Source organism: Colius striatus, chromosome 3, assembly GCF_028858725.1.
Source record: "Colius striatus isolate bColStr4 chromosome 3, bColStr4.1.hap1, whole genome shotgun sequence".
Lineage (NCBI taxonomy): Eukaryota > Metazoa > Chordata > Aves > Coliiformes > Coliidae > Colius > Colius striatus.
The window spans coordinates 71,229,103-71,373,281 of NC_084761.1; the positions used below are offsets into that span (position 1 = coordinate 71,229,103).

At 40.2% G+C, this 144,179-nt stretch overlaps 5 protein-coding genes and 1 long non-coding RNA gene across 22 annotated transcripts in view; 2 read left to right on the top strand and 4 right to left on the bottom strand.

Moving 5' to 3' along the window:
- Positions 1-5,595: 5,595 nt before the first annotated feature.
- DCUN1D4 (defective in cullin neddylation 1 domain containing 4) lies at positions 5,596-47,433 on the bottom strand. 8 transcript variants are annotated; one of them, XM_061993161.1, is made up of 12 exons: positions 47,359-47,433; positions 37,713-37,783; positions 36,801-36,840; positions 30,891-30,920; positions 29,490-29,604; positions 19,729-19,820; positions 17,377-17,447; positions 15,692-15,783; positions 14,792-14,900; positions 10,806-10,910; positions 10,245-10,347; positions 5,596-10,134 (listed from the first exon to the last, which is right to left on the bottom strand). In XM_061993161.1, the coding sequence occupies exons 1-12, from the start codon at positions 47,381-47,383 to the stop codon at positions 10,079-10,081; spliced, it is 909 nt and encodes a 302-aa protein (XP_061849145.1). In that variant the 5' UTR covers positions 47,384-47,433; the 3' UTR covers positions 5,596-10,078. The 8 variants fall into 8 exon arrangements, with proteins under 8 accessions (XP_061849145.1, XP_061849153.1, XP_061849152.1 ...); XM_061993169.1 differs by lacking the exon at positions 47,359-47,433 and adding an exon at positions 47,174-47,260; XM_061993168.1 differs by lacking the exon at positions 47,359-47,433 and adding an exon at positions 47,145-47,234.
- Positions 47,434-50,450: 3,017 nt separating this feature from the next.
- Positions 50,451-81,419, bottom strand: CWH43 (cell wall biogenesis 43 C-terminal homolog). The gene is made up of 16 exons (XM_061992540.1): positions 81,350-81,419; positions 80,311-80,502; positions 76,457-76,577; positions 76,160-76,314; positions 74,629-74,830; positions 73,538-73,626; positions 72,773-73,027; positions 69,012-69,137; positions 66,675-66,754; positions 65,133-65,238; positions 62,083-62,218; positions 60,750-60,899; positions 58,432-58,576; positions 57,705-57,766; positions 56,496-56,651; positions 50,451-54,915 (listed from the first exon to the last, which is right to left on the bottom strand). The coding sequence occupies exons 1-16, from the start codon at positions 81,390-81,392 to the stop codon at positions 54,828-54,830; spliced, it is 2,106 nt and encodes a 701-aa protein (XP_061848524.1). The 5' UTR covers positions 81,393-81,419; the 3' UTR covers positions 50,451-54,827.
- A 4,457-nt stretch (positions 81,420-85,876) lies between these two features.
- Positions 85,877-104,990, top strand: OCIAD2 (OCIA domain containing 2). Of its 8 annotated transcripts, none has more exons than XM_061994313.1 (9): positions 85,877-86,209; positions 88,635-88,750; positions 89,957-90,094; positions 92,593-92,686; positions 93,489-93,542; positions 97,825-97,872; positions 98,863-98,968; positions 100,216-100,291; positions 103,395-104,990. In XM_061994313.1, exons 3-8 carry the CDS (start codon positions 90,035-90,037, stop codon positions 100,283-100,285), a joined length of 432 nt encoding a protein of 143 aa, XP_061850297.1. In that variant the 5' UTR covers positions 85,877-86,209; positions 88,635-88,750; positions 89,957-90,034; the 3' UTR covers positions 100,286-100,291; positions 103,395-104,990. The 8 variants fall into 8 exon arrangements, with proteins under 8 accessions (XP_061850297.1, XP_061850301.1, XP_061850298.1 ...); XM_061994317.1 differs by having other exon boundaries at positions 89,960-90,094; XM_061994314.1 differs by lacking the exon at positions 88,635-88,750 and having other exon boundaries at positions 89,899-90,094.
- LOC133625242 (uncharacterized) lies at positions 98,495-106,430 on the bottom strand. Its single transcript, XR_009818549.1, has 3 exons — positions 106,363-106,430; positions 102,100-102,205; positions 98,495-98,749 (listed from the first exon to the last, which is right to left on the bottom strand). It is a non-coding gene; the product is annotated as an uncharacterized LOC133625242 (long non-coding RNA).
- A 10,739-nt stretch (positions 106,431-117,169) lies between these two features.
- OCIAD1 (OCIA domain containing 1) lies at positions 117,170-132,648 on the bottom strand. Its single transcript, XM_061991909.1, has 8 exons — positions 132,530-132,648; positions 131,672-131,756; positions 128,008-128,061; positions 127,524-127,571; positions 124,094-124,223; positions 121,760-121,968; positions 120,281-120,430; positions 117,170-117,585 (listed from the first exon to the last, which is right to left on the bottom strand). Exons 1-8 carry the CDS (start codon positions 132,578-132,580, stop codon positions 117,548-117,550), a joined length of 765 nt encoding a protein of 254 aa, XP_061847893.1. The 5' UTR covers positions 132,581-132,648; the 3' UTR covers positions 117,170-117,547.
- A 366-nt stretch (positions 132,649-133,014) lies between these two features.
- FRYL (FRY like transcription coactivator) overlaps positions 133,015-144,179 on the top strand; it is a 174,571-nt gene continuing 163,406 nt past the window's right edge. For 2 of the 3 annotated variants that reach the window (XM_061991903.1, XM_061991905.1), the window contains exon 1: positions 138,140-138,312. The gene's annotated coding sequence lies outside the window, so the exon portion shown is untranslated. Of the gene's footprint in view, positions 133,034-138,139; positions 138,313-144,179 lie in introns of those variants that run through there. The other variant, XM_061991904.1, reaches the window with a different exon arrangement.

The window sequence follows — 144,179 nt, forward strand, 5'->3', positions numbered from 1 at the left end:
TTCCCATGGGACTCACCCTGTACAATAACACACATTACTATCTTCTGCTTTTTTAATCAAATTTGTGAATTAAGTGTCTCTGAATTCCCACAGCTTTGCAACGACAGATAAAAGCCCAATCAGTGTTCAAGTACATAAAAAATTTACTTTTCAACTTAGTAAGACAGAATAAGGTGACCTTTCTTTCTCAAAGAAACAGAACAGAATTCAAACCTCAGAGCAAAGTACGTTACGGAGATGTAGCTACTGACAGGCCATCACCTGTAGTTTGCAGATGCAATGATGTGGGCAAGATAATAAAAAAAACCCCAAAACTACTAACCTGTAATTCCCTGTGAAGAAAGGTCCTATAACTCAAGAATTTTCAAAACTGCTGTATTAGAATAGCTTGGTATACAGTATCAATAGCTTGGTATACAGTAACTTTTTCCAAGCCAAAAGATAACAAGGTCCAAAGGCCTTTAACATACACAGTATCATTGATGTAGTTCTTGCAGGGGAACAAATCCCAGGCTCCCAGGAAATGCGAGAGGTTGGTCAGCAACTCCGGGAAAACTGTTATAAAGGCACAAGGAATTCACTAAAAACTCTGAAGAGAGTTCCAGTTCCATTTCAGTTTCAGTTCCATCAGAGGAGGATCAAGTCCAACGGCACAGTACATCTTTGAAACTCTCTTTAAACACAGGAAAGAACAAAGAGGTGCTGACAGATACTAAGAAGTTTGGTTAGCATCACATACTTGGAACTAAAAAGAATTGCAAAAAACTTAGAAGCAAGTAAGAGCAACTGAAGGAGACGAGGACAGATATTACTTGATCTTTGGAAAAATATTTTAACATCTTGAGTTCCTTTTAAACAATTGTTTTACACATCTAGCACCACAATTATCAGTTACATAGTTAGTGAGCCAAGTCACCTATGCTTAGATCTCCTATTGGTTTGGGGTTTTTTCCAGCATTCCCAGAAACACTGAACAATGACTCTACGATAAAGTATGATTCCCAGTACAACTCATTCCCCGCTTATATAAACGCCTGTAAATGTTATTCCCCGTTCTACTGCAATTTTTCTCTCCTAATCCCCGTGTAGTCTCAATACTCATGTCATGTCTTGGTTTCTATCAAATTTAAGGCTGCTGTTCTCAGGGAACAGTGTGTGACATAAAAACCAACTGTATTTTTAGAGGCTGTCTAGAAGTACAGAAGTGGCTAATTTGAGCACAATTCCTCATAGGAGCAACCACATAGCCATGAGGAGCAGAAAACAGAACAGCATTTCCTCACCACCAGCGCTTTTCTTAGCACCCATAGCCAGCTTTCAGTAAAGCTCATTGTACGTGGAAGCTACCCGTGGCCAAAGCAATACATAAAAGAGTGCAGACATGCTCTTCATGGCATGCATGAGCCTTCAGACACTGTGTTAACAGACCTCACCAAGATCTGTCACCTTTTGGCTGTACCAGTTAACAGGTTAGATTGCTTAAATACATAAGCAAGCCAACTTCATGCACCATGAGAAAAAAAATACCTGAGTGGCTCCACTGATGTCTCCTACACAGCTATGTTTTGTCATTTGCTTCTGCTATAGTTCAGCAGGCTTTCAAAACAGGTACTGGAAAGCTATTTTCTCATCTTTTTAATGCCCATGGGAATGGTGCAGTGGCAACACAAACAGCACACTACTTGTGAGAAGCTGAGTTTTCCAAGCCTCCCTTTATGCCACAAAGTTACAGAGAAAGGTTATCTGCTGCTCTCATCACAGAAAATAAATGTGCACCTTCATCCTGAGATTTTTAACCTATGACAAAATATTTCATTCCACTGCCAGAACACTGTTTATGTTGTCTCAAACTTACCTTCACATTTGTCTAATCTTGCATCTTTCCTTTGCTACTGATCACTCTGGATGCTGTTATTGCCACTTGTTCATTCAAACCCAAACACCCAGCTACTTCTCCTTCACATTCATTCTTTGTGCCGTTAGTGACTGCTCTCAAAGATAATACAAAACCTTTTGCATTTTCTTTGGCCTTCAAGCAGTGCTCTTCAGCCACTCTTCTTCTCCAAGCCCTTCTGCATACAACAGCTGTGTAGCCCCTCACTTATGCGACTTTACACACTCACTTTCCTTTACATTTCACCTGACATCAATCCACTTGTTCACATCTGAAAACTGGTTTGGTCACTGAGGACGTTGTAGAATACCTACGCTAGTACAACAACAGTCACAGTTATAGGGGTACAGATACACATTACGCCACCTTTTTTTCATTTACTTTCCCCTCTGCATAGATGTTACAGCTGCAGAGATGTGGAACTGCAACTGCTCTAGGGATGTTGAAACTCCTTTAGTTTCATCAGTAACTCTAGGTAACAAAACCTGTGTTCAGCTAAAACTGATGTTACTGTCACAGTTGATAGTGGGTAAATAGACTAAGTAACAGAATAGGAATGGTTAAAAAAAAAAGTGGCTGAGCCTATGCTGTACGAATTGGCACAGGCAGCACAAGGAGGCAGCCAGGAGGATGCTGGTAAGTCTGTGGGCACACACTTTTCACAGGGCAATGGTGTGCTGAGCTCTGTGACTGAGGGCAGAGTATTCCTCATACAGTGAGTCAGTACAGGAAAAAATACTTAAGTCCTAAGAGCAGATAAAAAGCTTTGGATACAGTAATCAGAATGAAACAAAGCTATCACATTTATGACCTTTGATAATTATCAAACTGTTTGCTATAGGTACAAAGCCTTTCAGTCTGTGGTGGTTTAGCCCTAGCTGGGTGTCTAATGCCCACAAAGTCATTCTATCACTCCCCATCCTAACCTGGACAGGAGAGAGAAGTAACAAGATATTTGTGAGTTGACATAAGGACAGGGAGATCGCTCAGCAATTGGGATCATAGGTAAAACAGACAACTTGGGGAGAAAAGGGTCTGAATTATTAATGAAGCACCAGAACAGGGAGTTGAAAAAAAAAAATGAATCTCAAAACACCTGCCCTGACCCCTCCCTCTTCCCAAGACTCTCCTTCCTTCCCGCCCAGTGGCACAGGCGATGGGGGTTGCAGTCAGTTCATTATAGATGGACTTTGCCGCTGCTGCTTCTCAGGGGGAGGCCTCATCACACTTCCCACTGCTACACTGTGGGATCCCTCCCCACAGGAAACGGTCTCTCATGAACTTCAACATGGGTCCTTCCCATGAGCTACAGTTCCTCACGAACTGCTGCAGCATGGGGCCAGCTCCTCACACCCTGCCCCAACATGGGTCATCCACTGGGAGAACAGTCCTTCAGGTACCAACTGCTCCAGCATGAGTCCCTCACAAGATCACAAGTCCTGACAGCAAACCTGCTCTGGCGTGGGCTCCTCTCCTCACTGACTCCCAGGTCCTGCCAGGAACTTGCTCCAGGGTGAGCTTCCCACGGAGTCACAGCCTCCTTCAGACATCCACCCACTCTGGTGTGGGGTCCTCCACGGGCTGTGAGTGGGTCTGCTCCCCAGTGGCCTCCATGGACTGCAGGGGCACAGCTGCCTCACGATGGTTCTCACCACACGTCACAGGAGAATGGTTCTTTCAGGGCCTAAGCACTCTCCTCCCCCTCCTTCTCCACTGATCTCGCTGTCTGGGGAGATGTTTTCACATTCTCACTCCCTGCTGCTGCTGCAGTTCCGCAACTGCACAACTCTTCCCCTTCTCAAATACATTATTCACAGAGGCGTTACCTCAGTCACCAATTGGCCAGGCCTGGGTCAGCAGCAAGTCCATCTTAGAATTCACTGACATCAGCTCTATCAGCTACAGGGGAAGCTTCTGGCAGCTTCTGAGTATGCCCATAATTGGGCTGCAAAACAACCCATGAACATAAAGACATTGACATTTAACCTACATATAATTAACATCAAAACTATTTCATAGTAAAGTTTTCATGGTACAAAAGACTGTGACTCACCCACTCTGATAAATGGAAGCAGAAGGCTACATTCTGAGAACTAGTGAAGGTAACCCCAGCAGGAATGTAAGAACTGCTTCTCTAGAATAGGCTCCACGTTATGATATTCTAATTGCGATATAAATATACTCAAATTTAAAGAATATTTTAAGTCTTGTAGCTCTAGTGCTTTTTTTTTTTCATTAAAATTTTGTACAAGATCTCTTATACATATCCCAGAAGGCCAGCCAAACTCTGAGCTGCATGCAAAGCAGAGTGGCCAGCGGGTTGAGGGAGGCGATTTCTCCCTCTCTGCTCCGGTTTCCTGAGTCTTCACCTACAGTGCTGCATCCAAATCTGAGGCCACCAACATAAGGACAGGGACTTGTTAGGAGTCACGAGGAGGGCCACAAGGATGATCAGAGGGCTGGAGCACCACTCCTGTGAAGATGGGCTGAGAGAGTTGGAGTTGTTCATCCTGGAGAAGGCTCCAGGAAGACCTTATAGCACCCTTCCAGTACCTGAAGGGGTCTACAGGAAAGATGGGAGAGGGCCTTTTTACAAGAGCATGTAGTGAGAAGACCAAGAGTAATGGCTTTAAACTGAAAGAGGGTAGATTTACATTGGATATTAGGAAGAAGCTCTTCACTATGAGGCACTGGAAGAGTTTGCCCAGAGGCTACGGATCATCATCTTTGTGGCCCTTTGCTGAACTCTCTCCAGTATTTCAAGGTGTCTCTGGTCCTGAGGAGCCGTAACCGGACACAGGACTCCAGATGTGGCCTCAGCTGTGCTGAGGCAGAGGGGGAGGCTCATCTCCCTTGACTCCCTGGTAATACTCTAACATAGTCCAGAACATCATTTTCTTTCTTTGTGGCAAGGGCACGCTGCTAGCCCATGTTCACCTTGGTGTCACCAGGACCTCCAGGTCCTTTTCTGCCAAGCTGCTTTCCAGCTGGGTGGCTCCCAGCATATATTGGTGCATAGGGTTGTTCCTCCCAGGTGCAGGGCTTTGCACTTCTCCTGGCTGAAGTTCATAAGCTTCCTGTCAGCCCGTTTCTCCAGTCTGTTGAGGTCACTCTTGATGGCAGCAGGACTCTCTGGTGTATCAGCCAGTGGTGTCATCAGCAAACTTGCTGAGGATGCGGTCTGTGCCATCCTCCAGGTCATTAATGAAGATGTTGGACCAGACTGGATCCAGCACTGAACACTGAGGTACAGTGCTAGTAAGTGGCCTCTTTGCACTGCTGACTATCACCTTCTGGTCCGTTGTTCAGCCAGCTTTCAGTCCATCCCACTCTCTGCTCATCCAGCCCATACACCAACAGGTTTTGCGTAAGGCCCTCAGTGGCCAAAACCCTGTGCTGAGGTAAGCAGGTAATGACCATACTTCTTGCAAAATTTTGTCTGATATTTCTGCCTAAATTGACTCATTCTGTTGAAAAATTTCATATTACAATATTGTTTTACAACCACACACTCCATTTGAAACATTTTTTTCCAGCAAAGTTTTATATACCGATTTGTCTTACTATTGGAAATAAGGATGACGAGATCCCACATACAGGTTCTCTGCTGCTAAATAACAAAGGTTGCCAGCTGATGTGATGTATGTTCAGATATGACAATTTCTGAAGTATGAACCACAGAAAAATCTGAAGTCAGTTGCTGAAACCAACACAAATATTGTTTATTTGTGGGATGGCACTTTACATCAACACCAGCAAAAGACCTATAAATCAACCAGGTGAACTCATGTTAGGTGGTGTAACAGTATTTCTGTCAAGTCATAAGTCACAGGAGCTTAGCACATCTTATTTATGTAATATCCAAATAACTAAGACATAAAACTTTCACAGTTATAGGTTAACTGCTGTTCCTGCAACAGCAGTGTCAGTGGGTACTGTTTTGTGATAACACATGTGGACACACACACACAGAGGGGACAAATTAAAAAAAATGAAAACAAAAATATCAATCTGAGTTTTGGTCTCAATTACAGACAACAAACTATTTAGTTGGTGGATAGATTCTGTACACTTTTACAGCAATATGAAAGGACAAAATATAAGGCCTAGAAAGAGGTATTTTAGCAGTTATAATTAAGACCAGGGCACAAGCCAACCTTTAAAGCTGTCTATATGTATTTCAAGAGTATTAAACATTGTTAGACTCGTGACCAAGGGTCAACAGAAATCTGGGAAAACTTTAACACAACTGAAGTCCATTTCTTGCCCTCCAAAAAGTAACTTGGAAGCATTAACCAAGTAGCAATGAGCTGTAACTACTTTTGATTGTGTAAGCCTATTTGTGATGAAGTAAAACACAAGTATTTGTGATAATATGGGAGAAGTCTCCAGTCCCCTATAAATGTTAGAGAAGGCTACACAAAGGTAACCCAAATATTTATTGTAGCTTAAAGACAACCTTAAACAGGTTTAAATAAAAACTCAGGTACATAAAGGATTCTAATAAATTCCATCCTCTTCACCTTACTTTCCTTGAAAATAGTGAGAAAACAACAGTACACAGAATTCTATTAATATTTTAAATACTTAATTTACTGTGCTGAAGAATTTATTTGTGAAATGTTTCAGTTACTATTATTCATAGAATCAGGGAATAATTTATGCTGAAAGTCTGAGACCTTTATGATCACCCAAGTCTGAAGAGGTTCAACTGTCATCCATCAGTTCAGAGTATACACTGCTGTTTCCCTTTCACTAACCAGCTTTACACTTTATTACTTCCATATACCAAGCATGAATTGCAAATAGGTCATCAAGTTTCAATAGTACACCAGAAAGATCAGCATAGGACCCATGACAATTCTGCCACGATGACCTCTCAGTGTCTCGTCCAAGTCCACATATTCCATATATTACTTTTCCAAAGGAAAAAAAGAGCCACTACATCAACTAAATGATGGCATAACATACAAAAAAAGCAGACACCAAACTTAACTAAGCTACTCAGTTTAGGTTGTATTTAGTACAAGTTTCCACAATTATTTAAAAATGTGAGGGAATTTCTCCAAAACACAGGAGCTGGCAATGTTAGGATCCGATCCTCTGCTTAACAGCATACATAGCGAAAACAGAAGGACTAAGAGCACAGGGAAGCTTATCAAGCCATACGGGTCCATTCGTTCTCTGTAATGGTCAGTAAATCTGTCTACCAGCTACAACTGAACCTGTGGTTTATTTTACAGAGACACGTGTTTATAAGCCAGCTGAAACTTACAGATCCATCCTACTTGCAAGTGGAAGGAAAAATTTTCAACACATCCATCATTTCAACCCATCCTTCCTTTCCATCACTCCCCATTAGTTTTACCCAAAGAGAAAATGAAGCTTGTTTACTTACACAGTGTGACTACTTTCTGAAGTTTCTTCTCCTCAGCTGTCTTTGTTTTTAATTAAATTGTGTATTCTGCTAAACGGTAGCACAACTTGGAATAACAGCACCTGGTCGAGCTGATCAGATTTCTGTTGACCCTGTTACATGAAAGTTATAAGTGTAACAGTAATAGATTAAAAGTGTCTTTGGCTCTTGCTTCCATTATTGGAAGCCAAATTACTTGTGACATACAAAACCTTTTATGCAAAGCTTGTATTTGTTGCAAGACTCATGCCAATTCGTGCTAAATGGTTTTTCAGTGTCAGGAACTAGCTTAACCTTTCAGAACAATTGTAGTATTTCACTTAAAATTTTGGCAACCACAATTTGGCCTAAAGTTAAAAATTGTATTGCTTCTAAGGTCATTCTTTTAAGAACTAAACCAGCAGCTCCACAGGTATTTCCTAATGGTTACACTATGGTAATATACACATTTACATCAGAAGTCGTAATAAAACGTGTGTGTTTCAGTAAGAGGCTTATTGTAAACATTAAATACCACACTCCACTGAATTAATTCCTTGTGCAAACTGGTATCAAACATGGAATTAAGGTTAAGTGTATTAGTACATGAGAAAGTAACGACTAGGTGTGTTTTACCACTGCTAACTTTCACGAGCACTATTTAGTGTCGTGGTAATCCAAACATAACTTTCATGGGGAAAGCAGTATTTTCTTCTTAGCATCATAAAACTCTAGGGTATGTATATTTATGTATATACAAATATACACAAACACACACAAACAATTTTTATCTTTGGTAGCTGAGTTTGGCAAACAAAACCCAACAAATAAGGAACAGATCTCGACACAATCCACCACCTGTAGCACCACAATTACAACCTCCTGGTCTGGGGCAGCAAACTCATGTGCTTTTGCTAAACCAGGCTTAATCCTGAAAGTAGTCAAGTTAATGACAGTTGCTTCTGATTTCAGTGATGGCTGAACAAGACCTTCAAATACAGATGAAAATTGCACATTTGACCTAACATGCTACCCCCCACCTCCCCTGTGGGCTGCATTCTACAGAAATATCCAAACAGCCAATATTTTGTGAAGTATTTCTACAGAAAAAAACAATGCCTTTCTTCATTCCAATACATCCACTGGCCCTTTTTCACTAAGTGCTCCATGAATCAGTATGGAACATTTTAATAAATCCTTAGGGATCAAAGTTTAATAGCACCAGATACTTCAGGAACCTATCCATAAAAATCATCACCAACATTACTTAAGGAAGGGTAAGGCAAAGACAACATGACAGAACTACAGGACTTAAGCATCATTCTATTCGCTCATTTTTGCTGAAATAATCACTAGAACTGTCCTATACAGATAAAGAATCAGAGAATCTCAGGGGTTGGAAGGGACCTCAAAAGATCATCTAGTCTAACCCCTCTGCCAGAGCAGGACCACCTAGAGTAGGTCACAAGGGAACTCATCCAGGTGGGTTTTGAATGTCTCCAGAGAAGGAGACTCAAAAACCCACCTGGGCAGCCTGTTCCAGTGCTCCATCACCCTCACAGTGAAGAAATTCTTCCTTATATTTCTTTGGAACGTCTTATGTTCCAGCTTGTACCCATCGCCCATTGGACATCACTGAGAAATAAGTGAGATAGGCAGTGGTCCCTATTGAAAAGTACTGTCATCTAATGCTGGTGTTCAACATGCCCATTGCCTGCAATGGACACTCTGCTAGGAAATTCCAATCCCCAGCATGAAAGAAAAAGTAATGTTTCAACTATTCAGTATCACATTTAATGACCTGGAAACACAGAGTCAGAGACCCTGGGAAAGACTAATGTTACAAACACAAAAATCCCCAAATCTGTATTATCTATGCGCTGGGAGTGAGCAGACTTTATTCCCCAAATCACTAATCTTAGCTAGAACTTTCAGTTTCACTAGGTCACGACACAGGCCAAACACTCTCATACACCAAAAATGGAAAGGAGGATGCCAAAGGCGATTTACAACGTCTAAAACCCATTTTTAAAAGGTACTTTAATTTCTTCATTTGTACCTGTAATGACTACTGCAGTTTTAACATAAAAAGTCAGTACTTTTTTTCTTCAAATGGTAGTCATCTGTGGCATGTACAACTATTACAGTGTTTTAATATTTATATGCATATATATAATTCTTTTAAGACACCGATGTCTCGTTCCTATTAACCAACAGGTCAGATGTGGTGAATTCTGGTGAAGAAAGTCACAGCATGTCTTCTCCCCTCAGAAATTGGCATCTCAAATAGTAACAGCAAAATTGACAATAGTTCTTCACATAACTATGTCCAAGCAGTCTGTTCATTTCATTTTCTGAAATGCTACATTTGAGACCAAAAGAAAAACGAAGTAACTAAAGTTTGAACAAACATGTGAGTGATGACTAGAAATATGCCACAAAATTATTTTTACAATACATTTCTGCAGAAATAATCCCTAAGTGAAGCTGAGGTTTTTTTATACACATATACAAAATTTAGACAGCAATATACACATAATCACAGTGAAGACGCTGGCAAGTTCACCAATCCGTAGTGTAAATACAAAATGCAAAGCAGCCTTCAAAGAGAACAATGCTACACAGCAAGCATAGCTAGCTTGTTAAATAGCAAACATCAAAAGTTCCCTGCAAAAGGGAAGCAGTGCAAGAAAAGCAGCATGCACTTTGATACAAATAGCAGTTTATGGCTAATGGTTGACATAACTGTGGTAACAGTGACTCTTGAGTGGCTGTGCATAGTTAAACTCCTATGTCATCTGTTTTCCTTTATACCATTCCACAAACTCATCCAACAACACTGGCCCTGTAGAGAGATCAAATAACTGTATTTTACAAAAGTTTGCAAAAGGACACTGAATGATTAAGCTCAGAGAAATACGTTATTTTAGAACACCAACAGATGGTAGTACTTACAGGCTCCATCTTCATCATAGTTACTGAGGTCAAGGTTAATTGTTCTGCTGAATTCAAGAACGTTACACCATTGGTCCTTATTGATAACTTTGTATTTTGATTGCTGCTTAAGGCAAGAAACAGAAGTTACTAAAATATCTTTTCTACTCCCTCAAATTCAGACTTCTTACAGAAAGCTTTGTGATGAACTACTGTTTTAATCTATAAGCCATCTAAAACTGAATGGCATCAAAGAAACCACTAAGCAGTCAGACTAGAGTTCAATAATTTATGTTTCTGATTAGGACATCTTTAAGTGGAAAAATATACAGCAACAAAATGAAACCCCAAAAGCAAATCAAAGACATTCTATACTTTGCCTTGCATTCAATGAACTTTAACAGCATAAGGATTTGGGAAAAAGAAAGAGATAATAATCATTTACAAGTGCTGCTTTAGGGGTTGGTATATTCTAAAACAGAGCAAAAAAAAAAAAAAAAATCATAGTTGTTCGTTCTACCTCTAGTTAAAGTATTGGAGAAGACAGATTAAAAAAAGGTAGTTTTATTTCAAACTTCATACCTCTAGAAACTGGTGAAATACTGGAAAAAGAGACCATGTTTTTCCTAAAAGAAGGCCCAACATACACTTGGCAGTATTGATATCTAGGCTGCGCTGGTCCTTTTCCTGCATAAAAAGGAAAAAAGGTCAAGAAGGAAAAAAGTGTACAATTTCAGGATTTTCCACTTCTCCCACTGTCTGTACTACAGCTAACTCATCCATCAAATAAATTAACAAATATGCAATAAATAACAGCAGTAGTATTTTTTTAATGAAATGTGACTTCCTGGTAAAATGTCCTTCCTCACAGCTGAAGGCTTGATATACAGGGATGCTATTTTCTATAGACCTTCCCAAAAAACTGTCACTGCTATTGCAGATGAGGCATACATTCCTGTCTGTGACTTCAGACCCTTCTAGAAAGCAACAGCCATTGGGCCCATACCCATGTTTGCACGTATGCCTGTGCACAACCAGAGGGCTCTTAGAATAGCATAGCTGCATCTATTTCCTGCAGCCTTACAGCAACTACATGAACTGTCAGTACATAGTTAAGGAGCTATCAAGTAACACTGCAAGAGTGAGCAAAGCAGGCTCTTCCTTCTGTTATGCTACTAGCTATATGACGCTCAGATTCAATTATCAAATGAGCAGATGGAACATGCTAGCACAGAGACCCTCAGACTCTCAGAACTGTCCTGGATTTAGTTCAGTGTAGTAGCCATATATTAAGGCTTAGGGGGTGATTTTCGTTTCTGCTAAGAAAAAGCAGCAGCATTTGTACCCAGCAGATTCACCACATCTAATCAGTGGGAAAGTTAATGTATTTAATAACACAAGCTCTGCACATCTCAAAAGTAATGTGTATACATTTAAGATTCCATTTTGTTAAGTATTTCATCTAACTACATTTGTTGCCTTGAAATGAAACAAATTCAGTAAGAGATGCCTTCATTATAGCATTGTTACAAATTCAGAAGTTAATGAAATAACAAAAAGTCAAGTTCCATGTTAGCTGCCGTAGACCTTCACCTCTCTATGTGCACTCATGATTGCACAGTCTAAAGGAAAAAACAGGGATATAGGGATATCTAGGATACTGGGAGAGCCTAACAGAACAGTGCAAGACAGCCATCCCGAGACCAAGGGAAATGAGCCCTATGTCTTACCTGTGCAAGTGCAGTTGTACATATTACAGAATACAAATCTTTATTAAAAAAAAACCAAATACAAAATAAAACTGAATTGTCTTTTGTCATATAGGAAGGATGTGGCAGCACAAGAGACTATTTCTCAGACAACAGCTGAATGCCTTAGCCACAAGGTTACCCTCTCTACCTGAAATCCTATTCATACCAAACACACCTCAATTCTGAAATCGTGTGACTAAATTTCATGCGGATTTGGTTTGGAAGGAAAGTCGGGAGGTCAGCAACTCTGAAAACATCAGAAGCTCTTTTACATTCTGGTCATTAAACCCAAGGGGTATTTCACTCAATCTGATTTAGAGGAAAAAGTAAATTCCAGGATGAACAAAGCTTATCAATCAGCAATATAGCTGAAAAACAAAACTCCAAAGGCATTTGTGTATTAATATAATCCAATTCTTTCACTTCTTTCCAACATCAAATAGTTCTAAAAACTAATCCTCTTTCCAAAGTCCATTTACACCCCTGTCACCAACATCTTTAAACACAATTCATATCGCTGTGAGAACACATGCTTATATTCTGATTCCTTCCCCCACGCTCAAGTGTTAATGAAATCAGGCTCTGTTGCCTTTACTTCAGCCTTGCTGTTTTTACACATTTTTACATTTTTAAGTTTCTATATTCTCTCTCTGACTACTGTTCAGAACAAATTGTTCAGATAAGCCCTTTATACCCACCTCCAACTGCCTAATGGCACATCTGCCACAACAGATGCTTCAATTTCATTATTAACATGCATTTCTGATACTTACATTCTCTTTCTTGGATACAGTGGAAAGAGTATATTGATAAGCTCTGATAAATTCCAGTATTTGTTTTACATTGTTTTACAGTCTTTCCAAGATTATTTTTTTCCCCAAATATTTCAGATAAAAGACCTATTTAAGCTGTGAAGTACATGCATCTGTATGTTGTCAAACTTGGCAATGACCATGGCAAAGGATGCACTCGTACTTATTAGCAACATACAGTGTTTTAAATTATTTCCTCAAGTCCACGCTGACTGCAATCATGCATGCTGCATAAAACTTCAATGGTACTTATTTTTGTTGATCAACTAATTCTAAATCACAACAGATGCTTTCAAAAGCTCTCCTTTAAGACTGCAGGTTTAGACAAGTTGTTCTTGCCTTGGAGAAGTTGCTCAAAATGGTTACCCTTGGGATGGAAATTACACAATCTTCTGAATCAAACCCCAAAGCTGCTCTCATCAGCTTTTTTTTTTTTTCTCTTATCAATCACATCATTCTGACAAAGATTACATACAGATTCATCTGCTGCATCTAGATAACTATATCAGTCTCTGTCAGCATTCACTGAATAGATTCTCACTGAATGCCATTCTCCTACAGTAGTTCCACAGTATTAAAACTCCAACAGTTCTATTAATCTGATATTGTTTTGACAATTCCCCTATTGCTATGCCTTTGACTTGCAGTTCTAAAATCCGAGGAGTTTTTTGTCCCAAATTATGTCACAGCATCTGTGTCTCCATGTTCATAAATTATTTTTCAATTGTTTGTTGTATCACAGTTTGGTACCTCTAGTAAAAATTCCACCCACAATCCTGCATTTACTTTTGACAGGCCATTAGCTGGTACAGATTTACTACTTGTAAAACATTTTTTTAATCTTCTCCAAGTGTTTAATCAGTGTCTTGAACTTCTTTGGCAATGTTAGTTATTTCTAGCCCCTGCATTTTAGACTGAGCAAAATCAGCAAAATAAAACATAGTGCAGCAAAGGTGGAATCAAGATGTTGACATGGCTTTTTCCCCTTCATACTAACACCACGCATTCTGTCATATTCAGCTGTAGGTTTCCCCGGTTACAAGTGAACTACACTCAATCTCTGCTTGCTGACATGCAGAAAGCACTAATGTGCCACAAATCTCAGCTACTTAGGATCAACTTAACTATCAGAATTGCTATCAGTGCAACTTATTTTTCTTATGTTACTTATTCTGCCACAAATTTTCTTGGTGCTTTTGGTTTTCCTGCACTAAAATCTGAGCTCCAGTTCAGCCTGTGATCATTTTTATGTTAAGTCTTCTGTACATTCTATCATGGTAGCAATACAAATTCCATATCAAAAAATAAATTTTGAAGAGTAAAGTTCTTTTACTGCTCCCTTCTCTCCAGAAGTTCTCTGTCCCTCTTGAGCTGAGGAGCCCAGAACTGGACACAGTACTCCACATGAGGTCTCACCAGGGCAGAGTACACAGGGAGCAGAACCTCCCTCAACCTGCTGCCTACACTCGATGTATCCCAGGATGCCATTGGCCTTCTTGGCCACAAGGACACATTGCTGGCTACCCAGAACATCATTAATGACCTTCCAGTCTTCTGAATCAGTATTTACAATGTATCATGTACAGCTTTTATCACATTAGTTATTTTCACCACATGTAGAAATGCTTTAAGTGCTTTCCTGTTTTAAATATGCTTATGCTCACAAAATTCAAATAATTAAAAAAACCCCAGGGTAATTTTAAAGCCAGTGGAATAAGTGACAAAGCTCCAATATGCAACAGAATTATGCCTAAATGATTCCCTTGGCTTGAAACAGAGGTTCCACAATATGCTAAAACATTAAATCATTGAACATCAAGCATCTTACACACTTTTCTTTTACAGTTCTAGCATTTTGCAAATACTTTTTTAGAATACAAACAGTTCCACTTGTTAGAAGGAATCTTGAGTGGTATCTTAGGAGAAAGAGGAGTATACATTCTTCCAAAGACTAGTTATGAAAGTAAAACTGTAATATCAGATGCTGGTCTTCCACAGTACTTACCCGTGCAAAGTCAAATGCGTATCTATAAATAAGTTTAAAATTGGTAGGCTCATTTAATAAAGATCTCAAGTAATCCAGAGAATTCCTCAGTTTTTCTGTAGTATCACATCTAAAAGGAAAACACAAGGTGAATTTAGAGTCTATGTTTTTATACAGGTGTCTGATGTTTTAGAAAAGAATCTCTAATATGTATCCTCATCAACCTGTCAAAATACCTCACTCTGCACACAGGCACGTGTACGAGTTTGTCTAAGAAAACACCTTGATTAAACCCACAGTTTGAAATTAATTCAGATAAAACAGCAAAGTCTTACACTGCTACTCTGATAAAAATTTGTTTTTCTTTACATAAAATACACCCTCCAACAGATTAGACTAAGAGCATGTCTACATACAGCAACCAACCATCAATCCACAGCAGGGAAACAATATTTCTGTACGTTGCTGAAACTATAGAACTTCTAGAACTGGATCAGTAAAGCTGTGTAGGAACAGAAGTCAAAACACAATTACTTCTCCAACTCTCTTTGAAACGTGATTATTCAGCTATCTTTATTTTAATTATGCCACAAAGATAACTCTCAACTGGAGAAAGTAACTCTGCAAAAGAGCATGACAATGCAGACACACAGAAAGGGTTTGCACTATTTAGCATTTTAAACTACACATACTTGAACAACATGTGAATATCTAATAGATAGATCCAATCCAGTGACAGACATCTTGTTTAACCTCAACACGTTTCTGTTTTCTTGAGACTGCAGACGTTTTAATCCAACTGTTTTCAAATGTGCAGCTGTCAGGTTTCAAGTTGTCCCTAAGTGGCCTTATCACCATAACAGGGCCAAAAGTTTACAGTTTATACTCCATGGCGGAGCACTCTATTTACAAAGCACTTACTGTAGTGATGTCATTCCTTTCAACCATTCTTGTAATGTAAAGTAGCCCATGTTCTGTGCATCCAACTTCCATGCTAGTACAAGCATAACTACCTGTTTTAAAGAAAAAAAAGAACGAAAAGAATTCACAAAAAATCCACTTATATTTCAAATAACTACCATTTAGTTGGCTAAAAATGCTTTACTCATAAATGGGATGTTCCGATTGTTGCTACATTATTTTAAAAGTTAAAAAAAACCTGAAAGTGACAAACAAATCCAAACAAAGAAAAGATAACAGTGGAAAGATACAGTGAACATCCAACCAAGTTCCCAGTAGCCACCGTATCTCAAGAGAGCACGCCCAGACACCTAGTGAGTAGTGCAATGAGGAAGATGACTTGGTGCAAAAGCTACAGGAAAAGTTTCCCAAAATAACTACAACATTTAAGTACCAATTTGATTACATTTTACATTTGTTGAACTCTAGTGAACATGAGTTGCAACCCATGAGCTCTGTGGAAGTCAGTTTTCTAAAGCTAATAGCAATCCCACCTGAATCCAGTCACCCCAAGGTACCATCTGCCCAACTAATTTTGCAGGTCTGAAGATGTACTTGAATTATACTACGTATGAAGTAAAACTAGCTAACATAAATAAACATCAAAACAGAAGCTGCTACATAAATACTTCTGTTTTCCCCGAAAGGAAACTGAGTCCTTTTCACATCTCATGCACAAGACTGAAGCAATAACGAATTTACATGAAGTGATATCGTAAGATTCCCATCTTACTCAAGAACTTAAGAAACTATTTTTGATATATACATGGAAAAAACCTGCAAGACAATTGACCTTGCAGACTAGAAGAAAAAAAAAAAAATTATTCAAGTCACTTAAATTTGCAACTCAGCCATTAACTAGCTAATGTTAGTGCAGCTCTATATGGTTTTTAATGCAAAATTAAAATAGCTACTTATGTACTCAAATGTCTGCATAAATCTCAAGGGTTTATTACAGTAATAAACTCCAAAATTAGCAAATCACATCTATTTCCAGTAAATCTTTGAAAACCACTATTCTCATTTTTCTTAATCAGAAATGATGCTTTATGAATCCTGCAAAAGATGAGACTTGCTTATATATTTATAGAGCAAAATTTAGGTACTAGGAAAAAAAACTGTAAAAGGCACAACTATTCCTTTTAAAATTTTATTTACTTCTTTATATACATGTAATTATAGATATTCCTTATTTGTATTTTAAAAAGGCATAATGGCAGCACTAATATTGGTCACAATATTTAAAATTCCTTTCTCTCCAAGAAAACCCAAAGAAAACATTAAAGTTCCGTAGGTACTACATCAAATGTTCAGTCTTGTCTCATTGTTTCAGAAAAGGCAACCACTGGCTTTTTAAATTTAATTTTTTTCTAAAATCCCCTTTCTTTTGCTGGAGTGTTTTTATAAAAGTGAAAAGAACAGAGACAAATTGTAGTTTTACAGGCTGACAGTTTAGGGTTTAAAATACAGGCAAGTTGTTTCCAGATGTGTATATCAATCTCACCAGTTTGCATTTCTTCCATTTTTTAATATGTTTTTAAACTCACAATGATTTTTTAATTCTTGATGGAAAAAATAAGAGACCTAAGACTTGCTCATGTACATCATAACAGATCAGGCAGCTTTTGAATGGACTTTTAACTTACATTTTCAGGTTCAACTCCAATGTCTTCACAAAACTTCTCCATACCTTCTGGTCCTACAATGTCATCAGTGCCTGCAAGCAAAATGAATTTTATCTATCTTCAAAAACTAAAAGTCTGACCTTTACAGCACAAGAGAAATGCAATTACACAGGACAACCTGAACTTTCAACACAGGTTTTTTTGGTTTATTTTGACATGCAATAAATAAAATTTCCACACTTACTATCAGACTTGCATACTCTTAAATCTTTACATTGCCTTTGGAAATGGGGACAGAAAAAACTGTAAAATAACTTTTCTTTCCTGACAATATCTTTTATTCTACTCATTTACTGAGTTAATTTACTGGAAGGGAATATTAATAAGATCTTTAAGAATGCACTTAAAACTAGCAGAACATTCATGTGATATTACCATGGTTAAGTGAGTGGATGATGACACTCATTTCTTGGCTTAAATCTCTACTATCGTAAGATAGCATAAACTACCTTTATATAACGTTACATACAAAACTAGGGTCTAAAATAAAAATCTCATGTTCTTGTTTATTCATATTGTTATACCATGGCCACACATTATCTGAATTTTACTAAGTGCAGGGGGAAGGAAGACATGAATTAGAGCTCTTTCTTTGACGAATTTCAAAAGAAAAAAGATTCAAAATGCAAATGCTATGAAAATGCACTACTATTAAAACATGCTGCTAAATCAAACTATTTGTAACTTCTACAATACTGAAAAAAATTATACAGGTATTAAGAATTGTATTGTGCAATTATGGGTTTTTTTATGTACATTTTAAGTATTTGGACTATTTTGTTAGGATTATTTACCCGTATTTAAAAGGAATCATTTGTGGAAAAAATCCACATAATCTGAATTGCCTACTTTCAACCAATATAAAGATCACATGTGCAAGAAAAAGAGGTTTTATAAAGGGAAGATCAAGCTATGTTTTATTACTAGGTGACCTACTGTTCTAGAAATAACAAGATTTAATTTTATCTTTTCCCATCTTCTCATGGCATCCTCTCACAGTTCTCTGAGTACACACAAAAGTCTTTAAAAAGATCCATTCTGTAAAGTAAAGACACTGGGGGGAAAAAAATGCAGTGTCAACTGTTTGCATATATACAGAAGACAACTTATGAAGCAAGAACATCAAAGAGATTATTCTTTGCAAATTCATTTTTTAGGATGTTACTCAACACTGTAAACAGAATCATACTCTCCGCTTTTCTGTTTTATCTTGGTGTATGCATCCAAAGGAAACTCAAAAGTTCTTTCATATACAGCCTTCCTTTCATCCCTTCTTCCCATTAAAGTCTTGACAAAAATGAGTTATTCCTGTTGCTAAAAAAATCCCTGTTACAAAAAAATACATCAAGCTGGTCAGAACAGCAGAGAATCTAACAGGTTAGATTTGGCTTGAATTTGCCTGAATCTCTTCTCATAGACTGACACGGGAAAGTGAGACTTCAAAGTATCTAATGTAGTTTATACCATTTTTATTAGAAGAAAAAAAAATTTATTACATCAAAATAAATCACCTTTCATTATTGTGTAAGCAGTACATAGAAGAGAATAAGCTGAGCACTATTATTCCTGACAGCATCAGAAAACTGCAGGATGACCTTATTTGCCCTGTCAATCACGTATTTCATTTCCTTTTAGTCTTCACCATCATGAGATCACTTTTCCCCATACTTCAACTTCTCCTCTTCAGAAAACCACGTGTAAAAAAATGTGTAAAACCACATGTAAGAACCAACTTCACTATTAAATGATCATCTTTTGTGACTGCAGATGATAATTAACAATCCTAGAAGTAATACCTGAAGAAAATCCTCATTCACAAGGGCAAGAATAAACAATTCAGTGTACCTTCCCTATACCTCATGACAGAAAGCTATATAAAGACAAGATTAGTACAAGACACTTGAATTTATTCCCATCTTTCCTCAAAATCACAAGCACTAGACTCATTGGAACATGATGCATAGAACTGATGCACAATTCTATACTATTCAGCACTAAAATGGCAGGTGACAGACCTTCTAAAGCCAGAGGCAACAAAATTTTGGACAGAAGTACAGCTTTAACTATAGATTTGAATATACATGCTGCAAAATACCTTAAGTTACACACCTTCTGTAGTCTTTCTCAGAGAATAGAGACAAAAATGAAATGCTCTTTGAATTCTTTCAACATCACATTACACAGAATATAAAAAAAGCTTCTTTAAGACTTAAAAAAACCTCTATACTTAGTCATAGAAAAAATCTGTTAACACAATTTTTATATTCCAATGTAAATTAAATTATTAGGAAGAAATTTGCATTTTGCCCTTACCTGCATATTCATAGAACCATTCTAAGCATCTCTTACTTGAAAAGACTTCTTCCTCTGCTTTTATTCTAGTTGAATCATATTTTCTATACATACTTAAAAAAAAGGGAGAAACAAGTAATTAATTCATCTTTTTTCTAAAGCAATCGTCAACAGCCACCATAAACACAACATTTTTCTCTTCATGAACCGATTTACCAAGCATTCTGTCCTCAAATCTAGTCACTTGAGACATTCCTCAACAGAGTAAGAATCACTGAACCTAAATACTGTGTTTGCTCAGCCTGTCACACTTCGGCTGATTCATAACCCTTATCCGTGTACATGAACTTTCTTTACAACAAATATATACTAGTTGAAATTCACCACCAAATTGCTTTGTGTAAGTTCAAATAAAACTGGTGCACACCCTTGGCTACCACAACCAACCGACAGGCTGAAACTTGGTGTGGGTCTAAACCCAGAGTAATTTCATGTCACAGTTAACACAGGTGCCACCTGTAGGTGCAAACATACTTTATGCGCCTTTAATTATTAACTAAGGAGATCTGCACGTGCTCTTTTTCCTCCTTAAAAAAGTCTTATAAAAGGCATAAAGGCAAAAATAGACATGATCCACACTTAGATTATTCTAAAGCCAGGAAGATGGTAACACGAACCACAAAGAACACGTTACAGGTCCTCACTGACAGTAACTCATGGAACATCACTTACTGTGGAGCAAATCGTTATCTGAAAAGCTATATCCACAGCAACCCTTTGCCCCAGAGATGACCAGCACAGTAATGTTCTCCTTCGACAAAAAGCCTAAGGAATTTTGCCTACATTTAGGAAAAAGCTCCAAGGTACCACTCACAAATTTAGTATCTGAAACACCCAAAGCACGGAAGGCATAGCAGAAGTTGGTAAGTTATTTCACTTTATTTTGTCTTCTCTGACAGAGACGCTATTATCTGTCCCTGTTAGAAGAAAGGGACTCAGCAGTTCAAGTACTTGTTCACTGCTGCACATGCATTCTTTGATCCACTTCCACCACTCTGCAGCATCTCGGGCTCAAAAAGGCTGAAAAGAGTCGAGCATCAAATGGCTTATAACTAGAGAAGGCAGCCATGAATGGCTCTGTAAGTGTTCCAAGCACGCAGTCCTTCCTCTTGGTGACAAGTCCTGCTGAGGGAGGGGACAACAAAGTGGCTAACTGGTTGAAGGAGAATTGTGAAACAATTTGATGAAAATAATGTGGAGTTCATTTCATCACCATTTTATCCTAGAAAGACATGTAAGAGATGTCTGTACTTAGGAGCTTAGAGTATACTAATCCTGCTATCCTTCACCTAGCTTGGCTATCAGCTACGAGGAACTGCAGCTAGAAGTTAACGACACACAGATCGTTCTGACAGTAATTCAAAGCACTACTTCCTGTTTATTGTCATAGTTTCTTTAAAAGAACCAATCATTAGAAAAGTAATACTAGTCAGAGAACAACGATAAATGGCTAACTTGAAGATAAACATAAATGAGGTTCATAAGAAATTTCAGGATTGAAAGAAAAATTAACACTGTACTGAAACACACTGATCTGCAACAAACTGAAACAATGTCAAAAACCAACAGCCATACATGTCTCAGAAATACATATACATCCACATAGTCACGATTTGTAGGGGATTTTCAATTTTCATTTTGAAAAGACTTTTTTTTCTACTTGAATTACCTACTTTGCATAAGCTTTACTGCAGTTGCAAAGCAACAGGCTGACAGCAGTACCCAGTAAATAAACAACTAAGCCAGAAGGTCGAAGTCAGAGTTAGAATCATTTTATTTTTAAAAAAACAACAAAACAACAAACCAGGTCTGATAATGTTCTCAAATTTGCAGAATGAACTGTGACTATGAAAGACCTATCCAGCATTTTTTAGGCTATTCTGAATTCAAAGGAATCAATAAAATATCTACAGATAAAGAAAGGGGGCATTCTGCCATTTTGGCAAAAGTCTAATTATTCATTATCCCCTTTGTTGTAGCAAACAAACATGACAAACACCAACTGGAATACCAAGTTGAAAAATTGACTGTAGCAGGAGCTAGTCAACATCTTTACTCCAGTCTGTTTATTTGAGGAGTCTGTAAGAGTACTGCTGGAACCTAGGACATGCAAAGCTAATCTGGTTCCCAAAGACAGCCATTCATCACAGGACTCTATGAAGGGATTATATTCTTACAAAGGGATTATAACCAAGTGTCTTGTCCCATCTGTTCACGTAACTCATCAACATGTTTGTTTCAATATGTGAAGAGTGGATTTGAGAAGGAAACCTCAGGAAACAAATTTATTGACAGAGCTCTAGGTCTAGCTCTATTTCAGAAAAAGGATTGTTGCATCTGCAGCTCTACAAGTGGTAGAGCTAAATACAGTAGCCTGAACCAAGACACTAATGACAGCAGTACGTGTAAAAGGAATGTGAATGAGCACAGAAAAAAAACAGCCCTTTATACACACTCACTGCAACTATGCATGGCAAGTTTTCATTGGACTGATTTGGGACTGAAAGTCATTTGTTGTGCTTAAGGCTAAGGTCGCTGTTTAGGAACTGCATGAAACTACAATATTCACTAGTGAGTCCATGTGCACAACATACAGCCAAGTAACTCTGAGCAAAATGCTCTGGCCTCAAACTTATCATGGCTCAAAAAGCTCAGTATCTGACCACTGGAGTATGATATTTAAGAAACCAGAACTGCTTCCAGATGTCCCAACTTGTGTCCGTAAGAGAAAGTTTAAAAAATAAATTCAGAATACATAAAATACAATCAACTCTGAATTTACAAATTCAGAACATGAAATCAGAAAGGATATAGCTCCAAATTATCCCCACTACAGGGTATCCTCTGCTACAACCTAATTAGCCAGACTTCCATTAAAACTGATGGTGATCATCACATTTATAGCAAAAACAGAGTATGCACAGCCAGAACTATAAAATCGTGCACCATGGTGAATCTCAGATGCCTTTCTCTCAATCTAAAGGAAATAACAGCAGATCACAGACTCTGCAAGACAAGGGTCACTTGAAAGGGAGCACAACAGAACTGAGTAATACCAATGCAGACCCAGTACTAGTGATTGCTCATGTATAAAGATGAAGCCTGTTCTCTCCATGCTTACTTCAAATACCAAATGAGTTTCTCCCCCTAGTCTAGTCAAACCAGCTAGTTCTATCTGCAAGACATTCTTAATCCCCCAAGTGCATGGTGAAGTGAGATGAGCAGGCAGATACAAGCAAATAAGCAGACAAGTATCTGGGATTGCAACCTAGGACGATTCAGTTCAATTATCATAGCAAGTCCAACAAGGCAACACAGGGTAAAGGTGACTCCAAAGACTGTGTCCTCGTAACATTTATACAGATGTGATTGTCTCAAGAATTGTATGTGCAGAGGAGAAAAACACAAACTGCCAGAGATGTCTGGCATCCATTTTGTACTACTCCGGTCTTTGGAACTTCTCTGTACGCACTGCAAGATGATGCACCTTGCCTTTTTGCTAAGGACAGCATCTCCTGCTACACAAATACAAACTGTCAGCGTGTGCAGAGCAGATATCAATACTTTGGGGGGCACCAAACATCTACTGCATAGATAAGAATTTTAAAGAGTGAGTCTTCAACAGCCCACAGCCTCCTCAAGATGGCCAGCACCAGCACCTTCAAGCATATGCCTGACCATTATGCTGATCATGTTACAGCTGGGAAATTCACTTATGCATTGACCTTCTGTAGAGGAACCTGTAGAATTTCAGTCACACACCAGAAGCGAAAGAACATATTGCTCAGACTCTGGAGGAGAAAAAAAGAAAAAGAAAGGAGGAAAAAAAAAAAGGGGGGGGAGGAGGGTGGAAGAAGAAGTAAACATCTGATAGACAGGGCCAAAGAGTATACCTGATACTTTTGGTACCGGAACTTGTACCACTGTCAGAGAATGCTGACACTGGAATAGGATTGTTAAAGGGTCTTTTCTACATCATCAGAGCTAGAAAGGTGCATACAGAACTTTTTCCCGGTGTCTGCTGTACCCATCCCTACTGTACAACTGCAAACTTGAAGCCTTTGTGTTTAGAATCATTCTTTCACTTCTGAACTCTGACATGCTCCCCATCAGGAACTGCAAGGGAAAAAAAAATTGTCTATGGGCAAAGAGTATATATTAGTCTCTTAGATGAGACACACATGCAGGTATAGGGACTCAGAAAAACCTTTGCTTGAAAAATAATAGTTTTTAGTTTAACACAATGTTGTCAATGTTAGAACAGTGACAGCAGACGTCAAAAAACGTTTCTTTATATTATCACCAATATCCAATTAACGAGCACTCAACTTTCTTTTTTATTATCTTTTTCTGACACATTTCACTAACTGGAGAGAGAAAAAAAAATGTAGGACAGGGCAAGGAGAAAGCAACATGAGATTAATTTGCCTAAATTTTATAAAAGTGCTATCAACTACTTAACCAACATTTAAACAAAGTTATTTTGTCAGAAATGCTTGCATCTCCATCATGAGTCCACTGACTCATAACAGTCATTTTTAAATTACCTTTGAAATATTCTTATGAGCCAGGGAATTGTAATATCCCAGCAATGAAGATGAGACGATGTCATTTGTAATTGGAAGTGCTATAGGTAGACATAAACAAATTAAAAGAACTGAGTGTCTAGGCCTTTCCTGTTTCTTTAAACACACATTCATATCTTCAATATTATTTTCCTCCATTTGTTATTGATTTGGTAGGAAAGTGAATGCATGAAAATCCCATCCAGCTATTATGGGGTGATTAGGCAAGTCATCCTGTGAGTACACAGTTGCTGCCAGCAAAAAGAACAAGGTCATGTAATTCTCTTCTTTCTACTGCAGTCTTCAAAGCTGGGTATCTACTCCTGCTCTGATTATGCTTCAACTCATACTGGAATTTGTTAGAGCTCCACCTACCACAGCACCAACTCTCAGCTATGTGGCTCCAGTATTCTGAAATACACAAATTGAGATGAGTGAAAGCACAGAATTTAGGTCACACAAAATATTTTCTTGAATGATTGTGAAAGCTGGTAATAGCTCATTTAAGGGGAAAAAAAAGAAAGAAAAAAAAGGTACAGGTCATTATGGTAAGTCAAAAGTTAACCCCTCATGAAGCTTTACAGCCAGCTCATTGCAGATAGTCAGTGTTTACTAAACAAAAACATTAAGAAATTTGCCAACAGTAGCTTTGTTTCTATGCAACCAGAACTTATTAAAAACCTTTACCTCATTTTGTTTGAGCTTCCAACAGAGTAACTAATTGCTTTCAGGTTATTTGTATTTTGAAAGAGCCAAATTTTTTATTGAGGAAGATGCCCCCTACTACTTAATTACTTCATTAATTTAACATTTTGGACAAGAATTTTCATCAGTGCAGCACAATGCAAGTATTTTTACAAAACCTCACCTATTCATTCACAATTATGGTTTTAGCCATAGAGTGTTTATGAAACTATCAGAAACAAGGTAGGAGAAAGGGAGGAGGATTTTTTATCTAAAGCAACCCTCAGGACAAATTTACGTGACTGGTAAGTTTTACGAATTAATGTGTCTTATCTCTCCCTATTTAAAGGCTAACAACCATCTCTAAACTGTTTAATTAATCTCCTGAACTTCATCAGGCTTGCCCAAGGAGCAGTATGTACAACAGAATATATCCTGGTAGTTACATGCCCAGTTTAATTTTCTGAGAACTATTAAGTGAAGTTCAAGGAAAAGGTATAGAAACAAGGAAAATTATACCTCTGGGTATCTGAAAATCTCTGCTTCGGGAAATAAGGTCTAGACATCTATAACAGTTGGTAACAAAAGTGTTTGCATGGGGTGAGACCAAACCAGTTACTAAATGACAACAGAACAAATAAAAAAATCCGTATCAACACTAAAGGTTTTGAAAATTTCCAATGTAAGCACATTCCCATTTTACCTTCCCCTTAATAACAGTGTGTTGACTGTGTTTGCAAAACTTATGTTTTCCACTCTAGAGTATGGAGCTTATTAGTCAAAAAAGAAAATCTGGTTTTCATGTTAATAGGCCCCTATGCGGTCCATACACATATCCACGATAAATTAGACTGTAGATCTAATTGCTTCAAAACATAACTTTCACGGAAGCAGATAAATATTCCTAGTTTTCATCCTTCTGAAGTCTAAATATCCATTACTAAGATGTTTGCCCTCAGAATTATTCTGGAAAAAGGGAGTAGAATTATTTTTTAAACTAGACTATCAGAAAGAGGACATTTTGTTATACAGCTCATTTTTCCCTAAGGAAAAAGCCCATATTTGGCTAGAGATTGTGTAACAGATACACAGCATTTGATCATTACACAGTGAGGACTATATTCTTACCTAGCATGTGTCTTTACATGAAACTTGCTTTACCTTTCCTAGGACCCTTAACACAATTATAGAATAGCAATGTATAGGAAATATATTTTTAATACCAATTTGAAAATATCCTATACTGTGAGAACTGCAAGTACAAGAAAGTCAAGACTGTGACGCTGAGTGAAAAACACAAAGTCTTCAAGTCATTATGTTCTGGTGAGTGTGCTCTGAACAGTTTACTTCAAGTAGCTATTATTTTAGACAGAACAAATCTTACTGTGATCCAGAAATGAATACACCAAGTTCTTTTCATTGTACAGCATCTGGTATAAAAACTCCCTCCCACTAAAACACTGCATTCATAGTTCAAGGTGACGTTATGAACAGTAATTAACCGAATTCAAGCTCTTATTATCTAAGGGTGGGATGATAAAGAACATGTTTGGAATCTTTGTTCTATATTAGTCTATGCATGAGATTAGCATTTCCAAATAACTTCACTAACAACTAGATTTGTTCCTATATTTTTTTCCTCAATAGCCAGTATCATTATTGCACTAATCCTTCCCAGGTGAGGCTGTATCCCTAACAGCCTTGAAGTGAGGGTGAAAGCTATTACAAGCTCCCTGGTATCACATGTATTTGGGTTTATGAGTTTAAGGGCCCTTAAAAATCATCTTCTCTTTCAGCACTGAGCCCTGCTGAAATAAGCTTTCTTGGAAGAATACATATGTCAAAAACATTACTATCATAGTTGAAGAGATTACAGGAACACACCACAAATAGCAAAGCCTGAAAACACATCCAACTAAATTTCCTTGAGTGGACAAACCAGGGGGAAATCATCAATATTTGGTCTCAGCTGTGACAACATCATTAATGATGACACTCCTTTGACAATCTTCAGTCTACAACATTTTCACATTGAAAGCAACCAGGCAACTCGCAATTACTGAATTCAGTTGTTAGTGTTGCCTCTGTCAGTTTGCCACTGTAACTGAGAAACATACGAAACTTAAATCATTCCATAAGCATTTCAAGTGACAAAGCCGCTCTGTTAAGAAATATAGTCTCTTCCAGAGAGCACATGTTGTATTTTTTCATTGAAAGTAGACATTCAAGAACAGACACTGACTACCTTTTTTGCTTTATACAGAATCCACACAGACTAATGTCCCTTGAAGGTTTATCCTGAGTTATTAGTATGCAGCTTCTAGGAGGTCTGCCTCTAAAACAGAAGCAACAATAAATAACTGAGGCTAGAAACCCCTTATTCCATAAACTGGCATTGCACTATACATACTGTTTTCATTGCACACAACATTCTCTGCATACACTGCAAGAGGAAATAGCTTTGCAGATAACTACGTGGGCTACTGCATGCTGCTGTCGAGGTCCCCAATTTCAGATAGATTTTGGCTTGACAAACTGAGATGTTTGACCTCCAAAGACCAAACATGATAGGCATGAGCTTTGCCTGACAAACAGCATGGAAATTAGAGACAGCTTGCTCTCTGTCTTGTTCACAGAAGGTTACAAGGGCATAAGACAAATCTGAAAAAAAAAAAAAAAAAAAAAGAATCCTTCTTTGAAAGAAAACAGAGCTGAATGCTCAGCAAATTATTTCATACTGCCAGTCATGCTGAAACAAAAACTGTTTTCTTGAAGACCAAAACAAACTTACATACTGAGAGGCAGAGAAAGCCCCCAAACCTTCAGAAGTTAAGAAGGAAGACAGATTAAAAACAGAACCACATCAGAGAAGGATATTCCTGTGGCCCATGACTGGCAGATCTGGTTTCACCTCCCCATCTAAAAGCAGGCTGAGATCTTCCTTTTAATAAAGCCTTACATAGCAGTAGAATGAAGACTGGCTCTGTTACAAGCTAAAAGGCAGATATAATGAGAATAAAAATCCTTCAAATTATGCTTTCAAAGAGCTCTTAAAATATTTTACATACATATATATTACCAATATAATAAGAAATCTGCATTTTTTTCATCTGAATTATATGTATCAGTATTTCATACTTACAGACAACCTTACTTTCTAGGCATTTTGGGTTGTTTTATTTTATCGTGTCCTGGCAAAGGGAGGTAAATTTTGTGAGCCTTTCTACTTCAATGCTAGAAACACTCTATCAATTATTTAGCTTTTGTATTTTATTATTTCTGAAAAGCAACAAAAAATGTTAAGAACATGTACTGGTTTTTTGTTCTTGCTAATGTTATGTATGCAAAGCATTGAAAGGGAGAGTTGAAATCTCTTTCTTCTGCATCAACAGATCATTTAATAAATTCCAGTGCAGCTACAGTTGTGCAACCCTATTACAGACAATGGAGTTATGGAGGCATAACCACAGGCTTAATTTGGCTACCAGCATTTTTCTTACTCATGCTAGAGAAAAAAAAAAAAAAGGAAGCCAGTCAGATTTCAGGCTGTCAGTGAGGAAAGAAACGTATCTTTTTACCTTCCTCAAGATACTTGTTATAGAAATGTGTTTTCTGAGTCACCAGTAATACATGAACATAACAGAGCTCAAATTCTACTGTCTGACACAACAGCAATCCAACCTTCTCCTGTACATGTCACTTTCCAAAAACAGGACAACCCTTTACCTACCATGCAGCAGGATACAGTCTTGTATTCCCACAAGTTCTGAATTTAGTGCACATAAACACAGTGACTATCTTACACACAAGGAGCACATTTGACCGCTTATGAATGACTGAGGCTGACTGAACATGCACATACTGAACATCCAACACTTGCAGAAGTCTCAGCTACGCGATACCTGTGCCAAAAGAATACACTGCTCATGCACACAGTTATAACCCACTTGCACTTCTGTTGCCCAGAGCGAGGCTGAGCTGCACCACCTCAATCACCCCTCCAAGTGGCTATTGCCTTGCCTGGGCAATCCTCACCTTTCCCTTATATGGTCAGCATCAAATTCCACCATGGGAGATTAGTAGGATTTCAGGTAAGAGCAGAGTGGGCTATAGCTACATTCACTTTTCTAAAAGCCTGTGGAGTGCCCAATCCAGATCTCAGGCCATGTATACAGGAAGGTATTACCGTATATAAGTTGTTTTTGGACAAACAAGTATGTCTCTTTTGACAGCTGACAAACTAGAGCAAGGAGAAGCTCCCTACAAGTTTCTTGTATGACTAGAAAAAGGTGAGATGCAAACTGAACCTAGACGTGCTTGTCAATATCCCACAGTTCATTCACAGGCTATGGTTTCACATTGAGAAACCAAGCAAATTTGAATACCATTTCCATTAGTATTTAAAAACACGATCATATCAGCTATTCAACTTCAGATATTCCATCAGTCTTAGCTCACGGTAAGATGACATACCCATCATGTCTACTTTTCTTAGCAGATAAATCATCTCCTGCTGCAGGTCTCCTCTTTTTCCTTGGAGGCATCACTTTACTAAAGCAGTCTGATGAACTGCAAGACCGGAGACTTCCTACAGAGGGAATTAAAAACACCAGTACAAGAAATGAAACTGTTGCACACCAGTTGAACTATGTCCACTAATAGGCATATTACAAAGGGAAGGGAAGGGTGGAAGTTAGTGGGTTTAAAAATTACAAAAAAAAAATGGTCTCCTTTCAATAACAAAATCCATCTCCCTTTTACATGTTCTACGTAAAAGGTTTCTCTGTGTTTTATGACCAGGTTTCAGCTAAGGCCAAAAGTGCTATACCAACATGTACAGTAGTGCTAGTGCTACTTCAGTCTAACAAAAGGCAAAAAATGAGACTACCTTGAGACTACTTTTTAAGTCCTCAAAAAGATATCCTTATTTTTAGTAATTTATTAAAATTGGAACTTCTAAGAGTTATTTATTACTTTTCAGATGCAAATGTGACTAGCAGCAGCCTCTACAAAACAGAATCTTTCTCTGTTTCAGCCCCAAGTTTTTTCCATGATACAGAAAGCAAGGAGTAGGAATGGTTTTGTTTGTACATCAGATTTGTTTGTTTGTTTGATTGATTTCTTGGTGGGAAGGAAAACATTCGGCAAGCACTGGGGAAAAAAAACAAATGTCTGGCTGTATCATTTGGACTAGAGAGTTCTCAAAGAATTAAGGTCTCCAAGCAGGAAACGGCAATTCAGGACACTGATGCCAATCAAGTGGAAGTCTTCCCCTCTCCTTCTCTCAGCTACATACTCTTATGTCTCTGGTGACTCTTCAGTGTGCTAATACAGCTCAACAAACCTGTAGATAATTAACCCATGCAAAAAAGAATAACAACTTTCTGTACATTAGCACAAGAAAGAGCACAGGACCAGCCCTTTTGACCACCAAGTCATTAAATTACCTTTGCTGTCTCATGAAAATAGTAGGCTAACTCTCTAGGCAAAATTTTGTCCTACTTTCATATACTGAAGACCACATGGACATCTGAGAAAGGTGCGTGTAAGAGCAGTTGAAAGAGCTAACAAAGCTCCAAGTGTTATGCAGAGAATTTTTAAAGGAAAGGAAGAGAAAGGTGAGGTGTAAAAATCCAGACACAAAGTGATGCCAAAGAAAATTGCAAGAAATTGTAAACTCCAGTATGTCTAAGCCACCTTCTCTTAGCTTCAACAGCATCCAAGTTTAGCTATGCTTTATTAAGATGCCCACAATTCTTTCATTTCAAATCACAGCACAGAAGCAAGCAATGAAACTACTTTTTGACACCAAGGTAGCAGACTGAAATCAGTGGCCCAGTTCCCAACAAATACTAACAGCAATCTTTTGCTTACCTATTCTTCGTATCTTTGAAAGTCTCTCTCCTGTTATAGGAGAAACATATGTAAGGAACCTTAGATCCTCACAGGCTTTGCTACATGTACTTTATTTTAAACATGCACTAAAACTATTACGTATATGAAAGTATAGAATATTGTTCTAGTATTAGGCAAGACATTCAAACTGCTTTTTACATCAAGATGAACTAATTTGGTTTCAACTAATAAAACTTTTGCACTTTGTATACGTTATTTGGTCTTACCTTTATATTCATTTGTATTAAGAAAATTAATCTCTAGTTCAAGAAATATTTTTTTCAATCAAAAAATTCTTCCTATATATTCCTCCTTTTTTTTTTTTTTTTCCTCTTAAACCCTGAAGCTTCCCCATCCCAGCATCCTCTCAGGAAAGTATGACCATATCTACACTCTTTTAGAAATAAAGTTTTACAAGTATTGTAAATGCAAATTATAATTTAACTGGTTATCAAAAAAACTGCCTAGCATTATACTCCATAAACTACTATCACATGAAAAAAATCAAAACGGCTGTGTAAGAAGAACATACTTTTAGAAGCACCATCCAGAATACCTTACAAAAGGAAATTAACAATAATAGTATTTATCTTCTTCTCAGACATGTTTGAAACAGGTAAGCCAGAGATCATCAAAAACCCACAGTACATCTGATGCATTTTACTACCCAGATTAAACAAATTAAGGAACTGACCTGCTGAATATCATTTGTTCCATCTTATTATGCCTGCAAATTAATCACATTGCAAAACTGTCTTCCCCAAAGTTATTGAAAGAGTGATGCTGTATGGCTTTTTAGATCAAGTTTCTAAAGACTCTGACAGTATTTTTTTAAAACCTACACAAACTAAAACTACTTAAGATGACAGTAGAATTTAACAGATGGCTAGAGATAGCCAACAGACTCAGACACACACTGAACTTAACAAATGAAAACATGTGCTAATTAATACCTTGTTTGGGAATATAAGTTTGTACTTGAGTACAACCTGTAGCTACTTCATGCCTTTGAGAGCAATTTGATTATTTTAAAATGCTTAATACAGAAAAAAGATCTATTTATGATGGCCACAGGCAACTGGATACTGGTGAAACGCAAGAAAGACCACCAACCCCTTCACAGGGCTTGTCCAGTTTACTGGCTATTTGATTGAGAAAAGAAATATGCAAGGCTTCTGTGAAAAGAGAAGCATAGCAAAAGAGAAAAATAAATCAAAATAAATAAAAGCAGAACAGTTACAGAACAGGAAAAGTATTCTGTTAGATCTGCAACCCCATACAAACCAAAGAATTTAACCCAAGAATTCCTGCTTGAAGTATTTTCCACATTAAATGATAGGACATTTTTAGAAAGATCACTAAACATGTTTTACAGGCTTACACTGACAATAAAATTCACCATAACCCAATTTCTCCAATGACACACATGAAAAAATTTGTACTCCTTCCTGGTTTGAATGTATTTAGTTGCAGCTCATAAACTGACAGAAAAGGGAAGAAAAGAGATAGCTCAGAAATTGATATTAAATGCACATGTGTACCCTCCTCACACAAACACACACACAGACACGAGGTAGACAAATATCTGCTTCTAGAGATTTAACATCTTAAAATCTCAGGTTTGGACCAAGTCTTCACTATAATTTAACTGCTGAAAGGTTAGTTGAAAAGTATTTATTTTTGTTACTAGAATTAGTATATTGAATTCAAAGGGCAGTTATAATTTCCCCTGTAACAAATTATTCAAAGTTAAACCAGCAAAACATTTTAGCTTTAGATGGAAATAAAACTATCAGAGTTTGGGGATTTTGTTTAAATTCTTGCAATTTCTTACTTTACAGTATAGTTCACTAAACAACGTCAATATTAGCCTCTCCTACACAGAGCTTCCTAATTCTATATGTGATTTCTAGGTCCAGTCTCTCACAACTAATTTCACTTCTCAAAGTTTTAATCATCCGCAAATAAACATGCAGCTCCCTCTGACTTCATGCAACGTTTGACAGGAACTTTACTTACCAAGTGCAGCTTCTCTGATGTGATTATCTTCTAAGTTTCTTACTCCTGGGTCTCAACTCAAGACTGGCAGAACCTTCCTAGTTCTCACTGTTTTTTTGACACTTGAAGCTAGCATTTGCAAGGTAGAGCCTCCAAATGGCTGCTGAATAGGCCAACATCAGCCAAAAGCCTGCCGAGTATAAATGTTGTTTGCCAAACATTCTATTCGGTAGTTCCAAATTTGCAGGAAACAAAGCTATCCAAGCGAAATATCAACTCAAGTGCTAAAATTCACCCTAAGAAATTTAAAACAATATGCAAGATAATCACCACAAAGGAGGCTCCTACAATAGCAACAAAACCAGAACAAAAAAAAAAAAAGAAGAAACAGAGGTCAATAAATAAGAATTCTTCAAGTTGCATCCCTACAGAAGTGATTTTCAGACATGTAATTTTCACCTTCTCTCTAGATAATGCCTGTGAATAATCCTGCTCTTCTGATGCTTACGTAGAGGGATGTTTCAAAGGAAAAATAATTAGAAACTGTGAACGCTGAAGCAATTGGAAAGATATTGCTGCTCCCTAAACGATGCAACAAGACCATCACAAGCACAGTTAACAATCACCATTTTTCAGATACAAGATGAGAAAATCAAGATACTCATCAAAACATCAAACAACTTGCCATCTTCTTGTAAAAGGAAAAATCATCATCTCTATCTTCAATTCAACACTACAGAACTGCTTTGGACTCAAGAGGTATTTCTTTTCTAAAACAAAAAGAATAGTAGAGGCAAAAGTACTTTTTCCCCTACAAGTTTCAGGAACAGCAATGAAGCCTTGTTTTTGTTGAAGACATTACCTTGCTTTCTTAAACATGCCAGGTGACAACAAGAACTGTACTTTAAAAGACATTTTAGTTTGGATAGATAAATAGGTGACAAATTAGTAACCAAATCACAACATAATAGCTTAAAGTTGCTAATTTGTAGCTATGACATGAAAAACTATTATTTCAAATCTTAGATAGTTTTCCAACTTAATGCATACACACACTAGAACAAAAAAGAAATTGTTTACAGAATCTTAATGTCTCCTTTTCTTACCCCTACAAACAGCTGAAAAGGCAAAGGCCCACAACACATTTACATCCTCCCTTATTTTTCAGATATACATGTACACTGAATGCTGACACATCTTATGAGATGTCAACCATTATAGGTAACTGGAATTTTGAAGCAGAGTCCATCTTAGCTCCTGAATCCCTGAAGGAATTTTGAAACTGCGACCCTTAGGTTGCAGAAAAGAAAGGAAACACACAATTTGCTGAAAGTGATTTAGATGTCCAGTTCATTTGTTGTTAGCTCAGAAAGAATTAATTTGAAAAAAAATGTCATACGCATTAAAAGCTCTTTATAACTATTACCCTAAAACTGAAATAGTCCTTTTTTAAAAAAGAGCTTTTAGAATTCTCAATCAAATTTAGATAGGCATTTAAGTTATCCAAAATGTAGGTCCTACTATGTAATATCATAAACCAGGATAGTTATGTCAGAAAACCAATAGTACTCTCTAAGGATAAGGTGTGCTCCAGAATATACAGAGTGTAGGAAAAAAAAATCATCCCCCCCCCACCAAAAAAAAAGGCCTCAGAACTAAAAAAAATCTGCCTTTAGATGGGTTTGGCAACACTCAAAGAATCTTTTTGTGACTCGGTTATTAACATGACTTTCAAAAGAGTTCTGGAGACAGAATCTCAAATTCAGAGTTATCTACATAGTTCTATAAATTGTGTTACGAAATTAATAGTTCTTGACATTTCTTATTCTGCATACTAGTAAGCAATACTGGAAAATCCAAGTTCCAAAAATTTAGGCACATCAAAATCAAACAATTTACAAAAGTAACTCTTTCTACATTTACATAGGCTTTTCAGTAAGATGTCTCAGAAGTGTCAAGTCCCATACAAAAAGGACACAGAGACCACTGTACTACATTCACAATAGCCAAAAACACTCCTTGCACATGTACTTACCCTCATACAAGGAAAGCCAAGCAAACATTTTGACTGAAATCACATGCAATTTATGCACAGTTTGGAGCTTCATCTCTTTCTACAAGGAGACAAAACACTGGGCAGAAGCATATAAAAAACTGGAATGTAATATGGAGATGAGGAGCCTGCCAGTATCAAACTCTACTTTCAGTTCTCATTCCATATTTTTTTCCTGGTTTTAAAGGTCCTTTTACAACTACTGTAAAAAAATTACACTCTTTGCTAGGATTTTGTGCCCAAAATCATTCACAGGCAATAGGATAACCACAACTGTCAGTACAAAGCAGTTCATCAAAACCAGTAACCAACCTCAAACACCTTCCAATAGAGATAATAAGAGCTCTGAGGCTAATTTCTTACACTGACCTTTATGACAGAAGTGCTACGCAAGAGATAAGACACATTCCAAGTATCTTAACCATGTCTACTCTTATTGGTTGGTGACAGAGAGCAACTACCTCAATGCTTCACAACATTGTGCTCAGAAGTAAAAAAAGTCTACAAAATGTATTTTCATACATGAAATCACTAAGTATCTGTGTTTAGTTTGAGCACCTGGATCACAAAGGGAAACATTCCAAGTCTCCATCAGGAGATGGTAGAAGACATAAGGACAAGAAAGCCTCTGACTCTCTTGAACTATCTGCCTCGACTTCTTTTGTAGAGGTTTTTCATTTACATGAGTAGCTAATTTTAAGTATCAAACCACTAACCACACTGAAGGAAAACATTTGATAGAAGCCTTTTGGTGGCTAGGATAAAATAGTTCAACTATGAAACAAAGTCACATGTCACAGTAGGGAAGAGGGTGTATAAGCCCTAAGCGAGCTCTGACCAATCCCGAACAAGAAAGTCCAATGCATCAGTTCTTAGTGCTCTAGGCTAAGAGTGTGCTATGTTTACAAGTGTGTCTCAAAAATCTTCGTAAGAAACCAACAGCTCTCTCCAATTTCTTAAGCACTCAAGGTAACATCGGCAAACAGCTAGCACCTCAGCATAGAGAAGAACTTTGAGACAGATGGTAGAACAGATATGGTCAGTTTTAAAAGAACAGTTCTGCTGAGCAGTCAGGGCTTGGAGCCAGTAAGTTATTTCCCTTCCCCCTTAGGTGTGATGCCTGAAACACAGAAAGGACCGAAGGAAAAAAACAAGGAAGATGTCAGCTCAAAAGTAACAAGTGCAAAAGGAGGTAACAAACGTTTCAAGATAGCAAGTCACAAAGCACAAATGCTGATGAGTCAAGAATGGCAGCAAGCTAGTACCAGGCACTTGAAATGAAGGCCTCGGAAAATAATGACATTTTATTGAACAGAGAACAGATTTATGCTATCAAATAGCCCTTAGACACCGATTGAATTTCTGCACACAAAACAGGAGCAACTTGCATCAAAATCACTCAAGAAAAAAGCTGGGTTGTTTGGAGCACAGCATTTAAACTCAGTCACTGGCACCACAACAGCCACCTGAGGTCTTGATTCTGGTCTGGTCCCACTAATGCTCTTTCAAGAGTCAGAACACTGTAAGAACATGGATATTCTGCTAGTCTAACGGGTTGAGTCCAAGGAGTGAGAGAAATTTTTCATGAAGTCTTCTGAAGTATTTACACTGAGAAATAGTAAAATCAGAGACACTGCTGAAACCTGCGAGTCCTTCACAACCAGACAAATGAAAAGCATGAACATCTCCTTTGAAGGAAATTCTAAAAAGTCTTGACACTTTCTTCCTAAGATCCCCTAGTTTTCTAAAATAGAACTTTCAATTATGTCAGAAAGACTTCTTTGACAAACTGTGTTTAAATTGTTTCAACCTATTTCTACCATATTCCTAGTAAATACCTGTCTGGTGATCGTCTTGGCCAACGTCCTCTGTCAGATTCTGCAAGAGAGCAGGAATTATACAGTTAAACAAGATGGTGATCTTCATTGTTCAGTCATGCTTTAATCTTTATTTGATACTGAATAATAACCTTAATTAGTTCTTATTTACCAATTTATTTCAGTTCATATTTACCAAAATGTTCAAGGATAACACTCCAAAATTTGAAATATATTTTTGCATTTTGATCAAAAACATATCAAACCATGTTTTAAGGGTGGAAATAACTACTTATTGGATGAGGAACTTTGCACTGTTGTATTGAACAATTCTATTAATAAATACTGCATTAGAAAGACTGAATATACCATTTACCACAGAAATGGCTTTGCTTAAAGATAAACACACATAGATGTTCTAAAGAGAACTGACTAAAAAATAACTGAAATCTTGGAAGCAAGTTACCCCTTTTTTTAGACAGTGTCTTTTCCGCTAAATTTGTAGTGTACAAATAGAAGCCATATTGGTATTTCCAGCTATGGTTGCAATAGAACAAATGCAAATGCACAGCAAAGAAGCAGGGACAGCCTTCAAAAAAACTCTTTGCATGGTTATAAGAGGATAGCTTGCTCATTCAGTATGTTTTATTCAAGAACTGTAATAATTTGGATGATGGCCACAGTCACAGCTTCATCTATGGTAATATCACCTAAATCCAACTTTACAGTGAATGGTGCTCAAACTCCATCCAATCCTCCGAGTATAAGCTTTTACCCTTTACTAATACTGCACAACAGATTCAAAATTATCAGCCTCTGCAAAAAAAAGGCAGTCACAGTTTTTAGAAGCATTATCACTTAATGACTTCAAACACAAAACATCCCAGACTAAAGGCCTAGCTACTTTGCTGAGAGAAAATGGCAAGTCATTACCAGCCTATTGAGGGTGTGGTAAATCTTGTGAATATTTGCCAGTGTTGATAGGTGAGAATTCAGTTGAAAATCTAGAGGGGAGGAAAAAAAAAAAGTTTCAAATTCCCTGTTTTCCATCTATAGCAAGCAAGATACTCATATGTTCTGGTTCTTTAATAAAACCATCACCACACAAGTATAAAATAAAGGCTACCTCAACACTTTTTCAGCAACAACATTTTCAACACCAAGTGGAACCAGTCAGCAAAATCAGCCAAAGATAGCCTACACGTGCATTTCCTCTATGGCATGGATGACCCTCTGGCAAAATGGAACTATAGTTAATTACAACTACATTCAAAATTATATTGAAAAAAAAATGAAAATCACAACTTTTTTCGTTTTAATTGGGAATCATTATAATTTCCATGCTACCCAATTCTTTGGTTCCATACATGCCAAAAACAATTTATGTACCACGTAACATTCCAAGATCATTACCAATTATGTTAGTTTTTTAAAAGATAACTTGATTAATATACACATATTTGCCTTTATAATAATCTCCTTACAAAACAAAGTGACTGGAATACACTTACACAGTTGAAACATGACTTTTGTAAAGCAAACCAAAGGTCACAATACAGCAGCTGTTAAGACCAGAGCCAATAAACCGGAAAATAAAATATTCTGACACTTTACCAAAGAAGCCTTAGCAAAGATCTAACTCCACTTCCATGCTCCAAAAATAAAACACTCAAATTTTGCTTCAGTTGCAAAAAAAGTGACAAACTAATTTGCCTCTATTCTTTTAAATCCCCTATTTTTGTCTGAAACGTGTTGAGGACAAACATGGAAAACAAGTAATTTACAAAAAAAGATCAACCATGCTCCAGCCAGAGAGCATGCAAACCAACAAGAGTATCACAAGTTGGATAGAGACCAGCTGCCAGAGATAAAGACTGACAATTGCTATACAATATTTCTATTTAAACTAAAAACCAGTTAGCTATCCCACTGGAACTTATGCTCAAAACCACTCTAATTAGAGACATATACTATATGACAAGCAAAGTATTTCAAGCAAAATTCTTCCATATGTGAAATGCTGTATGTGTCTGGTCTCAATGCCAAGCTAATAACACATTAAAGCAATTCTGAGAGACAATGAAATTGGCTTCACCCAGTCGCAGATACAGGTAGCAAGTAAGGTCAAAAAACAGTGTTCCCACATTTCCAGCCCTAGCATTTGAAATAAATAATCATTAAATACCAGATCTCCAAGTCAGTGAACCACACTGCCACGTAGTTAAACCACAGACCTGCCTGCTCTAAGGGTACTTGTTACACACATCATTATGGAATTCTCGTCATGGTGAATAAAAAACGAATTCAAAAGATACCTTTAGCAATCATACATTTCATTTATTAAGTTAGCTAGAGCATGATTTCACTAATGGCTACATATTTCTTAATGTATTGTCCCCAATCCACTACTACAGCACCACAATTTCTCTAAGTCAGAAGTGCCAAAGACAGAGTTTACAATTTAGATATCTATATGAAGCCAAACAGTCCAGATGTTATCGAGATGCAATAAGATCTTGCATCTTGAACAGGGTGCTAGACTTCTTCCCACATTAAGTGCTCAACAAAATTCTGGTTTTGCCAGTCAAACAATACTAAGCAGAACTATTCAAAAAAAAACCCCAACTCTGAGTTTCTTAGTCAATCATCATTTCAGCATAACGGAATTAAAAAAAAAAAAAAAGAAGGGGGAGTGTGGAACGGAGAACATAAGAGTCATTCTGAAAAGGACAACATTTATTTAGTTAACTACCACACCAGACTAAGCTTTCTGGAACACAAGTTTTCAAATCTCCCTTATTGCTCAGCCTAAAATCTTCAAAGAACATGAGTCTTTGGAGAAACATACACAGAGGCACCAAGTGGAGAATATTGAGAAAACACTTTATTGTTACCTAATACTAAACAACAGCTTTAAATAGTACCTTAAAAAAACAACTGTAAGAAATATTTTAAAATTAGGATTATCTATATTAAGAAATAACATATTCCTAGGAATTCCAAAAGACATCATTCATATCAATATGTTTCATATATCCACTGGAAATATCCTTACAATTTGAAGCTGTGACTTCATAAACAGATTACATAATTATTATGAACTTGGAGAGGCTGCAAAAAATATATTTCACAGCTCTCACACAACAAGCACCACACCTTAGTTCCACAAAGGCTGGTTCATCCACATGAATACAGAGGATCAGAGCCCAAAACTTTCTTCCATAAGGGAAGCTTGCACACTAAGGATATTATTCAAAACTGAAAACAGGGTTTTTTTTACAGTAGTTATTATAAAGGCAAATGCAAGCAGTAGCCAATGAATTAGGGAAGGTAAATTACAGCTCACATCATCCTCCGACCTGGTCAGTATTTGCTATGCATATATTGCAAGATACTTAAACTACTCTATGACATTGAAAAGGTGTATTTTGGAAAAGTGGTTTTGAAAAATCAGAATAAAAATTAAAAAAAAAAATACTATCTCCCATGTTCAAGTAACACCATCTTGAGAAGTCACAAAGGAGCAATGGCACATTCAACGTGACAAGCTAGGGATTCAACAGCTGCTGCAACGGTATCCTTCAGGAACAGGCTCACTCTCCCTCACCTCCTGACTCACTCAGCCTCTGAGTGCTGCCTGTCCTCGCTCAGTTCACCACCCCCAGGAATCTTACCCCCAAAAACCACACACAAACCAACCCTCCCCGCTCAGCGTTCCGAATCACATTGCCAAGGAGACGTAACACCAGATATGCAGAGTCTGAGTAATAAACAGGAATAGTTGTCCCATATGGCAGCAAAATAGTCCCTTGTGGCAGCAGTGACATGTTGAATTCTATCAACTGTCCATCCAAGCCCCACTATGAGAAGGGTGATACATCACATGAAGCTATACATGAGCTTTACGCAAAGACAGACATCACATGTGAAGCTATTTCTCAACTGAATACAAGATTTTCAAAGCACTTGAATTGGTCTGAAAATATTTTGGGGTTGTTTGGAGTTTTTTTTGTCCCTGGAGAGGAAATATTTTCTAGCAAGGTACCACACAGTTTATCGACCTCAGTCAAAAGGAGGAAACTGGATTGCTTCACAAATACTGCAGAGAGAGGTGCTGGACTGTTTTTGAAGACTTTAAGAAGTCTTGGTCAAACAAGTGTATGTATTTTGTGATTAAATTATTTTTCATGCAGATGCTAGTTTGCCTTTAGCAAGGACTGAAGCAATAGAAATTTGAAATAGTATTAAATACTCTGCAGTAATTCAGAATATAACAGGAAAAAAAACATTTTAAAAACCTGAGCAAAATAATTGCAAATCCAGAATCTAGATATGACAGAAATGCCAGAGCCAACATGATGTCATGGAATTTAAACTTTGTTTGCAATTTGACACAATTCTAAGTATCAAAGTCTGGTTTAGTTAATTAGTCATGATCATATACACAATTTGAAAATAAAAACCAAATAGTTCAAAAATAACTTTTAAAACACTATAGATTAAGGTTCTACACTGTAGACCTGGCAGTTATGAACAGGTGAAAAAAAAAGACCAACAGCTATCTGGGTTTGCTTCCACAACAAACTAGACAAAAATCATTCTGTGCCCCTTCATTAACACAAATACAAAATACAATAAACAAAATAACTAATGTCTGTAAAATACAAGCAAATTATTTAAGTGAACTGAACCTGAATTCTCTACTTTCCTCTCTGACAAAAAAAATCCTCCATCTTTTAAAGTCAGTTTCAATTTTTTATTGGTAGGAAAAATGTGTTGTCAAACTATTCAAATGTCATTGCAAATTAATTTATTATGAAAAAAAACATTTCTGCCTATTCACCTCCTCACACACAGAATAAATGCCCATCTGAATGAAAACTTTACTTCTGCTGTCAAAATTATCACTTTAAAGCTTGGCTAAAACACAGCTACAGAGTGCATTACAATCTCCTAAAAACTTAGTAAAAAATTAACAGTTCTACTAAATCATATCAGCAACTGGCTCCAAGTTTCTTTTGAAAGGTTCTAGATTTGTCTGAACAAATAGAAAATCTGTACAAAAATCTCACAGTAACAGTAGGTCTAAAAATATTTATTCTAGACAGACTTGCCATATCAATGCTAGAGATACAATTCTGTATTAAAAAATAAGAATGGAAGAAGTTATAGTAATTTTTATTACTACTAATATGTATCTGACTCAGCACAAGTATTTTAAGTATCAAATATCATCTCTGTCATCTTCTCAGAAAAAAAATAGATAGAGAACACATACCTGGCAGACTCATTCCTGAAAATTACAGTTGAATGTTTATGTTTTTGCTTTTATTTAATTCGTTTGCTTGGTTTGAATAAAATTGGAGAAATCTTAGAGTAGCATGGGAAATAATAGTTCAAAGTATGGTCTTAATTAGTTTTAAATAAACTTTACTTATCCAAAAAAGAATCATTTGCTCTTCCATGAACACCACCATTTCATGCTCTGTAGTCTATTTACAGAATTATCCAAACAGTAAGACAATTTACATTGATTAATGAACTTAGAAGTTGAGATGTGAAACCCACACTTGGTGAAAGCCTTCAACATTTGTGTTTAGGCAATAGAATTGCGTTATTTATTACTAAATGCAGAAAACAAAAGAAAAACTTGCAGCAGTTTTATTTGCACTGACACAAAAACATTTACTCCTAGAAAACAAAATTCTTAAAAGTGCAGTACAGAGCAGCCAGGAGCTGACTCTGCATTCCTGCCCAAGGGGAGACAGTGATGCGAGAGCAAGAGTGCAGGCAAAGGGAGGCAGAGACAAACAGGCTTGAAAATTAGGTCCTTGATTTGGTGGGGTGGAACATCAGGCACAATGCAGAAAATATGGAAAATAGAAGTGAATTCAGCCTGGACAGCAAGGACATGCAATTAAATGGGAAGAGAAGTGGGATGATCCATCCTAGCTTGAGGAGCAAGAGGACCTAGCCATTAGAGCTGAAGACATGGTGCTGCAGGCTGTTTCTCCTGCACGAGAGATGTACAAAGCTCAGAGCTACTGCTGATGCCAGCCATAACCAAACCTATGGCTGCAAATCTTTGTACATTTTCCAAACACAACAGCCTAAAATGTTCTGAAGCAAAACACTGAGGGATTTAAGCTATTCAAAAAAAGAAAAACCTACAAAAATCCCAAGTAACAAAATATGCTTCAAAGGACAACAGAGTAAAAAACACCTACCATTTTAAGCACATTCAAATCTAACATTTGTATTACCACATATCAGTCACTCCCTTTATCTGCAATTAAATATTTTAATAGTACTGCATGTTACATAGATAGGGAAAGCATTCACCCTTTTTCCCCCCACAGAAATAACTCTTTATTCCATCAAGGTCTTTAAAAGGTACCCCAATCCAATGGCTTGTTTACACAAAGAGCTATTGCAGTTTAAAGTTCATTGAGAATTTTAGAGCAACTGAAGCAGAGCAAAAATTGTGTAACTTCAGTTAGAATTCATTTCCATTTACCTGAAATTGAACAAATAAGAGCTATGCTAACCCCTGCTATACATATAACAGGATAAAAACCCCTGCAAACTGGCTCAGAGAGTTTTTTAGGGTTTGATATGTTTTCGGGAGGGGTGGTGGTTTTGGCTGGATGTTTTGTCTTTTTTTATAGAAAAGACTGAACTCCAGGCACAAAGTGTCTGTTTCTGTTGCTGCAAATACTACTTGCATGCTTACTAAACGCATTTGATGAACATTCCCAATGGAGATTCTTGCCAGAATATAATAAAGCCGGAGTGACTGGCCACAGCTGGAAAAGAATGAGTAAAAGCAGTGGATAATTAGAGCCAATTTAAATCTATTTCTAAAGCACACATTACCAAATCAAACAGCATTTCAGTGATTTAATGTTACTCAGACTGTGAAAAGACACTCTCTCAGTCTACAATTCAGAAACATTGGAAACTGAACTACAAAGCCTTTAATATAGAACCAATTTTAGGCCCACTAGATGCAAAGTGTTCATTTATTCTCTTACTCTACCGCCAAACAAATTCAAAAAAGCATCAGTGAGTCCATTTTGCATCATCAGCTACTACGGTCTGAGAGTTGTTTGCCAGCACTACTCTTAACTTCATGCCAGATTAGGTGTCACCTGTCATCCTACAAAGGGCATAAAGCTAATAAAAACTTTGTACCTCCTGCTCAAGCTAATTCAGCAGAAATGCAACCCTGTCAAGTACGCAGGACTAGGGTGTCCAGCACTATGCGGATTGGGTACGAGTCACAATGGACTCGCAACAACCTAGAACAGCTCTGCCAGTCAGATGCATTACTGCCCTAGCTATTTGCTTCTTCCTCCCTGCCAAAAGTTACAAACTCCCACAGCTCCGTCAGCAGCACAGGTCACGGGAGTATTCCACAACCCACTTCAGGCAAAAAACAACCCCAAAAACCAAAACACCAACCCTGTCAGTTTAGACAACTAAGGTAAGTGGCAAGAGCTAACTTACATACATTTGACTGAGTGGATTAGAGTGCGCTCCTACAAAACCATTTTACCAGCAGAGCAGGAGAAGCAGTAACCTACAGCTAACGGGCAGCAAGGAGCAGCTGCAGTAGACAGAGTCCTGCCATCTGTGAGTCCACACATCTGCATCAAGCGACACAGAGGCATGGGTCACACCTAAAGCCTTGTAGCATATACAACTACATACATAAGTATGCATATACAATTTTAGTTATGTATGCATATACAAATATATACATATGTATGTACATACAACTAGATATTTGTAGTTTTGTGTGCATGTATTAAAACAAAACAAGGAACAAAACATAGTTACTTCTATTTCTTTACAAGCCCGAAGTAGAAATTTTATTTAAAATCATTAGTCTGAGGTTAAATAAAACAACTTAATTGGATAGAATAAGAAAAATTCTGGCACATACAAATAAGGGCTCTACTTGAAGTCCTTGTTAGTACTCTTACTTACTGTAGAAATAACAACCACGCTTTTAAAGGCTCTAATTGTACACAGAGCTGTGCGTTTTCATGGGATGTACCGTACTTCTTACTGCAGTGCTTTTTGGCAAGCATGGGACAGACAAATTAATGCTAGTTTTTGTCTTCTGCCTCAAGACAAACAAAACTAGGAAATAATGCTTCAAAAAAACAAAAGTCTTTGTTTTCAATATCTCCAAAGGGAAAAAAGGAAGTAAACAAAATACAGGATTAATATTTCACTTAAAGTTATTGCAAAAACTACTCAGACATAAATAAGCTTCAATTTCAGTGCTGTAATTACACAAACAAAACCTCATCCTGATACAAAAGAACAAAGAGAAGCAGTAAAAATCTGCTCACCTGCCTAACTCAACTTATTGCATGGCCTTGCACAGAGAAGACATTTCCAATGATATATATTGGAGTTGCGAGAAATTTTTAAGTAAATATTTGCAATGGCATAAAGGAAAGTTGGTGTTTCTCATATAATATGAAAGCTGTATTGTCAGTCTCAGAAATTAAAAATGGGACTGAGCAAAAAAAGTATTATGTGTCTATATTTTAAGAACAATTAAGAATCTAGTAATTATCAGAAAAGAGGCTCAAATGTTCAGTCAAGAAACACTCATAAGCCAACTTCTGTATCTGTAAAGATATGCTATGAATATTTCTTGTTTCAACCATTTAACTAAATGAGGAAAACAACCCCAACTACTATGAAGCTATAATGAAATCAGTTCATTTAGGAAAACCTTCTTTTTTAAAGTAACACATATACAAGGCCACAAGTAGCCAAAAAAAAAGCAGTATCACGGTGGAAGATTCAGTCATTCCAAGGGACATTTTTAGAGAAGCTAGTTACAGCCGACGGCTGAGGAACAGTAGTCATCTTGTTCTCTGAAATCAAAAAAGAAAATATCACTATATAGCCCTAATATCCTACATGAGGTAGCATTGGAGTATTTATACTGTAGCTAAGGTGTATCATGAAGACGGATATCTTTATTTTTTGACAGGGCACATGACAAGACACTGAACAGAAGGCATTTTCTTGAAGAATTATCCTTCCGTTTCCAACATGAGGCAGTTATTTGTGCCTTACTGGCAGCATTAACTACCAACATATAATGATCCTTAAATATAAAGGTAAAATAAACCAGAACCACTAAAGAAATTACATAACCTTATGAGTTGCTGCTTTTACCAGGCTGCCCCTGTCCAAGCTCTCATTTTGAGAAACACAGGCAGATTCAAGAAAATCCGGGCCTTGTGCAGCATTTCTTTCCATAATTGCTTTCAGGACTTCATCCAAAAGTCGGACCATCATTCATTAACGTATGATCAAAGCTTCAGTTTTCATTATCTTCTCCATAAGCGAGTTCTGCAGTAATCAAGCGTCTCGGACCTGCAACTCCCTGCACGGTGAGCACACGTTCCTGGGAGATTTCACAGGAACTAGCAGCACCGTTCTGCCGAGACAGATTTGTACTCGGAATGACAGCTTCAGCTCTCCCGCGGACGGGGATGGAGCTTATTGCCGAAGCCCGCGGCTGCCCCACGCACCTGCGCAACCCGCCCCGCGCCAGGCACCCCTCTACAGCACACACTCCCGCCCGCTCGGGAAGCGCAGCCAGAAACTACATCGCGGAGACAAAGCCCTCCCCTACGTTCCTCCCAAAGAGTGGCGCGATCCCCTTTGCTGCTGCCCCGCCTGCCCGCGGCCAGCCGGCCGAGGCCAGGACGCGGTGCGGTGAGGCCTTGGAGAGCCCGTGCCCTGCCGGGGGCTCCGCTCCGCGCCACCCGCGGGGCACCGGGCGGCCGCTCGCTCCCCGCGCATGGGCGGGGGCAGCACCCTGACGCGACGCCGCGGGGCCTGCTGGGAGGTGTAGTCCGCCACCCCCGCCGCCAGCAGCTGCAGCGCGCGAGGCACCTACGGGAGAAGACTGCGTCTCCCACAATGCGCCGCGGTCCACGCTCCCCTTCACAGCCCGTTTCTCCTGCACCGGCCCGGAGGAATCCGCTAAATTAGCCGCCCCCTACATTCCTCGCACACACGCATCCGTACCCCGCTCCCGCGCGGCGAGGACGCCGGGCAGTTCCGCAGCCCGCACCCGCCCTGCCCTCGGCAGCCCCGGTTCCCTCACGGTCAGCACGAGGGACGGCCGCGGCCTCACACGCTCGCCACCCGGGTCGGCGAAACTGCGTCACACTTTCCGGGCGCCCCCGGCCCCCTCCGGGGCTGTTCCTCTCACCCGCCCCGGCACGGGCCGCCCCCGCCCACCCCCCGCCCCTCCCGCCCACCGGAGGAGGCCGCCGTTGGGCGCCCGCCGTCCCCACGGGGCGCCTGTACCCAGGTACGCACAACCGCCTCTCTCCCCGTAGGCTCCGCACCAGCAAGCCTGACGCCCTCTCCCGTCACCGGGAGCCCCGGCGCCGCCTTCGGCCGAGCCTCCTCGGTGAGGGGCAGGAGAAGCCGTCCCCGCTCGCGCGGCAGCGCCCGCCGGCGGAAAGGCCAGGCCGGTGCCGCCGGTGGGCGGGCGAGCGGGAGCGCGCGGCCCGGCCCCGCCGCTACTCACTGACAGCGGCAGCATCCGAGTGCATTTTGGTGCAGCGCACACACTGCCCTGCCCGGCCCGGCTCCCTCTGCCCCTCTCCCAATCACAGAGCACAAGCGCGGACGCCTCCCGCCCCGCCCACCGGCGGCGCCCGTTGGCTCGGGCTGCCCTGAGAGGCGGTGCCATTTCCTCTCCTACTGAGCGAGGCTGCTGCCATTCTCCCGCTGCCTGCCCCGCGCCACCTCCCCGCCGCATCCCCGCCTCCTATTGGGTGCCAGGCTGCGCCGGCCCCGCCCCCTTCGCTCTGACTGGCCTTGGCCAGCGCCAGTTTTCGCTGGCCTTGGGAGCGCGTGCAAAGAACCCCACTTTGTGTCGGCTGTGGCTCTGATTGGCTACGAACGCCGAGGGCCGCGCCCACGTCCTGATACGATTGGGTAAGCGGGAGAAGGGGCGGGGCCGGCGAAGGGGGCTCGTCCCTCGGGGGGTCGCCGCCGCCGCCGCCGCCAGCGAGCGGGGAGGGGGGGGACGGTGGGGAGAGAGCCGCTGCGGGGCCAAAGGCAGCAGCAGCTCCGCAGCTTCAGTCCCGGGGCGAGAGGCAGACAGGCCTCCCCTCCCGCAGCATGCCCGCTGTTACAGAGCACGGACACCAGCGGCAGCGCGCTCTCCCCTGCTCAGCCCCGAGGGTAGGTCGTTAGGCAGCCGAGGCCTCAGGGCCGTCGCTTTGGTGCCCCGCTGTCGGGACGAGCCCGGGCCTCTGCATGCCCGGAGGCTCGCAAGCCACGTACCTGCCTTGGGTAAACGAGCGCTCTCACACGTACGTAATGTGTGCCTCGGGGCGGGTGGGGCAGGTTGCTGGCGCTTGTGAAGGAAGATCCCTGACTACATTACCCTAGCTTTGCTCTGCACTTAACCTCCTTATAGCCAAATCGCCGACTAGTTTAGAAAGATTTGTTTCTCCCTTTTCCGAAGGAGAAAAATGGCAGCCTGCCACCCCTAGCTGAGCACACCCAGGAGCCAGGCCGGGGCAAGAGCAGCGGCACGCAAGCCAGTGGGGGAACGGCCGTAGGGGCTGCTCCTTGCCAGTAGGCAAAACTAGCTCAGCCCCCATTCGCTGCCGTTCCTGGCCCCAGAAATCCTGCACATGAACCCACCCTCCTCGCAGAACGGAGGGAAAGAGCTCCTTGTTCTTGAGCGGAAGGAGGAACGCACCATAGTATGTGAGCTCAGTATCCTCAGTCCATTTAGGGATAACGGGCCTTCCTTGCCCCTACTCGGTGCTGAAACACAGATAAGAGACTGCTACAGCACTGCCTGTGCACGATGGAGGATGATTCAGATGGAAATTACCCACAGGAAAAAAAATAAACTTCCTCTAAGGGGTTAAGTCCAGTCAAGGACTCAATTGAAGAACTGCCAGGTTTGAAGTAATTGTCCCTTTGGAGCATTGCATTAGGATACAGTCCTGAATTTACTGATCACATACCTGTTTAGAGGAGTTTATGACCCTTTGCCTTATTCAGTGAACCAGGCAGAATGCACTAGTGCTGCTGATATATTCTGCAGCGCAACACCCTATGTTTTCAACTGCCAGATTTACAGTGAAGATGGAGTTCATAAGAAAGTGAATTCTCTCTTCACAAGTCCTCTACTTCGACCCATTATTTGAAATTCTTACTTTTTCATTAACTGCTTGAAACTATATTTTGTTATTTACATCATCTTTTTCTTTCGTAATTTTTTTTACACTAGCACCTTTAGAAATAGTTATATGGTAAAACAGTATAAGCTAAGTTTCACTTCTCTGGTACTTCTAAGATCCCACATGCCAAACATTCACATCTGTGGGTGTCATCCCAGGTTCTTATACTCAATAGGGGCACCACTGAGTTGCAATTCATGGGATCTGTTCTAATTCTGGATGGAAAAGGAACAATTCCTTTAGAGGTGCCTGTTGTTCACATTGAGCATAAAAAGCATGTAGACCACTTGTTCAGGATAAAAACATATGTAAGAAGAAATCTCTTTCCATACTTTACATAGACATAATCTGATACAGATCTAAGGAAAGGTGACACAGAAAAACCCTATCTAGTTGTTTCTGAAGTCAGAAAGGCTAGTACTTTTTTCCCCATTTATATTAGCCTAAAATGAAAGATACTACTTGGCTTTACAAATCTTTCCATAGGCTATGGCTTCTGTAATTCCTGCCATCCATAAATGTAAAGCAAATAATAGTGTTTAACAAACAAAAGTTCAAAATATATTTTTGACAGTTGAATGCACAAATATAATTCCTGACCTTTAACGGTAGATCTGCAAAGAAATCCATAGGGAAACACAAGAGACTTTGTTTTCTGTTTCTGCCCTCTAACAAGGGGATGTTTGCTTCAGCCAGAAAAGGCCTGCTCCATGAGAACAAGGCCCATTACAACATACACCTTGGTTCCAACCTCAAGAGGGTATAAGTATCTCCTTTGTTACCAGTAGTTGTAAACCACTATGCAAGTCTCCAGGCTGGCAGATGTTATGAAATCATGCTTGTATTTTCTTTCTGCAGCATGAGTTTACAAAATGCAGAAATACCAGTCACATCATGCTTAATAAGCACTATCTCCAGGACATTAGAGAGTTTAAGTAGTTCCACTATTGGCCTCTTAATCCAAGCTCTCCTGGCATCTTTTCTTTTGTGCCGGTGCAATTGTTGGACAGTGAGGTAGCTAGGAAGATCAGAGAGCAATGCCCCCAAAAAGAAAAAGAACAAACAAACAAACAACAACAAAAAACCCCTTCAGCACTTCTGTTGGGTTTGTTCATTTGTTTATTTTTCCAGACAGATGAATATCCTGATCTGGTTCACTAAACATATGTGCAAATGCTCCTGTCAACACTGAGGAGAGGGATAATAAACCCCGAACTGGAGAGGGGCAGGAAATGCAGGAGCCAGTTTACACACTGCAAGGTCAAACTTACAGCCCCACACTTGCCTTTTTTTTTTTTCCACGGAAAAAGACTGTCATTGTTTGTCTTTCTATGTTTGTGTTGCTTTCTTTAATTGATAATTAAAATGGTGACAACATACACAAAAAATCCCCACCATAGACCATGAAAATTACTGTCTTAACGTGAGAAAGAGGAGCCATTTACTTAGTTTTACCTTCTTCGCAATCAGAAACATAGTGTAAGCATCTTTGAGAAAGAGGATCCCCTCTGTTTCCAAAGAATATCAGACTCCATATTGCTAAAACCACTGCATCTCTCAAATACATTTCTTTATCTTGCTTTGCTTAGAAAGCTAATTTTAGGCATCAGAATCACAAGACATTATGTTGTACAATTCAGAGGGGGGAGAGAATTGTAGTGAAAATAAAAACATTATCGAAGCATAATTTGCTGAACATGAACAAAGCAGTAACACAGCACAGTACAAGGCATTGTAAAAAAAGAAACTTGTCTACCAGAAGCCCAGCAATCACAGTTCTAAATCATTTGCAGATATGAAAAAGTAACTGATACCCGAGTCAATACAAACACCTTAATGTTATACTTCTGAAAAGATTTTTCACTTTTAGAGTTACAATGAAACACTTCACCTGTCCATTATTCTTGCACGGTATCAGCAGAACGGTACTGATCAGGGAGAAAAGAGGACCTCAGGTGGCAGAACGTAGCAGCTGCAGATTATGTCACTGCTTTCAAACCACTCCTCATTAAACAATTCAGATCATCTTAATTGTCCTGTCCCATGGACTCATACTATGCTGCTTGTTGAAGTAAAAAGGCTTGTTCCGTTACATTCTCTTCACACACACGACTTTGACACTGAGGGTCCTTTTGTAACACCCTGCAAATGTAACTTTACATACATAAGAAAAAACATGTTTCAGCGTTGCTGGTAGCTCATATTTAAACCGTTCAACTGGATTTATGTTTCCTTTGCAGTTTGGAATTTTTCAAAAATCCTGCTTAATTCGTAATTAGGAAGCTCTAAGCTTAAGAGCACAGCTCACAATTTCTGCCTGAACCCTGGAGGTGCACCAAAACAAACCTTTGTCTGCAGCCATGAAGCTTCCTCACCGTCATCAGAAGACCCTGAACATTTTCAGTGTTCTAAGTGAGATACTCAGGAGTTGGTCACCTGCACACTTCAGCTGCATCCAGCTTGTTTCAATAACTCCAACCCCAGTTCAAAACCAAAGGGTGTGCCCAATTTTTGTTTAATGAGGTTGTAGCTGCAACACTCTTCTTGAAAATGGGAAATAACAATTTCAAGTCCTTCTTAGCACAAGACCTTTGAACTGCAGCTCCCAGGTTTCAGTGTACACTGTAGCAACACCAAAGCCACTGCTCCTGGAGATAAGCTTACAATACATGTAGAAAGCACGAATGTATGTAAGTGGAGACTTGAATCTCCACCCTGCTGAAGAAGCCAAGACAATTACTCTCAGGAGCTGCTGTCTTACATGTTACCTAGAGTCCTCTCTTATTCTGAGATACACACTCGTAGACTCCTAATGTACTGCTCTCTGTATATTCCAAGAAACTGAACTGACCTATGCAGAATGTCAGACAGGATGGAATTAGGAGTACAACAGAATATGTATTATTTATAAAACAGATCTATATAATCTAGATCTTTTACTGCCAGTGAGAGTTCAAACCTTTAGAAAATAATGCCTATTTTATTCATTTTATCCTTTCAAGCTGTCCCTGTATGCATAGTTAGATTTCCACAAACTTTCTCTTTCATAACATACCTTCTTATGAAAGCTGAGATGAAGAGAGTATGATTAGAAAACAGCAAGATTAGTCACACACCCCTGCAGCAGGACCTGTTCTAGCACATTTCTTTCATAGTTTGAAACACAGTGATTGAAACCCAGAGACGTACTGTTACATTTTTCTAAACTTGTCAGATAGAGCAGATTAGATCAGGATACAGATTCAAGGACAAGTGTAGTTTTAGCTTCCCAGTTTGAACCACAGTTGTAGAAGCAGTGTATAAACAGTTTGTGGTCATGGTCCTTCTTAGCAATTCTGATAAAACAATGTCAACAAATACTTGCTACTCATTACATCTGCAGACAGTGTTTTCTGATATTAGGCATTATGAGGTGTGGGTTCACCAACATGGTATTACACAAGCTACTCAGAAGAGGAGAATATTCAAATTTTAGATTTTGTCAATGTCTATATGAACATTTCCAATGAGGCAAACATTTTTAAATGCTGTGGAAATCCATCCAAATATGGTCACAGGCTTTGAAGATAACATACAGAGATGACATGCAGTCTGATCTGTTATGCAAGTCAAGCTTTGGTGTCTGACTCCTTGAGAAATACCCTGATTCTGTTTTTGAATTGTTTAAAAAAAAGGTTCTTCAAGCTTTTTATTAGTCTCACTTTCTGCATTTCATATGAATAAAGTGCTCACATCACAAGGTATATGCAGACTCATCCTGCAGAGAATGTTAAGCAATGTGGCAAGTCAAAGTGTTTCCTACAGGCTATGGAAAGGCAAACCTGTGGCTGGACATGTGTCAGAGCTGCAAAGAAGTGAGGATACTCAGTGCTGCTATGCAATGTTGGTGTCAGTGTCAGCTGCTGTTGCACATTGGGAGAAGGGAGAGACAGAGGCTGCTGGTGTTTGCACAAGAAAACTGACAAAAGTGCAAGCAAGTCACCTCAAAACCTAATTGATCCTGTCCTGCTAGAGTCACACAGAGAACAAGTTCAAATGGTTTCAAATCCTACCCAAAAGATGTCTAAACCGAATGTTTAATTAGATGTACCTGGGTTTGGAAAGACAAAGACAGCACCTTTAGGTGTGAAGTAAATTAATTCAACAGTGATGGTTAATTGTAACTACAAAGTCAAGCTTTCTAACACCATCTGTTAGCTCAAATTGTGGTGTCCATGTATTCCTCAAGTGCTATTCAAATATCCTGTCCTTCACAAAGATCAGAGAAGTGTTTCACTCTCAGAAACAGAGTCCAAAAAAACCAGGGGAAAAAAAAAAAAAAAGAGTGATAAAGAACAAGCTTGTCGATGGCAGCAGTTACCTGACTCACAGAACAAAAACCAAGTCCTGTATTTGCTTACATAGAGAAACAATAGAATTGAGTATGCTCCAGCTGATCTCAAAAGCACAATGGTAGAGAATTAGAGGAGAAAAAACCTACCCTCATCCCTGGAACATGTCTTACTCCTTTCAGTTACAGTATGTTTAGGCACTACTGCAAAAAACACAGTACTAACTACCAACATCACAAGTGTGGTTTCCAAGTTAAGGGGGTTATTTAGGTAAATCACAGGTTTCTCATAAGCATGAAATTTCCTTTGGACAACACTGAAGATGTCCTCTGTCTAAGGGAAGCTCTGCACACACACTGAAGGACAAGGAGTTAAATATAACAGCATTGAACAAGAGATCCCCAGAAAACACAACATTTTACATTATGTTACACATGTTAATTAGTAGGTAATTTGCTGCCTAGGTCAAAAAAAAAGCCTCATTTCTCAGTTCCACTAGTCCCACTGAAGTGTAGTGCTAGCAAAGGAAGAAAATTATTTTATTAGAGTTCATTTAAAATCAAAATTGTCATCAACTTTTCTTACATCTTCCGCAGTGTTTTCACACAAGCATCTCATAAATAATCGAAGTACTTTACTCTTCCCTTTGTAAAAGCATTGCAGTGTCTAATGTCCTGTTAAAAAAGGCTGTAAAAGCCCCCACTTTTTCTCTAATATTATGAACATCTGTAAATTGTTCTAATAAAACTTAATAATAAAATGTGGAATAGAAGCAGATATAAGTATGTTTCAGTAAGACAGAAATGCTCACTCTTCAAACACATAGTTACTGCATATCTCCCAAGTAAAAAAAAAAAAAACAAACCAAAAACATTAGTCTCATACCTATTTTGAAAAGCCTAAGGCCAAAATTTTTACTGCCATAGGAGCAGGACTACAAACTGCAGCATGTACCAGCAGGTTACCTATGCTACCACAACATTCTGCTTTGTCTCGGTCATCTAAAAATTGTGGAAATCAGTTGAAATCCCTTGCAGGTGATTGCTTCAGTGAGCTGCCAGGAGAGGAAAGGGGTCATAGCCGGACCCTAAAGAAGATCTGGATAGATACATTCAACTCTGAAACAGTTAGCACAGTATAGGATACCTTGAAAAAAAAAGTTGAAATTTCTGCCAAAGCAAGTAAATACTGTACAAGTAAGCAAAGCAAGTACTGCCCTTGCTTTGCTGCTTACAAAGCAGATATCTGGCCCAGGTAGATACCAGTTTATCAAAATGCATAGACCTTCCCACTCTCCCAGTGATAACTCCCTAAAGAAGAGTCATCAACTGTTACACAAACATTCAGAGTGTTATACAGCATGGGAGTTGCTCACCCTTAACGTCATCTTTTTGGCTGCCAATTCATTTTCAAGCAACAAACCTTTCTTTGTGGTGTGTGATATACGTTATTTTCTCATGCTAATTTGTCTGTTTAAAATATTTAGGTGTGCTCATATGAAAGTGATGAATGTGCTCATAATTATGTCCATCTTTATAAGATCCAAACCTAAGAAAAATATTCAACAAAATAAAACCATTACAACGTGATTTAACCCGTGCAACTAAATCATGCACTTATTATGCTCTAATTAACACTTTTGAATGTTCTAGCTAGTTTATTTCAAAAACAAGCCATGACTCTGCTTATATATAAATCACTATCTATGTGTGCTATCTAACTAGAGGTCTTTGAGTATAATGGAGACATTTAATTACACTGATTGGAGTAATGCCATGGGCACTCTGTTAATGAGACTTCATCTGACAAGGGTGAGTGGTGCAATTATCTAGTTAAATTCTTTAAATTTCTTCTGCTGACTTCAGTGGAGATCTAATTTAACCCACCTAGTATCCAAATAGTCAACCCTATACCTAATAGTGCTCATTTTGCTTTCAAAAATTACAGTGAAAAAATTCATTTTTCATGCTATATTTAAATCTGAAAGTTTTGGTGACTGACTAGTACAGCAGATAGACTTTTAAAAATAAAATGTAATACTTATCCAAAATACCAGTGCTAAATAACATTTAACAGCAACATCACTGATATTTCAAAAGAACTATAGTTAACTGGAAAAAATTAAACTTATTCCTAAAGGATATAAATTTTCTGCTTATAGGCAGACACAAAAGAAATTAGGACAAAGAAAACATTCCACACAGAAATCAACTGAGAAAAATCTGAATGTGAACACTAATTTTAGGCAAGTTCCATCACGTGTAAAAGAGTGGGCAAACTCCTGCTTAGACAGGAAGCCAGTGACTGAGTGGCAAATAAAAAGTGAGTAAGCTCATCTGTTAGATGTATACAAGAAATTAATTTATTCTGTATTATTCATGTCAGAAGTAGTAAAAACGGCACTGCTGGGAATTGTGTCTCTGTGGCAACATCCATCCCAAACTTCATGACTCTTCCAGTGATTTCAGTGTAGAATAAATAAACACCTTTCTCTATATTTCTCTTCCACTGGCATTGTCAGCAAAAAGATGAAGGCATACTTGAAAAATAACTTTTATATAAAAACCTAGGCGCTTTTCCTTCTTGACATATGTAACATACTGCCCAAGGCATTCTCCTTAGTTTTTGCTCCAGCTACATAATTTGTTTTTAAATGCTTATGCAATTAGTATTTTATGTCTATATATTGTATTATATGTATATATTTATGTATGTACATTTTTATATATATAGTATATATATGTAAGTTATTAAATAATGCATGTTAAGTATCTTAAGACCTCGATCCTCAAAAGTGCTGATAAACATGGGAGATCTGTCATCAACTATAAAATGAGTCACTACACCACTTGACAAATATCCCTATCAAACAATCTCAGAAATTAATTACCTGGGTGAAATATGCATTACCTCTGATTTATGCTACAACACAGCAGACTGATTTTCCCAAGGCACATGCCAAGTCATTAGAAAAAATGGAATTACAAACTAGGAGCTCTTGAGTCCTAATCTTCTGCTCAGTTTGGTACTGACCAATGCCTCCACTTTAGGACAATTTTGTTCCTAGACTTCTCTTTTACAAGATGTCATGTACATCACCCCCTTAATTTCTCTTGAGATACACTGACCTGGGATTGAAGTGGATGTCCTCAGGAACTTGGCTGGGATCAATGACAATTCTGTCATTGTCAACATAGCTATCCAGCTGATCTGGGATCCTAAATTTGGCCATCTGGACTTCTGAGTCACTTAAACCAGCATGAGATATGCGGGCATAGCCCAACCTATCAGACACAAGAAGAGTTACCTTGAAAAACTAACTAGAGGCAATTTCATTACATTCTTAATGCATTCCTCTTTTTTTTCTAAAGTTGTTATTTAACCTATCAACACAACTTTCCATTTCTGTGAATTTTACCTTGAAAAAGCTTTAAATGCTCTATAAATATGATTATTGTAACACATGACAAACAGAAAAACTGTGAAAGCATTAGTGTTTGACAACAAAAATAAGTTCTAGATCTAGAAACTTTGGTTTTTAATTACAGTTTTAGAATATAAAGAGCATTTAGAATTTAGAGCATAAGCTCACCACCTTTTTTCACTGAAGAGATTTTGGAATTCAAGAAAGGAACTCAAGCATCAGTGGAATGAATAATGAGAAAAAGTAGACTGTAAATGGTATTTTGTTGTGGTTTTGTTGCCTTTTACTCAACACTATTACTTTAAACAGCTCTCTAGTTTGCTGGTTTTATTCCTGTGAACACTGCAAAATTTTCACTTTATTTGTAATAAGCTGAATTCCATTCTGGTACATATATTACCACGGGAATCATTTACAAGCCACTTGATATTAAAAGATATAGAGTGCATAGGTCCCAGCAGAGGAAAGCGCTTCATTATTGGCTTACACAGATAAAATTTCCACTGAATCCAGCATAAATCTTGTCTGGATTAAATCAGCATTTTGCTTTAACAAACCCTACAATCATAGTTCAAAATTTGTATCTTCTGTGTCATGCAGAGATTAGGGCTTAGCCTTTAGGTTTTGGAATGAAGCTGCAAAGCCAGAGCTTTAGAAAAAAAAGTAGTTTTGTTACCAATTCAGATTCAATCTGGAGGTATGAAATCTGTAATACTGTCTTTGTAAACTGTATTGAGAAATACAATGATTCATCCCGAGACAAATGTTTCACATTACTTCATGATCTAGGTAACTGTCCATGCATAATTATTTAGGGATATAAGACTCCTCCACAATTACCTACAGAAAGGTGTAAAACTGATTGTCATCAAGATATTTAAAACCAATTAATAAATGATCCACTTTAACATACCTTATTACTCCACGATACATAATATAGCTACACCATCTGTCGTGATCTGTACTGTCAATATCCTATGAATGAAAGGATGAAAAACGTCAAACAAATAACTCAAGCTTTCCTTATGGGTAGTAGGCTTTAAATCAGTAACAGAAACAATGTGTGAACTTGCTGCAGAAAAATATTTAGCCTAAAACATTGTGATAAGGGAGGAAGAAAAAGCCCACTGTTAGACACAGAAAAAAAAACAGACAACTTTGACATATCCTGACAGAAAACCAAACTGCAAGATGCATTTTTAAAACAAAAGAATCACAGACTTAGAGGCTGGAAGGGATGTCTGAAGGTTACTCACTCCCAGACCCATGCTCAAACTTCAGGCAGGACACTCAGGACCCGATGCAGCCAACTTTTGAATATCTCCAAGCACAGAGATTTCACAGCTTCTCTAGGCGCCCAACTCTAATGCTTGACAACCCTAACTGGGATTTTTTTGTCGTTCTTCTACTGCTTAAATGACATTTCCATTGTGGCAACCACTCTCTGTTGCCTCTTGTTCTTTCACTATGTAACTCCACCTTTTCTATAACATGTCATGAGGTACTTGAAGTTTGTATTTGAAAATGTGCTTGCATTTTCTTATATGTCTATTTTTATGTTACCAATTTGAAATATTATGCTGAATATTTCAAATGTATATTTTCTCTAGCTGCCAAAAGAAGCAGTATTTTTACATTACCTGGACATTTCCATTTTGTATTAATTCAGTATAATCTCTGGATCCAGGAGCTGAAGTGATGTACCCTAGAAATACAACTTGCTTAGAGCTAGTCTTCAATAACTTTGAGACGGCTATAGCCTGGAGTTTTCTGTCCAAGTCCTCTCTGAAAGTAATAGAAAATAATATATATACACTTTAACTCAGAATCTCTGTGCTGTAACACAAATGAATCTGGTACTTTTTTATTGCTCACTATTAAAGAGCATGAAAGCTCACAGAAAGCTCAGTGATTCAAAATGGTCACGATGTCCAATAAAAGCCACATGGTCATGGTAGATGCAATTAGGGTTCTCCTTCTAGCCATTATAGGAAAAACTTTTACTGTTTTGTTTTTAATACTGATCTCATCAGTAAGAAATGTGAATGTAAGTGCTTGGATTATCTGAGGCTTTGTCTCTGCCTGCACTTGAAACTGAATTGTGCTAGCACAGCGTGGTACATAACAAAGAGCTCACATGCTAACAAAACTTTTATAATGGAGGAATCACAGTAAATATCATCTTATAGTCTGGGTCATGTAATTTATGAAATATAACTTCAGAGCTAAGTCATCCCATTAACAATACTTAATGACATTTGGCATCTCTATAACAAGATTTACACAACAGTTCCGACATGACTGGAAGTGACAGCATTAGTGGAGCCCGGTAAAATACTGCATTGCATCCCATGCTTTGTCCTTGGATTTATCATAACATAATGTAAAGGAACTTCTATTTCTATGATTCTTCATGTTAATTAGTTTAAACAGTTGTGTATGGGCTAAATACCATTGAGACAGTGAGCTGACTTTGGAATTTGTAATCCTCAAAGAAGACCAAATTTAAATACTGCTACGGTTTCTAAATAGTGGCACTTCTGACTGAAGCAAACCATTAGGGTGACGGAGCACACAGAGAGAAGACAGAAAAAACTAACAGAAGCCTGACCTAGGTAGACATGAAGTTGCCTGCTCAGCTAGTTGCACTTTCCAGAATTACACTTCTCCAGGAGATGGGTTCTTTGAAATGACACAGGGATTGTTACATTCTCACACTTCAAAAATGGCCTTTTAAAAAAATCCCATGTTACGCAGAATTCTATAGTTGATGCCATCCTAAGCAGCAGATGAAAGAGACTAAAATCAGGCCACTTAATTACAAATTCATTCACCTCAAAACACGATCTAATTTGCACTCGTTTCCCATGTATCTCTTCCTATTTCCTCCTTCATCTTTATCTCATCTCTCTGAGAGGGAATACAGTGCTATTTTCTGTTATTTCAACAAACAGTCAGAAAGGCAAGTCTAATCATCTGCGTGAGGCACAGAATGAAATTCCTTTCTAGAGTTCAAATTGAGAGTGGTTTCGGATATGCTTTTAATAAAAGGGAAATCTACATTTGTATGCTTGGAGCACAGGTTCTACACAGGGCAAGGAAATAAAGCAGCTCAGTTAGGGATAATGAGAATTCATCCTGCTTTCCGAGCAGCTTCTGGGTGTATTATGTTCTGCATCCAATCTATGAATTTCCCTCCCTATGAATTATAACAAATACTTTTTAAAAAACAAATCTTAGTACACAGCCACAAACATACTAGATATTGCTGTAAATAAAACAGACAATACAGCTATGTGGAACATCCCAAAACTATCCCTCATTCATATTCATTACACAAGTAATCAAGACATTGTTTTAAAGAAAAAAAAATGAAAGGTATACCTTAATTTTATCCATAATGTATTTGAATTATTGGTATAATCCTTTCAGCATCCAGACATCAGATTTCGTATTTCCAGATTCATATAGTCAGAAGGACACTGAATGGCTGTTTCAGTACTGTTCTTTCTTTGAAGTTTCAGAATTGTTACTTGTTATTTCAGCAAAAATGAGTTAAGCATTAATGCTGTCTATCTGCAACTGGAACTATCTGCACTCACTGAGGAATGTAATAGAGCTATTCCACGTGCAGAAAGTCAGAAGGTTGCTATCCTGCACTGAGAGGAATCTGTAGCCCTGCTATGTCTTGTGGTTTTGCAGAACTACGTCTTTATATCTCTATTTACTCAGGTATTAAGCTCATCTGAGTTCTGCGTGATATTTTTGTCAATTTTATAAAAATGCTTCAAAATTTAAGAGCAGTAGCTATGTCATAGTATGTCCTCCAATGTTCCTTGTTAGAGTCAGTATTACAGCAGCAATTTTTAAATAGTACAAAAGAAATACCAGAGTTCACAGGTTACAATCACGTTACACAACTTTGCGTGATATACGTAAGAATAAATAAAATACACACTCTTCATTTCCAAAGTGGGCAACAACAAAATCAACCAGTTTCCCTGTGAAGTTGACAGTCATGGAGATGGCAGGTGCAATCTCTCCTTCTGGAGATGGAAGAAGGTGATGTGTAGACTTTACAATTGGATACCTCGATAGTGCCATAATCCTACAGGAAGTAAGGAAACAGTTACGTTTTGTAGTTCACAAGTATCTCAAGTGTGAACTAAGCAGACAAACTTGACCAGAAGACTAATGGTCACTGAAATCAAGTCATCAGACCAGAACACAAACCAACTGTAGCAGATTTTTCTGAAATCAGCAGGTTTGCTGCCAAAATATTACTGAAGCATATATGTATTATCACATTCACTCCTATACTAAGACACATCAGTCCATATATATTCATCTTCAGGAAAACAGAGTTTTATACTACCAGTAAGTAAAAGGTAGTCTAATAAAAGTGCAAGCAAGTAGAAATACATCTTCAAAGAGGGAGATTTCTCATTCTTTCAATTTCTGTTTGGAATCAATGTTAAAATCATCTTGTATGATTTTTTTTTCCAAAAGATTTCATGAAGAAAATTTCAGAGAATTACTTTTATGACCCATTCTGCATCACTTAAAGACACAGACTCTGGAAGAGGAAAGTTACTGAATTCCCATCACATATGGCAAAAAATAAATAACCATTTGCAACATCACTAGGAAGTTCCATCTGTCACAGGGATCTGCATATCCCCCTGAAGAAAATGCCACATCATAAGCTGCTATTTTCCAGAGGACAAAGATATTCAAAGATATGCAAGTCAGTCAAGCACTAAAGTAAAATCGGACACAAAAAATATGGTCAGACACATGTCCTTCTATGCCCATTTCCCACCATACAGCCCAAGATAGATTTAGTGAATTCAAAATTTCTAATAACTCCAGGTGCAGTTACATTTTCCAACTGCTATCACATTTTGAAGTCTGAACTCTAACATTCCCATAGCTCTAAACAAAACGAGGAAAGAGAATCAAATATGATTCTTAGCATGCCAAATTTCCAAACCCGTATGTTAAAGGGCAGCATGCTATTCTCTGCATCACCAAAACCAAAGTAGCTTACAGGGGCAGGCACCAGACCCTGATCATTTTTAACAAGAAAACTTCATATGCGTTGCATTGTAATGCTAAGGAATCAAAGTGTGCTCTTTTAAGGCTTGTTCTTTTAAGGTCTTTAGACAAGGACCAACAAGTCATTACAGTGATTATTACTCCAATTTTCTTTGCCCATGTTCGAGTAGAGTTAGTACCAGGTAGTGTATTTACATTTATTTACTGTCACTGTGCATGTAAAGATAACTCACCCCCAAGTATGATCTCTTGTGCTTGGACCAAAATCTGTGTAAAATCCCAGCTTTTCTCCTAGCCACATCGTTGGATCATTGTTTCCAATGAATGGTTTAGAGGCATCACTCTCTATAATAGTGATAAAGTCTGTACCTAAAATAGGGAAGAGAAAAAAAAATATCTGAATTGCTACCTGTGACCTACAAATGTGATTTACAAATGACTACATAAGGCTGTAACTTTGGTTTTGATTGCACAGGAATAGACGCAAGCCCTTCAGGAGTCAATCAGGGCAAATCTTAACACTATCAGCAAAGTCATGCTCAAACTTTTGGTCACTGTCGGCTTACATAGCATCTGATGGAGAGATACGTAGTGTCTCATTGCCATAGCTCCTTCCTGGTGCATGACCAGAAACGTGTGAGACTGCAGAGTAAAACTGGCCTGCACATACCTAGTGCAGGTCACTTCAAAAGGCTTAGATATAATGTGCCTACACAGATGAATAGCACAATAGCAATCTGACTGCTTTCAACTTGATGAGCAAAGTGCTACATAGCACATCTGTACTTACCTTCATCTACCAAATCCTATTCTGCTCCATGGGGTCCTGTGCAAGTGGAGGCAAGCTGCTTCTGCCAAGACAATTAACCAGCCCATAGCAACCTAGCATCAGGCCCCAGATCAAGCCCCAGGCATTGTAATATAATGGTTCCCAGCTCTAGCAAAGTGTTGTCTATCCACAGCCACCTCACTTTCTCAGGGCATTGTGGTCCCTTCTTTTTTACATGATGGGGTGTGGTTTTGTCAGGGGAACGTGACAGGTTCCCCTATATTTTAGCTGCAGGATATAGACAGTTATCAGGTCCCTCAAGGACTAAGGCAGCTAAAAATTTTTTTTTGCTTTTGAAATGTCTTATTTAGCACTATGAAGGCAACATCAGCAGGCAAAACAGTAGTTCAGAGTACTTCCAAATGGACTCTCAGATTTTTGCTTTTACATTACTGGCATCCATGCTGGCAATAAAAAACAGTGACTGAAATCACTAAGAGGGGCTGATGTTGATTTACATCAGGACAGATAGGAGTTCCAGTCACAAAAACCATTATATGTTGCATCTTTGCAACTCTTACAGAGAGAAGATGAGACCAAGGAGAGCACTCCATCACACCTTTAAAGATAACTTCTATGTTGAAGAAGTTAGACATTCTTTTCTCTGTGGATCTCAAAATCAGCTACTTTCCTTTAGCAGATAAATCATTTAAGAATCTCCAGCTTAACTCTGAATGTATAAATACATTTCCTGGAAACATTAACATGTTATATAATAAACTGTAAGATAAACAGAATACTGTTCTCAGCAGCTAGGAACTAAGATTTATTCATTTCTATTTTGGAATTTTATGGCTTTTTGACTTACCAGTTCCTTATTTTAGAAGTAATAGTTCATTACTACAAAGAAACGCTCAATGGACATAGCCAGGTAATCACTCTTTTTTTAATATTCATGAATTTACACTATATGTACTAAAATTACTTCACAAATAAATATACAAAGATTAAGTAAATACCCAGACATGAGCTATGGAATCATATATGTACAAGAATGTCTCAAAATTCAATTCATCAAACGTCCCAGAGGTTTTCTCATATTACTAGACAGGCCACAGAGTTCAGCCCTTTGAACCTTTGGTCATCAGACAAAGGAGAAGATGATGCATAAATCAGCCCGTTCCCTCTTTACTACCTCCTGGGCATACTATTCCTCACTCCACAAAATCAAAGCTTGCACAGCAACACCTGTGTCTGTGCCCTCCCACTGTGTGGGTCTGTCAAGCCTGAGCTGCTCAGGGAAGGCCCGTGGTGCAGTCACACCATAGGAGGAGAGCAAAAGATGCTGGGATAGCAGGAGAGATGTTTCCTAACCTCCTGAGCTCCTTTACATCTTAAAGTGGCAGTTTCCAGTTGTCCCTGTCTCATGGGTATCACAGAAAACAACACCTATAAGCACCACTGATCAATTCCTTCCATTGCACCCTGCAGCAGTACTAATCTTTGGTCCAAATTCTTCATTTCCTATAGCTAATTTTCCAACCAAAACCCTGTCCATGAGTAACAAGTTAGACATCCTTTTTTACAACATTTTGACAACTAGGTCAAAATATAATCACTATAATCCAATCTGGGAGGAGGAGGGGGGAAAAAAAGTAAAAGAGCCCTCATAAGTTGAAATAAGAACAATTTCCTAGAGGAAAGTTGAAGAGGAACAACTATAACAAAGATAAGGGGATATTACAAAGAAAACTGGTCAGTGATGCAGTCGCTCACGACCCAGGACGCGATCTAAACGACTGCTCTGAACTAGCAACCGGGAAACTGTGACCCCAGAAGAGAGCTTCTTCTGGCCAGCCCCTATCTATATACTGGGCATGACCTTAGGATGGTAATGAATACCTGCTGGCCAGCTTGGGTCAGCTGTTCAGGCTGTATGCTTTCCTGGTTCCTCTAGGGAATTAACTCTATCCTAGCTCAAACCAAGACATCACTACTATTTTTTATACATTGCTTTGTCTCAGCGATGGCAACAGACTTGCCCATTTCTCCTCTGCACACCTGGTTTAGGGCATTTTCATTTCAGACACTTTAGGAATAGCATAACGTTTCACATCTGAAAGAACCCATAGATAAGTTACAAAACATTTTAAACTTGTTACAAAACAAGTTTATCTAAAATGATATTTATCACTATTTCATGTCTGCAAAAAATTTATCTATAGACAAGTAACTCATTAGCAATATGAGAAAAAAATCCAAATAACACACAAAGCGTTTAATCCAACCAGAAACCTCTTTAAAACATGTTTTTAAAGAAATTGTCACTTCTGCAAATGGATTTTTGAGACAAGCCACTGCACTGTAAGAGCTCACAATTTCAGAGAAAAGCCACCAGACACGGGTTCTTGTGTAAATACAAGAACAGACTCAGTAATACAGCAAGTGTTCCGACTTGTCTCTTCAGATGAACTTTGTCAAATATATATAACTGGGGAAATAAAAAAAAATTACCTGTCTGATTAAGTAAATTAGCTGATCCTTCCAAATTAGACCATCCTTCATTGTCATATCCAAATCTAAAAGGCCAGATCATAGCAGAGAAGTCTCTTTTTGGAATCTCAAAAAAATAAATGGAAAAAAAAGTCAAGAAAAATTAGATTTTTATATATTACACCTTTGCAGTCAACAACATCAGATACATGGTGCCATAAAAGACATATATCCAAAAAGAGATATTGTAATCAATAAATTTTCCTAAAAAAACTGTCAGGATTATGAAAAACTTCATGAAAAGGTAATGGGGTGAAGCTGGAACACAAAAAGTTCCACTTAAATGTAAGAAAAAAGTATTTCACTGTGAGGGTGAGGGAGCCCTGGCACAGGCTGCCCAGAGGGGTTGTGAAGCTTCCTTCCTTGGAGGTCTTCAAGACCCACCTGGACATGTTCCTATGCAACCTTATCTACGTGAACCTGCTCTGCAGGGGGGCTGGACTAGATGATCTCTAAATGTCCCTTCCAACCCCTTCCAGGTCGGTCTTGAAGACCTCCAAAGAAGGAGATTCCACACCATCTCTGGGCAGCCTGTGCCAGGGCTCCGTCACTTGAACAGTAAAATAGGGTTTTTTTATGTTTAAATGGAATTTTTTGTGTCCTGTTGCTAGCTACAATAGAAAAAAGGGATGTCCCAACCTCCTGACATCCACTCTTTAGATATTTTTAAATAATAATATCCCCCCCCCCAGTCTCCTCTTTTCTAAACAGTCCCAGTTCCTGCAGCCTTTCCTCGTATGAAAGATTACACATGAAAAGCAAGTTTCAAAGTACCACTCCTAAATTGCCACCAAGAGAAAAAGTCTAATTCATAACTGAAACCAACTGCATAAAAAAATTTATATTAATAACCCATTAAATCATCAGATGGAGACATGCTAATTTATATCTGATCAAAAACAGCTCTAATTTTGAATTAAAATCACAAAATAGGCAAGAAATGCACTTGGACAACTTATAAGCAATCTAAATGAGAAAATTTGTGAGCATTAAATATTGCAATATTTATTTTTTTGCCATATATAAAACGGGAATCTTCCCATTTTTATCCAATCTATAACTAGTCCGTGTCTAATCAAAGTCAACCAGTTTTTCAGGGAGACTCAGTTCAGAGTTATGCATATAAATACCGAAATATAGAATTCCTTCAGGTGGAAGGAACCTCAAAAAGTTATCTGTTCAAACTTCTCTGATTTAAGATCAAGCTGCTAACAACATCATGCAGTCAAGTTTTGAATACAATTCAAATAAACACACTTGTAAAAGTAACATTCAAATTGAATATGAGGCAAACATCTCTCCATTTATCAGAACACTTTTTCATTCACAGCAGCACTATAACTCTCCAAAAACCCAGTCAGTTCCTGTATTCAACATTAATTTCTCCATTAATTTTGTTGAATACTTGGATATTTCTTCAACAGCAATCAACACATCTAAGTTCTTACACACGCATTTTACTGTATATTTGAAAGTTACTATTTTCACAAATGCATTACTCACCCATTGGCCCAACTTCCTCTGATAAGTTTTATAACGTAGACCTAATCCCAGCAAACCAATACCAACAAACAGCCACAATACTTGAAACAGAAAAACACAGAAAAGTTGTTTTTTTTAAAAAAAGGAGAAAAAAAATTATTGCAATTAAACAGAACTAGATACACTGTCATTCTAAGATGTGCTATTCATAGATCGTGAAATGCACATACTTAGATTTCCACAGATCCCAGTAGTATCACAATTACAAAGTAGTATATTTAAGAATATTTATATGTGTGCAGATCCACTTGCATTGCCCAAAACACAACAGGCTGAGCAGATGCAGTATAAAAAACTCTTTGGAATATTTATGTAAAAATTGTATCTACTGAAGAATTCTTTATAGGAAATAAACAAGGGCACCATTTAAACCTTGCAGTGTCATCCTCTCTGTGCTCCAGATTTATAGTATACCATTTCTATTTTGTTCTGTGTAAGAAAATGTAGTTTACTTCATAAGCCTTTAGATGCCAGAAAGGTATGATCCCTGCCAGACCTCCAGAGCAGTTCTTTGTTTGACACTTTCTTGGAAAGGCATCGTGGCTTCACAAAATGCAAATTCAGAGCTTTCCCATTGGATCTGTAGCCTTCCAAATAACCACAGTGGACACTTCAGAGCTCTCAGGGTTTGGCACATTGTACTTTGATAATTAAATCCCTCTGCAGTTATTTCATTTACACAATGGCATATGCTATCTACAATGATTTCAGTAGTTCCAGTTTATTCTTTCATCAAATCTTTAAATGGATATGTAATTATTTTTATACAAGTTTTCTGAAACAATTTTATGTAACATTTCAATAAATTTTATCATGGATGATGTCAGAATTAAGGACATGCTGTTGAAAGCAAATGCCAAGTGATTTCATACTCTGTAAGATGCAAAGGTGCTTAAAGGAGAAGCATGATGAGGAAGTACAAAAGTTACTGTTGTAATGTCGCAAAATCATCTCAGCAAGGGCTATGCTTTGCAACTGATGGTAGTTTGAAGTATTTCCTCACTCTTGTTAAATGTTTCTGAGGAGTAATACTCAAACCACTTGTATCAGTGCTCATGTTGCCTCTATCACCAACTCTCAGGAGCCGCATTCTTCTGGCCTCTGAGTATATAACAGGGTAAAAGCCTTCATAAGGATTTTTAAAACAGCCCTGAAAAGTGGCAAGGCACCAAGCGTCTTTGTTCTACAGAGAGGCAAAACAAGGTACACAAATGATAAGTAGTTTGATCCAAAGTCACAAAGGAAGAAAAGATTTGAACCTTCAGCATCCTGATCATGGTAGGGTTAGCATGTCCTAATAGCTAGAAATTTCTTTTATTTGCTAAATTTCATAACATTGACAGGTTTTTTGCCTTAAAAATGGTAAGCTAACAATGGAAACAAACCTGAAGCTCAAATGATTGTAGAGAGCGAGCTGAAAACATCATTTGGATGGATTCCAGAGGTTTAAAAGCCAAAAGGTGTTAAAACCTCACACATTTCGGTTTCCCTTCAAGACCCATGGAAAAAAGCAGACCTCATCTGAAAAGCTGGGATCCCTAGGCATAGTTCACAGGCAGGAGATTACAAAGGTTTACTAAGGATAGGCTTAGTCTGGATGTGCAGCAAGGCATCAGGATCTTATAGTGATGTCAGGCACAATAGGCTTTGGAAGACTGTCTCTTCATGTGGGCAGGGTGTCACATTATCTAGCACCTTCTGGGCTCGCCCAGTCCCATCCCACTGCCAGACAGCTCACACAGCCCTATCAAGTACATCACACTGAACTGCTTAAAAATCAGCATACCGAATGAGAAATTATACTTCTGTAGTTTAATATAATTTTTACTCTTTTTGAGTAGTGGCTTGTGGTTGCTTTTCACTTCATAGAGCTAAGATCTTTCATGGGTCCTGTTAGAAAGTCTCTCACAAAATTTAACATCATAAATCCTGTAAAAATTCCTATCTGTTGTATAAATACGTAATAAATGCCAAGGTCTAGAGAGGTCTCATCCTCAACTGCCAAAATAAAATCAGAAATGATGCAAAACCCATTTTCACTTTTTTCCCCATTTTTTCTTTTTTTTAAGTCTATTTAACACATCCCATGATGAATAGCCTCTCTCTCAGCCGTAATCATAGTGAATCACCTCCTCCAGTAGGATATGAAGTATATATTGAACTAGGGCACTACCAACTACAACTCTGGTTCTAAAACTCTGGTTTAAAACATCTGAACAAAACATTCCACTGTGTTATTCTTTTTCCTCAGACAGTATTCCTATACTCATGGAAGAAAGGAAGTAAAATGATACTTACATAGTTTAATATAGTTTTTACTCTTTTTGAATAACAGCTTTTGGTTGCTCTTCACTTCAAAGATAGCGCTAAGGTCTTTCTTGGGTCCTGTTAGAAAGCCTGCCCCAACACATAGCATTATAAACCCTGTAAAAATATAGGTTGTTAGGGTTTTTTTCATAGAGCTTTAACATATTAAACATTGTTCATCAATGCACCATTTATAAACTCCTAGCTGCTGTGTTATATTCAACCTTACAGCTCCAACAACGACAATTCAAAGCACAAACACAGATCAATGCTATAGCTATTGTAGTAATGAAGGCAGTATTAGATTTATTGATAGAGAAGATCCCACATATCATTGTCACAGTATTTACCTCAACTATGCCTGTAGTACTTCAAAAATTTTTAATTTACATTGTTGTTGACATGAGCATTGCTTTGGACAAAATGAGTTAGTGACATTAAACATGTCACTATTTCAAATGATATTACAAAATAGTAATATTGCAACAAGAATTCAAAGCTTAAAAAGTATTTACTCAAGTTAAAATTATATTGTTTGGGGCTGCTTAGATTTAATATACCTGAAACAGCCTTATTAACCTGCTTTGTGCTGATGGCTGAAGAGCAGACCTAATAGTAAAAATATCTAGCAAAAGCCCCCTCCAAATTATGAACTCTGGACTGCAATAAGATCCAAAATACAAATTTGGGTGTTTCAGGCTGAGCACAAGGCAACTTACAGCTGTTCTTGCTCTTCCCTTGCAAACCAGCAGCCTTAGGCTCATGATATCATCAGATAAGCTGTGTGGTCTGCAGCTTATTTAAGGCTGCATTGGGTGCTAACCAAGCAATCCTCAGAACCTGTCTATTATTCACTATGGAAATACAGAGGTATTTTTAACTCTGCTGGTACTACGTGGTCTCACTACAATACATTTTATCAGGTTTCTTTTGTTAGTGAAATATCTATTTAAAGCCAAGTTTTCTCTTCCTCCATTCATGTATCATTTGGGAGAACAATAAAACAAAAAACACTTTAATATTTTCATTTGGGGCAAAGTAGCAAATCTTTCAACAGAACTTTCCACCTTTGTGTATCCTAAAACCAACTTCCATAGAACCTCAAGCCAGCACTCTCAGGCAAAGACTGATTTGCCATACAGTTTCAAGGTACTAGGTCAAAAAGGTTAGTAACATGCTAGATAATTATGCTAAAATGCTTCCAGGCTCCTATTGACAGCTACAACCCTCTTGTCAGCCCATGCTTTCAAACTTTACTGGAATTAGCCTGGACAAGAGCAATTAAGTTACACCTACATTTTACATAAAATAACAGCTTGATGTAAAAATACACTGTTGATTGTAGATGACTTGAAAATGAACTGCTCTGTAACCAAGATGCAATTAACACATTTTTATACAGGAACTACAAAAGCAATTGCTTAACAGCTTGTTCTAAAACATTGGAAGCAGATTGAAGCACGCTGGGAGGCCACTTAAACATGGCAGCATCTTGTATTCTTGTGCTTCAGAGCCAATAGAGGCAGTTGTACTTTTTAAGAACAGACAACTAAAAACTATTTCACTGTGAGGGTGAGGGAGCCCTGGCACAGGCTGCCCAGAGGGGTTGTGGAGTCTCCTTCCTTGGAGGTCTTCAAGATCCGCCTGGACGTGTTCCTATGCGACCTGATCTAGGTGACCCTGCTTCTGCAGGAGTGTTGGACTAGATGATCTCTAAAGGTCCTTTCCAACCCTACCATTCTATGATTCTATGACTAATAGTACAAGCACTTTTACCATCTCTTATGAGCTAAAGGGCCTACAAATTGGGTAAGAGTTCTGATGGAGAAGATATATTTCCTTAATATGTTTGTAGAATAGTTAATTAACTACAGAAGTTATGTTCTTTTTCAGAGTCATAGCTGAAGATAAAATTGCACTTACTCAATATTTTCTTATTGCCTTTACTTATTACATTAGTTGCAGTGCAAACCAGGAAGCTGAGTCTAGCACAATGAAGGAGTGGGCACACACAAAACCTTTGTCAAAGGGAGACTGATTCAAAGCCATTGAAGTTAATGGAAGACCAGGAATAGAACCCTTCAGCATTACATTACGTCACAGTGAAGCAGTACGTAAGTTTTGAATATAATGATCTTACTTTCATAGTCACTTTTCGTGGTGCAGTTCCCTACCCAAACTGCAGCAAGAGAAAGGCAGGATATTGGACAGGAGGAGAAAGCAAGAAATAGCACTTGCACCTGAAAGAAACCAGAAGAAAACAAGCAGTTTGCCAGAAGAAAGTCAAGCTGTAATGGTAGAAATGCAGCAAAAAATACACAATCTCATGGTATAGTTGGCAAATCTTTGATACCCAATCGGGTGGCAACAAAAAGACAGCAATTGGCTTCTCAGATGCAATATAATCTCATATAGTGCTGTCAGCTGACATGTGTTCAGTTCACAGTTTTCATTTTACTAAAGAGAAAGTTAGGGCCATTTCTATCCAGTGACCATGCCAGGTGAATCAATCACCTGTATTTCAGCCTATATTTCAAAGGAAGTGACAGAAAGGGATTTTATATAACAGCTTTTCTTTTATCAAAGCATTACTTGATAAAGTATTTGACACTCTTCAACCATGTACTTTCTTCATATAACTTCAGAAAATAAAGTTAATTTAACTGAGATAACCGTTTCTACAGACTCCCAGAGTGATTTCTGAACTGCAATAAATGTAACACAACTTTCTTCAAAACATAAATTGAAACCCTGCATGTGATTGCTGTAATATATGAAACATATATTGGAGTGACAGAAAGTGGCTGCAAATCCATTTGTGAAATCTAAAACCACCGGAGCAACAAGTCCAGCACAGCATCCATCAGTCCTTTTCAAACAAAACATAGTACCCTATGTGGATACTTTTTGTGGTTATTTTAAAATGTGCCACACTTAGCGCAGAGAATGTTTGGCATTGTTTAAATATAATACATGAAATACACTATTGAAATGCATTCGTACCTATTAAGAAAATAATTCTAGAGACAAAACCAGAAAGGACTGGTTTCATTTCCATCTCCCTTCAGCAAGGGACCCTTTTGCTAAAACTTTTATATTTGCTCACCTCATTTTTTCCTCATAGGCAAACACCTGACAATCTCTTTTCAACCCCTCTGTTCACATGCTTCTGACACTGCAGGCATTCCTCCAAACATTCCTCCAAACGTGTTGATGTGTCCACACAGCATAAGGTAGAGCCACATGGAAATGAAGCTCAGGTCTCAAAAGCAGACTAATTAAATCAGCAGGATGCTGCACTTTTCTCCTCAGAGCAGGGCTAACTACTGCACTGAATTATGTTACAGCCCCGGCAACACAGACTTCATAAACTCCTGAGTTTCCAGAAACCACATTGTCACTGAGGTACTGCTGTCTTAGGTAGGTAGCATAAAGCTGCATTCACACCCTGGACTGCAGCCATATTTTTAGGATGAATGATTAACAGGTCTCTTTCTCAGCTGTGAACTGAGTTATCAGGCTTTTTTTCACTTTGTCACCTTTCCTCAGCTGAATTCCATTTTCTGACCACATTTTAAACTATTTCTAACAGTAAAGAAACAAATGGATTATTTTTTTCATGTCTCCCTATTTTTCTCATAGAAATCAAACCACAGCTGAGTATTTGGAAAGATTATTTATACACTAGACATATTTTAAACATCTGGATGAGGCTAAAGTGTACTTGCATTTGTTCAAAGACATAAATGTACCTAGAAGAAGATGGGAGCTTTCTCTAGCGTAAATTCCTCCAGGTACAAATTTATAAGCTGTACACCATACACAGAAGAATAATTCAAAAACATAGGCAAACATGGCTGTACTCATGGCTTTCCCAGGATGCAGGCAGCTAACAAAGTGTCCAGTCAGTTGAGGCCACACACACATAGTAAACACAGCAAGAATGTTGCCTGCAACAGCAGCACTCCAAGTGTGTAAATAAAGGAGACCAGCTGATGATGCTACACCTGTGAAGGGACAGAAAAGAAAAGTCACAGCCAGGTATATTATCTGCCACCTCCTTTTTAACATTTTGTCTAGGTAAAAAAGAAAGTCTGAGAAATCAAACTGCTTTGCAGCCAGAGGGATGAGTAAAGGGAACAAGATAACATTTACAAATATCTAAAGGGTGGATGTCAGGAGGTTGGGACATCCCTTTTTTCTATAGTAGCTAGCAACAGGACAAGGGGTAATGGGATGAAGCTGGAACACAAAAAGTTCCACTTAAATATAAGAAAAAACTATTTCACTGTGAGGGTGATGGAGCCCTGGCACAGGCTGCCCAGAGGGGTTGTGGAGTCTCCTTCCTTGGAGGTCTTCAAGACCTGCCTGGACATGTTCCTATGCAACCTGATCTAGGTGAATCTTCTTCTGCACAGGGGGTGGACTAGATGATCTCTAAAGGTCCCTTCTAACCCCTACCATTCTGTGATTCTATGATAACACAAACAAAAGTTCTGCTCAAGTTTGGCACCTACCTACAAGAAACCAGGTAAGATTGGTGACAGAAGACCAGCTCCAAAATGACAGCATCAGCCCATGAGCCAGGCCCAACAGAACTGTACCTCTAATACAATAAGGAAAAAGAAATTATACATTAATATAATCTTAGAAACATGTGGTGTTAAAAAGGAAACTTCTGGACATGCAGATAAGGATGCTTGGTTGATGTTTTATAATCCTTTACACTTTAAACAAAGCTCAATTTGAGAACAAAATATCTTTATTTCACACCCTGCTACATCATCTCCCTTTTACTGCATAAAAAACCATCAAGTTGAAAATAATGGCAGTTTATTATGATGTGTAAGTGAGCTATGTTGAACAGCAGAAACACTCCACTGAAATATTGAGTACAAAAGGCAAAAAGAACATAGAGAAAATAATAGAGAGGAATCCACCACAAAAAAAGAAGTGCTTTCTTCACAGCAAACAGAAAATCCTACAGCGTCTAACACTGCTATCAATCTTGGGTAGCTCTTGTATATACTAATTCCAAAGTATTAACTACCTCACTTGCTGCTACATGTAGTTGACTGAATCTGGTCTCTTCCTAGATTTTGGAACCCAGGTGAGCAACACACAGCATTAAGACTAAACTCTTACTAACCAAAATGTCTACAGAGGTATACCTTTTAATATTGCACAGTTTACTTGTTTTATGTGCATGTATCTCTGACGTACACTATTTCCTACCACCTCCTCTCTGAAGTCAACTGCTAGATCCATTTGCTATGTATTAGAGATGCATTTCATTTGTAAGTCCTTGAACTTCAGTCCTAATTAAATTTTTTCTTTGCAATGTGTCAAATCAAGTTTTTTATTACTGAAACTAAAAAAATCATTTTTATTAGAAAATCATAGGATTTATTGCTATAGACACAGTGCTCAGAGGTATCTGAAAGCAAGAATGAACCTACATGTCATCTGTGTGAAGTGCCTGTACCTATTTTATTCTGCATGAGTTCTAATACCATTGTCTGACTCAGTTTGCATATGTCATCCACTACAGCGCTGCCTTTTGACCATTGTTTTGTTAAAACAATAATGATAACAAAAACTCACTTACCCATAGGGATTAGGATCTGGACCCGTCTGTGGATGTCCACTTACTGCCCATCTAGAAATTAATGAGACTTCCCCAAATATCCACAGGGTGAGGAACATGAGGCTGCCAAAAGCAATCCCTGACAAAAGCCAATGAGGGTGGGAAACAGCCTGTCTAACTGCATTACTGGTTTTGTTTGCTTCTTGTTTCCTCTTGTCTGTATCTAGAATATGAATAGAAATATGGCTGAGGAAACTGTCCAATTCTATTAGAAAGAGTTACTGAGAAAAAGAAATGGCAAAGATTACAAATTAACAGAATAAATTACTGTCTCAAACACAAAAGCTAACTTATCTGATTATTCATGGAAAGAGAAAAGATCTCTAATAACATTCCTAGGTCTGTCAGGAAAAGCTACTCACCTTAAGTGTACAAAAATGGCAGCCTGTCTATACCATCATCCTTCACACTACTGGAATTTAAATAACTAAAATGGCTCTGAAAATAGGCAGAAAATTTGTTAGAATTTAGATCCCCTTAGAATTAGATTCTGTTCTCTGAAACTCTAAACTCTGATAAGAACAAAACCTGACACTTCCAAAGCAGCCAGAAATAAACTCCCTTCCCTCTCCTTTTTTCCGTGCACTTTAGATCCTCTCTCATCTAAGGACAAAGCAGTGCCTTTAATCGCATAGAAATTGTTTTGTTACCTAGGAAGAAGCCAGATTCCCTTCCTCGTCTCCTGCAGTAGATTTTCATTCTAAATTATTATGAAAGCTCAAGCTTAATTTGTATAATGTATTGTAAGTCTAAAAACAATACACATGATGCCAATTTATACCCACTTACACATAGATAAGGTCTTACCTTTCAATTAACTCATTCAGGTTATACTGAGAAGGCAGCAGCTTCTGAGGATTTAACATGAGCTGCCCTAACTAACCAACTGAACCTTGCTGTCCTCTTTGGCAATGCCACCTCCACAGTTTTCAAGTGTACTCAGCCTATGCCAGCCCCCACTGCCACGCACTCTGTCCACATTCTCAAAGAACTATGACAAACTTTGATCAGGACTTGTCCAGTTTTCCAGTTCTTCTTGTTTATTTTGCCACATTGACTGTTCCCTGACTTTGTCCTGCCTTCTCTTCTATGTCAAATAACATGCACTGGCACACAAACTCAGAGAGCAGACTGAATTAACAAAAGAGGAGAAATACCCCAGATGTTTTGTGTTTGAATGAGGATGACCCATTCTGGTTTTATGGTCTAGGTTATGTCTTTGTTTGCTTTATTACCACACTACTGATACTGCAACTAGTCAGTAGGTCCAATAGCAACTTATTACAGCTTATATGAATCGTGATACCAATTCTGCTGTATTATGGGCAGATGGAAGTACCCCGTGGTTTCTAAAGTCTGTAGTGCTCATGAATCAAGTCTAAAACCAGACTGCACCAAGGAAAAAACCCAAAAGAATCAAAATGCAGTGACACACGGATAGGTATACCTTAGGATGTTTCCATAACTGCCACCTTTGCTGCAATATGCTTACCTGAATAAATTCGCTCCACTGCTGCTATAAAACCAACTGTCAATATGGCAGTATTGGCAGCTCGTGAGCTCCAGACTGGGTTTAGTGATGTATACCAGATGCGAAGGACAAGGAGCATTATCTTGCCTAGCATGAAGCCCCATATCCTGAGGAACCTAAAGGAAGCATTTTTTTTAAATGGTGATGCATTTAAGAATGAAAAGATCATCTTAACTTCTTGAAAATAATAATAAAAAAAGAAAATGCTTTTCAATATAAAGAAATGTCAGTTACAATCCCATCAGCACAAGAAAATACCTTTGTAAACTGTTTCCTGACCACCACGTTACTGTTTGAACCAGCAGTGAGGCGGAGAGACCTGCGGCCAAGATGAATAGCCTAATTGAAGCATTTGGTGCCTGGTATGATGCTAAGCTTCCTACGAACAAACACACACATAAGCAGGTTGTTTTAATGGGCAATAACAAGGATTTCCTGTGCATTAACTTAATCTTGTCTATAATTTGGGTGGCTACACAAAAATACAAAGGACACCACATATTTTGAAGCAAACCAGAGAAATGTAGGTATGGATAGAAACTAGGTATATGTGTCACATAGCAATTACCATTTCCAGAAAAACAAAATAACATGAAACAAGACTGCAGTGGTTGCTTTCATTTAAGTACTTATGGTCATTGATTCCATAAATAAGATGTGTGCATAAATATCTAAGCATATAGCTATTCCTGAACACTGCATTTAGAGCGTTATGGCTTTTGGGTTATGTTGTTATGTATGGTAACTGCTCCTTTCTAAAAAGGATACGGCTTTTGGCACAACATACTTAGATACCTCTAAAGCCATAAAACTGTACTGTGGCAAACTCCAGATCCTTTTTATAAAGGAGCAGTCCCCATAGGTTGCACAAGGATTAGTAGGCAATTGCTTTAGTGAGGGTGAACAAGGCTCTCTCTGGCCTCATATTTGGTCTGAGTGGTGGTCATTAGCAGCCTGTGTCATCTTGTTCCTGAAAGCTGTTGCTCTCCCAGTCACTGAAAGAGAATGTGCACACACATTTCTGCCCTTTCTCAGGGCAAGGCAGCCACATCTTTATTGGCAGTTTTAAACTCTAGTTTTAAACTCTGCTAGCAGGTTTCAAATTCAGGTGACTATGGGTCACAGATTCCTGTAGCTTCAGTCAGCTTGGCAAGTGGTGGCCCAGGACCATCAGAAAAAGCAACATCATTTTGCTGTCAGCCATTTACTAAGTGACTGTGAGTCAAACTTGAAGACACATTAAGCAACAAAGGCCAGAAATGGAACTGCTAATTCTGGCAATGCATGCTAGGAATCCTCCAACAGCCTATTTGCTCATTCTGCTCCGAGTAAAAAAATGCAAAGCTTAGAGCAAAGATGGTAAAATCAAGATGTGGCAATGATGTACTTCTATGGATTTTACAGAGGTTTCATGTACACTGCACACAGACTTCTGTTGCTAAATTATGCTGAAATATGCAACTCTGACTCTTCAAATCTTTCATCACTTGTGCTAGCCTGATTAAGGCAAGTGTGGGTTTGCCTACTTGGACTAGACACACCTTTTGCTGTTGAGCAAGAACACACAAAACATAAACACATCTATTCACACACACACATTTACTGTGTGTTGTTTGAAGACAGATTCAGACACTACAACAAGGATGGGCCTCATTGGTTGGGGATTTTTTGTTAATAGAACACAAAATCAAGCAGCATGAAAGGATACATGAAATCAAAAGTTTCAGAGAAAAAAGGCTTCCTGAAAAGGCAAAAAGAAAGATGATGAATAAGGTTAGAGCCTTTTCCATCAAAAATGAAAAACCCCAACCACCTAAATATTCTGGTTTTGGCTAAGCATGAAGAATTGCCAGACTTTTGATTGTGAAATTGAAGACTGAGTATGTGCAGTGGAATGGGGTGGAGCATGCATGGGGTAGATTGTTCTGCCACAGTTTGTTCAACAAGCCCCAGAGGAAGGCTGTGGCCTTTCTGAGAAGGAAAAAAGATTAAAAAGAGAAAGAAGAAAGAAGTGTCTAGGTATGAAGAAGGACAGAAAGCAGGAAGAATTGAGGAATAGGATAAACAGTAGCAAGGTGTGATAAGATAGAAATAATTTAAAGACAGAATGAAGTGATAGGAACGAAGTAAAAAGATACATGTGGAAAGTCTAAAGCCCAGGACTGCCTGTGCAAGGGCATCCAGATAACTTGAAAGCTAGCAGCAGGGAGGCGAGTAGAGAGCATCATTAGCTGCCAAACTCCTTGCTGGAGACAAACAATGAGGAACATGCTCTTACATCATCCCCAAATGCTGATGCTCACTGTAGCGTAACAAGTAAGGAGAACACAAAGTACAGTAGAGTTGGGAAAGAATACAGGGTAGACTTGCCAAGAGGTGGACAAGAGTCTGCACAAGAGCGTTTGGGAGATGAAAAAAGCAGCAGAATGTAGTCTCTGAGGGAGCAGATCATGCTCAGGCAGGAACAAAGAGGTCATGTCTGCCTACAGCAATGCTCAGGTTAGTCCAGGTCGAAGACGTGGACAGCTTCAGGCTCCCCACACTCCAAGTCCTTCTATGACCACCTACATTAACACACACTTTCCCCAGATTACTACTGAAGGTGCTAGCTTTTTGTTTGTAGTTAGTACCTTCAGGAGATTGTAACACAGATGAAGGAAACAAGCATAAACCAACAGACTTTGCACACCTTTACATAGGTCTGGCACTGTTTTTTACTTAGCAGAACAAAGTTGCACATATTTAAGCCATTTCCATCTCTTTTGGTAACGTGAACTAGTAAACACAGCAAGATGATCTGAAGGACTAATCTTAAATAAACATGACACATTTTGTTATACTCTGATATCTGAAGGAAGGCAGGGTGCACTTAGAAATGTGTACACTCATTACTAGTTTCTAAATTATCAGGTCATATAGAAAGCAACATACCAAGTACTGCCACAGGAAGCTGAAGTGGAAGATTCAACTCACTGAAAAGCTTATTAAAAACCAAAGCAAACCACCAAAAGAATAAAAAACATGGTAGGATGAGTATGATAAAAGGAGTGAAAAAGAAAAGAACATGGTAAAACTAGTCTTCATCCAAATTGATGATGCCAGTAGAGTTCAGTTCTAGTATTAAAAACAAGAATTCCTTAAAAAAAAATCCAGGGAAAGTAAATAAGATGATTCAGTTCTTTCTTCTAACAGTAAAAGAAGAAAAGAAAAGATAATTCCCTGATTATCATCTTATACTGCTACATAAGGAGTCAGGAATTATTGCTTCTGAAACACGTGACTTGCCAGCAGTATTTTCACCTCTATGCTGGAATGAAATCCTTGTCTCCTCTGAGTTCATTCAGGTATTGCAAACTATCCTGAATGTGCCTGCAGCTGCCAAACCTTCTCCCAATAAACTTTCATAAAATCATCAGAGCCAAGACTTGTACCAGTTAGCTGGAGACCAAAGAGGGAATCCCAGAAAGCCTTGGTCTCAAGAGGAGCATGTGGGATGGACAGTGAGGCAGCTTTCACTTGAATTTAAGATCAAACTTTCTTCTGTGCAACTGACAACACCAGAACCATCTCATATTTAGTATGAGTCTATAATCCCATCAATATGCTGCAGGCATATATTTATTTTTAAACTAATTTCTTAAAAGAAAAAAAAACTATCTCAGAAACTAAGTTCACCAAAAGGGGTGTTTCTCTCACAGCAGGTTACTTTTATAACAGCCCCAAGTTGTTCTGTAATGTCTCGTCCCTACCCATTCTCACAGAGCTAGTATACAAAATCCAGCTGCTCTGCCAACTTCTGCGCAATATGAAAAACGTTTTTCCTACTGGGTATGACCTGTAGCAGTTTAAAAGTTTCTAGAGACAAAAGTAAAATGGGATTTGTCTTTAATTATGCACCACTGGTCTAAAAACCAACACAATAGATGTAAACAATATTATTTTGACCAGATCTAAAAGCTTCAGAGAAAAAGTAAAGCAAGAGTTTGGGAGATCAAGAACTTCTTATTCCTGTCTCTTTTCAGAACCATCTGGATTTTGAGGCAGTTTGGAATGTTTACTCTTATACCTTGATACGAAAACGGAACCTACAACTCACTACGGTGCATACTTACCAATCGTAATCAGTCTCAGGAAGGCTAGGATGTACTTATTGTTAGCCAACCTCCAAAAGGGGCCAATTATCAAGAATATTGGTGAAAAGAAGGCAAGAGCAAAAACTTCTAGACCCGTGAGTGCCAGTGTCTGAAGGGGGAAGTAGTAGATCATCGGTGGCAGTGCATGGTAAAGAGACCAAGAAATATAGCCTATAAAAAGGAGGAAAAGAACCACCATCATATATTTTCAACAGCATGCTTTCTTGGAGATGACTTTAAAATACATCATTTTATTCTCCCAAATATAGAATGTCAAATGTAATTCAAAGTAGCTCAAGTAACAACAGCCACTTTCTATGAAGAAATATTTGCTACTTCAAGTTAAGTAAACACATTATCCCAGGAAATAGAATGATGAGAAGAAAACAGCTCTTCCCCCACTCAGGCAGTAGTTCCTACTTTGATCTTCAGTGAAGGAGTGTTCAATCTAGGAAAGAGTTAGCCTTCAGAGGGAACAATGTTGGCTGAATAAGAAGCCCGCCCACAGTCTCCGGAGGCCTCAAAAACAGAGACAAATGACTAGAGGAAAGGTGTACAGCGCTCTCCTCTGAAGACACCGTACGCAGGGACTCTGGCTCCTGTCTCGCAGGAGCCGCACCAAGCAGCCGAGCCGCTGCCCCTCGGGTAGCGGGGTCTCATAGCCCCCGCAGGGCTAGGGCTTGCTGAGGGCAGCTCGGCACGGCTCGGCACCGGCCCCGCAGACACCTGCACGCACGCTTTGCGGAGAGCACACAGCAACCCACAGGCTGATCCAAAAGGCGTTGCGCCGCTACAAGGGGAGAAATTAAATTCAAAAGAACCCCATAGAGGAACACTCATCAACGAGCATTATTTCCTCATTTGCAGGTAGGGAGTTTTCCACCGGCAACGCCTCCCCATAACCAGCAAGCCCCCCGACAGCCCGGGGCTAGAGACCCCGGCGCTGCCTCGCCGCCGTTAACTGCCTCGCGGCCGCTCACAGCCCCCCGCCCCGTCGGGCGGCACCGCTGCCACCTACCCAGGAGAGTCTCCGAGAGAACGGCTTTCCACAGCGCGACCATGGCCCCGCGACGCTGCGCAGCCCGGATCAGCTGGGTTAGGCGAGGGCTTCGACCCTGTCGCACGGAGCCGAGCGCGGAGTGAGCGGCGGGGCGCGGCGCTGCCGCCCGTCCCGCCTCACGGAGCCCGCCCGGCACGCGGCCGCCGCCGAGCGGCCGCCACAGGGCCCCCTGGCGGAGCAGCGGCGGCTCCGCGCCCTGAGGGAGCGGCGGGGCCAGGCGCGGCCCGGCCCGAGGCCGAGAAGGGAGCCCCGGGGATGAGGGACCCCTCCAGTCTTCGCCATCCCATTCTGCCGTCGCGGACAGAAATGGTGGCTCCTGTCAACTTCTGTCTGCTGAGGAGTGAGTTTCCCTTTCAGTCCTACGCCTCGGCTGGAGAGGGGGAGGAGCGCGCCGCTTTCCAGAGCTCGAGGGGCGGCTGCGGAGCTCCAGCGGGGCCCCGCGGACCCGCCGGCGGGGTGGTCACAGAGGTGCTGACGGTGGCAAAGCCCATGCCGAGGTGGCACTGAGGCCGGAGAGGATGGCGGGGTGTGAGTAGAGGTATTCAGTTAAACTATGGGCCCCAGCCTGGATGGCCGGAGTCTATTCTTCAGCGCCCTGTGACACAGAACGGTGAGCAGTCCTCAGCCCTTTACTGCCGCGATACCAAAGGATAGCCACACCACAATAAACACAGGATAGACTATCCTGTGTTGTCCACTGGATAGTCACACCAGGGTGTAGCAAAGCAGAAGCAAAGATTGTGATCTTCACAGGCTGATGAGGAAAAGAGGAACTGATTCGTTTGCTAGTCAAATAAATACATGGTTGATTGACTGTTGTTACCAGTCCGGAGAGGTGAGTGGAGTATTCAGATTGGTGCTGTGCTCATCCAAATGAAATGCGCTTTGCTTCACAGCAGACTAAGGACTTCTGTTAATCAATCCTGTCTGCAGAAAGCACCAAAAATCCCACAGTTATTTTGCTGAGATTCCTAGGTTGAGGCCTAAGCTACTCTGTCAATTTTAAAAGAAATCCGGAGCTATATGAACCCAGCCATGATCACAGCTGCCAAGATCTGGCAAAAGGATTACATAAGCAAAATGTAAATTTTATAATTTCATTTTTTACATGAAAAGTAAATTTGTAGCTCGGGACTAAGAACTAAAAAGCCCTTTTGCTGTTGGAATACATCCTCTGCTTAAGTTTTATTTATCTTTGTATGGTACCCTATGAAACTGAGAGCTATATTTTCTCATTTCTGTTGAAACTGCTATCCCATTCTAAAAAAACCTTATGATATGCATTTTCCTTCCCTCGTGCCTGTGAATCTCCAAATCCATAGGAGTAAACCATAAACTCCTGACACTTTTTAAATATGACCTATTGCTAGCAATAAATTCCTGTCAAAACATTTTGGAGGGCAGAGTACCAAGGAAAAGTTTGTGTCAGTAGTCTAACAATCAAGTAATTAATTTACCTGGCAGTATAATGGGGTTTGGCTAGCTACAGAAACTGTTGAATTTTGGTTGGTTTTTTTTAGAAACATGTATTTTTCAAATGTCCACAAAAGAATTGAAGTATTTTCATCAAAAAGTGAACCTCTCTAGGGGAGAAAAAATGAGACTTGTAGGTCTAATGACCTTCTTTCTCTTTTCTCCAAGTTTCCAAAGGCATCTTTTATTTTCTTCATTTAAGAAAAGCCACCCCAGAATAGTCACCAAGTTCACTTATTTTTGGTTTAGGATTATGCAAGTGATGACACCATTTCGTATTGCTGTGGTGTGACACATATGGAACTTGTAAGATGAGATCCTTAGCCAGAGTAAACCCAGAACATGGCTACATAGGAAGTGCATGAGGCTCATAAGGATGTGCTCAGCCAGTTAAGTATCTGAAACAATTTTGCAGCACTTTTTGTAATTACAGAATCTTGCATTGTGGTTCAGAGGTGGGAAGACTAGACATGACTGGAATCATGAGCCTGGCATGCTTGTGTGGCTTCCATAACGCAAGAATGTACTTCCTGACAAACTTAGCCATTGTATTCTGGGTACTCTCCCTGAGATTCTTAGTAACTACTAAGTTTGGCTTCAAATACAGCAGTTACATCCTGGTTCTCTCCATAGAGTTGACACATAGGTAAGCATCAGAGCAGAAGAGGAGGGAGTTTTCAGGTGTAATGTGCTTTGAAGTGAAAACAGACACATCATAAATACAAAAGTCAACGCTTACAAGGTGCTTCATTTTTCATATATGTATAGGAATGCCTGTTGCTACTTTTTTCTTTTTATTCTTGGAATGCCACACATGTAGCTGAAAAAAAAAATAAAGCAATAGCATTGGATCTAGATAAAAATACAGTGATGGTAAACCAGTAAACCAAGGTGGCATGCTACAGTAGGAGTTTACACTCACAGAAAAAAAGAGCATCTTCATTTTAGAACAGTAGTTAATACATCCTTAATCTAAAGCAGACATTAAAAAATATCATAATTTAATAGAAAATAAATTACAGCCCTCAGTTGTATTGGTACTGACAGGGATAAACGTGACTGTAAAAACCTATTCAGGTTCAAACTATATTACAAGCATGTTTTGAACCCAAAGGCAACACATGGAATTTAAAAGAACTGTCAGACACCTGGGAGGAGTTGTCCTTGCATATTGCCGAGCAGAACGGTCTCAACTAAGAAGCAGAAGAGTGCTGGAGAAATAGTGGAAGAAAGTGCTGAAGTACAAACACAAATGAGGATTGAGAAAAAGACTCTGGAAAAAAGCTGTGCTCATTGAGTTTACAGTTAGGCACCTGCCACAGTGCTAGTGGAAACACTAAGACTTGCAGGTCATTAGATTCCATTTGCACAACAGTGTAAAGCTTCTTAGTCATTGCCTTTACAGGTCTTGTACAAAACTCTGTATGCGTATTCCTACTTTACATTAATTTGGTTTTCATTTTCTCAAGGTTATAGTATGTTAGCAACAAAATACTGTTCATTTGATACACCTGGGCTGAAGACTAACCTCATCTCTTGTAAATTAGCTCTAAAACACAGGACCGATGAATATGCTTCTGTTACTCCAGGTCTTTATTTCTCAGGAAATTTTTAAGCAATTAACAATCTTTGTGATTTTCTAATGATCAAAGAAACCATTTTTATCACACTTGGTAAACAGTTTCTTCCTCTGCCACGTGCTGCATACATACATGATAAATATATGCACTGGGAAAACATTGCCTTTGGTGAATGGGTTGAACCTCAGATCCTGGCAACTCTGCAGCATTTTCTAAAAGGTTCTTCAGCCAAGCAGGCAGTGCCTGTAAACCTGCCTTGATTTTTATGAAGTCTCAGTTCCTTGACCTCTTTCTAGTCTGACAATAGAAAATTCTTCAGCCAAGGATTCAATTAATTCCTCTTTGGTTGTTTTATTTTTGGAATCTCATGGGTTGGTTTTATTTGGATTTTTTTTATGTGTAAGGTTGGGTTTGTCCTGGGAGGGGCACGGATCTTTCTGTTGGTTTGTGTTTGCTATTCTGAAGTACTAACATTTATTGGTTTCTATCAACTTCTCTCCATTTTCATATCTCCAAAGTACTTTCAGGTAAATTTTAAGAACAAAGAGTGTTTGAGGAAGCATATTCAGTTGTGATAACTGACTTTCCGTTTAAAGTTATTTTTTTAAAAGTCTAACCTTTTTTTAATAGACACTTTCACACGGGAAAATGCAAAAATCCAAGCAACAATTGTCCCTAAGCACACGTGTCTCAGGAGCAAATTGTAATTTCAGTGCTCTTCTTTCATTTTATGACCAGTTTAAGCTGAACCTACTGAGAAATAATTTGTTATTAGGGACTTGCCTCACACAGGATTTTATTGTATATTGTAGTTTCCAAATAGCATGTAGCCAGCACCTATTAAGGCATTTCAAGGATACCTCTTAGATCAACAGAAGGTACAGGTACACTTTAAAGACTGTTTGGTTTAGGACATCACTCTTCCCAATTGGCTGGCAAGAGTGACAGCATATTCTGAGGAAGGGGGCTTCAAGCAGCTACGGCTTCTGGAAGCTGAAAGGAAAATGAACTATGTCATGTTTATTATGAAATAGATGTGCCAAGGTCATTCCTCCAAGAGGAGGAAGCATAATGGTGATCTCATAAGCTATTCATTTCAGAATAAACACTGGAGTGCTACACTGGGATTTAGGATACTCTACTAAAAAATACTGTGTCTCACTTTAAAAAAAAAAAAAAAGTCCATAACCAACCAAAAACCCAGACAGTTTTTATTGACGATAAAATGCAAATTAAACCTCAGGTTTACATGCTTATTTAGAAAGCTTATTGTTAAAGAAAGGCATTATGTTTCTCTTTTCAGAGGAACTGGAACAATTTTTCTCAGTATTCCAGGAGGAACATGTCACTCACCCCTCTGTGAGGCTCCCAATACTGACCAATTGCGAAATAAAGAGCCTGCCTCAAACTTCCGTGTTGAGAGCAGAAGCAAACAGAGCCTGTGGAGGTGGGGCAGCGTGTGGTGTGCCCACGTCCCTGCTCTTGGAAACCACATCCATCCACCTGTGCAGCAGTGGTTGTGAAACGGTACTCTTGGCCGAGTCTCGGAAGAGGGACTGTGAGACCCCCCAAGAGCCTCACAGCCCACTGACACATTTCTGGAATGTTCCTCGAGCTCACACTGCGCTTGCTCAGTGATGCAGAAACCCCCGCCTCTGTGGGCAGGCACTCATAGCACAAGAGGAGGAAGGGGTGCATTTTGAGTGCGTGCCCACTCCTGGAGGATCCCAACTACGAGCAGAAGCCAGCGCTGGATCCAAGGGTGGTAATTTCTTTTTCCCTGTCCTTTCTCTCTCTTCCTCTCCTCCCTGCCTCTGATCGCATGCTAGGCACATAAGGGTAACTCTGTTACAAGTTTTGCCTGACAGCTCTCGATTACGTTTGCAAGTTTTGTTGTTCTACAAGTTGCAAGTTTTGTATCCGTTGTACTATTGCCAAAATTCCAGCCATTTTGTTATTTTGGATTAGACCTTTTGGCTGCCAGTCATCACTCCTGGTACCATGTAACAAAACAATCCCACTCAGTCCACAGGGTGGGACTGAATACCCCCAAGCTGACATTTTCAGGATAACTCTTTCTTGCAAGATTCATTTTGATTGATGAAAATACTTTTCTTGATTACTTCTTGTTAATATTGATATTACAAAGCAGATAAGCAATGCTTTTCATTCCGAAACGGTCAAAGTGGAACTGCCCCAGCGCTAATTCAATATTAAAACTAAACTAAACTGCTAATTCAGTAACAGGTAGTGGAAGGACCAAGGAAGCGTTGGGGTGAGAGGGGGCCTGGCGGGGCCCGGAGCGGCTACCCGAGCTGTCCCTACCGCCAGTGACCGGGAGATGGCAGTTGGAGCCCGGCGGCGCGGGCAGCGGGCCGGCGCCCGAGCCCGCAGGGACATGGCTGCCGTGCCCCTCGTCATGGCTGCCAGGGTTGGGCGGCACGGGGCCCGCCGCGGATGGGCCGGGCCCGGCCGAGCCTCCCCCATTCCCCTTGTGCTGGCCCAGCGCCCCAGCGGAGGGAAGAGCTGCGTGCGGGCACGGCCCGCTGCCAGCCGCCCGGCGGAGTGCCCGTCTCCTGCTGTCCGCCCCGCAGGCGGTGAGCTCCGCTGGCCCGCGTTCCTGCGGCCTCGCGGCGGAAGGCGGGCGGGGGCAGGGGCGGCCGGCCCGGGGCAGGGGCGAGTTCCGCGTGAGCGGGCGGCGCCTTGCCCCGTGCGCTGCCCGTCCGGCCTTCTCCTGGTGCCAGGCTGGGCTGCGGGGAGCGGGCGCGAGGGCCAAGGCAAAGGGGGCAGCTGCAGTCGGACGGATCTGACACCTGCTCAGGGCCTGACAGCAACTTCCCTCCCACGGGGCCCAGAGGCCTCCTAGTGTTTTGCGCGTCCCCAGCTGCATCCTCGGTCCTTGGAGAAAGCAACAAGTACAAAGTAATGCCTTGTTGCTGCCGGGAGTACTGTGCCCTGGGCGAGGGCCAGCAGACATCAGAGCGGAGCTGTGGGGCACAGCTGGGCATGCGCAGGGCAGTCACCCGCTCTGCCTTCCAGGTGGGGAGCTTCTCTTTGAAGACCTGATGCAGCTGCTCAGTTGAATCTCCTTTGGAATATGAGCCTGGATGTAAATTAAAGAGCCAGTTCAGAAGATGCATGTGAAACATGGTAGCGAGACTTCCGCTTGACCTCCCAATGGACACTCTGTCCTTGAAGGGCTTCTCTGAAGTCTGAGGGAGTTGTCTCAGTGGTCACTGTTGTTTGATGGCACCTGCCCAGGGCAGATGCACGGTACCTCCACTGTAGATCACAGTCAACTGCATATATCACTTAACACTTGCAATTTTGGCTCCTACCTTCTCCCCTGAGTAATGTTAGACATTATGTGATCATTGTTCCTATTCGGAAAGAGGCTTTGTACTAAAAGCAGGGTACATGAAGCTGGCAATACTCACGTCTGAAAAACTCAGCAATCTTCTTGCATACTGCTTCTTTATCAACCAGTTAGAAGAGTCAAAATCATGAGATCTTTCGGGTGTCTTGTATTAGCCTTTTCTTCTGTAAATGACTAAATGATCCAAAACAGTTCATGTAGCATAGGAAGCTTTTTGAAATTACGGTCCTTGCAGACCACGTTGATTTAGTCATGTGTAATATAGGTATTTCAGTGAAACAGAAATTGGCAGATTCTTCCCAAGGCAGCTGAGAGAATACACAGTTAATTGTTACACTAACAATTATATAGTTAGGTGGAGAAAACAGTAAATGTTACAGTAAAAATCTGCAACAAAGTTAAATATCTTACTAACTTTTAAAAAAATGTTATTTTGGGGGATGATGTTTGTCTATCTAGCACCCAGTGCCCCAAAATACTGGGACACTTAAATTCCTCAGGAAGCAGCATATGTGTCAAGTATTACTAATTAAATAATATTTTTATGACTTTGACTCCATCTGTCCATTTCAATCTTGCCAGTGTAGCTTTCAGCTTTCACCCCAAGTGAGAGAGGTACCAAGAGGTAGGCTACATATTTTGGGGATTCTTTGTTATGTTGAATATAGCCAAATAACTTATAATTCTGGAGAAATGTATGCTGAAGACAATACAGGAGGTGAAGCTGCACATTTTCATAACCTAATTTATACTCTTTTAAAAAATATATATTTCTTTCCTCCAGTGACCATCTTTTTTACCCTTTATGTAAAAGGTGGCCACTTCAAATCCATTGCAGCAGTTAGAAACTGTACCAGTCAGTAGTAATTTCCAGTAATGCTTTTTATGCAGCCATCTGCACAGGTGAGCAGTGAGCAGACAAGAAAGCAGGTAAGGAAAGGAGAAATTTGTGTCTTTGACGTAAACCTCTTTAACATTTTATGCGGTTTTCTCATATCTCCTTTTTTGCTTTAAGTGGTGAGAAACTGATGGAAAATTAAGTTGGTTTTAGTTAGTCAGGGCGAGGCAGACAGTGAGATTTTCAAATTTAATTTTTTTCAAAGACACAGTGGTCACTGTAATTTTTTACTAAAGCGCAAATTGGTGTGAATGCAGTGCTTGATTGAGTCTTTTTACCAAGAGGAGAGACAAGGCTGAGTTGCTTCTATTCCATTACTTAAAAAAACATTACTGTCTGAATATCCAGTGTGCATGAAGCAGTGGTTGCTTGAGCTATATGGCTGTGTAACTGACCTCAAAATCAGTACAGGAAGTGGTTTATACAGTAATATTACAAATGCCAAAAACCATTTGGGTTATTAAATTGTTGCATGTGTTTCCTGTGTAACTCTGTCCTTTGCAGTCGCTTCAGCCTCACTCAGTGCTACCATTCTCAGAAGGTAGTTTTGAAAAGCAGCAGTACCCTGTATGTTGATAAATAAAGTGCCAGGCTAGGCAGCAAAGTGCTAGGTAAAAATCACAGTTTAGGTGTTTGAATTATTCCGTGAATAAATGGGATTCCTTCTTGCTTTTCTCTAGCAGCACATTTCTCAGGCATGGAAGATTTTTACTCTAAAACTCTCTTGAATCTATTTATTCTTATAGATTTTGTTTGTTTGTTTTTTACAGCATGTTTGCAACTGGATGGTGTTTGTTGGGAATGCTGATGTGGTTTGTGATAGGTTTCCATTATGGGTCCTGTGGAATCAAAACTTTAGGTGATGGCCATGAGGATAAGAGCAGTGCAGTGATTCTGGACAGAGCATTAAAAAAAGCTCAGTGTTTCACCTGCTCTACAAAAAAAATGTTTTGTATGACTTGCTAGTATTTGTTCTCATTTCTTTATAACTAAGAGTACTGTGCTAGGTCATGATCTAGCATCTGACTGTGCTTATCAACTTCCCTGTTTGAATTAGACTACACAAAACTCTTTATTGCAAGCAGGTGGTAAGGCTATACTGTAAACTCTGTTTACAGGTGATTGGATGCTATCTGCTGTAAAAATATGCTCCTTTCAACTTAGTCATTATTGTTTCTAGGTAAACATTGAACTTGAAGCATTAATATGTTACTTTGGCTTTTTACCTCTGAACCTAGCAGAAAACAAGGTAGCCAAGCGTAAACCACACCATTTCTGCTGACCAAGATCAGCATCAGGGTACAAGGAAAGAGGCAATGTCTTCCGAAACAACTCAACAGGAAAGTCAGACATCTCCACTAATTCCAACGGGATGGGTAAGCTGGCTTTCCTCTCTTCTGTTTTGATGCAATTGCTAGTGAATAACTGGGGTTTTGCATTGGTCACTCTTCTTGAAGAGAGAAACAGATGTCTGTTTAGCTTAAGCATATAACTGAAAAGAAGAAATGTTATTCTTCCTGGTTCAGTACACTCAGAGGGCTGGGTGTAAGCTTTTCAGTCTTAGGATGATGGGCTCTAATTGATGCTATGCTAGTAAAACTAGTTACAGACTGGCAGAGCTCCAGCACATGGGTACTAGTCTGGTGTAAGCTGTCCCCGTCGTGTTGTGCCGATGGGCCTCTGTGTGTGTATGTGTTCAGAGGGCAGAAGGGAACAGTAGTACCTGCACAAGAACCTACCCTCTAGCTGTACAGCAGCTGAGCATTCTCCTCTGTTGGAGAAGTCAGCTTTCCACAGGGGCTCTGATTTTACCATTTTATGCTATCAGCAGGGAATTAACCACAAGGAATTTGTATGTGGTATGATTTTGCTGCTAACCAGATGCTGCCAGAGAGCAGCAAAAATGTGATAATCTGCAGGGAAGGGTGAGCCAGGAGCCACCAGTGACAGTAAGGCAGGCAGAGGTTGTGACCTCAGGGACAAAAATGACAGTACCCAAAATAGAGGAGTTGAGCAGATCTGGTGACATTAACCAGGGTCAGCCAACAGCCAGTGGTTGCCAGGCAAGTCTGATGGTAAGCCAGCAGGTCAAGTTAGAAAGGCAAGGTAGGGTTCATCATGGTAAAAGGCCAGGTACAGGCATACCTACAACACAGTTAAGGCAAGAGCCTGAGCTTAAATGCAGCTCCTGAGCTGAAGGGCGGAGACCCTAGGCAAAGATTCTTGCAGCTCATTCAAATTCTCTTTTTGCTGCAATCTAATTCAGTGTTATGCAACTGAGCCATATCAGAGTTGACTTTGAGCCCAAGCAACCAAACCCTTGTCAGGGTGTGTATGGGGTTAGGAGGGTGGCAAAGCCTGTTGGTGCACACAGGGCTCTGACACACTCATTTCCTTATCTTTCACCCAGCCCATTTGGATTTTATTGTATTTTCTGTGACCTTGCTGTGAAACCAGTTTGGAGTGGTTCTCTAGGGTCTGGAGTGGAGAGTCAGTTCTCTACTGTCTGCTAAAGTGGTACCACCATTAACTACTGGGAGCTGTGCTTGGAGAAGAACTGAAGTAGTAATTAGCAAAAATGTTAAATGTATGGCTGCAACAAATAAATGCATTTTATTATTTACAGTTACAAAATCACAGATCAGTTGGGCATAAAACAAGGTGACGTCCTGTAGTAGAACACTGTGCTCTTTTTCCCAAGGCACTGCTTGTTCTACAAAGTCTGATTTTGCTTTCAAGAAAAAGTATGTTCATAGGTGTTTTTTACAGAAGAAAAAAAGACAAAATTTGAATTAATTTTAGCTTGATGATGACTCTTCTTTCCCCCAGCCTTTATTGTTTATTGAGCACAACATTGAACGGTATGGGGTATCCCTTGGGTCAGCTGGGGTCAGCTGTCTCACCTGTGTGCCCTAGCAAATTCTTGTGCACCCTCAGCCTAATCGCCAGTGGGGCACTGCCCAGCAGTAGCTAAAACATGCCTGTGTTATTGAACCTGGTTTGGTAACAAATCTGACATGCAGCACCATACCAGTCACTATGGAGAAAACTCTTTCCCAGCCAAAACCAGTACACCTGTATATTTCACATGTCCAAAAATGATACATGAAGTGCTAAAACTGATAACTGAGTCATCTCTTAAAAGAAAAATCATTTGTTTATATCCACATGTCAATACCCTGGAGAGCAAAATGCAAGAGAGAATACTGACACCTTTTTTTCTCACAGTCAAAGTGGGGAAAAAAAAAAAAGAGCTACCATTAGTCTAAAAGAAGTCTTCGGGCGAGCTAATTATTATGAGGGTGAGGCCAGTACAGTTGAGTTCAGTTGATGCCATGAATATATATCAACTGCTCAGAGAGAAAGTTAGACTAAGTAGGGAGAATCTCTGACAGGGGAATCTGTCAGAGATTATGTTGAACCTCTTCTGAAGACTTGCAAAATCTGCTCTTACTGAACTTAAATTGGCTTCTGTATGAGGCAGAACTTCATTTTTAGAAACTACCACTCTGCTTTTATTTCCTGTCATTTCCTTCCCAGAAAGGTGATGTAGGTCATGAGAATGAGGTGGCTAACAGAAATGAAGCAATATACTTGTGGGGTAAGCAACAGCTGAGCAGTTTTAGGAAAGTTTAGACCAACAAGATGAGTGGTTTTAACTTGAAACCTATGTTGTCCTTTCCGTTTCTATAGCAGGGTATCAAGCATTTCATCACACTGCTAACAACAGAACAGGGAGTTTTGCTTTCTCTGTTGGGGTTTTATTTGCATTGTATTTTGTTTGGTTTTAAAATCATTTGTCTTCTTTAATTGATTTTTTTTATTCTTCCTGTGAGATTAAATTCAATAAGCTAACACAGATTTATCCTTTCAGCCGATGTTTTATTGTCCCATCTCACATGCTCACGGTGCTGGAGAAATTGCAAGGATCCGTGCAGAATGCAAAAAAGAAAGTTTCTGGTACAGAGGTGATGGATGCAAACTTGTTCTTACCACACTGAGAATGACTTCTTGTTGTACTTCGGCAAAACTGGCTTCAAAATGCCATGCCATTTATTGAAATACATTGGGTTTTGTTGACCAGTATGTTATTATGGGGTTAATCTAATAATTTGTGTAGTCATTGTAAAGGTGGTTGAATTAAGCTCTTGCTTAATATGAACGTACTTTAACAATCATAGAGTTGGTTCTGTTCTTGAGATCTGTTATTAGAACAACATTAGGCATATTTTGCTTTATTACATACGTATCCTTGCTTTTGAAAGAAAGGCAGGCATGACTATGTGTCTTGGGTTTCTGAAATTCTTCAGGTGTCATGACATCTAAAATATTAGTTACTCAGTGTTTTAGTGCCTTTTAAGTCCACCTTATGTCCAAATTACACATTTTCTGAGAGGAGAAGCTTGAAAAGGGTTTCAGCATTTCATGGGAGCTGCTGTCATTACTAGTGTTGCAGTACTGAGAGGAGATAGACAGATTAGGGAAGCTATTCTTTAATAAATAGATGGAATGCATTAGCTCCAGATGCCTGATGTCTGCACTGTGTGAGCACATCTTTGCTTTGAAGAGACAGTAATCTGAATGCACAGATGTAATTGGTGATTAAGAGAGTATGCAAAGTTAATGCTTAGAAGATGAGTAATGTGTTTAACATTATAAATATATAAACCATTTAACATATTAAAGAGTTTATTTTTATATTTAACAAATATTTAACAAATAGGTAAGAAATTTTGATGTCTTACTGGGCACTCCTTTTTATTTTTACAGCTCTTCCTCTGTCTCTTGGGAGCATGCTTGTCACCCAGGGGCTAGTCTCAAAAGGTAAATGTAAAAAACATATGATGATTCTAAGTTATGAAGTTGAGACTATGGAATGATACTGAAATGCAAGCTTCCCTAAGGCCTGCTGTTTTTCCATATTAGTATTCCTCTCACACAGAATCACAGAATCACACACAGAATCATTACAGTTGGAAAAGACCTTTAAGATCATCAAGTCCAACCACTAACCCAACACTGCCAGGCCCATCACTAAACTACATCCCTCAGCACTTCATCTGTGCATCTTTTGAATATCATTAGGGATGGTGACTCCACCAGCTCCCTGGGCAGCCCTTTCCAGTGCTTAATAACCCTCTCAGTGAAAAAGTTCTCCTTAATGTCCATTCTAAACCTTTCCTGATGCAGCTTGAACCCATTTCCTCGTGTCTTACCAGTCATTACTGAAGAGAAGAGATGGACCCCCACCTCACTACAACTCCCCTTCAGGTAGCTGTAGAGAGTGATCGTATCTCCTCTCAGCCTCCTCTTCTCCAGGCTAACTATCCCCAGCTCCCTCAGCCACTCCTCACAAGATCTGTTCTCCAGACCCTTCACCAGCTTCATTGCCCATCTCTGGACATACTCCAGCACCTCAGTGTCCTTGTAGAGAGGGGCCCAGAACTGAACACAGTACTCAAGGTGTGGCCTCACCAGTGCTGAGTACAGGGGAATAATCACTTCCGTGGTCGTTCTGGCCACACTACATCTGATACAAGCCAGGATGCCATTGGCTTTCTTGGCCACCTGGGCACACTGCTGGCTCATGTTCAGCTGTTGATTAACACCCCTAGATCCTTTTCTGCAGGACAGCTTTCCAGCCACTGTGTCCCAAGCCTGTAGCGTTGCATGGGCTTGTCGTGTCCCACGTGCAGGACCCAGCACTTGGCCTCGTTGAACCTCATGCAGCTGGCCTCAGCCCATTGCTCCAGCCTGCCCAGGTCCCTCTGAACAGCCTCCCTGCCCTCAAGCACTCAAGCAAATGTGCTGATGACACACTCGCCCAGCTTGGTGTCATCAGCAAATTTACTGAGGGTGCACTCAATCCCCTCATCCAGATTATTGATAAAGATGTTGAACAAAACAGGCCCCAGCACTGAGCCCTGGGGAAAACCACTGGTGACTGGCCACCAACTGGATCTAACTCCATTCACTACAACTCTCTTGGCTTGGCCATCTCAATCATCACCATCACCATTACAGTGATTTGATCATTATGTATTTCATTGGCACAGTCATTCTTTTGAAAGAACATGAGCTAGAAAGAAAACTCACAAATTGAAAGACTGGTAGCTGGACTCTGTCACATGTATTGGAGTAGAGTCCAATATGAATACTGCTTTGGTGCAAAGGGACAAGGGATACTGACAAACTGGGGAGACAAAGAGCTCTTTATAGAGATGGCTTGCAAGCTGACAAAAAAGAGAATTGTATTCTGTTTGTGTGGTGTATGAGCTTGGCTCCACACATTGCACCTGCAGTTTCTCTTCTGGGGATCTTGACTAATTATAAGGTTGAGGGTAGCATTTTGGGTAAAGAGTGAAGGATGTCCACTCTGAAGACCACTAAGATGGGTGTATCCCACAGGAGAGTCCTTCAGTCTGCGTCAGTAGCTGGTTACAGCAAAGGCACTTAGGAGAAGAGTCCCAATGTCTGCAAGAATCCAGAGGCTGTAAGAGATGGGTGGTGGGAGACAGCAAATGGAGGAGGTGGAAATGGCTCAGCCTTTTCTCACTATATGTGGTTTGCAAGCTCCTTGTTTTGTTCTGACTACTATTACTATGGTTCCTCCTCATCACTGGTTTTTTTTTTTTTTTTTGATGTTACTAAGATGATCAGGAGGACTAGATTAGAAAACCTAAAAGCTCTGCTATACCACAAAAGGCTGACATGGGTTCCCTATCGCATCCTTGACCTGAGGGAGCAAGGGAGAGTGTATGAGGGAAGGCAAGCGATTACACATTTGAACAAGGGTGAACAGTACTAGGCAGGTCACTGGAGCTGTCATGCCAGCATGCCAGCCTCTGGCACTGGCTTTGCATCTCACTTTCTCACCATTATCCTTGGATGTTTCTAATCAGCTGTGAAATAACAAATGCCTATATTAAGTAATCATTACTGTCTGTTAACAACTGGGGAGGAGGTGCATGTGTCTAGGAAGAAACAACAGTTTTGGTCCTCCCATGAGAGACCCCATTTAAAATTGCATAGATGCCAGCAGGCAAAGGCCCTTGCACTTAGCCTAGACTGAATGCTTCTGTCGAAACACTCCTCTCTGCTGACTGCACACAGTGCACTGGCTCAAGAGGAAACTGGAACTTCTGAGCCTCCTTAACACGGTCTGAATGCATGTAACTGTGCAAACAGTGTTTGCTTCCCTTCACTTTGCTGTGGTAGTCTGTGTGGAGACCTCCACTCTTCTGCAGACACACACACACTCTCAGAAGCGTGCTGGTTCTACCTCCTAGTGTTAACTGGGGGAAGGTAGAATTTGATGGGAAAAGCTAAAGAAAATGTTTTAGTTTTCTTGTTCAGCATGCTGTATTCCCTTGTTAGAGGACAAAATGTATGAGTTCTCCTCACCAGAGAAGCAGGGTAGATACCAGTGGTACAGTTTAACATGAGTTTAATCAATAGCCACAAAATTACTAAGAACAGTTTGGGCCTGCTGCAGCACAAAGAGCTGGACCATTAATATGATATTTTTGAAATCCTATTTGACCAACCTGATAGGCTTCTATGAGTGCATAACCAACTGGCTAGATGAGGGGAGAGCAGCGGATGTCATCTACCTTGACTTCAGCAAGGCTTTTGACACTGTCTCCCATAACATCCTCATCAGAAAGCTCAGGCAGTGTGGCTTGGACGAGTGGACAGTGAGGTGGATCGAGAGCTGGCTGAATGACAGAGCCCAGAGGGTGGTGATCAATGGCACAGAATTGAGTTGGAGGCCTGTGGCCAGTGGAGTTCCACAGGGATCAGTTCTGGGGCCAGTCTTGTTCAACATCTTCATTAATGACCTGGATGAGTGTCCTCAGTAAGCTCCCAAACTGGGAGCTCTGGCTGATTCCCCAGAAGGCTGTGCTGCCATTCAGTGGGATCTCGACTGGCTTGAGAGTTGGGCAGTGAGGAACCTCATGAGGTTCAACAAGGACAAGTGCAGAGTCCTGCATCTGGGAAGGAACAACCCCATGCACCAGTACAGGCTGGGGGTTGAACTGCTGAAGAGCAGCTCTGCAGAGAGAGACCTGGGAGTCCTGATTGATAATAAGCTAACCATGAGCCAGCAATGTGCCCTCATGGCCAAGAAGGCCAATGGCATCCTGGGATCAAGAGTGTGGCCAGCAGATCAAGCGAGGTTCTGCCCCCCCTCTACTCTGCCCTGCTGAGGCCTCATCTGGAGCACTGTGTCCAGTTCTGGGCTCCTCAGCTCAAGAGGAACAGGGAAGTGCTGGGGAGAGTCCAGCACAGGGCCACCAAGATGATCAGGGGAATGGAACATCTTTCATATGAAGAAAGGCTGCAGGAACTGGGGCTGTTTAGTCTGGAGAAGAGGAGATTGAGGGGAGATCTTATTAACATTTATAAATATCTAAAGGATGGGTGTCAGGAGGTTGGGACATCCCTTTCTTCTGTTGTAGCTAGCAACAGGACAAGGGGTAATGGGATGAAGCTGGAACACAAAAAGTTCCACTTAAACATAAGAAAAAACTATTTCACTGTTCAGGTGAGGGAGCCCTGGCACAGGCTGCCCAGAGGGGTTGTGGAGTCTCCTTCCTTGGAGGTCTTCAAGACCCGCCTGGACATGTTCCTATGTGACCTGATCTAGGTGACCCTGCTTCTGCAGGGGGGTTGGACTAGATGATCTCTAAAGGTCCCTTCCAACCCCTGCCATTCTATGATTCTGTGATTTCAGTTTGCTATTGTATTTGCAAGGTTGGTTTGTGCGGAAACACAAGCCACCATCTCCTCTTCCAGGTGCCACCAGTGGCAGCCATGCTGCTTTCCTGTTGATCTACACTCCAAACCCCTGCCTGAACTGAATCTTGCCATGTCCAGATTGTTTTTCCTTCTATGACTTAGGACTATCCCAAAACAGATGCACTAAGAACCAGTGGAACAGAAAGTGCCCTGATGTTCGTAAATCTGAGTTAATGGACCTTTAAGGTCTTTGTATGCCCTTCGCCTTCAGAAATGCGGTGGCTTGTATGAAAAATACTGTCTTGGTTTTGAGTGCTGGTGAGTTCCTCAACTGAATAATCTTTCTTGTTTCCTTTTATTTTAGGCTTTTTTGCAGCAAACCCAAAATTTGGTGCATTACCTAAGATGGCAGGTAAGTTGTACTCAATTCTAGAAGGAAAGGTTATTCACACACAGACTTCAGTTGCATCTCTCTGAATCGGTTTTCAAACTCTTCCTTTTTTGGAATTTATGGCATGTTACCACAGTGCTTTGGGAAACCAGAATTCTGAAGTGTTTAAAAATACATATATGAAGAAAGGTTCTTTCAGTAGCAGCTCATATTTACTTAATGTATCTTCTCAAATTGGTAAAAACACCGATCTCACCTTTGTTTTATAAACAGTGTCAGCCTCATTGACCAGCCATGCTTAGCAGATCACACATCTTGTGGTATCAAAGAGCCATTATAGTATAATATATAAAATAGTGTGTTCCCTTTCATATGCTCATTTGATTAATCTCAACTGTCTGATTCTAATTCAATGTGTGTCTAATGACCACACTGATGAAGAAAAATAAAAAAGCACAGAAACTGTACAGTGCAGTAAGATGGGTCTTAAATGGGAAGAAATGAAGCTGATTTCCCTCCTCAGCAGAAGTTCAGCAGAAAATTGAGGATGTTGAAGTAATATTGTTGTGACTCTGTAATGAGAGCCCCAGTGCAATAGCATGGCTGCTTAGAAGCCCAGAGAGGATAGCTTTAGAATTGCAATCACTGGGAATGTACCGTGAGGTGCATACAAGGGCAGGAGAAATTCATGCTGACATTGTGAATTGATTTAATGGTAGGCTCTCTCTCTAATCTCTTCCTCTAAATCTGAAGTCTTGTAATTCCAGTTGAATATGATATCCTTTTCCTGCATGCATTGTTTCGGACCAGTTGCTGTGTCTCATGATAGGGAGCCGGTTTACAGTAGTTACTGAAGTCATGCCAGTAGTCCCTGTGTTACTTCACATGTCCTTGTGACCTGTTTTGAGAAGACACACTGCATACAGTTTGTTATATGATTAAAAAGTAGCTAATTGCAGACTCCTGATTTAAGCTCTTGTATTAACAATGTTTTGTAATCTGTCTGTTTAGTTGCTGGTGTCTTAGGTTTTGTCATTGGAAAGGTGTCATACATGGGAGAATGCCAAAAAAAGTTCCAGAAAAGCGGTATTGTGGCATTTGGTCCTCAACACAAGAGGTTTGTCCTTATTTAAATTATTCAGCCTAGATCAAAATAGTCTGAAACATAGTCAAAATTCCATGCAGCAAAACCTCCATCTTAAATTCTGTAATCAGGTCTTGAGGTACTACTCATTCTTAGGCTATATGTGACAGTATTAGAGAATACTAAATATTCCTCAGAAAATGCAAATTAAACTCAGTGTAACACCTGTTATTAGGAAACTCATGATTTAAATGAAATCCTCGTACTTTTAAATGCAATGGAACAACAATTACTAATTCTCTTTTTGTGAAATACTGTGCCTCTAAGTGTCTCACAATTATCTGTGATATCACTTGCTCCTTGGAGTCTTCCTTTGTGCATACATCAGGCCAAATGCACTGCAGGTTTATTTACACTACCCTCATACAGTAACAACAATTTCAATCTCAACATACATTTCAGCTTCCTCCTCTGTGGTTTTGCCCAACCTCGTACTGTCATGCCAAACCACAAAGAGCACAAACAGCAAGGGGATTTTTTCCACCTTGCAACATTAAGCATATCGTAGATCTCAATGGTTGCCTTCTGTCACCTCCATCGTTTTTTAAACTTCATGTAAAGTACTCCTCCCTGTCAGATCACCCTCTGACTTCCTTCTAAGCTCCTCCTTTAACTACCAGTAATACTTTTCATTCCCAGTATGGCTTCTCAAATGCACCTTTCACACACAAAATATCTTTCCAAAAATCCTATCCACAAAATCATTCTCCTCTGGTTTTGCACATCTTTCCCCTATACCATTGTGAGCTTCTGTGCCTATGAAAACTCCCATCTGTCTGATAGTGGAAGCACCTTCATTGTTCATATATCTCTCTGCATCCATTCTTCCCTCTCAGAATAGAGCTATTACTTTCCTGACTTAGTGTTACACAAAGCAGCTGTTTGTCACTCTTTTGTACTTGCTCCTAACTGTTTGCTCATTATTGATAGGTACAATGGCAAGAACTGTCTTTTCTATTATATGATTCCTGCTTAGAAAAGAATCCAGTTATATTTTGGTGATTGCTGGGAATGGTACTTAATAGTAAGTAGTAGGGGTTTATTTTCTGAGACATTTAGATGTCATCATTTGCAGTTTATGTCCTATAAAGCAGTTACAAAAATAAGAGAATATAGGCAAGAGATCATTTCTTCAAGAACATTTGCCAGCACGCTGTATGGTTGTAACAGAAGAAATCCAGCCAAATTCTTGACTGCTTTATCTGTTTTCAATCTTGCAGGCATTGTCATCACAGTGAAGAAAAGCTGAGATCAAATGAAGAAGGAGGTGCAGTTCCTTCTGCACCTTAGTCCCAAGTAGGCAACCTTCAAATTTAAAACAAAATCTCATTCTATTTTCCATATTGAGTGGTGCTCTGGTTTGAAACCTTTGACTGATAATAGTGAAAGCCATGGATTTTAATCATGAATTAAAATTGGAGCATTAATCATAGAATCATAGAATGGTAGGGGTTGGTGTCGAGGAATGGTTAAGGGAGAATGGACATGGACCCCAGGGTATAATGTTAGGCCTGATGGGGCAAGGCAATCTGAGTTCTAGTTATATGAATTTAATGCACAATCAAAACCAGAGTCAGAGCCATGGTTAAAGCAGTTGCTGTCATGTAGACAGCAGGCTGCTTTTTGCTCCTTCAAGGTCGGGCTGTTTTCAGCTAACGAGCTAACAGCTCAAGGTGGAAAACAACTTCGGAGAAAAACAAGATGGGAAAATGTGAGGGAGCTTGCTTATCGCAGAAACCGCAAGTAGGATGAACATGAGAATGTAATCTATTAGCTGCTGTTGCTGAGCTAGCTTTGAAGCTGCTGTGTATATAAGTTAGAGCCTGCTCTCAAGAAGAAGATTTCTGCTATCACTCACATTGAGTAGGACCGATTTCTTCCCACCCAGCTGAGAATCGGACCCTGGGTTGATCGCCGCATGAAGTAGGCTTCGAGCCTGGGTTTCAGGCTTCGAGCCTGGGTTTCAGGCTTTGTGCCTGGGTTTCAGGCTTTGTGCCTGGGTTTCAGGCTTTGTGCCTGGGTTTTTCAGGCTTCGTGCCTGGGTTTTTCAGGCTTCGTGCCTGGGTTTTTCAGGCTTCGTGCCTGGGTTTCAGGCTTCGAGCCTGGGTTTCAGGCTTCGAGCCTGGGTTTTTCAGGCCAAGAGCCGAAAACTTCGCGGCAGGTTGGAAGGGACCTTTAGAGGAAATGTTATTTATCTGTAGTTTCTAATTAAATTTGTCTCTTCATTTTTACCTTGCATACCTTTCATGCTAGTTTTATATCCTCCACCTCTGAAGAATTTCTGCTTATTCATCTGATTGGAATTCATTTGGATTGACTGCTTGTATGAAAATAAAGATAACTCCTTTCAATTTACAACTTTCTGACTTCAGAATCGAATAATTTTGGATGATGTTGATCTTTTAAAATACATTTTTAAAAATGTATTGTGGTTTGGCTGGAGCAACTATATGGTGGGGCAGGGGAGACAGCTCACCTGATGTTTTCACCCCAAGAAAGGGGAAAATTGATTTTGTGAAAAAGAAGGGTCTAGAGGGTGGAAGGCAAGGGAGTGTTAAAAAGCACTTTCACTCTTTGTCTATGAAAAACAGGCCAGCAGCTGGGCTTTTTAAAAGCATTTTCACACATTCTGCCTGTGGTAACCTGGCCTACATTTCTCACAGGCAGGAGAACGTGTGAAAGTGTTTACAAATAACTTGGCTGCCAGCAAGAGAGGAGGGCTGTGGGGAGGTATATTTGAAGTCCTGCCACGTGAGTTTGTTGTGGCTCCAACTGCAGCTTGGAACATAAGTCTCGTTCAGAGATGGTTGGACTGAGTAGGAATTTATGTAGGAATTTAGACAAGGCTATTGGTGATAGTCCCTTTCTTGCTCTGAAATGCATGGCTGCAGATGATCTATAACGTGGAGAATCCTAGCAGAACCTGTACTTACCAGAAGAGAGATTTTGATGGATTTTTGCCACGCAGCAATATGTTATGGCAATAAGGATTGTCTTGGAAGAAGCCATTAGAATAAATTTCTGAGTTTTATCAACTTTGCTACTGTTCAAGCATTTTAGCTGCAAATGCTACAAGCAGAAAACATTCTTTGGCTTGGGCTCACCTAGCAGGGTTGCTGCTGAGAGGAGCCGTGCTTCTCATCTGCCAGCTGTAGAGATCGTCAGGCATCATGATCCAGATGAGCTCACTGCACTAGCTGGATATCAGACCTGTCAGGAAAGGGAAGAAAACAAAAATCAAACCTTTCTGGGGAGTAACTTGCTAGTGCCAGCATGAAGGAAGGAGCAAGCCAGGCTTAGATAATTGTGAATGAATGACTCCCTGAGTCTACTAGCCATTGTGAGCTTAATTAAGTCTTTGCATTACTGTGCTGATTAAGTGCTTTTAAAGATTTTTCTTTTAAATAAATGTTTGCTTAAGTAGGCTGGTGCCTCACCTATTTCAAGTAAAGGTTCCAAGGTATGTTTCATTGAGGATGGTTCCTTACTAGCAATTATCTATGTAGCAGAATCAAGTGTTGATGGAGGGATTTACCTCACTGTTTGTCAGAGCTAGGGGTTGCTGAACTTCAGATTGAAACACATTTTCAGCTTTTTCAGCCTTTCTCTCTGAGCTGACAATTTTTTTTTTCTGGTGTGTAAGTACCAATTAGCTTTTAAATATATTCAAAATTGTCTCAAATACAAAGGACTCTTGCAGCTGCATCAAGGGAAGAATGCAGAATGCCACAGACCCCTCTGTTTTCCATCTACAGTGGGTCCTGGAATTTCTGCTGTGGAACTTGTTCCCTCCTCCAGCTCACATGTTTATCACAGACATTGATTGCTGCATTTTTTAGCAGCCACTTAGGTCTTCTTGTTTGGTTAGTTGGGGTTTTTTGAGGGCTAAAAAGCTTACTCAGAAACCTAGTTTGAAAGCAAATGTAAGACAAGCGTATTTGTTTCCCATTTTAATTGCTGGAAGGAAAAAGACGTTATATTTGGGCCAGCAGTGTGATATTTTGAATTTACCAGAAATCAGTTTCAATGGACAAGTTTTAGAAACTTAGGAAACACTGTAAGCATTGTGGTGTTTTCCCTACTGTTAAACAATGAAAATAATAGCCTCATAGCTTCTATTTATGTTCTAACAAGAATTCTTGACTTAGCATGCTGTGCTCTAAAAATGTACAGAGGCCCTGCTGAGCCCATCTCACCTCTATTACACACAAGCTCTGGCATTGCCTCGGAGGAGCACACAGATAAAATTCTCCTCCTGTCATTGAGTCCAAAGGTGATGTCTTTTTTTTCCTTGGGGACTTTGCAGAGTTCTCAGAGAAATCACCAAGAAGCTGCACATTTCACATTGAAAGCAAGGTGCCACTTTCCTAAATAACAGGTCTTTTCTTTCCATTTACAGATGTGGTGAAGATGATAGAAATCTTACGGATCAGTTGCTTCTTTCAAGGCTTAATTCTGCAGAGACGAAATAATGCCTTTGGTTTGGTCTAAATCTGCTTATTTGTAGTAGCTGCGTAATGTCACACAGTTCTGTTCATGGTAAATACCAGTTGATTGTCATACACTTGTTGGTTTTTCCTCTTTTCTCACTTCTCAGCACGTTTTGGTTAATTTTTCTGCCTTCAGTGCAGTTTATCACTGAAAAATGAATAAGTCTGTTGTACTTAGATGCCAGCAATGGCTCGTGTAGCACACAAAGCGGCGTGCGCCCCAATCTTTGTCTCCTACATCAAAAAGAAAGTGTGCAAGGATCTTGAAAGGATTTTGCAGAGTTGAGCAGCTCTTCAGTCTCTGAGCTGAGTTCTCACTTATGGAGTGCTGCCACTAAGGCAGAAGTTTGTTATGGTATGGTCACGCTGCAGTTACTGTGATGAACCAACTTGTAAAAGGCCAGTTTTACATAAAAGTCCACTTTGCCAGGGGTATCTAAAGCACGTGCAACGTTCATACTGAACCAGAAGATACAATATTTTATGGTTTGCACACAACCTAAGGCTGGCAGCTGTTGAGAAAAATGTAGATGTCATGCACTATATACAGACAGCATGGCATACACATCCAGAGCAGAAATGTTGCCTAAATGTGGTGAGGCGGTTGACATGGAAATAAAATGTACAGCTACTGAGAAGTTTGGGCTGTACTCCTCTCTTGCTGAAACCTGTTCTATGCAGGCTATTTTTTGTTTGTTTATATGCTATGCCTGTGATCAGGCACTTGCTTCTGCAAGCAAGATATATAGAACGTAAATGTATAAAGTAACAGTTAATTGGTCACTACACAGAAATGACATTCTGGATTTAATGAGCCATTAGGCTAAATAAACACACAGCACCCTGATACGGTACTGAGAGAGTCATCTTTCCTAACCAGGCAGAAGGAGAAGAGTTAGACTAACTAGCCTCCTGGTTGTTTTTTCCCTTTAAGATTTTATATCGTTCCAAATTATGTTTGACCTTCCAAGTTCTTGAGCTACTTAGAACCTCTGTCTCAAGAGGGGCTTTAGTTTTACACTTCCTACCTTCCAATGGACTTTGTTCATAGCTCTTCCTTGGCACTCTGGGTCAAGGATATGCTGCTGTGCTGTAGCAGAGCTGATGCTTGTGCCTTGGGGAGTCTTCAGCTGGGGCTACAGGGAGCCAGGTTTACACAACCACAGAGAAGCCCACCTCCTTTCTGAGAAGAATGTCGTGATCACCAGTGTAGAGCAATAGGCAGCAAAACTCGTACGGTGACATCTCGTAGCTGCTTTCCCTTCACCTGACATCTGCTGTTGAGATAACAGCGAGATGCTGCACCAAAGTCAGTCACGCCTGGGTCATCTGAGGCAAGCCCTGACACTCTATGATGGAGGGTGATGCATGTGACACAGGACCTTTCAGGTCAGGCTCTCAAAGGTTATTATTGTGGTCAGTGTTATATCCTGTTAGACACTTTAAGTGGAATTTGATTCAGGCTTCCTATTTCTTTGCTCTAATAAATGTAGTTATATTAAAAATGTCTCATTTTTTTCCCTAAATTTATTTCCATGTTTCCTAAATTTATTTCTATACTTTGCAAGAGTCAATACTCTGATTAGCTAATTGTGTGGTTCTTGAGTTACTGTGGTACTGTTATGGATAAAAGGCCATTTGTGAATCTAAGCTGTGTTAGCACTAGTTTTGTGCATATCAAAGGAAAAATGAGCCTAGCTGGTGGGAAAACTGTTCTTCAGAAGGTCTTTAAAAGCAATTCAGAGGATTTATGGCCGAGTAACTTTTTAGGCCTGTCAGGTGTCAGGCTCCACATGAATGCTCTTTGATTTGAGAAATAACAGGAGATATGTTTTGGCAAGGCTGTTACTCAATTTCTCCTGCTTTGCTTGACCAACAATGTAGTCAAAAGCCATTATAATGAGGTAGCAATGATGTTGCAGTATTTCTTAGATATAACACAAACTATTTTCAAATAATGCAAAATTTAACTGACTCCTAAAAGCACCAGCTACAAAAGGGTGGGGAAGACTCACAACACATTCAGTACCACGTTAATTAATTTGATGCAATTAGAGTGTGCTGTGACTTACAGGTCTGTTGGGATCTTCCTGGTGGCTGCATGTCTGTGCTGAGGGTGCAACTGGCCAGAGGCTGCATTTTTTAGCATTGAGTGGCTTACAGGACCTAATTAAACCTCTAAGCTTCTTCAGATTCGACATTTAATAATGAAAAAAGTGCCCTGTAGTTACAGGAGAGGTTCTGTAAGAAAAGGGCTGTTGGGGTGTTGTAGTTAGCAGGATGCAGAAAGGCAGGTTCAAATGAACACTGATTATTTTACATTATTCCTGTATGCCAAAGAGAGGCAGGAAAAGCTGGATGAAACCTCACGTGCCCCTCATGGCCTGATGATTTTTCTGCTTGGGAAGATAAGCTCCTGATGCTGGACAAAGTGCTCTAAGAGCTGTAAGTTAGTATAGGCCATTTGGCAGTAATGGTGCACATCTTAGTGAGCTCACCCCTGTTGACCATTGCTATCGTGCATTCACACAAGTCGGTTAAAGGATTTATTTTGAATTAAAGCAGAAGTTGAAAACACTTCATTTAGGGGTGACCTATCTAAAAAATAAAAAAGAAGGATTTGAGGTAATCAGTTGCTTCTGTTGTCTTTATTTCAGTCTGGAATAAGAGGGATGGGGATCTCCAGCAGGAAAGAGTTGACATTACCAAGGATTAAGCGTCGTTTATGCAGTGCTAACACTTTAATTAGTATAATCTTGTACTAATACAAGTATATATATTCCCTTTTGGCAGGAGGATGTTACAAAAAGGGAAAAAAACCCCAGTGAACATAAATGGCTTTGTATTAGTCATTTGAGTCTGTAAAGTAGAGCTTACCTTCTTCACCCAGCACCAAGGGTGTTTAACTGTGTGCTTAGGCAGCTCTCAGCTTAGTTGAAGTCCACGTACTTGCTAAAAGCAAGAAACAAAATACATCCTTCAGCTGCAATGCATGCAAAGTGAGTAGCTTTATGTAGCCCTCAATCCATTTTATGAAATTATAAATAGAAAAAGGGTCAGAGTAGAAGAGGAAAGCAGTAATGACATTAACCTTAAATAACTGCAATAGATTGCTTGTCTTTGGAGACTTTCCTGTTACCTACCTGAAATAATTTTACACATACCGTATTCAATCCCTATTTAAAAAAAAAAAAAAGTTGTGTTTTAAAAGGGAAAGCAACTGTAGGTTGAAAACAAAGCACATTCCTGTTTAAATCCTCATGTAGTAGTTGGACTTTAGGCAAGCCAGTTTGTCTGCAATTCTCTTTTAAAGCTGGGAGTGAAGGGAAGACAAAAGCTCACTACCCACAATTTTATAAATCTCTATCAAAAATAAGATTTGAGGCTTATTTTGTTACATTTTTGAGAGGAGAATGAGGGCACAGGGCATGCTGTGCACCCACAGCTATGAGAAGGGGAGGCTGTGGGGTGGGGTGGTAAGAAGAGTGAGCTGTGGGGCAGCAGGAGCAAGTATGAAGGGGTAGCAAGTTTGGGCACCATTTGGGGTCTCTGACAGCAGTGCACATTTAGGAACAGCAGCTTCTTCCTCATGACTCTTTCTACCAGTGAATGACTTGCTGGTAATTTGTCCCACTTGCCCAGCTCGTTTTTGGCATCACAGCCAGGAGCTCTGTTTGACAGAGCCAAAAAAAGAGATCCAACTTCTGACATCATTTTTGCACTAGTTCCACATCTGGAAACACTAAGCCACTTTTACTTACACACTTAGCTTTTATAAAGTGTACTGTTTTTTCCAAGTGTGTACTTCATTTGAGGAATCACCTCTAAATTAGGTGGATTTGTCAAGTCCTCTATTGCTTTAAGTATTCCTATGATGCAGCTTTCCCAGCAGTGTGGAACAAAGGGATCTACTTCACACTGTGCATGTGTTTTGGTGTGGGTTTGGTTGGGGTTTGATTTTTTTTCTCCCTGACAAGTCTCTGAAGAAAATGGGGTTCTCAATAACTAAATGAGACTCTTCTCTAAGGCCAGTTTAGAAGGGTTGAGAGGGCTTCTGGGGACATGCTAGAGGGCATCTTGTCAACATATTAACAGATAATCTGAGAAAGGAAAACATGACTTGAGTTTCATGATGACAAAATGATAGAGCTAGGAAGAAATCTCCATGTTGAGAGTCTGAGTAATAAGCTTCATTGTCATGGGGAAAACATTAACTGGATCACATGGTTTAAAATTACTTTGATATTCTCAGTACAGAGATTTTGGATAGTTTTGCATACTTCAAAGACATCAGATCAGTGGTCCATGAAAGCCAAAAGACAAGGAGAATGTTAACAATTCCTAAGAAAGTAATGGAGAGCTACAGAGCAGTCCTATGACCTGCCCTGGTCTCAAGTACTGTAGTGCTTCCACTGCAGCTCAGAAAGCGTATAACAGAGCTGAGAGACAGAAAAGGGAGAAAAAAATAAAATAAAAAAGAACAATCAGAGGTACAAAATGGTTTCTTCGCAGGAAATTAGGTAACTCACTTTCCAGGCTGAAAGCAACTCAAGATGAGAAATACGCTATCTGTAACAGTGTGGCAGATGAACAGGGAACGAGTAATTGCTGGGTTTTGTTAAATGACAACCAGTGGGCACTCAGTGAAATCAGATTTAGAGCAAACAGAAAAGAAGCACGTCTTTAAACGGCACAATTCCGTCGTGGATATTCTTGCCATGGGGTACAGTGGAAACAAACAGAAGGTCCCCAAAAGGCATCATTCACACACTGGGTTGGTGGCTGCAAAATGTCTGGATTTGCATGATCTAAATGCAACTCCTGTGTCAGGAAGCTTCTCAGCTCAGATCAGACGAGGACAGGAGGACATATTGGTGAAGGATCTTCTTCTAGAAGGATCACTAGCCAACGTGGGTGACCAATATGGTGATTGTAATATTCTTACAGCTCTTGAAAAACCAAGTTATGAGCCTTGAACTTGTAAATAAACTAAACAAAATGAACTAAAACCTAGTCTCCACCTAAGAGTGGAGACTGAAATATCCTCATGTGCAGAGAGTACAAGAGTCAAGATTCCTGAGAAAACACACCTTTAAATAATTTTATTTACAATATAGTACTTTTTGCCTGCAGACGAAGGCTAAAGTAATGCTAGAGTGTGAAGGAAGGCTTTGCATTGTCTTTGATGTACAAGCTGTTCAAGAGCAGATTGTTGCAAACTGCTAGATGCTAGAACTTTGCATGAGAAAAAACATTTACCTGAATTCTGAAGTGTTACTTCTCACACAGGTGTGTTTTGAGTGGTCAGCTGATTAGGCACATTGGCAAGCCTGAGTATTTCAGAGCAGGAAGCAGCTTTCATCCCCACTGCCAGAGGCGTGTTTAAACCCCCACACTCCACTCACACCAGCTGCAGGCTGGGGCCTGCAATGGCTGAGGTGGACATGCCTGGGCTTACTTCCTGCTATACTGTCACATGTGGAGCGTTTCACAATACAAACCTGAAACTCTACCCAGCAGCAAACCCTTCCCATTTCATCACTCCCACTCTCCCCATTAGCTCCATGGATCTAGGAAATCACAGCTGCCTTGCGAGCTGCCTCTGGCAGCCCTGTGGCCTGCCGTGCCTGGGCAAGGGCTTCACCACAGGCCGCTGGTGGCTATGAGAGTGGCTCTGCCAGCCTGGCCTCAGAATCATGGTATGGCAGATGTTGGAAAGGATCTCTAGAGATCATCTAGTCCACCTCCCCCGATAAAGCAGGTTTGCCTCCATCAGGTAACACAGGAACACGTCTAGGCACGTGTGGAAAACTTCCAGAGAAGGAGACTCCACAACCCCTCTGGGCAGCCTGTGCCAGGGCTCCCTCACTCTCACAGGAAAGAAGTTTTTCCTTATGTTTAAGTGGAACTTACAGCAACTTCTGTTGCTGTATGCTACAGAAAAAAAGTGTCACCTCATCCTCCTGACATCCACACTTTAGGTGCTTATAAATGTTGATGAGGTCCCCCCTTAGTCTTGTCTCTTCTAGGCTAAACAGCCCCAAGTCCCTCAGCCTTTCCTCATGAGAACTGGTGGCCCTGCACTGGACTCTCTCCTGCAGTTCTCTGTCCCTCTTGATCTGGGGAGCCCAGAACTGGACACAGGACTCCAGATGAGGCCTCACCAGGGCAGAGTAGAGGGGGAGCAGAATCTCCCTCGACCTGCTGGCCACACTCTTCTTGATGCATCCCAGGATGCCATTGGCCTTCTTGGCCACGAGGGCACATTGCTGGCTCATGGTTAGATTATCAACCAGGATTCCCAGGTCCTTGTCTGTGGAGCTGCTCTCCAGTGGGTCACCCCCAGCCTATACTGGCCTGTACTGGCTTTCCCTCCATTCATGCTCCTGTGCTGCTCCCTGCACAGTGCAGGGTTGCCCAGGCTCCTTCTGCTCCTCTGGCTTACTGCTGCTCTCACTACACTGTCTGCAGTGCAGCCTGCAAAGTCATCTGGCAGCTGCATGTTATCCCATGAGCTGCAGGCAAGAGAGGAAAAATGAATACAGTCCCTCATAAAATCTCAGTGGGACCTTACAAAACACACTTAGCACTTCAGCACAAGCACGTGGCCATCCATATAAGTTGACTGCATGACACTGTACCAGAAAAAGTGTTTTCTACTCAGTGTGGGTTATTTAGAAGACAATTTAGACATTGTTAATAATCCACCATCGATATTTAGGCATCAGCTACTGCAACTAAATTCGCTCTTTCCTGTATCAGTTGCACTATGTTAAAGTGCTGGTTTTCCTAAGATAGTTAAGATTGCAACTATATTTAAAACTACAGATCTAAGACAAACAATTTTTAATTTTGGCATTAGATTTATATAGAAACTAATTTAACAATTAAAAAAAATCGAATGCACTAGAAAAGTGCTTCTTGTATGGATGAGGGAGCAGAAAAGAACTTACATGTGTAAGGAATGAATTGAAAATTGTGGGGTTTAGGAGTTGTTCATGCAGAGAGCACATACCCTAAAAATGGAGCTCTATATCATCACCGAGCAACTGGCAAAACAACACAAAGGTCATACGCTATGGATGTTTCATCCTGAACAACTTACTTTGAGTTTTGGCCAAGGAAATCTACCAAAACTGAGGATTTGTTCTCATTTCAAGGACACGTGAAGGTTGTAAGTGATGGAGTACCCTTTGTATCAGATGACTTTGCAATGTCTTTATCCTTTTTGTTTACTGCAGTGTCACATTGTGAAGCAAGTGACAGAAGATTCTTGATTTTTAATTTTGCAAAGCTGTGCTTCTGCCAAACAGAGGACACGATGACTGCATGTTGAAACTATGCATTACCATATATTATCATGTACCTTAAAATCTTGGAAAATTTGGAATTGCTCAGTCAAAAAAAAAAACCCAGCAGTGAACAAGAGTTAAGTTTTAAAACAGCAATGTAGAAGTAACATAGTAACTGGCATTCAATAGCGTTAAAGAGAACAATCAGAAACAAACGCTTTAAGTCATGGCTTGTTACTGTTTTGATTCTTTAAGAGTTATGGGTTGTTTTTTTCAATTTTTCATTTCATTTTTTCATTGGAATGTCTCTCCTCTGAGGAAAGGCTGCGGGACCTGAGGCTGTTCAGCCTGGAGAAGACTGAGGGAGGATCTCATTAACACTTACAAGTATTTGAAAGGTGTATGTAAAGGTGATGGAGCAGCACATTCTTCTGTAGTGTTCTGTGATAGGACTAGAGGTAATGGACAAAAGCTGGAACAAAAAAACGTTCCACTTAAACATAAGGAAAAACCACCTTACTGTGAGAGTGAGGGAGCCCTAGCACAGGCTGCCCAGGGAGGGTGTGGAATCTCCTTCCTTGGAGTTTTTCAACACCTGCCTAGATGCGTTCCTGTGTGACCCGATCAAGGTGAATCTGCTTTAGTAGGAGAGTTGGACTAGATGTTCTATAGAGGTCCCTTCCAACCCCTATCATCCTATGATTTCTCTGAATATATACTAATTATCCCAAGGAATTATCATCTACTCTCCAGCAGCTCTCTCAGCAACTGTTAGATATCCATTTACTTTTTGTCACATCTAATAACCTGAATAGTCATGCATTTCTGGTTTTGTTACATTGCTTTATTTTGGCTAAAGAAAAATGCTTTTTATTTTCCCCATTATTTGGAAAGAATAATTCACTTGATGGCTTTATGAACTGGAAATCTGTGCCTTGGACAGGGTCATTCATGGATTAAGGCTCCCTGGTATTCCCCGGTTCCAGTTCTAATGTACTGTCATAGTTTGACATGACAGCCTTTTCTGGTAAAGGGGAAGGGGCTGTAAGGATGGCTCCTGTAAGAAGTTGCTCACAACTCGCCCCAGCTGTGAGCCAGACCTACTTCTGGGGCTGAGCCAATTAAATGCCTCCACAATCACTTTTTAAGAAGAAGCCAGAAGAGGAGACTTTTTCCTCCTTCTTCCTGTTTCTTTTTTCTTCTGTCCCTTCTTCTTCTGGCTGGTGGTGGTGCAAGGAGTAGGAACAGTGAGAGAAACAACCATGCGGACTCCAAGGTCAGTGATGAAAAAGAGGAGGAGATGTGCTGGAGCAGAGACTCCCCTGCATTCTATGGAGAGGACTGGGGAACCTGAGATTTATTTTCATTTATTTAAAGACCCCACATCAGCGGTAGAGACTCATTTTGATAATGAGCCCATATCAGGGGCAGAGACTCATTCTGCTAAAGCTGTCCCTGGACCAGGGGCAGCGATTCACTTCATTAAAGGCACCGAGCCAGGGACAGTGACTATGGCGGAGGAGGCCTTGTCCCGTGGGAGGGACCCAACCACTTCACTGCAGACCTCAAGACAGGGGCAGTGATTTTCTTCTTTAAAACTATGGCCAGAGTAGGCCATGTCCCGAGGAAGGGACCCAATATCCACAGCTGTAACTGTGGGGAGGAACCCACGACAAAGCAGCTCATTAAATTTATGCCCAGAAGAGGCCTTGTCCTGAGAGAGAGACCCTGCAACTGCAGAAACTGCAACCGCAGTGAAGAATCCACGCCAGAGATATTCACTGAGGACTGCATCCCGTGTGAGGGACCCTGTATCGGCAGAAGCCGCAGCTGTTGGGAACAACCCACACCAGAGAAGTTCGTTAAGGACTGTGTCCCAGGGGAGGAACCCCGTGTTGGAGCAGGGGAAGAATGCCAGGAGTCGTCCTCATCTAAGAAGACAGAAGCGGCAGAGCCCATCTGTGAGAGACTGACCACATCCCCCACTCCCTGCCCCCCTGAGCCGTTGTGGGGGGAGGAGGTAGAGATATCAGGAGCAGTGAGCTGGGCCTGGGAAGGAAGGAGGGATGGGGGAGGGAGATCTTAAAGTGCTGGTTGTAATTTTCTCATCATCCCACTCCCTTTTTGCTTTTATTCTGTTCTGTTTCTTGTAGAATAAACTTTCCTACTTTCTAAGTTGAATACTGGAGTCTGTTTTGCCCAAAACCATAACTGGCAGCGAGCCCTCCCTGCCCTTGTCTCAATCCACAACAATCTTTCTTATCTTTTTACTCCCATTTCGCTGGGGCCTCCACCATCCTAACGAGGGTGGCGGTGAATGGGGGCACCAAGCAAGAGACTATTGTGTTGCTGCTGTGCTAGCTGGGCCAAACTACAACACGCAGCTACTCAAAGAGCCCTCAAAACTTTGATCTAGTGCTACTGGTTTATGTCCACATAAAGTAAAGATGCATTGGCTTAGAACTGGTGCAAACCCCTAGTGACAGACCCAAGGCGGGAACTAGTAATGAGATGCAAATTGTCTCATTTATTGCCTTGAGATTTAAAATCCAAACAGGATTTGTTGATTTCTACAGACAACTTCATAGATGACCAAACTGAAAAAAAAGAATTGCTATTTATGACACTCTTGTCCTGTGTAAGAGATTACAGGGGTAACTCATTCTGGTTGCAAGTTAGAAAGCTTGGGTTGCCAGCAAAGCCTTACTAGGAGAGGCCTGGTCTACATATGCTAGACAAGGAACTGACTGGATGTGCATCCACAGGTTAATGGGGCCCTCCCCAAAAGCCACCAAGGGAGGAATCCAGCATTGGGAAAACAAACAAGTCTCTTATCTGCCAGCAGACAAGTCGAGATTTCTTCCAGCATTTTCACAAGGCACAAAATTAGTGGATTCAGTTTGGAATATTACATCTGATTTCCCCAGGCTTCTGCAAATTTGCTTAAGTAAGCTCATCAATTTACTTTTCATTTGCACTTTTCTCTTTCAGGTAGATGCGTTCCAAACAACCGTAGTGGCAATAAAGCCCCAGAAAGGTCTGACTTTCTGATTCTGTACTTACTAGGGACTCTAAATGTGCCTGCTAATTTGGGGAAAGGCAAAATCATTCAGGACCAGGACTTTGCAGAACTTTGCAGCTGTTAATGAGCTTAAGGCACATTTTTGCAACCCTCTTCTCTGGTTCATGCACGTGAGTAACAATGGATTCAAGGACAGTGCTACCGGCTCCTTGAAACCTGCCACGCAGCTGCTTATTTTTAACAATTATAAGCAGTTTTGAAATCCCTTTAAAAGGGGTTTTTTTTTTAGAAATGTTCATAGTGAAGCATTCAGACTCAGTTCTCGGTGTTTGACTCCATGTGTAAGAGTTGAATTTTTTATGTAGCTAATATTTATTTCGAAGAATAAAAGAAAATTTACTTGGCTTTACCACAAATATTGAGTTAATTCCCATTTACTAACAAACATGTAGGTATGATGGCCCACAGGACAACTCCAAGTTTCCTAATGCCCTTATCTCTGTGGTTAGGTCAGACTGTGAACATACGCATTTGGAAACAAAAATGGTAAATGCAAACCTGAAAATCCTTACAGTGATTTTTGAGTAGTGAGGGACCTAGACTGCGGGGAAACAGTTGGCCTGGTGAATGAATGAAGAAAAATATGGCCTATATTATCTGAAAATACATGTAAACATAAAACAAGAGGGTCTGTCATGCATTTTGCTCATCACACATTCACCATTCTAACTAGTTCCTTCTCTCTAGACACGTTGCTTTCAGCAGCAATAACCTTGTGCCAGATCAGACAGGTGGATTCAGTTAAAAATCCCCCAAAGTCAAGGAAGCACAGTCCAGGTGAGCTGCTCATGGGTGAGGGGACAGCCGCCATGAAATCATGAGACTAGAAGAAAACCCCACTCTCAAACAAGGTGGCACTACTGGAAAATGTAAAAGAAACGCAAAAGGAGAAGACTGAACTCTCATGGCTATTTTGTGATCCAGGGGTTCGACGCAGACGTTGCAACAGGAAACTGAAGTGACCCAACTTTGACAAAACACATTTCCAATACCCTACACCATTAAAAGCTGTGACTGTGAACTCTCCTACATTTAATGCTTATTAATGCTTCTGATGGAAAGCCATAGACTTTTAAATTGTTCAATGGTAAACCAAACTTATTCCCAAGTCCAAAAAAATACGTCCCGAGAGAGATTATCTAGAAGCAACAGACCAAAAACAGTACAGAAATTTAGAGATCTTATGGATACACAATGTTACCTTAAGCACAGACATTAGACTTTTAAAACCACATTCATTATCTGAGACATATGTCTTTTATGTTCTCCTCTAAGGAAGAAAAAAGTTCTACTACAGTTTGTATAAAATGCCACGTTTGCCCACAGAAAATATTACACTGGGGCAAGATGCTGTGAAAGAAGCCTCTCCTTTTCAGATCACAAGCTTCTGATATCACTTGAACTGCTAATTATCAGTTACCAACATATAAAGTGAGCATCCTCCAAACATTGTAGCTGTCCACAGTTCAGTCCAAAATCTGGCAACCTTATTGTTCAATAGTTTGTGTCTTCCAGGTGTTGCTGTTTCCTCAATGCCATAAGCACTGGACCAGCAGGACCAGGGAAGTGATTGTCCCCCTGTACTCAGCGCTTCTGAAGCTGCACCTCAAATACTGTGTCCAGTTTTGAGCTCCTCACTATAAGACAGGCATTGAGGTGCTGCAGCATGTCCAGAGACAGGCAACAAAGTTCGTGAAGGGTCTAGAGAACAAGTCTGATGAGGGGCAGCTGAGGGAGTTGGGGATGGTTAGCCTAGGGGAGGCTGAGAAGAGATATAATCACTCTCCACAATTACCTGAAGAGCAGTTGTAGTGAGGTGGAGGTCCATCTCTTCTCTCTAGTAATGAGTAACAGAACATGAGGAAATAAGATTTATATTGTGCCAGGGGAGGTTTAGATTGGACATTAGGAAGAACTTTTTCACTGAGAGGGGTACTAAGCATCGGAATGGGCTGCCCAGGGAGGTGGTGGAGTCACCATCCCTGGAGATATTCAAAATATGCACAGCTGAGGTGCGGAGGGATATGGTCTAGTGATGGGCCCAGCCATGTGAGGTGACTGGTTGGACTTTATGATCTTAAAAGTCTTTTCCAACTGTAATGATTCTAAGCCTTCTCCTGTGTTTTCTCACTTGCAGACTTCTCATTCATGCTAAAGAAAAAGCCTTTCTTTTTACAGATGGAAAAGCACCACCAGAAGAACTTGCTCCAGTTTTATAATTTAAATCTTCTGCCTCCTGTTCCTTGCCTAACTCCCAATCAAGAAACTTTGTAAGTATTTTATGATAAATCTAATTGGCTCTGGAATAGCACACTGGAAACCACAGCAATGTAATTGTGTATTTTCAGAGTTGTCTCACCACATCCATGAGAAGCATTCTCTATAAGTTACATTTTTGATACAACTTCAAGATTATCTGATTAGCACATTCCTGTTTTTAGGAGATCAGCTTTCTGAAAGCAATCTTCCTGTTTTGATTATCATTAGTATAATAGTAATCTTTCCCCCCCTTTTTCCTCTTCATCTCAGCTGACTGCTCTTTGCTTCCCCAAAACCAACCTTCTCATTCATGCTGCCCTGCTGCTAAATCAGTAAAGTCTTTGAGAATTTTCATCTTGGTTGGCAAGTTATTTTTCATCTCCAACAATGATGTCAAGAATTCTTTCATGCTATCAGCTTCATCATGGTTTTTGCTCCTCTACAGCCGAAACTCCCAAATAAGGACACGGCTGCGAGATGAAACAGCACAGCCGAGAATATACGAATCTCTAACAGAAGCAACATTTTGACTGATACAGAGCAGGTGATGCAAACATTAAGAAAAAACCACTCCAGCAGTTCTGCCAAAGTAGCTCTTTTCTTACAGATAATAATGCAATATTCTATTGATCAGGATCTTTTTTCCATGAACACGGCGAGTTTTGTCATGACACGCACAAATTGAGAATACGGCTAAGCACACAAAACCTGACATTAACAGTCAAAGTACCATTCGAGCCTTTTTACCAAAGCCTGTAGGGTTTAACCTTAAATGCAGCTATTTGACTGAAACTGCAGATATTTAAATCTTTTTCTTCTGAAATGACCAAGGAGATCCTGCGTCAGCAAGTCAGAATATCAGTCTAAAAATACAGCCAGCACCCTGAAAGAGTTTTCAAAACCAGTTAAGTATGCTACTGATGTGTTTGGCTAGGGCCCTCAGCCCTTCTTTCCTCAATAGTCCAGTAGTATTCCAGACACTACTAACCAAGCATGGCAACAATTTGAGGTTTCCAGCGTATCTCTTTCAGAAAAAAACAAAGCAAAAGGCGAGTTCTACAGATAGCCTTTAATGCAAGTTTTGAAAATTTGAGAAGATTCTGGTATTTTCCCCTTCCCACTGCACTCGATTGCAATTATTTACACACATTTTTACCTTTTTGGTATGTAATTATATAAGTTATTGCCAGTTACCCTCTTCATTCTTAAACAATAGCACAAACAGTTTACAGTCATGACACCTCACAATGGCCTCACTTGCCATTTATGTAGAATTTAAAAACAATTAAGCCTGGCAGGACATTATTTTCACCTTTATTGATAGCTGTGCCTGATAGAACACACCAAAGGTGCCGACATTCATGACTAATCTAGACGAAGTTCAAGTCAGCTCGCAGGAGACCATTTTCTTCACTTCTTCATTCGGCTCTTACTCATCCCAGGTATCTCCGTATTTATTTACTTTAACTAAAGGAAAGAAGAAAAAGTAGTCACATATGACTTAACCGCCAAAAAGTGTGGCCAAACGCATTATCGTTTGAAGTGGTGAGTGGGGAGAGTTGGTGGCAGCACAGACATCTAATTAAAGCTACTTGTGAATAAATGGGGGGAAGTGTTTGTTAATCATTATTCTTTTAATGAATGCAGTGAAGAGGCCAACTGTGCTAATTCCCCCTCTACAGAATTTGTAATTACTTTCAAACAAATGTAACATGGATGAAACAAAGACAATTGGAGGAAACGGGCAAGGAACGTTACAATAAATAATGTGGCTACATAATCTTGTTACGTGCATGATTGGATGGGTTCAGGATAGTTAAAAACACGTTCAAAGACAAACAATCAGAAATCAGCAATCCCTACTAGGAAACTACTCAGCCTTTATTATTTGGCAGCTTCCTTTAGTATAGGAGTGAGTCAGAAAGTAAAAAAAAAGCCAGGCTACCAGTCTTAACGGATTTATTCAGAAGCACGTCATGTGTTACTGAACAACGACCAGAAAGCGAAAAGATGATCTCAGAGAAGTGGTCTGTAACTGACTGCCATCACTGGCTGGGCAAAGGGTGGGTCAGGAGGAATGCTGACACTAGTCAAGCAGCCCTTTATAAATCTACTTGCAGGTTAATGACTAAGCCTGCTGTTCATTAACACCAATGAAATAGAGCAGAGCGCACGCTCCTTGTTTCAGTGAGATGTGTTAGCATAAGACACTGGCAAATCTCTTTTCAGCTGACTGATATTGCAGTGAGGCCCAGGGAGAAGCTCCCTCAAAACACTGCCTCTGTTAGCCACGGGCAGCTGCGCACAGGGCCAGGCTGGGGCCCTGTGCAGACAAAGCCATTCCAAGTGCTACGAAGGAGGCACCAGCAGAGGGAAGTTGGGGACTGCCTAGACTGTTTTCAATGTCCTTTGTTTTCCCTTATGTCCTTGTGACAGAGGGCAGAAACCACTGCCTCCTATTTGCTAGTCTGGTTCCTAGGACACAGAGATAAGACGTGAACAAAGGGGCAATGCCTGGGGACACAGGAACAGGCGTATAACAAGTAACACATCCAGAGCGACTCAAGAAGCCAAATCAGACCACAGCCAGCAACACCAGTAGAACCCCTGAACTGTACATTTAAATGTACTTCTGCTTGTAAAACATTCCGAAATACTTGTATTTCTTCCTTTCTCCCTTTCCCTAAATACATAAAGTTTATTTACAATTCTCATGCACTGCCCAGTGTAGCTCTGTTCTCAAAACCTGAGAGTATAACCATCAAACCAAACACAGAAACATAAGAACATTTTATGGATATCTGTCATAGATTTCAAATAAACAAATATAAAATAACGAATGCATGCTCTCATTTCACAGCCACGAGACTGGCCAAGGAATATGGTAAGGTTTGCAGAATGCTGCATAAGACTTCTGTATATGGTTTTGAGGTGACATTTCTAGACTTTCTATTTGTAGAGAAACATCTTGAAAAAGAAACATTGCGTAAATCAATGAAGTGCCAGCTGACGGGATTTAGAAGCAATCTGAAACTACAGCTCCAATAATTTGTTAACGTCTTCTTAGTCATGAGAGAAAAAGGCTTTCATCCTTGAAATAACAGATTTAAATCATTACCCAATAATTGTCTGTAATTTTAACTTCAAGATGGTGTGTATCTGTCCAAAGACAGATGATCTGGAGAAAGTGATTCACAAGCACGAAACAAATGGATGCTCCTAAGCAACACTGTTCCAAAGCTTACTCTTACTGTTTCAGAACATTTTGCTTTAATAAACTTTTCTGTCCTTATGACCACCTGCTATGCCCAACAGGAGATGTTAGCTGTTGCTACAAATCTTGTGACAACACGATTGACGAGATTGGACACCGCACACAAACTCAAACAATTCAAGCTGATCAGTCCAGCGGTGCGTTAAACGGTGAAACATTCCTCTTGCTAACATCATTTCCACAGATGTTACAGTACACAAGTTTTGGAGCAAGCCATTATGAATTGCTTCTGTAACTCCTTTTAAAAAAACCTGTTTGAGCCAATAAGCTGTCTGAATGGCATCTTATTCTTCAGGACATCGCTTTTTTGTTTTGCTACATAAAGTTTTGTTTTGCACTGTGAAAAAAAATCTCAATATTGCTGCCAAATACTTTTCCTTCCTTTGAGTTAAGGTAGAAAATTAACCTCTACAAACAATGCCTCTATAGAAATCCACTAATTCCACATGAAACAATTCATAAAAATAAATACTCCCCCGTCAAAACCATCAACCCTGTGTGCTATTTTGAGAGAACAATGCTATCTAAACCATACAACCCATCCATAGCTCAAACTCTTCAGTGCAGCTCTGAGCTCAGAGAATTCTTTGTTGAAAGAGGTTGCTCAATACATTCAATATACCAAAAGTTACGAGATTTTCAGTCCAGCACCAAGTAACACGGCTAGAGAAGAGCAATTATAGTTTGCTATTGGAGGATCAATATTTTTGAAAAGAGAATTAATTCGAAACATGAAGCTACAGACCACATCACATGACTTAACTGCAGATACTGTATAAAATAAACTACTTAAAGGGTACGCAGAATTAAGCCTTGCCTTTGTAACCATTTTTAACCTTAGTGCCAATATATGAATTTACTATGTGTTCCTGTAAATCAGTATCTTACCTTCCTTCACTGTTTTTTCCTGTGGAAACCTGCTTGGAGTTTCTGCCTTTGGTGGTCGCATCACCTCATACGTCTCTCTGTGTTTATTCCTCAATTCCTCATATGTGATGCCTTTTTTTTTACGACTTTCTTCTGGGACTGGAGTAGGATCTGAAAACAAAATAAACATCAAGATAAGAGAAATGGCATCACACATCAAAACTTGGCTACAACCTGTTCTGGAACATGTTAATTACAGCTCAGTCATAAATGAAAAAGAGCATGGCAGCTGCAACTCTAAATGCAGCTGAGAAAGTATGTGGTCTTTGATTAGTCTCTTCCTTTTAGGTTTGTGGAACTGCTTTGAAAGACTGGTAGTTAACTCATTTTCTTTATTTCACCCAATGGAAATCCTAACAACTGTGTGCCAGCGGATGGATAAAGTAGTTCTGAAGAGAAGTCTAGGTGGAGCTCAAGGATTTGCATTCAGGCTTTAAATTCTGCTTTCAAAGAATTAAGACAACATGGATCCTATGTCACCTGGTGACCATCTTATCCTTTTCTCTACATTTGTAATGCAGAATCTTGGCTCTACAATTATGGTTTTACCGACTATTGATATCTGATGAAGTGTAATCCCCATTTCCTTGACACATTTACACCTGATAATTTTATAGAACTAAACCCAAGTTGCATGAAAGGGATTCTTTTGTGAAATAAAACCTTTTCCATAAAGGAGTTAAAAAATCCAAAGTAATTTGAAGTATGAAACTGTGCATTTGACAGTAACTTCCTCCTCTGTGTACCAGAGAGACCTGAACTCAGAATCATTTGTTTCCCCTGCAATAGCCGAGGACAGAGTTCATACTGGAAGGAGGGGAACAGCTGCACAGAACAGCACTTGAAAGCCATTTTAGTCCTTTGTGAGAATATCAGCTGCTGCTGGACAGAACACAATATGCATTTAGTTCTCAGAAGATTGAAGTATTTGTCACATTATAAAAAACAATTTAATGCCAATGAATTACAGCAGTATACAGTCACAGCATCACTGCCAGTGACAACAAAATGACCTCAGGAAGGACGGCAGACAGACGGCAGAGACTATGGTTGATGTTATGCAGTAAAAGGATGACGTATTCCCCTTTATCTCACTCTAGAACAACTTCAAGTCAGATGAGGTTTCTGCCAGTTTACTTTCACAACAGACTAAACCTTGTAAATTAATTTACTATCTTTACTTGCAATTAGAGCTACAAAACACGAAAGAAACCCCTGAATTGACTTTACAGTTAGAACACAAAATAACACGTATAATTATCCTCCGTTTTAAAGGAATTCTGGGAATGGAATTCTGGAACAATGCAGTTGCATTCAAAATCACTGTATTGTACCATGAATATCTGCATGAGATGAAAATACATAGTTTGGTAAGAGAAGTATCCAAGAGAAAGGCAAGAGTGATTGTACTACAAACTGCTAAATATTAAGACCACACACCTTGAACAGTGTAATCAGTAATTCCTGTAGGTGAAGACTCATTCAGGGAAGCACTGAATGGAACAGGTTCATAACTTGAGAGGTCTCTATCTGTTGAACTATAATCATCTGAGTAGCTAGAAGAAGGAGGGAATCCAGCTCTTGGAGGATAAGATTCAGTAAATGACTGAGAAGGCATGTCTGAAAATTCAGATTTCCGACTGGAACGACTGAAAAATAACACAATTAGATACTAAATTAAACAATATTGAAGTTCAACATGGAACTATAAGAGTAACAATACGTGCACTTCAAGAAAACACTCTTTACAATCATTTAGCTTCCAATATAAATTGTTGTCTTAAAAGACTTTTGAGCTTTTTCTGTTTGGTCGGGTTTTTTTCCCTATACATTGCAAAGATCTATATAGTCTCTTCCCCAACACCCTTCCTTTCCTCCCAGCAGCTTAACTCATACCTGAAAATCTCCAGAAGGCAAAAAAAGACTAAGTATTTTGCATTTCACAAGACAAAAATGCCAATCCCATTCCCTGGGAGTCTTCAGACACAAATAGTCCAGGGTGTGCCCATGTAACTAGTGGCAGCATGAAATACAGTTATTTAAAAAGGTCCTTTAGGAAGAATTTGCAATTTAAAACCATTCATTGTTAGAAGCTGCTCTAATCGATTAGTTCCGAACAGCAGAAAAAAGGGAGAATGAAGAGCTATCTTGGGGAAATTAAATAACAAAGGTTTGAGGCACTTAATTCAGCAGAAACATTAATGTTTTTTCTCTTGAGAGAAAGGTAAGATCACATAAAGAATAGTCTGGAAACCGATGCCTGATGTTTTAAAGCAATGCAGGGCCACTCTGAGTACTTGGCAAATGCTTTACAATATCAGGCAACACGTCTCTATCAAGTTTGTCACCACTTGGTGACACTCAAATGTCTCTAGATTGTTTCTTCTTGTTTTCACTTTGAATTTTTGCTTAGCTGTACTTTTAGTTTTATATTTCTCTTGCAATTAGCTTTTGTTTTATTCTCACAATAATCAATACCAAGCTAAACCGTTTTATCGCCTTGACTGTATTTTTAATGTCGACACAAACACAGCTCTAAAGAACTACCTTTTAGCTCCTTACTTTTATCTGCAAATCAGAATCACCAAAATACATTTATATGTATAATGACCATGAAAACATAATGACTTCTGTTGCTGGCCTAAAAGAGTAGCATGTATGGACAATAATGCAATTTAAATTAAACTGATGACTTGAAAAAAAACCCACAGGAATTTAACACTTGGGAAATAAAATTTAACAGGTCCAAAAGACTGGGCCATTGAAGAGATATTGGTGCAGCAGATGATGGCATTTAAACATGTTCTCACCTAGGGTAAACACAGCTAACTGTCATGGCAATTTCTTATCAGAAACTGGAGAGGGGTGAAGGGACAAGTCTAGCTCCAATTCAGTATACAGTAAATGCATAAAATTATGTTTGATGCCACAAAAATGTAAACAATTCAGAAAAAAAGGTAAGTCATGCAGACAAAACTGTCATAACTCTGAATTTATAAAGTAATTAATACTGTAGTCAAATCCTTTATAAACATTTAACAAATCTTAGCACATACACAGCAGGACTACTACCCACTATCCTAACACTACTCTCATGGTTTTGAATCAAGGGTTTAAGTGAGATGTTCCGAAAGTAGTTTGCAATTAAAAACCACTTGAGGTGGAAAACATTCTGGAACAAAACAGGAAATAGTTTTAAGGACCTGATGAGTTTCTCATATGTACAGCATAATGCTGTGACAGATATAAAGGACTGAAACAAACAGCACTAAGTATGACCACCATGCTTCTTCCTGCACTGATATTGTTTACTGAACTCTTTCCTTTGATAAACACTGAAATCATTTCCACCCACTTCCTACTTCCACCAGACTCAAGTATGGGAAAACTACCAGAAAGTAACATTATTTTATTTCAGTGCACTTAGTTGACTTGTAAACTAAGGAGGCAAGTTCTGCTGTCACACTACTGTAAATTCCACAGGAAAGCAACACCTTCATTTAGAAGGAATACATTTTGTTAAGTAAAATGTTTCCTTTTCTACTTCTCAAAGTGATCACTTGCATGTAAAGAGCTCAAAATGCATGTTTTATTGCTAGCCAACTGATAATAATACAGCTTGCTGAAAGTGGTACATTTGGGGTAATGGGTGAAAAGAGGGAAGGTGCAGATCTGAAGGTCTTTGAAAGCTACAAATGTAGCCTTGATCTGTCAGTGTTTAAAATGTCCTATTCAAGAATAAGGTTTAAATATAAAAGATAATTGAATTCTTACTTATGTGAACTGTGCCTCTGAGCTTGTCGTAGAACATCTCCTATCGGAGAGTCCTTCAGTCTCTTAAATTTCTCGCTACAGATTGGCAAGTAGGATATCTTTCCAGCCACGTAGCCACACATTCCAGCAACTTTTTTAACAGAAAAAAGAAGACAGTTTTATATGCTGTATCATCACAATCAACTTAAAAAATAATAATTTCAAGTAAATGATACAGTTTCTTGAAGAAAAAAAATAGTTTAGATCGAAACACAAAACATGCAGTAATCATCCCTCTCTGCTTCTTTTGCAGACAAAGGGCACTGAGAACAAATGCAACAGCTGAACAAAGACATAGAGCAATGACTTAGACATGACATTTGCAGTAGACAACTGCAGCTAGTACTTGATGAATGAAAAGTGACCAAAAAAAGGGAAAATAATTGTAATACAGGATACAGGAATAGTAATTAACCATCAAAGATTATAAAAGAGTTAGAAATAAACAAAGGTAGTAAATTCTGCTTATTTAATCCATCAGAACAAACAGATCTTGAAAAGGCTTTCACTAGCATGAAGGGAAGGCTAAATAGACTTAGTATTAGGCTCAGTATCCTCTGAAGAGGATTCTGTCACTGAAATAGCTGAACCCTTGCAATCACTAGGCAAATGCTTTCAATTTAGTGTATGAGCTGTTTTCATCTGCTAGACAGGTGGTAAGAATAAATGGTTGCGACAATTCTTTCTAGGTTTAAAACTGATGACTTCCATCAACTGGTTTCTTCAGGTTTTATGAGTGGGTCAAGGGAGTATGAAGGAACATTCAATGGTAATTAATGTAAGTTTTGTTGTTGACTCTGTAGGACAAAAGGATTAGACCCTTCTTTCATACGCAATGAGTATTTTCTAAGAACAAAGACTAAAGACTCTCAATCATCTTTATGTTTGGAAAGAGTTAATTACCTATAACATTAATCCTCTGAGGTACTTACATTGTAGATAGGAATCAATATAAAAAAGGATTTTAGCATACCCTGCTGTACTAGTACTGAAATTGTGGTTCTTCTTCTAATGCCTATGTTTGCAAAATGAGGTTAAAATCCTTTTCCAAAGGAAAAGAGAAAATCTGCCACAACCACAAGTGAAGTTTACAAATAAGAAATGTATGAATTTAGCAGGTAAAAAACTTGGAAGATCCATCAAATGCTATAAATATGCACTGAGAGAAAAAATATCCCAACAAGAATTAAAACTAAACATTTAGCAAATTAAAGCTAAGCAGCAAAACCAAGTAATCTTTGGCCTTCCAGTCAAGAAAAGTGGAAGCATCTCATCTATCTCTCTTTGTTTCACCCAAAGTAATTATCGGCTAAAATATTTGTTTTCCCTTTTCACAGAGCTAGGAGCCGGGTGATCCATACTCTTGAAGTTAGTACAATAAATTAGATATTGTTGCTCTCTGCTTCAGTATTCACTGTGAAAGGACCTCAGAGAAGCTGACTACAGATTGATAAAGGAGGCCAAGTCCTACTACAGTCTAACACGAAGTAGGACATATAGATCTTACCCTTCTTTGCCCAAGAGGAACAGAGGACCAATAAGCTCTGTTCTGTGTTGAAGGGGATGTTGTCAATGTAGTCTATCAGTCATGACTAACTGGAAGTTCCATTAAATTGTCAGAGTGCCTAGAAGGCTACTGGGAAAAAATATGAGTAACTCCTATAGGCAGAAGAGCCTTTGGAATCTGAAAATTCCTATCTAAAAAACAAAGCACCTCTCAACTTCGAGATAAAACCAAGAGGGACAAAGCACGGAGGGATGCAATACAGCCGTCAGGTTTTCTTCAGTCTCTGTGCTATTTAGATATAAAAGACAAATTACGATAGTCAGGTACTGATACTCTTCAGAATAAGTATCTAACAACCACAAATGACACACACCATTACAAAGGACAGACTACTGTAATTGACAAATGCAGCAGTAATAAGTGACCAGAAAAGCAAGAACTGTCTTGAACTGTCTTACTGTTGTGTAACATCAGCTAGCACTGAGCTAGCAGCAGTGATTGGAACTGCATATGCTCTCATTTCAGAACTCATAGAGGAAAAGAACCCAAAACCAAACCAAAACACAGCTGCACTGCTTAATCTGATTTCACTGCAGGAGGAATGTGCAGTTAAATTATGAGACATAATTTGACATGTAAACTATGTCCCTGGCAATAGTCTTCAGGAAGATCCTGTATACACAGTAGGCACATCTGACCTAAGCAATATGAGGGTGAAACAAAAACTGCTTAACTCAGGCCTTTTACACTCCAACTCTGCACCAGAAAAATCTCCATATTTAAAATGCATATAAATTACATGAAATTAACTACTGCAAACCAATCAGAATACACACTTTGTTGAGAATTCTTTTAGTATAAAATCAAAGTCCCTACGCCTTCAGTATCAAAGAGGAGAAGTAACAAATATTTTGGCTCATAACCTTAACATCAAGAACATTTGGTGCAGGTTGCTCCTTATTTTTTTCCCCTTAATTTCAAAACTCAGGTCTGTTAAACAGGAGAAACATGGCCCTTAACTAGAGACGTGTGGAAGGTATCAAGGAAACAGTAATTCTATTATTCACTAGAAACATTTGTGTTATTTCATTGTTTAGTCTCCAAAGAAAGCAAGTAGAATTTTGCATAAACAAATGGCAGCCCTAGCCTCTCACATTCATTTATCTGCTTAAACACCACTTCCTTCACCACAAATCACTGGTTTACCCTCTTCCCACTGAAGTAAACTGTAAGAGTAACTGCTCTATCTAGGCAGACTGGCAAGATGGAAACTTCCTGTTTTACTGTCATCTATTACCTTTAGAAGTTTAATTTATTAATTTACTTTTGATTATACTTAATCCAAAACAATTCACATGAAATTGCTGTTTCCCTACAATTGTACATACATAATGCCCAGAAAAAAAAAGGCACTAAAGTAACCTGAATGGGACAAGTGAGATGTACGAATAAAGACTTTCAAATTTGGAAGAGAGAGGTAGGTGTACCCTGGCAAAGTAATTTAAAATGAGCTTAGAATTTCATGAAAAGCCTATAAAAACACTTGTCCAAAACAAGCTGCACAAATTCAAAGACAATGAACAAATGAAATGCTCCACCTCTTAACAATGAATAGATTCTTGCAGTATGACATGCTGGAGTTAAGAAACACAGCTAAAAAAATATGCCGACTGATAGAATTAACTGCAGGAAGATGAAACCTGTTTCTTGCATGGCTCAGATCACTGATGCCTATCTTCAGACACAGCCATGCTAATGGAAGCACAGAGTGCTTCAAAGTCATGGCGAATCAGTCAGGTGATCTCATGGGAATTACATCCACGTGACAGGCTCCAGAACCTGAGGCATGCATTCCAGCTGAATTTATAGATAGTTTTTACTTACATGCGACTTTAGTAAAGGAACCAAATCTTGAGCTATCTCTTAGAACACCTGAAAATGAGGAGCAAAATAGTAAGTTGTTAAGAATGAGGCTGAAAAACATCAATGGTAGCTATGTTTGTAGGCAGTAAGTTACTCCCTTACATTTAATACCAAAGAAAACGCAAGAAAACCTAACATCTGAATTCCTCATCTAAGTATTACCTCTTTAATCATACCACACACAGTATTATTATTGCCTGTTACAAAATACATTGTTTCATAATCACTTAGATTTTACATTTGTCAAACAACATAAAACAAAGATGAATTTGATTTTAATCTAAAGTTTTCCTCCTTTAGTTTTATGAATTGCAAGTCTGAAGAGTCTGAACTTCACTTAATTATGAATAGATTAGATAGATATTATTATAGCAACTTTATTAGCAGCAGAATTGTATTTCATCTGAGTAAATCCAAATTAGCTCGAAGTACGTTTACACTTTACCTTTCTTAATTAAGAAACTAGTAGCAAGCATGCTCACTGCAGCCAAAGGAAAAGCTGTGAAGAAGAAAAGTTGTTTAAAATATGATTTTCAATATTTTCAACCACATTTAACAAAATATGCAATAAAATTAGAGTTGCTAAGTCTTACTCAGCTTATTTGTGTAAGAATATAAGCATATATATAGTTAAACTGTATATAAATTATGAAACATTCTCAAATCCATTACTGAAGACCTACTACAAATGATGTGCTACTGGTTAATAAGTGATCCTGTCTTCATCCTGTCTTCACTAGAGGTTGTGCTTCCTACAGTACAAAAGCCAGTGCCAGATGGTATAAAGTTCCAAGGACAAGATTCCAGGTCTAGCTACAGCTGCTACAGCATCAAGGTGCAGAACTTTAAAAGAGAGAAGCACACACACACACACACTTCAGGATGGAAGGCAATTATATAGAGGCCAGTGCCTCTAAAATTTTTTATAAACAGAAGTCTTGATTTGATTTTAACATATGAACTTTGGGTCTAACTCTTAGAGAGATACAAATTAAAGAACAGGACAGCTTTTTCTGTAGCTTATGGATCAAACTATACAACTCAGAGGTAGGGTCGGAAATGCAGAGAATACAACAGACATGGAAGATGCCTATAGCAATCGGTATAACAGTTCACATTGATTTTCATCATACTGAATGACTTCAGGCAGCGAGAAGCATTTGAAGATGTCAAGAAACAAAATAAATGTTTATTTCAAACAATTATAACAATGATACCGGGAAGATTAACTGTGAAACTATTCACAAAGATCACCATCCCTACACAAGATACAGAAACAAGGAACATGACAGAAGACTAAAGTTAATTACGTTAAAGATGTAGATGTGACATAATGAAATGACATTTTATGGAAGTCACAAAATGTAGATGTTACAAAAAGGCTCAGTGACTTGAACTTTACCCAAGCGAGACATTCTTGCAAGAGCAGTAAATGTTTCCAGCGTTTTCATGCTAATTAAGTTTGTATTTGAAGATAAATTATTTTTTAGAATTTGGACAGCACAGTGTTAAAGTACACTTTGCAAACTAACTGTATTCCTTCACAAATTCTGACAGGTCTAAACTAGGTCAGCAGTGCAACCAGCATTTTAGAGTAAACATGACTGGATGTCACTTTAAAATCTTCCATTCTTTAAAAGACCAAAACCCTGATGCTTTTAGATTCCACATCTAGATCAGAGTTCTGGATTTTCTGATATGGAATGGCACTGAAAATTTAAAGCTAAATTGCATGGAGGGCAGGGAAAGGAGGGCTGGAGTGTTAAAAAAACCCAATTCATAAAAGCTCTTACTACAGAAGACTTCAGTCTAACCCTTTGAGACTTCTTTATGGGCCCAACACATATATTCCAGACATCAAAGACAGGTTACATACTTTACTGGAGACAGCTGTTAGAATGTGAGCACATAAGTTACCTGAAATGGTAACTAGAAATTAAAAGAGTAGTAAGTAAATGAAGACTGGGTTCACACATAAGAATTAATATAAGTAATTCTTCGCATGTAAAAAAAAAATAAAATCAACTTAATAAATCAGAAAGTAGCCCTCTGCTAATTTTTCTAGGATTTATTTTGTTCCTGAAGCAAAACAAAAGTACTTTTTGTCCAGAGCAGTGAAAAACATTGGTAACTGTAATGTAGTTATGTAGTACTTTTTTTTGCTTCAGGGATGAAATAAATCCTAGGAAAAATAGTGGAAGGTTCACAGATCAACAGCACGTAACAAAGGAGGGGAATGTAACATACCAGAGTCAAAATGGCTTTACGGGAAAGAAGTCTTAGTGTCCTGGTTTGATTTTGTTAGGGAAACTAAAAGTGTGAAGAATAAAACTGTAGATCGCAGTGTGAATTTTTAGCAGTATTGGAACTTATAGCATGCTATAACCTAATAAAAAAATAGTAATATCGGTAAAGCATATATTAAACTTAATTATGAAACATCTACTAAACATTTCTGAAGTAGAAGCTGCCAACAGAAACTATGGGAAAACCAAGAGGGTTTGTAAGAAAAGGCAAAAATTAGCTACAGCTTCAAATTTCAACAACTGAAAATACAAAAATTTATGATAACATATACAGTAAGAAATGAGAATGGGAGGGCAGTCACCCAGGAAGCCCATACATCCTGCAAAGGTGCTTCAAATGTACTTAATACAGCGAATACAAGAATCTAGGCATGTGTAACGCAGCGCAACAAAACAAAGACAGAAGATCTAGAAAACAGCAACAGGCTTCAGGCTCTCCCATTGAGGCAACAGCTGAGTACACAACCCTGACAAAGTCTCTCAGTTACTGTAGACCCCTAAAGTGGAATTACTCAAGAAACTACTTGGGGCTTCTTAACAATACCTTCATGTTGTATTCTCAACAATACCTCTGTACAAAGATACACTGGGCAGTAAGTTACGTTGCCACACACAAAATCACAGCAGAGCACCTCGAGAAGAAGAAACAACTCTTTCTCCTCTTGTCTTCCAGGAGAGAGATAATCAGTAAGCTATAAGAAACTGTGATCTTACATCAATGAACCTGACTCTTTTCACTTACAAAACTGTATGGAAAATAAGCTGAAGGTTTCCAGGTATTTGAATAGAAGAGGACAACGCCAAAGTAATGGAGGGAGATAAAGCAGAACTTTAAATCAATAATTCAAAATCACGATGCCTTAGAAGTTGCCCCTGACAGTACTGGCTGCCAGGAGAAACCAGAGGCCCAACGTGCTAAATTTAGCAAATCTGCTACTAAGTTCTTCATCTGTCCTGGTTTCTGCTAAAGCCACCTATCAGCATCGTGAGTGATCTACTACTGTGCAATAAAAGAGCAGATAAGTCACATCGGGAGGCTTGTTCAAACCTCTCGACCAGGTGTATAAAAAAGAAAGGTATGCCATGAACCTTTGGATTACAGAAACAACATTAAATAATGCAATCAGTTCTCAATGTTTTGTGAAAAAATCCCTACAACAACCCACAAAACCAAAACCAATATAACACTGGTATTTCAACTAAATGGGGACATAAAAGTGCTCTGTGAAAACAAAGCAAGTTTACCACTCCTGTGTAGTACAGAAATCAATACTGACTGTAGAACCTTGCTTGAGAATCTTGGCTTTCATTTGCAGGGGAAAAGTGCCCAAACATCCAACCATGCACAAACAAGGACATTTCCTCGAAAACCTGAACAACTACTTATACGCTGTACTCTTCGCAAGTCTCCATAAAGATGGCAAATGATGGTTCTAAGTTAAACTATTTTATTCTTTCATTCTAAATATAACACCACAAAAAAATCAGAATAAAAATGTAGACATATCATGACCATTCAGAAATATAAACACGTGATTGACTCCATTATTTGTATCTATTTCCAGACTTTTTAATAAGCACATTAATTTTAAATATGAAGGGATCTTGTTACAAAGCATGAACCTTAGAAATTATGTTGTATATTTAACAAATTCCTGTCCTGCAAACTCTTAATAAATTTAAATCCTACATGGATCAACATTTACTGGGATGAAATTTTAGATCACATTAAGTTTGTTAATGAACTGTCATAACATGTTGGCCCAGGTCTTCCTTCCTTATGCCCCAGCAGGCTGAACTTACCTCTATACCGGGCACTCTCTTCGGCACATTCCTTGAGGAGTCTCCTTTCTTCCTCTGTCGGCACATAAGGCTTAGGTACCTCCCTCTTTCATTAGGGAAACAAATTAGAGAAGAATGAGCAAAACAGAAGGTGTGCATGGATTTTTCATTAAAAAGTTTGTCTAACTTTCACACCTTATAGAACCTATACTTTCACATAGCTATAATTAAGGAACTAGTACCTTTTCTCTATAAATGTCACATGAAATATATCGTAAAAAAAACCCCAATGCTTCTACAAATTCCAAAAAGAACAGAAAATATTTTGCTCGGGACCAAATCCCAACTCAGTCCACTCCTCTGACTCTAGAAAAGCCCACTTTGGTCCTTGCCTTCCAAGGCAATGAAATCTGACAGCTCGCTGAATCCCTTTGTAAAGCATTTGTCGGAGCTCTAATTACGTATCACCTGCGATCCGTTAACACGCACGTATCTACACAAAGCCGGACGGCTGTCTTTCCAGCGTGAGAGAAGTCTCTACCCGAGGTGCGTGACTCTCGCCTGGTGTGAAAGGCCTGCGACCGGGCACGCTGCCGGGCCGCCGGCCAGCTGATAGGCAGATGCGAGAAGGCCACCGGTGCCGGGGAGAACACCTCCTGCCGTGACCTCCCCTCAAGGGCCGCGTCCCCGCGCCTCCGCCGGGCGCAAGGAGCTCACAGGGCAGGGGCGGGCAAAAAGCCGACAGGAACCGGCCCGCGGGGGGACTCGGGGGGACCCGCAGGGCCCGCGCCTGCCGTCTATGCCCTCAGCACAAACAACCGCGAGCCCTGCCGGCCCCCTCGCACGGCTCTCGCGGTGCCGCCGAGCGAAGGACAGTACCTCGGCCCTGTCGCCGAGCTCCCCGCCACCGGGGCCCTGCCCGGCCTCCATGGCGGGGCGGGGAGGGCAGCGCCAACGACCGCTGACCCGGAAGGCGACGCGACGCCGTGGGCCGCGCTGGCTGCGTGCGCAGGCGCGGGGGCGGGAGCAGCAGCGTTGCGTCCCCGCGCATGGCTGCACGGCCGTCGCTCGGGCACTGGCGCGCCGCGGTGCATCGCAGCCTTCGCGCCGGGGGAGGCTTGGCCCGGAGGTGCTGCCGAAACGCTCTTGGTGATGAAGTTTGGGCTGCGGCCAGAGGCCGTGTGTTTATTTACGATTCCTCCGTGGGAAGGCCGAGGGAGGGCGGTGGAAGGATCTACAGATAGCAGCTGAGGCTCAGAGCACTAGTTTCAATCGAGAATATTTCCTTCCTGTGCTTTATCTTGTTTCCTTCCTGCTTAAAGAATGGTACTGTAATACATTTGGGAGTAGGCAGTGCTGCAGAAGCGGTGAATCTCGTTAAAGGTAATGTGTGGTTGGGTTTGTTTTGCACAGCGTTCTTACGTGTGTTGGCACCTCTTGGCTTCGTAACCGACTTACTGCTTTTGGTAAATCGTAGCAAAAGGCTTTTATCCGTCCATGCCTAGCTTGAACGGGAGGCGTATTAACTGGTTGCTAAAAATGCACTACCAGGATGACTGAAGAGAAAGGATGCCTCTTATCTACAAGAGGTTATTTGAATCAGGACTAAGTAAAGACGTGGTAGGCGACTGAACTTTAAAGCGGCAGAGGTTTTGTGGTTAGGATCCTATTCAAGTGGGAGATTAGGAGTCTGAGTGGCTGTCTCGTGCTAATGCTAATGCTGTTGAAATGGTGTCATTAGCGGATGCTCACACCAGAAATCAGGAAAAGCTGAGGGAAAGGTAAAAAGATGTTTCTAGTAGTGCAACACGTGCTGTAGGGTCTTTTTTTTTTGTAAACTTTGAGTATTGTGGCTTGAATTCACCACATCCTGATCTGCCTCTACTTGCCTGGAATGCACCACTCCCTTTAAGCCTTGCCTAGAGGGACCCATTGTCTCTTCACCCTGGAATTCAAGTGAAGAGGCTTAAATTGCTACTGTCTGGTGGCTGGTAAAAAAACCCCAACAACGCAGCCCGTGCCTGAAAATAGGAGGGGGAAGGTTTTGGAGGTGGAAAGTAGTTGAAATTAGTAGGGAATGTGGATGCAAAATGTCTGAAGTTAGTAGGGAATGCAACTATAAAGTGAACCTTGTGAGCATGCAAAGGACTTGGGACAAATGGACTAAAGAGTGTGTGTGAAGGAATAAGCTTGGCTGTCTGGAGTGGCCACCTACGCCAAGAAAGCTGCAAAGATGAGTTTCTGAGTGTTGGATACTTGAAATAAACTGGGAGAACAGATCCAGAAACTGTGTACTGTAGGGCTCTTAATTGATAGCTCTTATGATACCATAAAGATGTTTCTAATTTTCCTGAGCCTGTAAGTAATCTCTGTTACCAGGCAATCTTCAGCTTCGCCTATCACCTGGGCCAAACATAATAAAGCACTCTAATCCATGAACAAGTGTGCATGTTATTAATTAGAAACTAATAGATTTTGGCCTCATAATCTCATTACCCTTTTATTTATGGGACTACAGTACACTTATTAAGGCAATTTAGTTCATATTTCATTCCATTTAGCTTTCAGTAGAGACTTGGGAGTGTACCATGGGTTCTTAAAGCTTCTGTTTTTGTAGGGTGGGATGTGTTGACCTCCAAATATAGAGCTTCGATAGGGAGGAAATGGCTGTCTCCTTTACAGAATAAAATAATGACCCTGAGTTGTTCTTTTGCCACTCTACTGTAAAATTAATAGTTATTAATCCAGTTTTCTCACTTCACTATTCCCAGCTCCCTTAGACTTCCAATGGGGAAAAAAAGGAATTAAGTCACGCAGCAAACTATTTGCCATCTTTTCAAAGATCTTACCTAGCACAGTCTGCTTGTGAGATACCTAAAAGTTACTCAAAAGTTTCACCTGTTTACATGCATCTGTTTGTTGGCTGCAGTTGTAGGGCCACATTCAGCATAGAATGACATCCTTGGCACTTAATTCTCTGACCTTAAGCCTTTTTTCAGTTCACTCATAGAAAGAAACCTTAAGGGCATTATTTTTGACCTTTGGTCTACTTATACCACTTCCTTTTTACTCATACCATCTTTCATGCAACAACTGAGAAATTCAGTTTTGAGTTTGATGATGGTATTGCCAAATCCTTACGTTGCATTACATAAAATCTTGTCCTTGGGCAAGACTTAAGGCTAGCTTTTTAACTCCTTTCTATAAATCTCATCTCTTGACTACTATTTCCCCTCGCTTCTTCTTTGACAGGTGCCATTATCCAATGTGATATTTTCATTTAAAAATATGTGCACTAGAGTCATGCTTTGGGGATAACAAGGTAATGTTTGTTTTGATCTGTTTTAATGACATGCACGTCATCACGTGTTTCAGCAGCTGTTTTATATGTACTTTTAAACACAGTCTACAAAAATGATAGATCATTTGTAAAGAAGAATAGTCTAAAGTGTATACTTTTTGTCTTCTGTGACTTATTCACCACTCTAGGACAATACTATATTTCAAATTCAAAATACTGTAATATTGAAACTTGACAGTTAAACTTTAGAATCTTGAAATGATTCCTTTTGGAGGAGATGCCTCAAAGAAGGAAAAAGGAAAACTTTCAATCAGTAAGATTATTTGACAATGAACTGATTACATATGTAAGGAGAAGTTTCTGGAAGGTATGAAAGTCAAATGATTTCTAATGGCAGCACTTTGCCAAAGTCACTGGTGAATATTCAGAACTCTTGAAGCTAGAGCTCAAGACTCAATAGTGAGTTATATGTAGGCTGTGGTTTAAAAGCTTCCCTTTCTGATAAATTCTTTTCTGTCCTGTTGTTCAAGGGTTAGTGACAGGCTTTATACAGATCCACTGCAAAACAAAGAGGTAGCTTAAGAAATAAATTTAGTTTTATACTATTGCATAAGACATAACTGAAATAAGTAGACATGTGAGAGTTGGAGTATATGCTGATCTAGCAAGGGAAGTCACCAAAACAAGTGCTGGAATTTATGTGCTCAGGTATATAGCTGGAATGGTGACTTTGTTGTTGTTGCCATTGGTTTCTTTTTTTTTTTTTTTTTTTTGCTTAGTGATCTGGACAATGAAGTAAAACACAACAGGTGAGAGCTGTTGAGTCTTCAGGGGCTGCCAAGAGTTAACAGCACTGTGTTTGCAGAAATCACTCTCTCCCTAATGAGGAAATAACAGGACTTCATAACAAAAAAGAACATTGTTCTAAGTACTACAACTGATATCAAACAAAGAACCAGTTATTTGCCTGAAGCATTATGGCACATCAGCAAGAACCAAGAGTGGGTGTCTTTGTGGAGCTGATACTCAAGGCCTCAATTAGTAAGGACTTAATCCACATTGATAATAATTACTATTAATAATAACTGGTAAGTAAGCACTTGGAACAGTACTTCACAACTAATCTTTAGGGCTGTTTTGTAAAGCAGGCTGGTAACAGGAGAATCTGAGTTCTGAAAGTGGTGTGATTGTGCATCCTGTAAAGTTCAGGTACCAGTGGTCTTATTTTTCAGCCACTCTTGTTTCAGTTACATGGATGTTTGTGCATTTGTTGGGAAGATCAGGCTGAGCTCCTAACTCGGGATAACTTCAAAATCAGAATCAAACTTGTGACATACTTTGCTTCACACAATTGTCTGAAATTATGCACAGCAGCATTAGCAATGAGTCCTGTTTTTCTTGTTAGGTGCTCTATTACCCAACATACAGACTGGTACAGTTGTTTAAATAGAATTAAAAATAGATGATTCACAAACTTCTTAAACCTACAGGAAAGAGTTAACCTGAAATATTATTCTCAGATTCCAAGATAGCATTTTTTTTTCTTTCCTGTTTTCTTATTCCTGCTGGTTTCTGCAAATTGATGCGTTATCCGTCTTAAGAGTATGCAGCATGTGGACATAAGTCATATTTACTCCAAATAAACCAGAGTGGTACGAAGTGTGTAACAGAACTTTGAGCTTCACTTAACAAATTGGCAAATGCAGTTGTGGCGCATTTGTTGTTTGTAAAACAACAGTTTTGGTTTCGGGGGGCTGCCTACTATGCCGGAGAGGAAGGCCTGGCATGCACCCCACCCCCAACCAGTTCTGTTTTTGTTGGATATGTCTATTAAAGTACAGTACTTGCAAGACAGGATTATATTTGACAGTGTGAAAAGCAGTAACCTCAGGATTTTTTCTAATACCTCTTGGCATATCTGCTGTTGTTTTATCATGTTTGATATGTATGGGGTTTTTTTCCAAGTTTGGAAGTTTAGAGGCACGATGCAGAAAATATAGTTACGTTCTAGCTGATTAAAATATTAATGTTGGTACTCTTTCTGTTGTTATTACCATGGTCTCCCAAATCTTCGTGTTGTTTAGAAACATTGTTGCATTCAGACGCCAGACCAGTTTTATTAGCGAAACCCTAGCTGGTCCCAATATGAGAAGGAATTTGTGAGGATGATCCTGTGAATTATCCCATTACCTTGCCTTTCTCCCTGTGTCAGTTGCATTAAACCTCGCAGGCTGGTACCCGTGGCAAGTACGTGAAAACAAAGACAAGCTTCAATGGCGAAAGCCGCCGACGTTTTCTGTGCGGTGCGGGGGAGGGGGCCACTTCCCCGCTGCCCCTGCCCTGCTCAGCCCTGCAGCCGCCGTCGGAGCCAGGCTGCTTCTGCGGGGGAAGGCCAAGAGGTTCGCGTTGGTAGAACAACGCGAATCATTTGGGTAAAAAAACCCGCAGTGTCGGCGCGTTTGTGAAGCTGGCCGAGACACAAGTATTTGCCCTTATTCCTTGGGGGTGGTGTGTGGAAAGGGCGTATTTTCCGACCGTTTCCTACGGGCGTGCGGGAGGCTCGGGGCCGGGGCATGGCGCGGCCTCTCCTCAGGCGGGACCTTTGCTGGGGCCCCTGCTTCCTTCGCCCTCTCCAGGCACACTGCTGGCTGCCGGGAGGGTCGCTTTAATCCCCTTTATTAGCGACAGCGACGAGTCCTGCTCTCACCGGTGGCGTGGAGGCTTCCTTGGGCGGCAGGCAGCCGTACTTGCTCCGCCCGGGGCCTCAGGCCGTCGTCTTGTCAGACTTGGCGGCCGGAGTGCTCTCAGCCGCGGACAGGCACCCCTAGGCGGGAGTTTGTCCGCGGTCCCTCACGCAGCGGGGCACACGGAGGGGGGTACGGGCGCCTCCGAGCGCTCCCACGGGCCGCCCGGCCGGCACGCGCAACTGGCTGCCACCTCGACCAATCAGAGGCGGGAGAAGCTGGCGGGCGCCGCCAAGCTGAGGCCCGGCCCCCCCATCGAGGCCTTGCGATTGGTCTAGGCGTCGGGCGGGGGCGGGGACTGGAGGGCGGGACAGGCGCTAGCGAGCCAACGGGGAGGGGCGGGGGAGGCGGGGCTGCGTGAATGCCGCGCGCTTGCCCCAGTGAGCGTCGGTTCCTGGTGGAGCGGCGCGTGCCAATGGGGAGGCGGGGGGGGCGGGAGGAACGAGCCGGACCGTCGAGTTACCAGAGGGGAGAGGCGGCGTCGGGATAAAGCCGGTGGGGGATGCCGGCGTCGGGAGTCGCGCACCGGCTCGCACCAGAGTCGCCGTGAAGGGGATTGTAGCCGTGCTGAGGCGGCGGCGCCCGGGGCTGCGGCGAGAGGCAGCACGTCCATCGAGGTGAGGCGGCGGCAGAGCTGGGACCTGCTTGTGGCTGAGAGAAGGGGGAGGAGGAAGCCGCTCGCTTCGACACGCAGGGAGCGAGGAGGGAGGTGTGTGTGGGGGGTGGAGTGGTGTGTTGTGCCGCGCCGTGCTCTGCCGTGCGCGGGCCCCGCCGCTGGCCCGGCCCCCGCCGCTTTGTTTACGGCGGGGAGGGGAGAGCAGCGTGCCGCCGGCGGGGGGAGACGCAGGGCGGAGGCGGGTAGGGGTCGGCGGCGCTGGCGTGAGCTCGGCGCCTCCCGGCCGCCTATCCACCGGGCTGGGGCCCCGGCCCTCCTGCTCCGGGGAGACGGAGCTTCCCCCGGCCCCCTCCGTGGCCCGCGCCCTGTCTCCTCCCGTCCTCCCTCTTCCGCCCCTTCCTCCCCGGCCCCGCCCGTGCAGCGCGGCCGGCGGCGGGGTGCGTGCCTGGCCTTCCTCTCCCGGCGCGGCGGGCCGCCCCCCGAAGCCCCCGGCGTGGGCGCGGCGGTCGCGCAGCCCCTGCGGATCGAGCGGAAAGCAGTCGCCGCCGGGCTTGTCCCGCCTCAAGCCCGCACCCGTCTGACTGGCTCCGGTCGTCCCCCGCGGCAGCGATGTCGGGCAGCCGCCGGCCTGTGGCACTCGGCGGCCGCCGCCGCGGGGGACGGCGGTGCCAGGCGTGCGCCAGGCCGCTCGGGAATGGCGGGACGGAGCGGGGAGGGTGGCACGGAGCCGGGCTTTGTTCCCGGCCCCGCCCCGCCGCCGTCGCCGCCGCCGGGGGGTGCCCGGGGGCTGCGCGGGCGCGGCGGAGCTCCGGCGTAGAAACGCGCGTCGCGGCGTGGGATAGAAGGGGCGGGTGGCGGCGGTGCTGCCGTCTGCTCCTCCCGCCCTCCGCCTTCAGGTGAAACTTTCTTTGAAATCCTGACCGTTCAAACATGATCCGCGTCTGCGCCCCTCGCTTTGTGTGTAGCGCTTCACTAAAGGAGTAATTTCAAACTTGGTCCTAGGAGCATCTCCAAGAATCGTTTTAACAGTCTCGCATAGATATTACTAGTGTTGCCGTAAGTATTATAGGCGCTTAATTTTCACGTATCCACTTTTATGTATAATACTTCTAGTATTTTGGTTATGCGATATTATTTTACAGACTCTGATGACACTCAGCTGCTCAGTGAACAATTCAGTTTGTGTCTTAACCAGAAATCATTGGTCTAGCAGTCAGCATAGCTCATGGTAAAACATCCTAAAGAATCAGATGGAAAACATAAACACATGCTTCTGCCCTCCGAACCCAAAATATTTTGGTGGTCACACATGCTGAATGAGTTGAAAAAGCAGTTTGCTAATACAGTTTTAAGTAATAGTAAGGCAGGCTGGAGATGAGGTAGTAGAAATGTAACCTGGGCTTCCTTGAGAATTCCAAATGTGAAATGTGGCTCAGGAGACAAATACTCAGAAGCAGAAAGCAAGTTCTTTACTCTTGTGTGCGCTGCACATCTCCCAAACTCAAGACTTCATGTACTGAGAATTAGATAGTAAGCCACCTTCATGTAAATGCAGACCAGAAAGAGCAAGGTGTTTCTAAGTTATCGAGGAGTAGGTGAAGGTCCACTCAGGTGCACAGAAACAAGCAATATACATCATGTAGAGCACGGTGATAAAGAAGGTGATTTACTGATTGTGGCTTAAGCAAAGAGTGAAATTAACTGTATTTACTTAAATGTTTCCTTGATTATGTTGTTTCCTGAGTAGACTCATTTGCTTCTGCATTGTTACTGTCACACTGAGGATATGCCCCAAATACTTGAGAATCTCTCTGGAAGATTGTTGAGCGAGTCCTGGGAAACCACACAGCGATTCATATCTTGTGACACTGTTGCAGGAAGGAAGCAAACCCCTCAGTAAGAATTGTGTTGCAGGTTTAGTAAGTATAGTATTTAAAGATGAGAGTGACGTTATGTCTTGTCAAAAGCTTCCTTTATCTGTCTGTGGTTTGTAGAGGCCCTTAGTGGTACCTGATGGCAGTTGTTGTTAGTAGACAACTGATTTCACTGGATGAACTGCTGAGGTGAATGTCTCCTTATTTATGTTCCAAAATGGATTTGGTTAAAGCCTATGCTGACTTCCCTCGGGAAGTGGTTTCCTTGGAGCAGAGCAGTGGTATGTTGCTTTGGGATGTTGTAGAAAGCTGTTGTAGAAACTTCATTTCAAAACAAAAGTTGTTTGATTCATCTGTGGGGTTAGTTAAGGTAGAATTGATATATTAGTTCTGTTTAGCTGGTCTAGACGAACCAGAGTGTGGTGATAGCCGGTTCTCATGTAATAATGTAGGACTTCGGAGGAGGGAATTTGGAGAGTTGTAGGGCTGTAAGGCAGAAAGTTCCATTTCTCATGTTACTGTGTTAACACTTTCCAGTGTCATCCTGCCAGGCCTCAACAGCTCAAGAGTGGTCCTCATGAGTCTTTATCACTGTAAGCATTTGTCTTCTTAATTTTGGGGGAGTAAAATGAAATTGTATGCTGAAACTTTTTGGTAATACAGTTGGGAACACAGTGTCTGTATTTACTTTTGCTAAGAATTTAAGATTATAATTACACCCCTGCTCCCCTGTGGCTGTGCATCAAATAAAGCAACTTGGAAAAAAGTGTACTCTGCATCAGAAGTTGCCTTTTTTTTATCTAGTTTTGTACTTCAGGAAGTTTTATTTTTGTCATCTTGTCTAGTGATGACTACTTCATTATTGCAGAAAGGACTAAATGACTCTTTCTTTTTTAAATTTTGTCTAAATTCCTGAAGAGGCATGTGGGCAAACTTATTACACTTCAGTGGACTAGCATGATAGAGAACGTGGGTATGTGATATGCTGTCTCTGGCTTAGAGAGCCATGAGCTTTTTAGTGGTGGTGGGTTTTTTTTCCATATTTAAGCCTTATCTTAACAGAAACCATAGACATCATGTGCAAAAAATAATGTGAGAGGAAGGTGGTATATGCACATGAGTTATGTGAGTTACTGTGAGGAAAAATGAGGACAGTAGTTCAGGGTTTGTGACCTGGTAGTTGTAGTCACTAGCCTGCATTGCCTTACTGGTAGGGAATGCAATGCTGCTTATCCATTACTGAGAGGGCAGCTGGCCTAGTGCACAGCCTGGCTGTGGTTTACCACTTTGTACTGCTTCTGCACCCTCACCCACAAACAGCTTTGAACCTTTATGGCTTTTGTATCTGTAATAATCCTTGGAATGACTATGTAGTGTTGCAGTGTTAGAAGGATTTAAGATTCAGTGTTATTCTTGTACAGTCTCACTCCAAATTGTACTGAACTCTGGTGATAGATGTTAGCCAGACTGACTCAGCTAGGATTGCTTCTGCCTCTTTTTTTTATTGATTAAAATAGCAGTTGTTCTTTCTTGTAGCCCATTTATCCCCAATGTTCGACTGTTACTTGTCTAAGTATCCATGTGCTCAGTATATAGCTCAGTATTTTCTAAGACTTCCTTTCCTTACCTCCCCTCCCCCAAATGTATTATAATCTTTAATTCCCTCTGACATGAACACCTCCCAGGGAGAATGACAGAACACAGTCTCAGTCAGCAAGTGTCCAATACCAGTACTGGAAGATATCAGAAAGGAATAAATCTCCTCAAGCTTGTTGAACAATAGTGTCTACTTTTGACATGGCTTCAACTTTGAGGGATTTTTGTATTTATCCCTAGTTTTTCCCAGTGATTTATGATTGCATGCACAAATGAAAGAGGAACAAATGTATTAAAAAAAACCCTGGCTTCTAAAGTTGAATTTGAGGTTCTCTAAACCATTTAAATATTCGGTCTGATGCAATGGACTCGTGCCCAGAAGCAGTTTCTGTAAGATTTGGGGTTTTAATGGTTTGTTCTTTTCATGGGCATTTTTGCCCTTGTCAGTGTGAGAAACCTAAGTTGTTTATTGCAGTTAGTGACAATAGACAATGCTGATCTGTGTGGAGTTTGCACAGTACCTTTCTTCTGTCATTTCAGCTCCATTTCAGTGGTCTGTACACATGTAAGTGAACTGTAATTTTTCAGAGCTGGGGCTGGATTAATCTAAAATAGCTCATTTTTCAACAGAATCTGTAGCAGGAAACTTGGGACAAATCACAGACACCCTTTAGTAGTACTGCTGGTCACTTTGGAGTTAGTGCGGTGACCTATTTTCTTCTTTAACCCTGTTTTCCAGAAAAATGGGAGAAGACTCCTGGCCTGGATGTTTTTCTCCTATTTTTTTTCTCCTTTTATTTTTAGTTGAAGTTACAGAAGATGATGAAAATAAAACAAGCTTTGTGTGGTTTTGTCATCTAACTATTGGAAAACCACTTCAGAATAAAATAACTGATACTTGGGAGTATTTGTAATTTTTATTTTGTATGTAAAAGCAGTTTATGTCAGTGGCAGTTGCCAGCATTATTTTTCAGCTTAAATAACAATTCTTCCTTAGTAATTCTCATTTCACTTATATTCAGCCTATTTCTAGAGCCATAATTTTGCTAAACCAGATAAACCAGACTTGGTTGTTTGGGTGAGATGTTTCCTGTTCACCTGATGATCCTAAAATTCAATTGTTGCCTTCTTTCATATATGAATTAGTCTTTTTAGCATCTGTTAACCAGAGTTGTATGAAGTATTCCAGAGAAGGTTCCAGTGGGACTTTATAGAGATCTTTTAATGCTCTGGTAGAAATATGTTGCTGGTAAAACTTAGAATCGTGTTTTCTTTCCTCAGTCCTCTCAAAGCTTCTCTGCCCTGTCTTCATAAGCTGCAACTTTCAACAAAGAAATAGTACTGCTCAAGTATGTTACATGGGAAGAGAAGCTATAGATTAAATACAGCACTGATTAAGTATCACTTTGGCCAACAGTTCTTGGATCTACCGTGGTTCAGGTCATGGTGGGAGCAATGTTGATTATTTGTACAGAAAGTATTCAATAAGCTCAAAGATACCTCTAGCAGTGTGTGAATAAACAAGGGAGAAAAGCAGAAGGAAAAAAAGTGTACCATTTTTAGAGGTGAGAATGTGCTGAGAAGATTCTTGTCAGAATATGGGCAAGGCCTGTTCTGCAGTATTCAGTCCCGCTTGTTTAGCCTTGCACAAAAGACTTACTGCTATTGATCTCTCACTACTTGTTTTTTGTAGTAGTCTCAAAGGCAACTATTGTATGGGTTTTGCCAGCCCTGTGCAGTTAAGTTTATTTGTTTGCAGTAATGAAATATAATGTTTTATGTGTTTATAAAATAAGAACTGGGGAAGGTGGTGAAAGCTACAAATACACATCGTTTGTTGTACTTAATTGATCCAAAAGACAAGGCTTTAGCAATTCAATGTTGGAGACTGTTAAAGGAGAATAAAAGAAGTGTAATTCATTTAACAAAGGCAGGGGGTGGGGAGGAAGAGAAGGATATCTATACCATAATGCTTGAGAATGTTACGATAAAACCAGGTCTCTGGAATTCACATTTGAAGTTGAGACTGCAAAGATTGACCCAGTAAAGTTTCCCAGTTTTGCAAAGTGTAAAAGCAACATCTCTTGTAAACATCATACCCTGCCCTAAAGGGGACTTGGAATTAACACTAAACCTGACAAAGACTGATTCTCTGTAGAGAAGCTAGGATGAAAGATAGGTTGAAGTGTTCCTAGACTTTTTTGTCTATCCTGCACGAGAATAGTTCTTATCAACACTACTTCTGTTCTTGTGCTAAATCAGAAAGAACTGTTAGAGTTGTGTCTGTGGCAGCTGAACGTAATCTTAAATTGATCTCATTTAATCTGCCAGTAATGCTGAACATATTAAAAAAAGAGCACTGTAAGCAAAAATTATAAAGATTTGTACCTCTGTAGGC

Excerpts from the sequence above, each read along its gene's own strand:
- DCUN1D4 (XM_061993161.1), bottom strand. The coding sequence starts at position 47,383 with ATGCACTCGGATGCTGCCGCTGTCA. Across the intron at positions 37,784-47,358 it reads CTCGGATGCTGCCGCTGTCA|ATTTTCAACTGAATTCTCAC; the intron begins GTGAGTAGCGGC and ends CCTCCCCTCTAG. Across the intron at positions 10,911-14,791 it reads ACGCATTTGACTTTGCACGG|GAAAAGGACCAGCGCAGCCT; the intron begins GTAAGTACTGTG and ends CTTTTTATGCAG.
- CWH43 (XM_061992540.1), bottom strand. The coding sequence starts at position 81,392 with ATGGTCGCGCTGTGGAAAGCCGTTCTCTCGGAGACTCTCCTGG. Across the intron at positions 65,239-66,674 it reads AGAGGAAGTTGGGCCAATGG|ATTCCAAAAAGAGACTTCTC; the intron begins GTGAGTAATGCA and ends TATTTTTTTGAG. Across the intron at positions 58,577-60,749 it reads GCCCACTTTGGAAATGAAGA|AGAGGACTTGGACAGAAAAC; the intron begins GTGTGTATTTTA and ends TATTACTTTCAG.
- OCIAD2 (XM_061994313.1), top strand. The coding sequence starts at position 90,035 with ATGTCTTCCGAAACAACTCAACAGGAAAGTCAGACATCTCCACTAATT. Across the intron at positions 92,687-93,488 it reads AGAAAGTTTCTGGTACAGAG|CTCTTCCTCTGTCTCTTGGG; the intron begins GTGATGGATGCA and ends TTATTTTTACAG. Across the intron at positions 93,543-97,824 it reads CCAGGGGCTAGTCTCAAAAG|GCTTTTTTGCAGCAAACCCA; the intron begins GTAAATGTAAAA and ends CTTTTATTTTAG.
- OCIAD1 (XM_061991909.1), bottom strand. The coding sequence starts at position 132,580 with ATGGAGGCCGGGCAGGGCCCCGGTGGCGGGGAGCTCGGCGACAGGGCC. Across the intron at positions 127,572-128,007 it reads TAGTTTCTTAATTAAGAAAG|GTGTTCTAAGAGATAGCTCA; the intron begins GTAAAGTGTAAA and ends CCTCATTTTCAG. Across the intron at positions 124,224-127,523 it reads TTCCTTTACTAAAGTCGCAT|TTGCTGGAATGTGTGGCTAC; the intron begins GTAAGTAAAAAC and ends CTGTTAAAAAAG.